The sequence below is a fragment of the Sinohyriopsis cumingii genome, chromosome 5 (genome assembly GCF_028554795.1).
Source record: "Sinohyriopsis cumingii isolate HCF-2022 chromosome 5, ASM2855479v2, whole genome shotgun sequence".
Taxonomy (NCBI): Eukaryota; Metazoa; Mollusca; class Bivalvia; order Unionida; family Unionidae; genus Sinohyriopsis; species Sinohyriopsis cumingii.
This window is the reverse complement of record NC_142965.1, coordinates 38,022,268-38,145,909: the sequence shown is the minus strand read 5'-3', so window position 1 is coordinate 38,145,909 and position 123,642 is coordinate 38,022,268. Positions and strand designations below refer to the sequence as shown.

Here is a 123,642-nt window from a genome sequence, read left to right as displayed (position 1 = left end):
CATTAGACGTCTAGACTTGTGAAAAAACTTTTGTCACTATTTGGGATTTAATTCACCATACAGGAAGTTCATTTTTTAAAATTTTCACTTTGTTTTCTAGAGAAATAGATTGTTTGTTTTTATAAATTTTAAATATGTGTTACTTTTCACTCTCTTCTGTTTCTACGTTTACTACAATAGACTCGTAACACACACACACACACATACACACACACACACACACACACACACACAAGTACACATGCATACATAATATGGCATGAATGTGTGTGTGTACATATTTTGTAAAAAGAGCATATATTAATCTATACATAGACATCATTTGTAGAAAAGAGCCTAGATTAATTGATACATAGACATACTTTGTAAAAATGAGTGTAGATTCATCTATACATACACATACTTTGTAAAACAGGGCCTAGATTAATCTATAAATAGACATATTTTGTAAAAAAAGAGCATAGATTCATCTATACATAAGACATACTGTGCAAAAAAAGAGCCTAGATTAATCTATATATAGACATACTTTGTAAAACAAGCATCCTAAACAAAAAGAAAAATGAAACTACTCTTATGTCACTTGTTTAGGCTCGAATAAACAGTAACACAAGAAAGAGTGAAAACGACAATCTTTTAAAAATACAATAATTTATTTCCCTGGAAAAATTCTGTAAAAATGAAAAAAGTATGAACTTATGGTTTTATAGAATCAAATCCAAAAATAATCCAAGAATTATCCAAGAATAAAATTTGTGAAGTCCTAATAACAAAATGTTCTACTGATTTCACGTTCAAATCCCAACGAAGCATCCAAGATGAAGACAGTGACATATGCTGCAATCTGTAGTGCTGAAGTCTACAGTTCCTTGTAGAAATAAGAATTATCATTCCAGTTTCTGATAGCTGAATAAATTTTTATAAAAAACTGTCCTTGTTCCACAATATTACATGAGCACACATATTTTCCAGAAAAATAACAGAATTAATCATTTTGAATCCAAGTAATTTGAAATAACTCCAAACTAAGTAATATGAAATAACTCCAAACAGCACAACATACAACTAACAAATTAACAGCCCAACTTTTCCTGATTAATTCTCCAAAACATGGGTTATATAGGCTTTCTAAAATGTAAACAAGGGTCACGTGATCATCTTCCATAAGTTTATGGAAGCAAGTACTTGTTACAGCTCATGGTTAACCAGCATGACCCTGAAGAAAACCAATAATTTTTACTCTAAGAAATAAAAAAAATAAAAAATTGTGTTTATATCTTAAAGACAATTGTCCCATCATGACCTTGGAAACAACCAATCATTGTTAAAAAAAAGTATAACTTGTTTACAAAGGTTGCTACAAATTCTGAAACATGGTCAGGATTTAGATCAACACCTGGTTTTTTATAAACTAACAGTCAAGGTCAAACTATTTTCTAAAAATAATATCATCTCTAGTGAATAAATTTATATTACAATATCATGTAATGAAGAATAAAATTGTTTTAAAACTGACAAACAATTAAATTGAAATAAATATATATTAAATCAGATATAATTAAATCAAATATACATAACACTACAAACATTAAAACATCTATTGCCTATCTGAATAACATGAGAATGGAGAAATTAGTTGGAAATAAAAAAGGTTTGAAATTCAGCAATAGGGGTTGGCTAACTTAAAACTTATGGTTATGGAATATGTAATTACAACAGCTATGAATCTATCACTTGCCGAACAGGAGAATGAGATGCAGGAACTACAATGAGAATAAGCAGCTATAATATAATAGAGAAATATTAACACAAAATGAGCTGGAATAAATAACAGAAAGATGTATTTACACTGTATATGTTGTAAATGAGATTATATACACAGAGGTAAACAACGTTACAGTTTGGAGTTATCTGCAGAGGTTGTTGGATTTATGTTGAATTACTTTTAAGAGAAGTCAATGTATCTTAGCACATATACACTCAGTTAATTAACTTAAATCAAATATGTTTAGTCACAGCTACAACAATGACATTAACGTTACAAAATGTATCTATGATGGGCGGTAGGTAAGGATTAAGGAGGTCTCATTTTGGTATATTAGTGAGTTCGAATTTTCCAATTTATAGATAAACAAAATAATTTTTACAAATTTTATTACACATGATAAAAAAGAAATAAAAGTCATTAACGTGTTCTGCATTAACTTGTCTTTAGGCTTAGACTTGTTTTGCTTTGTATGCATCAGCTATCCCATTCTGCATTCTTGCTTTTTGTCTTGTCTTTCTTCTATTGAGTTTGGTGATAGCACCAGATTTTAAATCATGTAGCCAACAAAATCAAACAAAATATTGGATTTTACCTTTTACACTTTTGGTTGAATCTGTTTTCTCTGCTTTTCTTCTCCTTAGGAAATAATACTCAATTCCTGTAACATGTCCTTCTCCATTTGTTCCATATTCTTAACTATTTGCAAAATAAAGAATCTGTTAAAACTTCTTTTTGTCTGTTTTTTAAAAAAATAATTTTATATAGAAATACTGTGTAATTGATGCTGTCTCAAACTTAATTAAATTGCCAGTAGCTGGTATGCTGTCTGTTTGGTTTTTCTCTTTGTCTGCTGTATCACATTTGATGTCTATCCTCACTGCTGTCTTTTTTTTTTTTGCCCCAGAGAAATGCTTTCTACTTCAGGTGTGTTAAACCCGCACATCTTGTTAGCATGATTTCTTATTTACATCGACTGTGATCACTATGATCACTCTTTAGATATATTAACATTTGTAGGTAGCAAAGAATGTAAGTAACTGATAAACAGTAACCGACTGTCACACAAGTGTAGAACATGCTACCATAAAGCCACTAAATGGTACCGAGTTGTGTTAGAATAAACGTAGAATAGGCAAACCAAACTTAAAACTTAGCAAAAAAGGCATTTACACGCTCTATATGTGACAGACATTGTGTCTTTAAATGTTGGAGACAAAGTACACATTAACTGTTGTTCAGTACGAATCGTTTCTTTCTTTCTCCCTGAGTTTCACATTCCGCTCCACTGTCAGTCAAACGAACTCGGTGCGAAATTTAAACCTAACCAAATTTGAACAGCATGGCGGGCGAAAGAGACAGGGAGACGGCAATAATGCACGGGATTAATCTCGTTCGGCTCAGAGAACGCGTCAGGACATACATAGATAAGGTAAGTAATTATTTTATTGCAATGTATTTTCAAAAATTATTGCTAAAGCATCGTTTATTTCGATCTAATGCAAGGTTGTGATCGGTGTGTCTCCCGATATCGTGATTTTGACCCATTCCCTATTTTCGTTAAACTATAACAAATGTTGTGGACAGAATCATCTACCTAAAGATAGCCAGATAGCCAAATGTGCAGAAATGACGACAAAATATAGCTAAATAGTGCCCAGATGCTGGGCTTGACAAAGTTTTATAAAATGTAAGCTTCCCAGGAAAGTTTATTTGCCGCGTGGGATATTAGAGTGTGCCTCGAAATATGAAAACAATATTAAAACGAAAGTTAAAAAGTAACGTAAATTAAAATATTGGATGTTTTCTTGACATTGCGTCATATTTTTGAAGTAATAAAGAACTTTTATTGTATACTTGTCCAGGGATGGTCCTGGCTTTTAAAAAGCTGTCGCAAAAAAAATCGCCAACTTCAATATTTTGTCGCCAATTTTCAAAAAGTGTCGCCAAAACAAGTAATGTACATTTTTCCAAGTGTTAATTTAGTCTATTAATGTAACAGGCAATGAAAATTACAAAAGATGGGTTAGTTAATACTTTAATTACAACAAGCATTAACAAAATGTTACAAAGTGTTACATGAAGATCCGTCGCGATTTTAGGGCTGCCCACTTGTTGAATGCAGTTTCAAAGTCTGATTTTTCACATCTGTACATGCTGATTCTCATTAAATTCTCGAGAGATAGGATGCAGAGCTTATTTCTGATGTCAGTTTTTATGAGGTTCATCTTATGGAATCCACGTTCACAGTCTACAGTGCTGACAGGTGACACCAGTAGTCTCTCAGCAGCCCCCCCCCCCCCATGGCTAGCTTCACAAAGCTTGTAGTGAATTGCTTCCTAAATCCCAAGAATGATCACTGAATGCTGTATAAATTTTCTCGACAAGAAAAATAGGATCTCCATTCCCACGAATGAAACTTACACGAGTCAACACCTGGCAATACTGGACCGTATATATAAGCATAAATTCACACCCAATTTAGGGATTCTTTCACTCCTGTATTTTGAGAAATAAATAATTATTATTAATTATGCAAAACTGTTTTTTTTTTTTTTGCTATTTCTTGTTGCGGAGTTTAAGTCTCTGCAGCCGTAACACGGGACTGATGGCAAAAGGAAAAGATCAATGAGTAAAATGCTGCACTGGCGACAGATGTAATTGTGATTGAGATTTTTTCCATTTGCTTTGTATTTATACACAGTAGTCGGTACTTAAAAGGTTATCAGTTTTCTATGAAGGTTCAGCAAAACTATTGTATTGGTGTATGTATAAAAAAAACAAAAAAACAGAAGGATTAGCGATACAATTAATTGTATCCGTTCTATTCGCGTCTTCAGAAGTCGGTCAGTTGTAGGTATAGTGCGGTAGCATGATTGACTGTATCGCAACATACAGTCCTCAGCCCAGATGTCAGCATAAGCAGATTATGATGTAACAATGCACTGTAAAGATGGGGTTGTCAATAAGAACAAAGGATCGTTTGTGTAACAGACTGATTCCAATGCATTGCTTAGTCAAGTTTGTGGCTTCCTTTAGTTCTGCCTTTTAATTTATCCAGTCCAAATCCATGATTGTATGTACAAATTAAATAACCAATAAGTATGTCGCCAAAAAAATCGCCAGATGGGATATTTTTGTCGCCAATAAGGGAAAAAAATCGCAATTTGCGACATTGGCGAAGCCCAGGACGATCCCTGCTTGTCTTTGTTTGCACATTACACAATACCAATACTATTTTGAAGACAGATGAAAAATGTGTATATATGTAGATGAGTAAAAACGTCAAACAGTTAGAATACATATTTAGTGAGAAGAGACAAGACAGAAATAAATAGAAGAAGTTAAATGAGAGTTTAGATGAGAGATGCCCCATTGAACTGAGACCCCCCCCAAAAAAAAAACATAAACGTGTGTACTCATATTGAATGGTTTGATTTATGTTCTTTAATTTAGCTTAAATTGTCAGCAGACTCATCACTTGTACTAAATTGTTAATAATGAAAGATAGGCTTTTTATAATGATATATTTATACTCACAACTGAATGATCAAAGAACACTTATTTCTCTGTTAACTTATTTGCAGAACAGGAAGTATGTATTGTTTTACTATAGTTTATATAGTTTTACTATAGTTCTTACATCAACACGAGATGATAAACATCGCTTGTGGATGCTAAAGTTTCAAAGCATCAGTCATGCTTTTAAACATTTTTAGTTGTCTGATCACTGAAGACAAGTACACATTATTTTCAGATCCATTTGTCACTGAAATCACACAAATTATATTAACAATTGTTGTCTTAAAATATCAAAACAACTTTTACAAGTCTGCTTTTGAGTACATGTATCTGGAACTGCAGTACATTTTGGAACCTTCTCAAACTGTCTGTGGTTAGGTTAGGAGATATTATGATTAAAATGTTACTATTATGCAATGTTTATTCTCATTTTGTCATAATTTGCTTTAAATGGGGTCTTTATCATATCTTTGTGTGAAAACGTAGAACTCACCTTGACTCGTTGGAAGTGCATCATATGAAATCAAGGCTTGACAGATTGAAACTGTGTACTGTGTCAAGATCGCATTGTATAAAATTTGTGGAACATAAAGTATTATGCATTGAACTTGGCCTGTCTAAAAATTTTGGGCCATGTGAAGTTTGTTGCAAACTTGAGATTGTCTTGGGTGTCAGGCAAGTGGATTTACCATATACCCAAATCCAACAGCACATACTGACATGCAGCAACCAGGTTTTAGTTCAGCTCATTTTCTACATTTCATTTCTAAAATCTAAACATATTTGTCCATTCTGGAGGTAAAACTGACAACAATATGCATAGATTTGTTTATATGAACTAAGAAAAAAGTGATTGCTTCTGAGTATTTTTTGTTGATTTAAAATCTCAACTGCAAGTTGGTCAGTTAAAAAAAAAGAAAATACTTTCAGATGAAGAACTCATACAGGTATGGTAGGAATTAAGCTCTTTTCATTAATGTATTAATAAAGAAGAAAAATCATTTTTATCCTGAAGTCAGAGTGTAATTGTTTGATAAATGCTTATTAAATAGAAATTTCACGTATATAGGTTTTCCTTGGCATTACCCAGTGGTCCTATGCTCAAGTCTCACACTGTGAGAGGTATAGAAAAAATAAATGTCTTATTGACTTTCAGGCTGGCCTTGTTGCTCTTTTTAACCTTAATGAAATGTAGTCCCTGAATATAATTTTTATCCAGCAAATGGATGTCAATCTTGATCACGCTTGATATAATGGAGAACTTAGAGTTCATGGGTACCTGATGTATTGAGATGTTTAGTCAGCATTTATTTAAATATGGACAAGTTTCTGGGTATGGGTGACCCCACTACTGGGAAGCTAACAGATGAAAAGATTTGTCAAAGAAGAAAAAACAACAACAGCAACAAAAAAAAAAGTATAGAAATTGTTCAGTGATAGAATAAAGAATATGAGTTCATGGACAGATCAGTTCTTGTGGGAGGAAGGATGGAATCTTTGTGAAAATGAAAATGATGGACATATTTTTTTAGTAATTTGTGCAGAGAATTTCCGTTGCTATTGAATGTAAAATCTTCTTTACTTATGGGAAGAGAATTGCAAGCTGTTTTATCTGTTTCTTTATGGTACAATTTCTTTTCTCATATAATTAATTTGAAGATTCATGTTGGACATTAATTAGCAGGACTAGAGACCAATATAAAAATGCATTAAGTCTTTACTCTAATCAAATTTAATAACAATTCACAGTGTAATGAGGACATAAATGTTAGTAGTTTTCATGGAGCCTTCTACTTGACGATTCCTCTTTTGACAAAGACTTGTATGTCATATACATGTACACAGGCACATACATATGTACACATACATGCATTCACAGAAAACTGTTGTTTCAGTGCAAAAAAGCATAGTTGTGTTTTATAATGGATACAAAGCTTCTGTCATAAATCATCTACTTAACATCAGTATTCAGGGCTTTTTTTGTCTGATGCAAGCTGGGTAATTTACCCTGCTACTTTTATTTTATACCCAGCTACTTTGGAGAAAAATACATGTAGTTTAATTAAAGTAGTCTTGGGATACAAGGGTCCTCCTGAAAAATCTGGGCAACCAGATATTCAGAGTTAGTCACATAGAGATGACCATGAATTCTCAACATCTTTACACCTTGAACTTATGTACTTGTTTGCCGTATGTCCACAGATGTTGCTTATGTTGAAGTTTTTGAAGATGAGATTAATTAATTCCTTAAAACAGGGGGGCTTGGAAGGTTTGTAAGCAACATCACTTTAGTTGTTTTTCTCTTCAGAAGCACAAATGTTTTAGTAAATGAAATAACCAAAATACAGGAAATAATTCTAAACTATATGGTTTCATTAGCACTTAACATAATTGTAAGAAATGGAAATAAGATATTACACTTTGTTTTTTAAGTACAACAGGTACTGGTGAACTGAATATATTGTATGCATTTGGATACTAGACTGTATATTTGTCTCAGTTGGGAAATGTGTCAAATTAATTAGTAGATAAGTATATACAACAGCTTCATTGATGTAGTGAGATCATGTATAGAAGTAATGATAAATCCTTCAGTGATATTGTTAATGTTGTTGTTTTGTTTTTACAGTTATTTGAATATGTGTTCTGACTGATTTGTGTTTATTAATTTCAGCATCACTACGAGTCTGCTTTGTTTTGGGCTGATAAGTTAGCATCCTTATCAAATGGTAAGGTTATACCCTTTTTGTGTATTTTGTGTAGAAGTTGGTCAGTATTTTGTAAATGCATAAACATATACCACAGAAATTCTCTCATCTTAAGTTCATATGCTTTTTTGGATTAAAAGGTTGAAGATAGTTCGTTGTTGCATGGAAATAAAACTCAGAAATTCTCGTATTTAATGTGAAAATATATTGATGTTATAATTGATGAGCTAATCACCATTAGATTTGTAATTAATACAGCACTCTATATAATGGGAGAGCTCAAGTCCAATTATTCCATTAAGGAATCCTGTTGACCAAGTAAGTGAAATTAGTGTTATAATTCTATAAGCTGTAAATTAGTGTTATAATTCTATAAGCTGTTATCTGTAAGCATCAATTTTTCATTATAATGTGACAAGTGGTCAGCAAGCTACTCTAAGATGCTGAATTCAGAGTAGCTGCTCATGACACTTCTTTTGATGGGCTAAGAAAAACAAAAGACTAAGGGTATCACACAATGTTTCCAAAACATGAATTTCAAACCCCAATTAGTCAGTCAGTAAAATTTCAGGGCTACATGCTGTATGAAATAATCACCCTGGTCTTGTCATTACCCTCAACTATGATGAAAATTTGAAGTCATCCTTGCTTGCCTTGAGTCATAGGCCACCACCGCCCATGGGTGCTTTAGAATTTAGCATGTTTAAAATTTTTGTTATCACTTGTCAGTTAATAAAGCAATCAGAAAAGTTGTTACTAGATATTCTCATGCATTGAAATTGATGATTTGTTGTTTTAATGGTTATTTATGTCTGTACTTTATTGATGCACGATAATCTCCCCAAAAATTCACAAATGAACCTTGAAGAGTTGAGTGAAATTTCATTCTTTTGTAGCTTAAACACAAACATTTTTTTTTTTGCCAGGCTTAATACAATGGAACTTGTCTTGAAAAACCACCCCATCAGCCTGATCACTCAAGACATTTAGTCTCATGACAGTTCATAACACTATATAATCAATAAATATGTGCATTGTGAGTCTGGTATCTCATGGCAGTAGTAGTTAAAGATAATTTTTATTGTACTGTTAATGTTGAATGAATTTATTCAACATGTAATCTTTCTAACATAGGTAGAATGGACTGCAAAGACAAGTATCAAGCACCTATTTTCAATAGTCACTTGTACTTGAGATTATCATCTGAGGTGATTACAAAGTTACACAATAGCTCTTTAGACTCAGGATTAGAAAAATGTATTATTTAAAAATATAAATGAGATAGTGACTGAGCAAAATGTAAGTTACAAATAAATTTTCATAAGTTCTTAAGTTTGACCTACCTGACTCATTAGTGACTATTTTCCCATTTTTTGCCCCATTTTGGTTGGCAGGAGAAGACACACACATGCACACAAGTGCATAAATATTCAGTCAAGCATGATACATTTTGTAGTTGAAATTCACATATAGATAGAAATTATTTGATGCGCAGAAATGAAACAGACAGGTGTATTAAATATCTTGAGAAATATTGTTGTCAAATGCATGACATTTAAATGTACACATAGAAAATATTCAGTTCGTCATATAATAAACACATAAAGCACCTAATTATAGCACTGTATTAATGCAGTACTACCATAAATATCATGTCCAAAAGTGTAGCAATGTATAGCACTGTGGATTTAAAAAAATGAAATTTTGTCTTAGATCATCATTTTCTTTTCAAAGAAACCATTATTTAACAAATGTTGATGATGCCTGCTATACAGCAGTTAGGTGTATTATACTAGTTATATTTTGTATAGATATTAGATGCTTTTATGTTACAAATAATTGTTGCTGGTTTTTGCTTCTAATTTATATAATACTGCCTTCCCTTCATTTCTGTTCTTCTTTGACTGGCAGCTTTTTTTAGCTCTGTCAGTGGAAGCCCAGAACTGCTATGCTCATTGCCCATCTTTTAGTGGAAGCCCAGAACTGCTATGCTCATTGTCCATCTTTTAGTGGAAGACCAGAAATGCTATGCTCATTGTCCATCTGTTAGTGGAAGACCGGAATTGCTATGCTTATTGTCCATCTGTTAGTGGAAGACCCGAGCTGCTATGCTCATTGTCCATCTGTTAGTGGAAGACCCGAGCTGCTATGCTCATTGTCCATCTGTTAGTGGAAGACCCGAGCTGCTATGCTCATTGTCCATCTGTTAGTGGAAGACCCGAGCTGCTATGCTCATTGTCCATCTGTTAGTGGATGACCCGAGCTGCTATGCTCATTGTCCATCTGTTAGTGGAAGACCAGAGCTGCTATGCTTATTGTCCATCTGTTAGTGGAAGACCCGAGCTGCTATGCTCATTGTCCATCTGTTAGTGGAAGACCTGAGCTGCTATGCTCATTGTCCATCTGTTAGTGGAAGACCCGAGCTGCTATGCTCATTGTCCATCTGTTAGTGGAAGACCAGAGCTGCTATGCTTATTGTCCATCTGTTAGTGGAAGACCAGAGCTGCTATGCTCATTGTCCATCTGTTAGTGGAAGACCCAAGCTGCTATGCTCATTGTCCATCTGTTAGTGGAAGACCAGAACTGTTATACTTATTGTCCATCTGTTAGTAGAAGACCAGAACTGATATGCTCATTGTCCATCTGTTAGTGGATACCCAGAACTGCTATGCTCATTGTCCATCTGTCAGTGGAAGACCAGAACTGCTATGTTCATTGTCCATCTGTTAGTGGAAGACCAAAACTGCTATGCTCATTGTCCATCTGTTAGTGGATGACCAGAACTGTTGTGTTCATTGTTCATCTGTTAATGGAAGGGCAGAACTGCTATGTTCATTGTCCATCTTTTAGTGGAAGACCAGAACTGCTATACTTATTGTTTATCTGTAGGCTTTTAGCAGTTATGTGTCATTGCTGCCTTTTTTTGAGATAAGTCATGAAACTTATCCTGTGGCCTTGTTTGTCCTAAGTGAAGATGGGCGACTCAAGCATATGGTATGGTCATCTTGAAAATCTTACTGTTTCCTGAAAACATGGTCAAAACAACAGTTGTTTTTAATTGAAACACCTCTCATAGCTCTTAGGTGATTCTGAATGAAAGTGGTGTTGATCTAACATACAACATGGACACCATGGTACGTTGTTGTTTTATTTTTTGCTTGTTTTTGTTTTGCAAAGACAAATTGACTGTCAGCATTCTGACATAGATTTCAAGGGCAAAAGTCTGTGACTTGATTTTTTTTCAAACCCAGTCAGAAGAATATCTCAGATGATGACAGCTCAATAACGTGATGTAAGGTTCAAGGTCATAGGCCATGGCAAATATAAGACAAGGCAGTGTATCAAAATATACAGTAAATGACTTTTTTATTTGCAGGAGCTGTAGAGGATGTGTATTGGTATGCACAGACGCTCTACCTGACACATCAATATCATCGAGCCTCTCATCTTATACGCAGCAAAAATTTAGATAAAGTGAGTGCTTCATTAGTCTACTTTTATTGGTCATGAATGTATTCCATGGCCTAACTTGAAAATATTAAGAAAATATTGAGAACTAAGTAATCAGGGGTTCTACTAATTTCTTAAGTTAGAAGTCCAAGACTTTCTGTACCATTTTTGGAAATCCCAGCCTTAAATATGAAAAGTCCCAAAATTTTCACTGGTATTATCATTCTAAATTAGTGTGAATGCATTGATACACTGTCATCTATATTTATGATTGCCAGGGAGTATACAGGAATACCTGTAGGTAAAGAGCTTAGAGATTAATAGTAGTTTATTTTACTCTTTTCAAATTGTGCAGTATAGTTCTGTGATTATGTCTTAATATCCACTATTGTGGTGGAATATCAGTGCATAAGAGGTGTGGAGGAATAGGTGCTGAATTATGGTGAGGCAAAATCAGCTTTGCTTTCCTGCCTTTTTGATATGAAACTATTGTGAAGAGTGACTCAATTGCCCAGATCAACCCCTTGCATCATACCTGGTAATGTTGCACCAGTCTTTGAAATAGTACCATTTTAAAATAAAAAAACAATTCATGTTATTTTCACTTGCATAGATTTGTATATTCTCAAATAGGAAATAGTTAATGTCTGCTGTCCTTTGAATCAGGGCATCATTTTAGATATGGCTACAGCAGCCTTTTAAATTGCTTTCTCCGAGCTTTAAATAAATTTTAATGAAACCTTTTTGTTGGTGTAGACATCTATTTCATCTTGTTAAAAGAAATTTCCTCTCATAAAAATTGTTTTGTCTGATATACACAAAGAATTATCTTGTAACTACAGTTCTCTAAGTCATTTAACTGCTTTTAATTTTGATCTATATCTTTATGCAGCTTTAATCAGTTCCTTTTTCTTGCAGACCCAGTTATCTTGCAGATTTCTAGCAGCAAAATGCCATGTAAGTAGAAATTATTACAGGAATAAATGATAATGATTGGGTATTTATTGATGTGTAAATTTGATCTAATCATTTTAAAAGTAAACATATAGCCCTCTCTTCACTTTGTGAATGATTAGGTACAATTTGCACATCAGTAATTGTTGAGCCATGCTCATTTAATCATTATAATTCCTATTTTCCTTCTTTTATTACTAAAATCAGCAATTATTTTAAACAAAAATTGATATTAGGTAGCATGTAGTTTTCTTTTATGACAAATGGCATCTGATTATCTAGCCCTTACAGAATCACTGAAAGTAGTCCCTAGAATTAACCAAGTGTATAAATTCCAGATCAGTATCATGTGAAAATTTACAACCAATCACATGATAGAAAATGGAGATCATTCATTTCATTTGAATTATTCAGGTATGGGATTGAACTTTGTTTAAAGATGTTTTATATGAAATGTTAGTGGTAAATATAAAAGCATTGTAGTGTTATTTTTTTCATGACATTTGATAGTGATACAGATAGTATACATGAAAGTAAGGTAGGAGGAAGATGTTTATATACACTGTGATATATGTAAATATTTTTGAGGTAGTAATGGTCACCCAAGTATGTGAGTTACATGGTAGAATGGTAGAGCCTTCACAAGATGTGAAGTTACATAAAGATAAAATGGTACAACCTTCACAAAATGTGATGGAGCAATGAAGATACAGTGGCAACATCTCTCTTGGTGTAGTGCTGCAAATAAGATGTTGTAGGAACAGTTTAACTGACAACAAACTGCAATTTTCACATTACACCAGATCGACCTGAAGAGAACATACTTTAAATAATGACCTACATGAGATACAGTGAAGGCTTAACTAAGTCATACCAACATAACCATGAGATACAATGAATCCTTAACCAACCCAGTCATACCAACATAACCATGAGATACAATGACTCCTTAACCAACCCAGTCATACCAACATAACCATGAGATACAATGACTCCTTAACCAACCCAGTCAGACCAACATAACCATGAGATACAATGAATCCTTAACCAACCCAGTCAGACCAACATAACAATGAGATACAATGAATCCTTAACCAAATCAGACCAACATAAGCATGAGATACAGTGAATCCTTAACCAAATCAGACCAATATAACCATGAGATACAACAAAGCCTTAAGGAAGTCAGACCAACATTCTTAATAGAAGATGGCAAAGGGGATGGCAGGTTTAGTGTATAACTAGTCTTGACAATCAGACATGTTGTGATTTGGATTTTTAACATAGCTTAAACAATTTTTCAGTCATATCATTACGATGTCTGCAGTGTGGCAGTTTATAGAGAGGTCTAGCACTGGGGCATCATGCCACAGACATGTAGCATGATGTCCCACCCAGTCATATTATCCTGACACCAGGCCGACCAGTCCTAACACCTACCTCTTAATGCTGAGCGCCAAGTGAGGCAGATGTTAGTACCATTTTTGTTTGTCTTTGGTATGACTCGGCCGGGGATCGAACCCACGACCTCCCGCATCCAAGGCGGATGCTCTGACCACTAGGCCACCAGAGCAGTTGACAACCAAACATTATTTTTGGGCTAGTAAATGTTCATGTTATTTGCTTTGTTTTTAGAAATAGAATTGTTATCCCCTATAATAAGTGTTTCTTCAGGATTGACATTTAGAAAATGAGAAAATGTCTCAAAGATGAGTAAAATCTCCGCTCAAATTTTATGGTATGTTATTTGTAAACTATGGTGGGAAAATCACAGTAAATCTGTTGGTACTTTCTGAAACAAATTGAATTTTTTTGGGCTTAGCAATGACAAGCTGTTTTTTAATTTGACTAAATAGCAATTTTATAGAGGAATAAAATTTGGTTGAGTACTTACTCAAGTTAAGAAGTTTTATGAAAGCTATGTCAGAATCAGTTAATTATGTTTTTCCATTTCTTTTTAAGCAGTGAGCTATTGGGCACATTTTCTTTGATGATTACGATTTTTGTTAACTAACTCAATTTTGTTTGTAGTGGAAGGTACAGTATATCCTAGTACAATGTACAGGCAGTACACTGTAGAGGGTAGACTGGAAGGTACAATATATCCTAGTACAATGTACAGGCAGGACACTGTAGAGGGTAGACTGGAAGGTACAATATATCCTAGTACACTGTACAGGCAGTACACTGTAGAGGGTAGACTACATCCTAGTAATCTTCTAAGTAGACATTTTATGTCTGATAATTTAATGGATTTTTTTTGAAAAATACAAAGTGATATGTATGAAAATTTATGATACATTTGAATAATTATTATTTTGATAATTGGATTGTGTACGAAAAATTAAAGAGTACAAAAAATACATGAAATATGGTATATCCTGGTACATTACTTGATGATAGTACACTTCACAGGCAAAACTTTGTGTGAACTCTTGTGTTGAAACAAAATTATTATAATAAGAAAACTTTTCATTTGTTTAGTAAGATTCATTACAAATGGTTCTGTGCTTTTTCCCCCAAAATTAAATGGTGTTATTGTTTAATGTAGTAATATTGTCCACAAGAAAATGGTTAAAGATGACCCCATAACCCAGCAAATACTTTTTTTGGGGGGGTTGTAGATAATATAATGTTTTCTACATTATGCTCTCACCATAGGGTAGCGTGTATGTTCTAAGTATACATGTCCCTCCAATAACTGTTTTGGTTTTACTGTGATGACCTGGGTTTATTTTCAAATACCTTTATACAATTTTGCCTTGAAGAAGACAGAACCACCTTGATTGGGGGTCAAAAGGTCAGGGGTCACTGTTTAGTCAAAGCAAATTGTTTTTTGTGCAGTGAACTCTGTGTGTCATACCTACACCAGACTAGCAGGTGGGTTGCTCTGTAAGAGAATAAGAACCCAGGGATGGTGCTGGGCTTCACCAATGTTGCAAATTGTGATTTTTTTTACTTATTGGCAACAAAATATATCAACTGGTGATTTCTTTTTGTAACAACATTTTTGTGCTGTTTAGACTTGCATATACAATCTTGGGTTTGGGGTGGAGAAATTCATAGGCATTATGAAAAGAAGCTGAAAACTTGGATATAAAATGCACTGGGAGCTATCTATTGTTACATAAACAAATCATTTGTTCATCTTGACAAACATGTCTTAACAGCACATTTTTACATCAAAATCCGATTATGCAGGCACTTGGCCTGGGTACTGTATGGTGTGATACACTCAGATACTCATGCTACAGGATTAGTTACAGTTAATTAATCTATGAAGACAGGTATTGGAATGACTACAATCGACGAAGTGACAGTATTTTTGTTATTTTTTGTAATGTACCAAAAAATATTTTGCTGAAACGTCAAATAAGACTGATTACCTTTAGAAGCACTGATTGTTATGTATAAATAGTAAGCAAATGGAAAAAAATCTGTCCCAATCAATCCTCTACTAAAATTATTTGATGTTACTGCCGCAATAACAAACTGGCATTTGTGTGGTTCTTGAAAGTTTGCTTTTAGCAGTGACTTCAGTAACACATGCACCTTTCATCAAAGGAAGTCAGCACCATACTTAAAGAAATGGAAGCTGATTGATTGTTGCCTATTCCAGAGTGATTCAAACACTACTGTTGTGCCATGAAAGTTTCTACTTTGCAGAAAAAAATGTTTATGCTTATGAGTGCTACACAGGTGGCATAGAACGCAAATTAAATTTTGAATCTTTTGAAACCATATATACAGGGTTCCCACGCTGTTGGGAGAAATGATAATTTGTTTCCCGACCATGAAAAGTCCTGGAATTATGCAAATAGTGATAAAAGTCGAGAAAATCTCCGGAATTTTCCGTCACCACCTGACGTTCGAAACAATCACATAATTGAACTAAACTGATCGTGAGTTAAATTTATCGAGTTGTGAGTATTTAAATCGTTATGTCTTTAATCTGCTAAAAGACAAGATAAAACTAGGTCGTTGATGAAATGTGACCTGGTGCTCGCGATTTGCATTGCTAGTCGCACGAGTACTGTACACATATTTAACAACCCACCTTTTCAAATATTGCAGAGAAAGAAAATAAAATATTAAATGTAAGTCTTATACTGGTTGTAATAAAAATACAAAAACAAAAGAACACAAAATTCTCCATATTTATATATTCCGAGAACAACTTTTGGAGTATTGTTGTATCACGTGGACATGTGATCTCTGCTTGATAAATCAGACTATCCAGATTGCTGATTTTTACAAAAAGTATCTGACTTTCATTTAATATAACTGAATTTCTCTACAACATTATAAAGGAGTTTGTTGTTGATATCATGTGAATATTGGACTATCTATGTCCTCATTTGAGATTGGTGAAGTCATGTGATTAGTAATGCACATGGCAAGTACTGGGTCAGGTTTCATCTACGCCGTAGTTTCATCTTGTTTGACTGCAGATTAACGACATAACAATTATAATACTTGCCATTTCTGAGAAAATAATGGTGAAAATAACGGTTAATTAGCCAGATTGGATTCATGCAATTGTCATTCGAGAGTTATGCGTTGGTACGTCACTGTTGTTTGAATGTATATATGTAGTTTTTCAGTCTTCTTGAGATTCTGAAGCAATACAAGACGCGTGAGAAAAGTTGAATTGAACAAAGGGTTGTGGTCATACTTGCACTCCTTGTGTTCGTTTATATTACCGATAAAGTAATTTCATGTTGTCAGAGATTTCGCTGTACTTTATTGATAAAATGTCAGACTCCTGTGCTTGAACCTGTAACCCAGAACATCCTATTTACTATGTATTTTTTAGAATCATACAAATAACTACATTTTATAAAATATGGAAATGTATACCTTAAAAAAATATGCATCTTAATCAAAGTTTCCAATTTTGCAAGAAGTTGTCCCAGACATACAAAATTGTCTGCTGCCCAACATGTCAGCATGTCACTAGAATGGGATTCTCACAAAATTTCCTAGCGTATAGTTTGTTTCTAAATTCTTTGGTATTTTTCCCCATAAACAAGATGTTGTAAACACATTACACCCTATTCATTGTTGTTTCTTGTCCACATAATAGCTCATTTTTAAAAAATAAAATATTGAATTTTACTAAATTTTTTACAAGATCGGTTTAGTTGGCTTAATATTGCTTGCAATTAATTGGCATTGTTACGTTCAGTTTGGTAAAACTATCTATAATCCTGATCAAACTACTTGATGGAACTGCTGACAGAAACAGTCCAAAGTAATGTATTTCATTTCTAAAGCCTGATTGATAAACATTACATCTTTTCAAAGCTGTGCGCAAAATTGGCCGACATATCGCGAGTCATAAAAACACACTTTATGGTATCCCTTGTGTCCAAAATTAATATTATTTTGAACCGAATATCATGGTGACAATTGCCTCTTTTTAAATGGTAAGCATTACAGTATTTTATTTTCATCAATCGGTCAAATTTGGTATGCATTTTGCTTCAGTATTGGAGATAGAAACCTTAGGTATGCAGAAATGCCCAGCAACAGCATTGTATATGTTAAAAAGTGATACGATCTCCTGTATCAATATATGTTTGGGGTCTGGTTTAACGAATTAAAAGAAGGCAAGTTGATTTTACAGAAAAATCAGTCCTTGTTTATACAACATTATATAATTGTGAAGGTCTTTTGTCAAAATTTAAATCAACCCTTTTGAACATGATTTTCAAATGATGGATTTTTAACCATATCGTCTTAAGGAGATTAGGTTGTTTGAAAATTCTTTTGGGGATTTTATTGGTACAGATAAATTCAGGGTTAAATTCTTTTCGTTACACGCAAGATTCTAATTATTTGAGGATTTTTTTTTTCATACTGTAATAGGAAATGTTACTTTGCTATGAAATGGATATATATTGCAATATAATTCTTTTGAATTTAAAGTTTGAAAGGAAACAAAACATAATTTATGTTCATTATGTTGTTCCCACTTAGCAACATAATGCAGCAAAATAAAGTTAGAATTTTTATTCTGTACATTGAAATGACTTTACATGCTAATTTTTAGGAATATAATCAAACTTGTTTCATGTGATACATTTTGTGGTTTTGTACATGATCATCTTTTCTGACTTCGATGATTTTGCAGAGTCTTGAAAGAGAAACATCTTTAGATTTAGAAAATGTCTGTTTTATAATCTACAATGTTCTTTAGTTCCATTCAGTAATGGTCATATGTGAGCCTTGAAAAAATTAATTTCAACCTGGAAAAACCCTGGAAATGACCTGGAAATTTATCTTTATAAAAGCGTGGGAAACATGTATATATTTGGTTACAAAGATGTTTGTTAACTTTTTATTGTGTTTTCATTTCCTTATTAACAGCCTGACCAAAATCTAGGCCATGTACATTTGGCATGTAAACAACTATAAAGCCACTTGCTACTGGCAACAATGAATATCTCTTTGACAGTGGGATAGACCCAACAAGGATTAAGTTTTCTTTTTTTTACATACAAGTTATTTGTGCTTTCTAATGTGATGTGAATGATATAAAAATGTTCTAACATGTGATCCATACTTGAATTTATGGAGTTTTCATATACATTATGCATTATGGATAATTCTACACAATTGTAATTTGTCAATACACACAAGTATTTTAGATTAGTTTTGTCTTGAATTAATCAAAATTTAAATTGTTGTTTTTTTTTTTCTCTTAGAGTAACTGCTACTCGCTGTTGTCAGGTCACCTCTTACAAAATTTCACTTGTATGCAAAAAAAATGATTTATGTAGGTCTCCCCCACTTATCTCTACATCGACTTAAGTCAACAATATTACCTTGGTAATGGGGATATCAGGATAAATGGGTAGTACCGTATTATGAAACTGGAGACATTTTTTAAAATTGGTGACAAAATATTGATGTGGGCGATTTTTGGGGCAACAACTTTATTAATGCCAGTGCTATCCATGAGAACCATATTGATTTGGGAGTCAAAAGGCCAATGTTCAGTGTAACTTTGGTTGACCATAGTAATGTGGTTTTTGTGCATTCCTTCGTCGAACTTTGCAAGTAGGTGATCCTACAGGAGTCAGAGAACCCTATTGATATGAGTAGCCAAATGTGGAAGCTCAGTGTCACCTTGATCAAAAGATAATTTTGCAATAATTTGTGATCTACTGAAGACATATCACCACACTTTATGGATATGTTGCCTTTGATAATACCAAAAAACCTATTAATTTATTCTACATACAGTGGTTAATGGTCATCTTTATACCCTACAAAGATGGACACAACATGTATATAAAAATAATCAGCATAGGTTATGTAGCCTGGAAAATTTGATTGGAACCAGCCAATCAAACCTATTTACTCTGTCATTTAATTCAAAAGCTATGAGACTGAACTTGATGAACATTTTAGTTTTTGTTTAGGCTTTAATGATACTTTCTAATATTATCATACAAGTAATGTTTTTCAGCGGTTAGCAAATCTCCAGGATTTATTGGAGAAAAATATTAATGGTATTTATTAGGACTACTATTATTAAAATGCCATAAAATTTGAATAGTTTAATTATTTAGTGATATTTTTGTACAAAATGGTTGTCAATGAATATTCTTTAAGATAAAAGAGGGATACATAAAGAAATAGGTTTGTAAGTATGTTGCAATGATGTTTGAAATATTTGTCCCATAAATAATTGTATGGGCTGGTATAATTAATGTAAGATGAAAATTTGGAAACTAAAATGTGCCTTATGATTTTCTTTTGTGCTGTTGACAATTATTTCAGTATGAGTGTAAAGAATGGCAGGAAGCACTCAACATCCTTGACCTGGTAGAAAACAACACAATTTCCCAGCTAGCTCCCATCAACAGCTTCAGTGTGACTCGAAGTGTCAATGAACTTGAAAAAGATCCACACAGTAAGGAGGTAAATTAAAACATAACACAATAAGAAAAAAACAAGATGGAAAAATTTGAAAATAATAAATCTTTCTCTTCTTTTGAACAAATCATGGCATGTTGAATTGAGCTTTTATGTTTCTACACAAAATTAACATTTTTCTTTACCTTTTAAACAATATTTACCCAACAAAACTTAACTTCTTTGGGTTTGAGGAGGGGAAGAATTTGTCCAGCCATACAGTTTTCTAGACTTTTCAGTTATAAGCATATAATTTAGATATCGATACTTGTAATATGATTGTTTCCGAATATAATAGGCAGGTCTTTTATGTCTGAATATCATAGGCAGGTCACTTATGTCCGAATATCATAGGCAGGTCATTTATGTCCTGTTTGTTAATAAAAGTTGCACAGAGTGGTAGTATCAGAGTATAATAAAAGTTGCAAATGGTATCATCAGAGTATATTTCATGGTCAGAGAATAATAAAAGTTACAGTGGTAGCATTAGAGTATAATAAAACTTTCACAGAAGTGGTAGCATCAGAGTATAATAAAAGTTTTATGGTATCATCAGAGTACATTTCGTGGTAGCATCTGAGTATAATAAATATTTCAGAGTGGTAGCATCAGAGTATAATAAAAATTACATGGTATCATCAGAGTACATTTCGTGGTAGCATCTGAGTATAATAAATATTTCAGAGTGGTAGCATCAGAGTATAATAAAAATTACATGGTATCATCAGAGTACATTTCGTGGTAGCATCTGAGTATAATAAATATTTCAGAGTGGTAGCATCAGAGTATAATAAAAATTACATGGTATCATCAGAGTACATTTCGTGGTAGCATCTGAGTATAATAAATATTTCAGAGTGGTAGCATCAGAGTATAATAAAAATTACATGGTATCATCAGAGTACATTTCGTGGTAGCATCAGAGTATAATAAAAATTACATGGTATCATCAGAGTACATTTCGTGGTAGAATCTGAGTATAATAAAAGTTACACAGTGGTAGAATCATAATATGTTGTTGTTGTTGTGGGGTTTAACGCCATTTTTCAGCACACAATAGGCTATACATGGCGGCCAGTATTAATGGTGGAGGAAGAACACGGGAAAACCCCGGAAAGAACCACCGACCCACGAGAAGCTACTGGCAAGCTTTCTCACATACCAACATTGGCCGAATCCAAGACTCAAACCCACGCAGACAGAGGTGAGATGGCAGTGATCCGTAACAGAGAGCGCTTTAGACCACTCGGCCACTCGGGGCCCCGAATCATAATATAGTAAAAGTTATATGTAGTGGTATCATCAGAGTATAATAAAAGTTGCACAATGGTATGGAATCATAGTATAATAAAAATATATAACATAGAAATATATAATAAATCTTTTGCTATTACAGTTTCAAAATTTTAATGACAAGGCTCCTAATAAGCTGTACATTACAAGGTACCATACATGCTTAAAGTTGAATCCAACTGTAGACTGCACAGACCCAGATCTGCCATTGTCTAATATGCAGGTACATCTAGTCTGTGCAATTTATTAGGAATAATTAGTAGCACAGACAACATAGACCCTAACCCCCAGGTGCATTATGCGATGTCAGATCAGGGTCTATGTAATGTTGTTTGCAGTTGGACTTGATTTATAAGTGAGTATATATAGTGAAGTTCTCACCTTTCAACATTACAGCTGGAAAGCTCCATAAATTTACTGCGGGGAAAGGTTTATGAGGCAATGGACAACAGGAATCTGGCAATGGAATGTTTTAGGGAAGCCTTGAGGCAAGATGTGTACTGTTTTGAGGCTTTTGACTTTCTAGTCAATCACCACATGCTGTCTGCACAAGAAGGTACTTTTAATGTCCTGCCACAAAATATGTTAGATGTAGATAGTATTATCTTTGTCTCTCCATTCATTCATCTAGCCCTTCCAGTTCTCTCACCTTTGTTAAAATTTGTGTTAAGGTCAGTTTCTCATGCAATTTGGCAAGTCCTTTCCACTGAAAATTAAGTCATTGTAGCCTATATATCATGCTTCTGTGATCTTGATTTAAGTTTTGCATGTTAGTCCATTGTCCTTGCACTGTTTGTTGCTGAATTATGCAGTGTCATGTCTGATTATGTCTTGAATAGTACAGCATCATCAAAAATTAATTATGGTGACCTATATTTGTGCTTCATTGATGGTAGGTTATTTAGAGGTTGTGTTAGTATGAAACTATGCACCATGGATATAAAATACATTAATCCATTTGGGAAAAGATCCAACCTTGTGTTCCTCAGAAAATTGAGAGTGCAATGCAAAAAGACAGCAAATTTCATCATAAAAATTTGCCATAGTTGTGTTTGTCATATTTATGATGTGAGAAATCTTAACAATGGCCAGTATGAAAATGATATTTAAGTTCTCAGTTTGTCTTTTATTTGCAAAGTATGCAAAGTATGCAATAGGTCCCAATCACTTGCACCACCTACACCAAGTGTACATGTACGTGGTCTTTATTATAACTTTTGAACCCAGTATGGTTCTCAATCCATTCATAGCTGTATCTGATTGGAGCATTGACTGAAAGATGTTAGGAGCCAGGCCACTAAGTACATGTGCTCATATTTATACTAAATAAAATGGGATGTATATCCTGAACAACATATATTTGCTGATTGAGAAATTGAAGATTTATACCTTGATGTGTAATGTGTTTTCAAGGCCATTTAAATAATATATGGTATATGAATTTCTTGACAAAGGAATGTGCACAAAACCTTTTAATTCAGCAATGACTCAAACTTTAATTAATTTCGCAAGGAAAATTTCAGAGACTCTGGAGAATAAGCAAAGAAACTGCAGGTTAATATTGGATAATAACTAAGGTTAAATAGGAGTAAACTCCAGTACACTAGATAATTTAGCATGTCAGTGTTTTCTAGGGCGTAGTTTAGTGACTACTTGGCAAACTTATTCTTTAAAAAAATGAAAACAGACATCATTTGCCTAGTTGTTTTGAATTTGATATATCTCCATTCAGCAGGAAATGTAGCCATGCATCATTTGAGCCTTGACATGTACTTTCTATGTAAATCACCATGTCAGTGGCTTGTATCATTGCCTATAATTTACCTATAAGTAATGCATGTGCTACTTAATGTTAGATTATATTAAAGTACAAGGCAATGATACAAGCCCCATTCATTACTGGCAAACACTCTGAGACGTTTTGTTTAAAAATGATACACTGAGTCTCATAAGATGGTGTAGGTCTCATTAGATGGTGTAGGTCTTATTAGATTGTGTAGGTCTTATTAGATGGCATGGGTCTTATTAGATGGCATGGGTCTCATTAGATTGTGTAGGTCTTATTAGATGGCATGGGTCTTATTAGATGGCATGGGTCTCATTAGATTGTGTAGGTCTTATTAGATGGCATGGGTCTTATTAGATGGCATGGGTCTCATTAGATTGTGTAGGTCTCATTAGATGGTGTAGGTCTCATTAGATTGTGTAGGTCCCATTAGATGGTGTAGGTCTCATTAGATGGTATGGGTCTCATTAGATTGTGTAGGTCTCATTAGATGGTGTAGGTCTCATTAGATTGTGTAGGTCTCATTAGATGGTATGGGTCTCATTAGATTGTGTAGGTCTCATTAGATTGTGTAGGTCTCATTAGATGGTGTAGGTCTCATTAGATGGTGTAGGTCTCATTAGATTGTGTAGGTCTCATTAGATGGTGTAGGTCTTATTAGATGGCATGGGTCTCATTAGATTGTGTAGGTCTTATTAGATGGCGTGGGTCTCATTAGATGGTGTAGGTCTCATTAGATGGTATGGGTCTCATTAGATTGTGTAGGTCTCATTAGATTGTGTAGGTCTCATTAGATGGTGTAGGTCTCATTAGATGGTGTAGGTCTCATTAGATGGTGTAGGTCTCATTAGATGGTGTAGGTCTTATTAGATGGCATGGGTCTCATTAGATTGTGTAGGTCTTATTAGATGGCGTGGGTCTCATTAGATGGTGTAGGTCTCATTAGATGGTATGGGTCTCATTAGATTGTGTAGGTCTCATTAGATGGTGTAGGTCTCATTAGATGGTGTAGGTCTCATTAGATGGTGTAGGTCTCATTAGATGGTGTAGGTCTTATTAGATGGCATGGGTCTCATTAGATTGTGTAGGTCTTATTAGATGGCGTGGGTCTCATTAGATGGTGTAGGTCTCATTAGATGGTATGGGTCTCATTAGATTGTGTAGGTCTCATTAGATTGTGTAGGTCTCATTAGATGGTGTAGGTCTCATTAGATTGTGTAGGTCTTAGATGGCGTGGGTCTCATTAGATGGTGTAGGTCTTATTAGATGGCATGGGTCTCATTAGATTGTGTAGGTCTTATTAGATGGCATGGGTCTCATTAGATGGTGTAGGTCTTATTAGATGGCGTGGGTCTCATCAGATTGTGTAGGTCTTATTAGATGGTGTGGGTATCATTAGATGGTGTAGATCTTATTAGATGGCGTGGGTCTCATTAGATGGTATAGGTCTTATTAGATGGCATGGGTCTCATTAGATGGTGTAGGTCTTATTAGATGGCGTGGGTCTCATTAGATTGTGTAAGTCTCATTAGATTGTGTAGGTCTCATTAGATGGCATGGGTCTCATAGATGGTGTAGGTCTCATTAGATGGCGTGGGTCTCATTAGATGGTGTAGGTCTTATTAGATGGCGTGGGTCTCATTAGATGGTGTAGGTCTCATTAGATGGTATGGGTCTCATTAGATTGTGTAGGTCTCATTAGATTGTGTAGGTCTCATTAGATGGTGTAGGTCTCATTAGATGGTGTAGGTCTCATTAGATGGCATGGGTCTCATTAGATGGTGTAGATCTCATTAGATGGCATGGGTCTCATTAGATGGTGTAGGTCTCATTAGATGGCGTGGGTCTCATTAGATGTTGTAGGTCTTATTAGATGGCGTGGGTCTCATTAGATTGTGTAGGTCTTATTAGATGGCATGGGTCTCATTAGATGGTGTAGGTCTCATTAGATGGTGTGGGTCTCATTAGATTGTGTAGGTCTCATTAGATTGTGTAGGTCTCATTAGATGGTGTAGGACTCATTAGATGGTGTGGGTCTCATTAGATGGCATGGGTCTCATTAGATGGTGTAGATCTCATTAGATGGCGTGGGTCTCATTAGATGGTGTAGGTCTCATTAGATGGCGTGGGTCTCATTAGATGGTGTAGGTCTTATTAGATGGCGTGGGTCTCATTAGATGGTGTAGATCTCATTAGATGGCATAGGTCTTATTAGATGGCGTGGGTCTCATTAGATGGTGTAGGTCTTATTAGATGGCATGGGTCTCATTAGATTGTGTAGGTCTCATTAGATGGTGTGTGAACGCTTATGTTTCAGCAAAACAAATATCAAAAACATTGTCTGAATATTAAGAGGCTTTGAAATATTTTGCTGAATCATTTTGTTTTGGTCTTGAAAAAAAAACAGGTTTTGAAAAGACAGTATGTTCATTTAAGGTCTCACAGCAGATGTTAACCCAGTAGGTCATGAATCAAACAGAATCTAATACCCCACAACATAGCCTAGCTTGGCCTGATTTCACCGATAATATCTATATATTACTTATTACTGTGTAGCTTGGTTTGACTTCACCAGTAATATCTAGATATTACTGTGTAGCTTGGCCTGACTTGACCAGTAATATCTAGATATTACAGCGTAGCTTGGCCTGACTTCACCAGTAACATGTTGATATTACAGTGTAGCTTGGCCTGACTTCACCAGTAACATTGAGATATTTCTGTGTAGCTTGGCCTGATTTCACTAGTAACATTGAGATATTACAGTGTATCTTGGCCTGACTTCACCAGTAACATCGATATACTACTGTGTAGCTTGGCCTGACTTCACCAGTAACATCTTGATATTACAGTGTATCTTGGCCTGATTTCACCAGTAACATCGAGATACTACTGTGTAGTTTGGCCTGACTTTACCAGTAACATCTAGATATTACAGTGTATCTTGGCCTGACTTCACCACTAATATCTTGATATTACAGTGTATATTGGCCAGACTTTACCAGTAACATCTTGATATTACAGTGTAGCTTGGCCTGACTTCACCACTAATATCTTGATATTAAAGTGTATCTTGGCCTGACTTCACCAGTAACATCTTGATATTACAGTGTATCTTGGCCTGACTTCATCAGTAACATCTAGATATTACAGTGCATCTTGGTCTGACTTCACCAGTAACATGAAGATATTACTGTGTATCATGGCCTGACTTCACCAGTAACATCAAGATATTACACATTGAAGTTTGGCCTGACTTCACCAGTATCATAAAGATATTACACGGTGTAGTTCTGTATACACAGTGACAGCTTTAGTAAAAATTGTCAATACACTTGGTGCATACTGCAGTCCTTATTTACATAGGTGTCAATTTACTTGGCTTTGCAACGATTTCATTACTACGCAAATTTATGGATATGCTTCTGTTGAATGAATGGCTAGCATCGCATCATGTGTGAGACAAAGTGACATTGTCCCCCTCAAACTGTCAGTGTCCCCTTATTTTTAACAAATCCCCATATCTTGATCATGTTTGGAGGACAGAGATAAATAAGATGTCTTCCTGAGGCTGACAGATCAATTAAGGTGCAACTCTGAGTAGGACAATTACAGTTACATCACTTTTACACTGGGTCTTCATATTTTACATGTAGTATGCATCATCCACAAAAAACATGAAAATTGTACATTAGAAATTAGAAAGTGAATTTCCTGTATGAAATTAGTATGTTGGAAATTGAAAGTTGTATTGGGTGATGTTACAATAGCTTATGTACAATAAGTGACTCATAATGCCATGCATTTACAATACATTTTATGTTTTGTTTTGATTTCAGAGCAGGAGCTCATTGAATCCCTCCACTTTACCACACAGTGTCCAAAAGAGGAAGTGGAACTTTTAAAGTATCTCTATAACAGTAGATTGAAAAAGGTTAGTCTTGATTGAACTCCATGGTTTTGTATTTTCATATGAAAAAGGTTAGTCTCGATTGCACTACACCGTTTTGTATTTTGCATAGGGGTGAATGTCAAAATAATAAATAATTCCTGATATTTGAACATATAGTATCTAAAGTAGAATTCAAGAATGCTTATGTTGGCACGAGTCAGTTTTGTTGAAGATTCATTATGTACCAGATGCTGTATATAACTAGCTCAGTATGATAACCATAGAGTTTGAATTCAAAAATGTGCTCATAGTGAATACCCTGAATCAAAAACACATAAATATGTGACACATGACCACAGTGAAATTCAAAGTTTCAGCTTGTAATACCCTGAATCATAAACACATCAATATGTGACACATGACCACAGTGAAATTAAAAATTTCAGCTTGTAATACCCTGAATCAAAAACACATAAATATGTGTCACATGAACACAACGAAATAAAAAAAATCTGCTTTTAGTACCCTGAATAAAAACACATCAAAATGAGTCACATGACCACAATAGAATTAAAAATTTCATCCTGTTGGATGTTCTTCAGATTTTTTTATAGTGAAAAGCAAATTCAGGTACTCAGATCTCCATATGAGTATAGTTGTTTGAAAATTCATTTATTGGAACAAGGACAGGGCAAAAGTACAGAATTTCAACTGTTTTAAAAATATTTTGCCAAATCTTAAAAGGGAAAAAAAAACCTGACCTGTACAATTTTATTGTAAATAGAAGGATATTTAGTAGTTTGTGTATATAACCTATCCCGACTATTTTTTTCTTTGCATCTATTGTATTTGCACAAACATTTGATACAAAATATTGTCCTGTATTCCGAGATCAAACGGAAAGAACCTGCCCCGAATTTGTTAGCTCCCTTCCATACAAACAGGATGTGACATCATTTGAGACGATTAACGTATAAGAGTTGTATTCAATTTGTGCAGCGAAGTGTCAAGTAGAAACAAGATGGTTCAATGCGCAGCTCAAAATTGTGTGAATAATAGCAGTTCTGGAACAATCCTCAATTATTTTACTCTTTATTTTCCTCCATCTTTGAAAAGTAAGAAATTATCTACCAAATGAAATAACATTAAAGAAATGTTTATGCTTTTTCATTCATTGTTAACAACAGTAATTTATTATGCACGTTTGATTTTGTATGTAACTGCATCTGATTAATATGCATTTTTCTTCCACACTTACTTTCAAGACTGTTTTCCACTCTTTGTATAATAAACACATTCTGCATTCATCTTGTTTGTGTAATGTTGATAATCGAAAAATAAATCACTTATAATTGAAAGTCTGTGTGTTCATATAAACTCGTTAGATTTCTTATAACTACACACACTGGAACACCACGGTACAATTTTTTAAACAATTGTTATTGTTAACTTTATTGATTGATAAATCTGTTATACTAACATTATTCATTAATGTGGTAATTACTCTCAAACTTGGACCAGGCTGATTCGGTACAAATCACTGACTGATTCGGCCCATATTTCTGGCTGATTCTCCAAACTTCCAAGCTGATTCGGACCATGTGAAATGTTCTTCAGTTTAGTCCAGGATTTAAATGTGACATTTAAATATGTTTTTAAAGATGATCTTCTCTTTATGTCCCAAGTACGTTGAGCAGTTCAAATATGCATTTAAAGTAACAAAATATTGTTAGTATGCGTGATCATGGTATTGTTATATATAATAAAATAACGCAATCATGTTTATTGTGCATCGGCAATTTAGTAGTGAAATATTTTTTAAACTTCTTTTTCAGCTTTAAATAGTTTGTTTTATTGAGAAATAATAAAATTATGAACACTGACAAAAAAGAAGAAATAAACTAAATGATGGGCATAGTACATGATAGCTTTCAGAAACCGTCTGAATTCTGTGCATTAGCCATGATGCAGAACTCAATAGTGACCGGATTTCCTGACTAGGCATCAGTGATGCTTTTTATCGAGTTCAAGTATCATTCGTCAGTGGTTAGCAAATCTCAATGAAATAAATCAGATTAAATTGTTCAGTTAGAGAGATGATACTATAACCCTTTGGATTATTGACGGTCAGCAAGAATTTAGTCAAATTAGGGTTATAGAGGTCCATGCCATAAAGTTGTCTCAGGATGACTTTAGTTATTAGGTTGGAGCCCTTTCATTTATAAAACTGCAGATGTCACATCATGCATACACCCACTTTATTTTTCCAATTAAAATGCATTTAATGATTTGAAGAGCAGAGCAAAAGGGATAGATACCAGTTCTTTTTCGTTAAGTACAGAATCTGCTTCAAATGGAAAAGTTGAAAAGTTGCAAATTTGATAGATTTAGTAAGTTAAGTTGAAGAAAAAACAACAATAAATAAAGCCTTAACAACCACGTGGCGACATCTCAGAATTAGTATATATGATCCTTGGGGCGACTTCTCCAGGCGCAGTTGGGCGACTTCTCTGACCACCATATGGCAACTTCTATCACCTGGGATGAGTTCTCCCAGGGTGAGTTCTCCATAATTCATTGTCAACAATGCCAGTGTGTACACAGTGTCTCAAATGACGTCACACCCGCTATTTGTACAGGGGGAGGGAAGCGCGTCGTTCTATTCAAGACAGCTTGGGAGAGATGATCGGTTTTTCATAAATTTCTTCGTAATGAGTAAGAATAAAAGGTACAAATTTTCAGAAAATGAACCTTATACATATAGCAAATTATATATGAAGTTTGCACGAATTTCAGTTTTGCATGTTTGTCCCCTTTAAGGTGGAATTAAATATGTGTGATTTCTCACTTTAAAAATATAAAATCATGAACTGTTCAGATAGAAAAGTGAGGTGGGTGTAGGAGATGAGGAAGGTCATATTGTTCATCACAAAATTTGAATGTGATGCAGATGACAATTTGAGGAAGTGAAATTTTGTGGAGCATAACCTGTCTTTCTATGTTACATACTTTTCTGGAAAATCATTTCAGACATTGTGTCATCTGTCTGCATCAATAGATCAGAGTACATTCTTAAATTAAAACCAATTCTGGAAGAACTAATTTCAGTTATTTTAAGTTGCTGTGATTTGAAACATTTTAGTTTTAAATTTTAGTTTACTCATTAAGTGCAATTCAGTGAGCTTATAATATTGTGGCTAACTCTATTATTTTATTACAAGATTATTTAAAGCTTTGCCATTTTTTGCTTAAAGGCTGTTAAACCAAAAACTTCAAATCAGTTTAATTTCTTTTATGAATGAAAACTGTCTTCTTAAACTCAAAAGGAGATGCTTTGCCAAGAAAATGTTGATGAAATTTTGTGGTTCGTACAACCTTGAAAATTCCTTGAATTTAAGGAACAATCTTGAAAAATCCTTGAATTGAACAATGTTAGGTTTTATCTTGAATAGACATTGAACTTGTTGAAATACTCCTTTGAATCTGCTTAGATGTATATGATGGGATTAAGAAAACATTAAAACTAAATGAAATACATCACTTCTTAAATTTTAGATGTTTGTTATTTACAGTTTTTGCAAAACTATAAATAAATAAAAAGGGGACAAAACTAGGTGGATGAAATGTCATGTGTCTTGTAGTAGACATATATAGCAGTGTCCCTTTGTTATAGTGGCACACTAAGCACATTTGCAAAATGGATGACTATAGTCTGATAATACAAACCTGTTTGTTTTTACCCCCTACCGATTTCAAAAACGCGAACGTTTAATGTGATAAAAAGTGCACAGAACTAAGTCAATTGAATCATTGATTTATAATTTCTAACCTGACTGTGACCAGAATGGCACTAATGCTGGCATCCCCTGCACCATTTCATCCTTAATGGACTTTCCATACTAACACAACGCCATAGTGCATACACTATAGGCTAGGTTTTTTCCATCAGAAAACATAATGACGTAGTTCATCCTGTTCGGCAACAGCTGAATAATTGCGTAAATTACATAACGTTAAGAGTTTGGAATTATATCCCTCTGCATACATGAACATAGAAATTAAACCGCTTATTAAATCCACATGAAAAGCGTAGTTGTCATTTTCCTTTGCATGATTCGACATTGTAAATATCAGAAGCAGACGACTTACGTATGTACATCTGTAGTCATGATACACCCCATTGCTGAAAATGGACTTGTCCAGAAACTGGAAATGGATCTGAGCATGTCTGTCTATTGCACTGAAAACGTCTGTTAAGCATGAAACATGCATAAGATGACTGTGTTAGGGCCACTCTACTCAGAGTCAGGTTAGAAACTATAAATGAATGAATGAATTGACTAAGTTCCTTGCACTTTTTATCACATTAAAGATTTCCATTATTTAAATCAGTAGGGGGGGTACAAACAAACTGTTTTGTATTATCAGACTATAATTTAGTAAAAAAAATAGATGATCCAAAATGAATGACTAATTTAGTAAGAAATAGATGATCCAAATAGGAAATGGATGACTAATTTAGTAAAAAATAGACAATCCAAATAGGAAATGGTTGACTAATTAAGTATGAAATAGATGATCCAAATAGGAAATTAACTGTTTGCAGTTCAGATTGGGATGACTAATTTAGTAAGAAATAGATGATTCAAATTGGAAATGAACTATGTAGTTCAGAATGGAGCATGAGCCACTTTCCCTTGGAAAAGTGCAGCATGAAAACTTTTTAAGCTCTTAAAACGTCATGGAAACAAAACTCTTCAAGGCTGTATAGACTAAATAATTTATGCCAACAGTGTATCATTTTCAAAATAAAACAAAGACAAATTCAAACATGTGTAAGTTGATTTATCTGTATTTTTTCCTTATTATTTGCAGTATGATAAGCCAAAAGATTTCCACATTCCTTCTCCATTCTCCTGCCTCAATGGAAATCTGGACCTGATAGTCAGCCTTGCAGAGAGACATTACTACAACTGTGATTTTAGAGAATGTTATAATATAACATCAAGGTGAGTTCCAGGTGAATATCTAAATAGGAAATAGTCAGACCTTTTCAACTATTTCAGCTGTTTTATCCAGACACCCTGACAGACACATTTTTTTGTCTCATCTGCAAAGTATAGGTAATACAGAGGTGTCACTTTTCTGATTGCATTGTCACTGTTGGTGGTGGTGTAGGTATCAGGAGTTGGCTTTTACATTTAGCTCTGTTTGTTTGATACTGTTGCACGTAGCTATGAAATTTACTTGTCTGCTTGCCAGGAATTAGTATTTCTTCTTCAGATATGTTACCCAATTGTAATACCTTGGGAGAATTACTACTGCCTTGCAAATCCAGCCCTTCCAGATACTATCTTAGCTAAAAGGAGCTAAAAGTTCTTTGTCGACCTATGTGGCAGTCTTGCAGAGTGATCTCTACTTAGGTATAAGAATTGGCGGCAAAACCTAAGAATGTGTCATTTACTACTGGAGCAGAAGGCACACTCTCTATGGATGTAACTGCAGGGAGGCTTAGAGAGTGTATGTGTATTATGATTAAATAAGTATTCTCTAAGAAATATATTTTACTAGGAAAAATTGTTTTCTTGTTTAAATATGTTACCCAATCATAATACCTTAGGAGAATAGGTAAGAGGTGGAGGAAGAGTCATCCCCTTACTAAAGAGATACCATCTCCAGTCCCCTAAGGTAAATGAGACATTTTCTAGGTAATCCAACTGGAGTGGAGGTGACTTCATCTATCAGGGCTCAGCTTCAAATAGGAAAAAACTAGCCCCCATCACCACCAGGTCTAATCAGGCTCTCTGGGATGACAGATCTTGCAGATAAAAGCTAGAGAATATGGACTCTGATCTCCATCATGGAAACATATTTTACTAGGAAAAGTTTTTTTCTTCAGATATGCAACCCAATCATAATACCTTAGGAGAATAGGTAAGAGGTGAAGGGAGGTACATCCCCTTACCCTGGAGATATCATCTCTGGTCCCCTAAGGTGAGACAGATTCTATTGTAACCTGACTGAAGGTGACTCAATCTGTTGGGACACGGTTTCAAAAGGGAAAATTACACCCCACCCCCCAGCAAATCCAGCAGTAGTTGTGAAACCGGATCTTGAGAAGCTGTTGATTGACCTGGAAGGGTGACCTTTTCAGCTGCGGATGTAGGTTCTACCAGATGGATTGGACGCTTTGGGATGACAAATCACAGAGATAAATACTAAAGAATGTGGACTCCAATCTCCATCCCACAGCCTGAATGATGTCCATTAGCAAACAGTTCAAAAGGTGTCTTGTCCAGCCAGTTTAATACCCTTTGGGCATAGGGCTCATGATTTTGGCCATGCACAGGGGTGGTAAGAAGGTCAGATAAGTCCTGGGTTTGTCCGATATCCTCTATCCCGTGATGACCAAAGGTGTCAGCTAGCATGGAGTGGTAATCTTTGATTGTACTCTGTGCTAACTTTCTCCAAACGAAGAGCCAGAGGAGGAGATTAGCTATCTGTGGTATAGATGCCTTGAGAAGCAGGATGTTTGTTTGTGTACCATTGGGTGAAAATATGGCACTTGCCTTCTATGATTTCACAGTGGAGGGCTGTTGCACCCAAGTGATTCTCTCCACAAATGGTTGCAAGAATTGTTTAAGCCTAAGGACCTGTTTAATATGATCCAGACGTGCAGGTTTGGGAGCTCCAGAAAAGGATGAAACAACTGCCATGATTGTTGTTTGAGAAGATGAAGGAAAACCCGAATTTCTGTGGGGTTTCTGATGCAAGATTGATAAGGTCATAGATCCACAACTCCGCGCATCTGAGTGGTATGATGAGGATGAGGTGAAAGGCTGATTCCATTCACATTAGGAATCAGAGGTGTTGGAGGGTAGGTGTATGCATTCAGTTTGGTCCAGTCCAACAATAGGGCATTGACTGCCCAAGCTTTTGGGTCCAGGACAGGAGAGACAAATGATGGAAGTTTGGCAATCCACCCTGTGGTAAACAGACCCACCAATCAGGCACAGATCTGAGTGAGAACCGAGGGATGGAGAATCTGTTCCTTCTGTACTAGTTGATTGTTTTTATTACAAAGAGCTGGCCAGTATGTTGAGGCATCCTGGGATATGGTGAACATGTATGTGGCTATGTTGATGACAACACCACTTCACAAGGTCCTACATGTGATGCCAAGGTCTGGGGACTGGGGTCCTCCTTGTTGGAGATAAATCACCATTGTAGGGTTGGATTCCTCTTCGTCGTTTGAGACAACTATAGGGTTGATGGATAGAATAAGAACTCCTATGCCAAGCAAATATTCCTGCCACTGGTGAAATGCTTTCACAATGGCCAACCTCTCCAGAGGACCCCATTGGTTTCTGAGGAAACAGTGGCAATGCAGTAGGAGGCAACCTTGGGTCATGAGGTCAGCAGCAGCATTGAGTAAGCCTTGTAGGTGAAGGGATTACCATGTGGATATAATTTCCTCAAAAGTACGGTGCTACCTTGGGTCGATTCAGTGCCCGATCCTGAGGGAGACGAAATATGTTGCCTGTATACTTGAACATACCTAGGTGAACAAATCGTTAAGATGGTACTATGTTAAATATTTCATTGTTGATGAGAAGTCCAGACAGGTAACAAGGGCCATCATGTCTTGTTAGAACTAACTCACTGATGTTGCTGCAGGATGTTGTCCAGATAATTTGATGTTGCCGCATTAGAAATGGTCCAAATATGAATCATTACTTGATTTGTCATACGAGTGAAGACCCAGTGGCAGATGTTGAGCCCCAACTGGAGTGCCCAGAATTGGTATACAATCTTGTAGGTGAATCACCGGAAGATCCTGTGAGCCTTGTGAATAGAGACATGAGGGTATGCACCTTCTAAGTCCACAGTGATGGCAAAGTCTCCCTCATGGATAGCATTCACAAAGTGCTCTTGAGTTTCCAGTAGGAACCAAGGGGCATGGATGAATGAATTGTGGGTGCAATAATTGAGAAATAAATATACATAAATTTCAATACTCAGTTAATCAGTAGATAAATTATGAAAGAAAGAGAGACTGATTGATTGATTGGCTTCCTTATTATGTGCTACAAGGAGTATAATCAATCATTCAAAAATACCTACAGTTGTACATGTGAATTAGACAAGTTGACTGTATGCTGCTTTTTTTTAAATGCCTGGGTTGTAGTTGCTAATCAAGACAATTACTGATGCATGAACTTTTCTTATACTGCTGGCAGTCAGTCCAAGCTACCTCAAAGCCTGTAACATTCACCCCAGTAAAATAGGACAGCAATAGCGTTTGAAGCAGATTTCAGTAACAAAAACTAAAAGGTAAAATTCATCAACCATCACAGCAGTGCCCATGAGCATTTTTGTTCCTAATTAAGCTTTGATCGTGATTTTATCTCTGATTTGCTGAAGTGTTTATAAAACGAGTGTTCATCTATTTATCCCTAACACCCCACTTCTCACTGTTGATGTCCACCATTTCATAATAATTTTTCATAGGTCCTTTGGTAACCCATGCCTTCACTTGGGCTACATTCAGTTTTCTCCTTCAGATACGTTCCCTAATCACATTCACGTTAAGGATATAAGCCTGCTACCTCTTGAATCCAGCCCTACTAAAAGACGAAAATTCGTCTTTTCGGTCTATCTCATATAGACCAAAGGGCAATAACTCTTGCCCCTTACCTCCCCTTGCCACCGCCAGGTGTCACAAGTTTTTAAGCTTCGCTTGTATGGATAACACGTACATTATACCTCCAAACAATCCAAGCCATCTTAGCATTAAATATGGACCATCCAAAGTTAAATTTGGATTTATTGCGTCGGACAATCAGCGGCAGTGGAGGAAAATAATGTTGACAGGGTACAACAGTCCACTTTGGAACAGATGCGTCATTTGGTCCAGCAAAAGGGAGGGATAGACGGAATAAGTCGAAGAAAGATAGCATTGATGTCCTCAGTATACATCCGAACACAGCCTCCATTGCGAGCCTTGTGGGGGACGTTGGGGTCCCCCCTCCACCTAAAGTTTGTCATTTGCAACTGTCATTCTTCTACAGGTTGTATAAATTATTTTAATAATTTTTTTCAAAATTGAGTGACTTTGTCACCCTTACGGATTTTGTCTACTGAAGACCATGTTACACATGCTATCGCTGAACTCGTGTTGTCAATTAAGAGTTAACCTGACACTGACTAATTTTGCTTACTCCGTTAGTAACGGTTGTGGTATTAGTGAATTAATAACATGCTGCATTGCTAATTTGTGCTTTGTTTTCTTTTCTTGTGTCGTTTCAGTAGAAATGTCAACCAAATGCATGAAATGCAAAAAGTTCAAATCAAAAGAAGACAACCATGACTCTTGTATTGTATGTACCAAGATTACATCATCTATACCATGCAGCATGTGTAATACTTGGACAGAGCAAATGTGGGCTGATGTAGCCCAGAAGGCAGCAAAAGGGAGGGATAGACGGAATAAGTCGAAGAAAGATAGCATTGATGTCCTCAGTATACATCCAAAGACAGCCTCCATTGCGAGCCGTGTGGGGGACATTGGGGTCCCCCCTCCACCTAAAGTTCGTCGTTTGCAACCGTCAGCCACAGTAACATCAGCGGCAATTGAGGAAAATAATGTTGACAGGGTACAACATTCCACCTTGGAACAGATGCGTCGTTTGGTCCAGGAAACGACGATGCAGCTATTGACATCAGGCCAGATATTACCCTTATTTCCCTTGCTCGTTTCCACAGCTTTTTCTGACTCTTTGGGGGAATGTTCCTCCAATTTTAGGCTGCCCAGTGGGCGTAAGTCCCCCCGCATGTCCGAGCATGGCCTTTGGGCCTGTAAGTCAGGACGCATGGGGTTTTTACCGGATCCATTGGATCCATTTCATTATACAACCTCTACGTCACCGGCCGTCCAGCTGTCCCAGCATGGGGACCCTATTGCTAAAACGGTCCAACCAAATATGACTTTCGGGGATTTTAGTGATAAATCTGTCTGTCAAGCTGTACTGCCGGCAACATACCAATACTATGGCGGAGATTTTAGTGAGGAATCTATCCATCCAGCCAGGCCATTGGAGCAGCCGGTGCCGGTGATAGCAGGACCGTCACCAACATTCAGGCCGACCACAAGCCAGACAAACCAGCCGGCAGGGTCGTCCGTCCATATGTTCATGGCTTATCCACAAGGAAGAGTTAGTGACAGTGTTAAGGATGACGGAATCGCGTCATCTATGCCACCTGATATGCTCTATCCAGAAATGCAAGCTATTTCAGAACACGACTCGGCACACAGTGAGGGTGATGAAACTCCTGCAAATCAGCCGTACACAGATCCAACCATGGAACGGACTGAGTTTGGCTTCAAGGTGGCAGTGGAAGAAATTTATAGGGTGTTGGCAACTTCAGAATGCCCTCCACCTCCTACCGCCACTCAAGACTACAGAGTTAAGGCGTCTGTAGATCTTGACGGGGAGGAAGAGACGCCGTCCTTCCGGCTCCTTCCCCAGTTGGCAAAAATTAAGGAGATCAATGATCGTCTATCAGGACGAATAGGTGATCCGGGGAATGCTAAGGCATTCTTTTCAGAAAGCCAAGTACCAGCGACGTTCTCGGGTTGCTGGTACAACTCATTCAGACGCCTTCAGTACGGATCTTCCGGCCCTGGACAAAAATATGGCAGCAGTTCACATGTCCACTCCACTGTTTTAGAAAGTGGACAAAAATGTGTTCCATGCCACGTCAAAGCTAGTCCGGAACGTAGTCGCTGCGTCGTCAATGTTAGATTTGGCTTCATTAGCCATTTTCCGACTCGCAGAAAAATCTGACAATGACCACGCTTGGGAAGCAACGGCCCGGATCGCTAGAGTTATTAACAGGGCAGCTCACCATTCCATGGCTAATGCGTTGACTGCTTCTGCCAACTTAGACCTGATACGACATGATGCATGTCTGCGGTCCATGTCGCTCAAGCCCCATCATACTCTGGCTTTACGGATGACTCCGTTTGGGTCACCTTTACTCTTTGGAGGAAAAATTGAAGAAGTTCGGAAGCAGGCAGCTCAGGAACTGCCCCTCCAACTCACCACCCAACCCTCGCAGGCGTTTAGAAAAAATCAGCCCCAGCCACAGTGGAGGGATGATTGGCGGACCAGGGACAAGGGATCCTTATAATCAAATGTGCAGTATAGATCCCAACCCAGTGCCAGGAGACAACAGTCTAATCAAGCTAGGAGGCAACCATACAGAGGCGGTAAGAAACAAAGTTTCTCCGTCTTCAAGCCTCCTAACTCTAAAAATTGACATACCCTCTCCACCAACCGTGGACAGCCTACCTGTGGGCGGCCGCCTCCTGCAATTTCAGGACCACTGGACCACCTTTTTTCCTCAGAACGATTGGGTGATCCAGGTCATTTCGGAGGGACTTGTGATTTCATTTATCCAACCCCCTCCCCTGTCCTCCTCTCCCCTCTTCACGGACATACTGTCCGATCGGGGGAAGGATACCTTTCTACAGCAGGAGATATGGTCGCTCATAGAAAAACTGGCGGTGGAGATTGTGAGAAAAAAAACGCAATCGCCTGGGTTTTATTCGAGGCTGTTTCTTATCCAGAAGGAAAAAGGCAAGTTGAGGCCGATCATCGACCTGAGTCGCCTCAACCAATACATTTTACCACTGAAATTCAAGATGGAAACGGCGAGATCAATCCATCTTTCCATCCGGCGGGGCGAGTATGCCGTCAGTCTAGATATGACCGACGCATATTTTCACGTCCCTATCCATCCCGTGTCATGGAAATTTCTCCGATTCGCTTACCGTGATGCGGTTTATCAGTTCCAGGTCCTACCCTTTGGCCTCAACATCAGCGCTTGGGCTTTTACCAAGGTTATGGATTGCGTCGTCACCCTGTTCCGCTCAACTTCATCTACAGGGATGGCAGTGTACTTGGACAACATCTCCAGAAACATATGGTAAGTTCTATTCTGCTCAAAGGCAGAAACGATCTTTTAGCACTTTTAGATCATCTAGGCTTTCTCGTGAACTGGAAAAAGTCCGATCTCCGTCCACCCCAGCGTTTTGTCCATCTGGGTATGGAGTTTCTCACCGATCTGAATCTGGTACGGCTTCCTCGCGCTCGCGTAATCCGGATCGTTGAACTCGTCGAGTCTGTTTCCAACAGGACGTGGATTTCAGTGAGAGAATTCTTGCAACTCCTCGGATTATTCAATGCGGCAGCGGACTTGATCCCACTTGGCCGTCTTTTATGCGTCCCTTACAAATGACGTTACTGCCCCTTTTCAAGTCCCCTCAATCAAACAATAATGATAATGCGCAGATACGATCATTCCTGCATCAGTGGCACAACCCTGGTTGGATGTCCACGGGGATTCCTCTGGAGATGCCCCAAGTGGAGATAACGGTATGTACCGACGCCAGTACCTACGGTTGGGGTGCCCACCTGTTGCCGGACTTCGCTACAGTCAGCGGCACGTGGGAGGCAGGGGAGAGGCCTCTCCACATCAACCTTTTAGAAATGAGGGCTGTCATCAATGCCTTTTATTTCTGGAACGATCAACTCTCAGGAAAAACTGTCCTCATTATGTCAGACAACTCTGTGGTGGTGACTTACCTCCTCAAACAAGGGGGCACCAAATAACCAGACCTGTGCATTCTGATCTGGCAGTTTCTACGTTGGTGCGACAACCTCCACATCAACGTACAAATTAGACACATTCCCGGCAGACTTAATGTCTTGGCCGACACTCTATCCAGGAAAGGTCAAGTCATTCACACAGAATGGTCACTCCATCAATCAGTCTTTCTTCGGATTTGCACACTTTGGGGGCGTCCGATGATCGATCTTTTTGCGACAAGGTGGAATTGCAAGTTGCCCACCTTCGTCTCTCCGGTTCCAGACCCAGAGGCTTGGGCCGTGGACGCTCTGTCAATCAGCTGGGAGGGGTTGTGGGCATTCGCCTACCCTCCCACGGTTTTGGTACCGAAAATAATCCAGAGGTTAAGGGGTCAGAACTGTTGGATGATTCTGATTGCCCCTCTCAGATGGAACAAGTCCTGGGTCACCAATCTACTCGATCTAGCGATAGATCTACCCAGGAAGATTCCAACCAGCCCAAATCTTCTCAAACAACCGCGGTCACAGGTGTTCCACCCCTGCCCGTACTGTCTCCTTCTTCATGCTTGGCTCTTGTCCGGGCAGCCTTGCGAGACAAACAATTTAAACCTTCGATTGTGGATAGAATCTCAAGAGCAAGAAGGCCCTCCACTCTGAAGGCTTATGAGGGAAAGTGGCGTGTTTTCAGGGACTGGTGCCATATCAATAACATCGTCCCTTTGAGTGTCTCAATCCCTCAACTGGCCGACTTTTTTCTCTGGCTTTTCGAGGAGAAACAGTTGGCCCCAATTACTATCAAAGGCTACCGCTCCATGATATCAGACACATTCTGCCATCATGGTAGATGTGATATTGGGCATAACAAAGATCTATCAGATCTTTTAGACAATTTTGATTTCAATCGACCAAAATCCCTCACCCTGTTTCCAAAATGGAATCTGTCCTGGGTTTTAACATGGCTCAATTCAGACAAATTTGAACCTTTAGCCCACACTTCATTAAAGCTACTATCATACAAAACATGTTTGTTGATAGCCTTAGCTTCAGCATGCAGGGTGAGCGAGTTACATGCCCTTTCCAGTGACCCAATCTTTCTTCAGTTCAGATAAGATGGTTCGGTGGTCCTCCTGACGCAACCAGGCTTTGTAACCAAAAATAGGTTTCCATCCATTGGCAATCAAAGAATCGTCATTCGCTCGCTCTCTTCCATAGATAAGTCAAGAGCAGCAGCCATGCATGATCCTGTTCGTGCACTCAAGCACTATTTAAAATGCACAGAGGCGTGTCGGGACACACGTAAGCGCCTCTTTCTTCCGGTCAAAGCTGGTAAACGGGATATCACCCCTCAAGCCCTTGCTTCATGGCTAAAGTGGGTTATACGCTCAGCGTACTCTGAGGTCTCACAAGATCAGAGTCGCCTCATGAAGATTATGGCTCATGAGATTAGAGCAATCTCAGCGAGCCTGGCATTCAAACGCAATGTTTTGATCCGAGATATAATAGAAGCTGTTGGCTGGCATGCAGAGTCAACCTTCTCCAGTTTTTATCTCAGAGATTTGGCTTCGCAGAGGCAAACCTTGAATCTGGTAGGTCCGGTGTCGGCAACCCAGATGACCACCAGACCCATTTAAAACAATCAGCACAGCCTATCAGCTTCGCTGGATTCGCCAGTGAAATTTCATAGATAAGAAGATTTCAATAACTATCTTCTTAACCGTATATAGGGGTCACATATTACGTAACCCTAGGCTGTGTTGCTGATGACATTAGGAGAATGGGTTATCGTTCAAATGGGGAATCCAGCCATCATTCCCTAGAAGGTACCCGGGGTGGAGGTAGGATGCTCAGCATTCCCTCCTCCTATTACTTATTCTCCTAACGTGAATGTGATCGGGGAACGTATTTGAAGGAGAAAGCAAATTTTTAGTAAATTGTGTTTCTCCGAGAATACTTACCTGATCACATTACTTGAAAACCCTCCCAACCACCCCGCTATGTGAGCATCCTCGTATAATATATATTGCTCAGCTTAAAAAACTAGTGACACCTGGCGGTGGCAAGGGGAGGTAAGGGGCAAGAGTTATTGCCCTTTGGTCTATATGAGATAGACTGAAAAGACAAATTTTCGTCTTTTAGTAGGGCTGGATTCGAGAGGTAGCAGGCTTATATCCCTAACATGAATGTGATCGGGGAACGTATTCTTGAAGAAACACAATTTACTAAAAATTTGCTTTTTGTTTACCCTGTTTTGTGTGAGATGTCGAGGGACATTTGTATATGACTTAATGTTATGTTTACAGAACACAGGCTATATTGTGCAGATTGAAGTTAATCTTTTAAGCTTTAAAAAAGATAAAAATTAACATGCAAAGGTTGACATCTGCAAATTACTTTTGCTAGAAATGGGGTCAACATTTTGTTATTAAGGTCACTTTAGTCTGAATTAACTTTCTGTTTTATAATTAATGTTTACAGTCGCTGCTAGAGACCACTATGTCATTGTTGCTTACAGTCTGGTTAATTGGTACAATTATTACAGATGAATAATTGATATTTGTTCATGTTTTTTATATATGTGTATCAATTTTTTCATGTTCAGTATATATATTTTTCAGGGTTTTAGAAAAAGACCCATATAATTCCCTTTGCCTGCCATTACACATAGCTGTACTTGTGGAACTGAAGAGATCAAATGGTAAGTTACAGCTGCTTCAGTGGCTGTTTGAGTCATACCATCATGTGTTAAGCAGGTATATATTTTGAAAGATGTAGATAATAGTGATGTTACAGTGAGACTAATTTTATCATGATATTACCATTTTTTATGATACCATTTTCAATAGTATGATGTTTTAGTAACTTATTTAGATCAGTACTATTTGGCAATCAATGTATATTTCATTGCAGGGATCGTCCTGGGCTTCGCCAATGTCGCAAAATGCGATTTTTTTTCCTTATTGGCGACAAAAATATCCCATCTGGCGATTTTTTTGGCGACATACTTTTTGGTTATTTAATTTGTACATACAATCATGGATTTGGACTGAATAAATTTAAAGCCAGAACGAAAGGAAGCCACAAACTTGACTAAGCAATGCATTGGAATCAATCTGTTACGCAAACGATCCTTTGTTCTTATTGACAACCCTATCTTTACAGTGCATTGTTACATCATAATCTGCTTACGCTGACATCTGGGCTGAGTACTGTATGCTGCGATACAGTCAATCATGCTACCGCACTATACCTACAACTGACCGACTTCTGAAGACGTGAATAGAACAGATACAATTAATTGTATGGCTAATCCTTCTGTTTTTTTTTTATACATATACCAATACAATAGTTTTGCTGAACCTTCATAGAAAACTGATAACCTTTGAAGTACCGACTACTGTGTATACATACAAAGCAAATGGAAAAAATCTCAATCACAATTACATCTGTCGCCAGTGCAGCATTTTACTCATTGATCTTTTCCTTTTGCCATCAGTCCCGTGTTACGGCTGCAGAGACTTAAACTCCGCAACAAGAAATAGCAAAAAAAAAAAAACAGTTTTGCATAATTAATAATAATTATTTATTTCTCAAAATACAGGAGTGAAAGAATCCCTAAACTGGGTGTGAATTTACGCTTATATATACGGTCCAATATTGCCAGGTGTTGACTCGTGTAAGTTTCATTCGTGGGAATGGAGATCCTTTTTTTCTTGTCGAGAAAATTTATACAGCATTCAGTGATCATTCTTGGGATTTAGGAAGCAATTCGCTACAAGCTTTGTGAAGCTAGCCATAAAAGGGGGGGGGGCTGCTGAGAGGCTACTGGTGTCACATGTCAGCACTGAGGACTGTGAACGTGGATTCCGTAAGATAAACCTCATAAAAACTGACATCAGAAATAAGCTCTGCATCTCATCTCTCGAGAATTTAATGAGAATTAGCATGTACAGATGTGAAAAATTAGACTTTGAAACTGCATTCAACAAGTGGGCAGCCCTAAAATCGCGACGGATCTTCATGTAACACTTTGTAACATTTTGTTAATGCTTGTTGTAATTAAAGTATTAACTAATCCATCTTTTGTAATTTTCATTGCCTGTTACATTAATAGACTAAATTAACACTTGGAAAAATGTACACTACTTTTTTGGCGACACTTTTTGAAAATTGGCGACAAAATATTGAGGTTGGCGATTTTTTTGGCGACAGCTTTTTAAAAGCCAGGACCATCCCTGCATTGGTTGTTTTTTTGTTTTTAAATTGAACTGTTCTCTTCAGAGCACACTGCATATATACCAGGCCATGTACCATCACCATGGTTACAGCTTTTGGAAAATTCCATTGTTATTTCCACAGACAATTGTCTTTGGACTGTTGTTTTTTGTATCTGATTTACATGTATTGATTGAAAGGTACTAATGTTGATGATTCATCTGATTTACATGTATTGATTGAAAGGTACTAATGTTGGTGATTCATCTGATTTACATGCTGCTCTGTATTAGTTATCAGTATTGCATTAAATTAGAAATGGATTTATTGAGGCCTGGGAGGGTGTAACAGATTTTATAGTTTTGCCAGTCTGTGATATTTTCTACTATATTCATTGCACCAGATTAACAATGACACATCATGATTGAGATATGTAAATATTACTAGTATTCACTGATCTGCCACTGTGTAATGGAATGACAGATTGGGGTCTGTCTGTGTTCTCTTGAATCATTAGTAGAAAGAACAGGGTTGGTACTGATGTATTAGTTCCTTATGGGCTAGTTTAGACATGAATCTAGCACAGCATAGTATTGATGTATATTTTTAACTGGAAAATAAAACCTCAGAATCAACATAGGACGTAAAATTGAAGGATTTCTGAAATGTTCAGTCCACTACCACAAAATGCACCAGACATTTTACATGCCATCAAGATTGGAGCAGAGTGGTAGGTGGGTATTGTGTTAGGTGGAAAGTGCATAATAGAGTAGGTGGCAAGTTGGTATTGGGGTAAGTGGCAAGTGGGTATTGTATTAGGTGGAAAGCGGATAATGGGGTAGGTGGCAAGTGGGTAATGGGATAGGTGGCAAGCAGGTATTGTGTTAGGTGGCAGATAAGTCATGGGGTAGGTCATCTCTTGGTTTCTTATAAGTAGGTTTTATTGAGATGAACATAACAGCAATCGCTTTGCATTCATTAGGATGCTGGAGGTCACAGGTTTGAATACCGGCTGAGTCATACCAAAGAATTATAAAATTGGTACTTGCAGCTGCCTTTCTTGGCACACAGCATTAAGAGGCTAGTGTTAAGACTGGTCAGGCCTGTTTTGAGGATAATGTGACTGGTCTGCATTTGATGCCTCAGTGCTCGACATCACTATAAACTGCCACACTGAAGACATTCTAGCAAAATGACTCAAATTGTTAAAGCTATGTTAAAAGTATTTTTTAAAAACCACAAAAACTTGTATTCAGGTGTGCATTCAATCCATGCAACCATTTGACCATCTAAACTCTAGATTAAAATCAATGTAAAGTTTTTAACTAATTTCAGTATGATTTTGTCTCTTCAACCAATTTTTGAACATGAGATATTATAATTATTACTGCTAGCCAGATAAAGATGGCAGATACTTAAAATTAAAAATACTCACAAAGCCCCATAAAGATGCCAGACACTTAGAATTATAAATGCTTACAGAAGCCCTATAAAGGTGCCAGATATTTAGAATTAAAAATGCTTAAAGAAGCCACATAAGGATGCCAGGCTTTACAGAATCCCCTTTAAGATATCAGATATTGAGAATAGACTATAATTATTAGTGTTCTAATTTCTGTAGCTTTGTGAGATTTCTGCAGACCATATGTTTTAATACTCAGCATAACTTGTCTTTCCTATGAATACCCTTTTGGTAAAAGAAATTTCAGCTTGTTTTAAGTATTAGCATACGTGCTATATTTTGGAACATCCGTGAAACATGTGCACAAAATTCACAATAATTACTTTTAGGCTGGAAACTGGTCTTCTCTGAAATTGTTAGAAATTTCACTTCAGAGGAGTAATGAAAGGAAATACATATATATTTCTTCATTTGATTTAAAATTGCATACTTGAGACCAATGACCAGTATAGAACTTATATCAAATTCTCATGTAATCAGGACCATATAATTCATTTAAGATTTTAGAAGTATTTTCTCTTGGAATACCTTATAGAGCAGCCCTGGATATTATTTGATACCATACCATGAATTGAATGCACCCATCACCTTTTTCTTTATTGTGACTGTCACTCAGTTTGAACTATGTAACATGTATCACGTTGCCACAGTTGCCTCTCCTGACTGAGGAGAGCTGTTGCTTTTTGTCTGCATTCTGTCTAATGAATTTAATTGTATGACAAATATTTTCTCCTTTTTATATGTAATTAGTCCATATCTTTTTAATTTTTGGTGTCCCTTTAATTTTTACCTCAACTGTTCATAGACTATAAGAGCTTATGGGATGGTCTCATGTTCATCCATCTGTCTGTTAGCACAAGTTTGTTATTGCTTCTTTTAAACTGCTTGGAGGATTGCTATGAAACTTTACACACACACATTCATCCAACGTTCTGGTTGGTCTTAATTGGAAAAAAAGTGTTTCTCAGATATATAATATGGTTGCCAAAGTGGCCATCTTGAAAATCTTGTTATTGCCACTCATCCTGAATGGATTGTCATATTGACATGGGGTTTTCACTAAAAACATCTTTTAATGTTTTGTTGGTCTGAAATGAAAATGGTGTCGATCTGATGTTTGGTATGGCTATCACAGTGGCTGTCTTGAAAATCTTGTTATTGCCACTCATCCTGAATTAATGGTCATATTAACATAGAGTTTCTGCCAGAAGACTTCTTGTGATGTTTAGGTGCCATTGGGAAAATTGTGCACTCAGCATTCTACCTGGTTGCCTATGGGGGCCATCTTGAAAATCTTGTTATTGGGATAGTTATCCTCTAAAATGAAAATTCATATCAACACTGGTTTTCCATCAGAAGACTTCTTATGATGATTTGTTGGTCCTAAATTAGAATGGTGGCAGTCTCACATCCAGTATTTTCACCAGTGCAGTTAAATCACAGATCAGGAAGAATAAATCATGCAACCACATGATGACATTTAATTGATGCACCTCGCTGTTCTGTCAGACAATAAATAGTATGATGGTATTAAATTATTTGTGCGGCTGGCTAGGACTAGAATCAAGTGTTTTTCCTGTGATTTCTGTTGAGAGCTTGTATATTCACAGTTGTAGTAGACAGGTTGTGGTTTCTTTATTCACAGCATCAGTGACAGTAATTAATGGAGTCTATATAATAAGCATATAGACATTTCATTTATTATTAAATTTATATATCATTTCAAAAAATTAGGAGCTTCTAGTAACAAAGAAACACTTTTGATACAGTTGGTATAAATTGTTGAGTGTGTTGAGAAAGACAAAGGAGGCCTTCTCACAGAAATGTTTCATTGCATATTATTCATGAAATTTTTGGTAATATTTATTTCAGTGGTTATAATAAATTTTGATAGTATTTATTTCCATGGTCTAAATCTCAGGCTGCAAAATCCAACAAATTTCTCCACTTCAGAAATTTCTGAAATATTATATTAGCAATGAAGCATTATGGGAAGTGTTTAATCAGAGCTTTCAAATGGTATATTAGCATTGGATAATGATCAGAAGTGTTTTATTAGAACTCATAAATGGTGTATTGGCATTGGATAATGATGGGAAGTGATTCACAAGAGCTTACATATGCTATATCAGCTTACAAATAGTACAGTTTGCGTCTTTTCTTTATTGTGATTGATAGAGTATGTATTCCATTAATTCAAGCATTTTTAGCTAAGTTTATTCAGATTGCTTTGAAGAGATTCTTAGAATTGATACCTGTAATTTCAGCCTTGTTTTACCTGGCACACAAGCTTGTAGATATGTATCCAGACAAACCCGTAAGTATATCACCTACAAATAGAATCAAATTTTATGTTCCATGTGTGATATCTTTCTTCTTTTGTCTTGCCGAATTTTATACTTCCATCATGTCCTGTCACATGTTCCCCTCAGTAACTTCTGAAGTAATTTATGGATTGAAACCAGATTGTTGTGAAGCTGTAAATTAAGATCTTGGTCAGGTTCAGCCGTAACCATTTTGTGGCCAATACTTACAGAGTTATGGGCCCAGTTTGACTCAGAACTTTACCCTCAATTTGCATTAAATTGGCAGGGACATCCAAATCATCTGGACACATTTCTAATTTAGCTAATGTGTTCTGAATTTGTGCATTTAAATATACAAATGGGATTGTTTAAATTTTTGAAGTTACAATTTCTATAATTCGATTGCAAAGTTCAATAATTATTTGCTCTTTTGTTAATTTTTCATTGTATAACTTAGATGCCTAGGTGGACAGGTGCACTATGAATTGGAAGTATTATTGATATTAGTAATACTATTATTATTAAACAATGTAGATAGATGGATTGATGGACAGATGGATAGTAAATTAGAACCATTACCTAAATTACAATTCCTAATGAAGTTACCCTGGTACACAAGTAGATAAATGCACTGACTAACCAGTTGACAGAGCATGGCAATGTTGTTGGACACTTTCCCTGCATTGTCATCTCTGTGAACTTGCCAAGTAATATATTTATGAAAAAGAAATAATGAGACATATTGTAAATTATATTGAGTTAATTTTATAAAGGGATTTTATTTGCTGTGTTTGTAGGTATTCAGTTTTCTGTGAAAAAAATATCAAGAAAAACTGTTGTAAGAACAGTTTTATTAAAAGAAATTATGTCTGACATAAAATTATAGCAATTAGAATGTCATACAAATTAATTCAGTTAATATAATGATGTCCAGCTGAGCAGTATGTACTTATAACACCATCAGAATGTTATAAGATCAGTACACCATTAAAATGTCATAGGATTAGCACACCTTATAATGGTGTATGCAAGATTCCCATGCTACTGGGAAATTGGGAAAAAGTTGGGGGACATGATAATTTTTTTCCTGACCGTGAAAAGTCCTGGAATTTTGCAGATATTGGTGAAAGTCATGAAAACCCCGAAAATGTTCTGCCACCACTTGATGCCCGAAACAATCATGTAATTGAGTCAAAACTGATCGTGATTTAAATTTATCGAGTTCTAACCAGAATATTCAGAGGGTGCAGTATGGATCATTTTGGTGCTTGCATGGACATATATGCTGAGTCAATCCAAACACTCAGTGGATTAGATTCATCTAGTAGACTTTTATTTTCAAAGTCAGCTTGATATCCATATCTTTCCTTCCTGGAAGGTATGAAAATCACTCTAGCATCACAGGAGGCAATTATCATGGTGGCAAAGTGTAGCCCCATACGGATGGCCTAGCAAACTTTATACATTGTTAGATTGAGTGATACATGCATGAAATGGATATCAAAATTACTTTTTTTCTCAGAAATTATGAGTATTAAAATCATTATGTCTTTAATCTGCTGAAAGACAAGATGAAATTATGGCGTTCATGAAATGTGATCTTGTACTCGCGATTTGCATTGCTAATTGCATGAGTACACAAATCTAACAACCCAGATTTTCAAATGTTATAGAGAAAAAATATAAAAATATTAAATGGAAGTCGTATACTGGTTGTAATAAAAAAAAAAAACAGATGAGAACACAAAATTTTTCATATCTGTATATTTCTAGAACAACTTCTGGAGTTTTGTTGTATCACAGGACTACCACATTGACATGTGCTCTCTGCTTGATAAATCAGACTGGCCAGATTGCTGGTTCTTACAAAAAGTATCTGACTTTCATTTAATATAATTGAATTTCTCTACATTAAAATGGAGTTTGTTGTTGATATCACGTGACTGATGGACTTCCGATGTCGCCATTTGAGATTTGTGAAGTGACTTGTAATGCAAATGTCGAGTAATGGGTCAGGTTTCATCACTGCCATAGTTTAGTCTAGTCTTTCAGTGGATTAAAGGCATAACGGTTATAATACCCCCCATTTCTGAGAAAATAAATAATTTTCCTTTCTATTTCATACAGGTATAAGACGATATGACATAAGTTTAAATATTTTAGGCCAGCTGGTAAGCAACTAACATATGTCGCTACCACATGGTGGCAGCAAATTCCAAATTTTCGATATGCAATTGCAATGACACCACACCCCAGCCTAAATGTCCAAATATGAAAAATGGGGTGGGAATGTTTGGAGGAAACCTGGACTAGAAAACAGACTGCTATTCGCTTTAAACCAGATTTGTGGTCCAAATTGTTGAATCTCAGAGCTGAAATGAGAAATTATCATCCCTTGTATTATATGTCAAAAAACAAATAGAGCACCTGCTTCAATACAGGTTTGGGGACTGGTTTAACGAATTACAAGAAGACAAGTTGATTTTTTACAGAAAATTCAGTCCTTGTTTATACAACAGTATATAATTTTGAAGGTCTTTTGTTAAAATTTAAATCAACCCTTTTGAAAATGGTTTTTAAATGATGGATTTTTAACCAGATCATCTTAAAGAGATTAGGTTGTTTGAAAAATCTTTGTTTGGGAATTTATTGGCACAGATAAGTTCAGGGTTGAACTCTCTTCATTATAAGATAAGATTCTAATTATTTGCGTTTATTGTTTTTTTTATTATACTGTATTAGGTGATGTTTACTTTCTATAAGATGCAAATATATATTGCTACAGAATTCTTTAGAATTAAATGTTTGAAAGGAAACAAAACTAATTTATGTTCATTATGTTGTTCCCACTTAGCAATATAATGCAGGTCAGCAAAATAAAGTTAGAATTGTTATTTTGTACATTGAAATGACTTTACATGCCAATTCATAATGATATAATCAAACTTGTTTTGACTGTTCCGGTGGCGTAGTGGTTAGAGCATCTGCCTTGGATGCGGTAGGTCGTGAGTTCGATCCCCGACCGAGTCATACCAAAGACTTACAAAAATGGTACTAATAGCTTCCTCACTTGCTGCTCAGCATTACGAGGTTAGTGTTAGGACTGGTCGGCCTGGTGTCAGGATAATGTGACTGGGTGGGACATCATGCTACTTATCTGCGACATGATGCCCCAGTGCTAGACATCACTTAAAACTGCCACACTGCAGACATTGTAGCGATATGACTGAATAATTGTTCAAGCTAAGTTAATCCAAATCACACAGACACACACACACAAACTTGCTTTGTGTGATACATTTTGTGGTTTTGTACATGATCATCTTTTCTGGGTTAGATGTTTTGGAGAGTCTTGAAAGAGAACCATCTTTAGATTTGGAAAATGCATGTTTTATAATCAAAAATGTTCTTTGATTCCATTCAGTAATGATCATATATGAACCTTGAAAAAATTAATTTTATCCAGGAAAAACCCTGGAAATGACATGGAAATTTATCTTTAGAAAAGCATGGGAACCATATATATGATCAGCACACCATTAAAATGCTTAAGATCAGCACACTATCAAAATATAAATTTGGCACACCTTATAATGGTGTATGATCAGCACACCATTAAAACATCACAACATCATGCTATTACAATGACATAAGATTGGCACACCTTATAATAGTGTATTATCAGCAGACCATTAAAATGTCATAACATCACACCATGAAAATGTTATAAGATTGGCACACCTTATAATGGTGTATTATCAGCAGCCCATTAAAATGTTCTGAATACAGCACACCACTAAGTCATAAGATAGGCACAACATTAAAATATATGATAGGCAGTGACCCGACAAAAGTGCGCAAGACAAATGAGTGCCGACATAAGCACGCAGTCAAAAGCATGCAGTGACAAATGGGGGCAGGACATAACAGACCTGCCAACTCTTATGATTTTGCCATAAGTCTTACGAAAATTACATTTAAAATACGGACTGACAGCATTCTACCAAAAACTATGGAAAAACTATCGTTGCTGTGAAATCTGGATAATTGGTTCATCCGTGTTCTATTTGGATCAGGGATTGATTTTAGAATTAGTGAAATTAGTCAGGGAGCCAGACTTAGTTTACAGCAGCACCCCGTACGCTTTAAACTGCACCTATTTGTTCATGCTAAACGTCTTCATGATCAGACTGTTGATTATAGAGTTTTTAAAAATGGCGTCCAGAAAGAGATGCATGTTTAAGAGGAAAGGGAAAATAAGCTTCTAGAAAAGTGTTAATAATCGACACAGAAGAATAAAAAGGAGTATCCAGGTTCTTGTGAATAAAAGCTGGAAAGCACACAATTACGTTTATTGGACATCACATGCCAATTTGAGTATGACTCGTGGCGGGAGATATGATTACCATCGTCATGTGAAATGGAAAAGAATTTCCAAGAATTTTGTCAAGTTGAGAGATAGCAACAAGCCATTGAGCTGCATAGGGTTTGGAACTAGAGTTTGTGCAACTGTACTAATGGTAAGTAAAGTCTGCGCTTACTTTTCAAACTTTTAAGTTGAACATAATGTTTATCGTTGATGCATCAAAACTTTTAATTACGTTTTCCAGTTTTACAATAGCAGTTATTGATATTTTGTTACACCTTACTGGAAACTTTCAATCTTATGGAAAAAAAATCAACTGCCTTACTGAGACGGACTTGTCAGGGTTGGCAGGTCTGACATAAGCGCACCTAAGAACGTGTGAACAAATGTTCTTACAATGATGTATGATTATGTTCTGACACAACAACCACATCATCTGTTCAATTAACTTTGATACGCCCAGAACAGCCTCACCTTGAACATCTCCATGATGTACTTCCATCAGCCAGAACTCTGTCTTTATGAAGTCTGTATCCATCATACAAAAGATGATCCTTTTGCTTCTGCGATAGCGTTTTCTCGATGATTGTAAATTTCTTTTAGATTTTAAAAAATTAGGCATACATATTTATTACATTTTTGAACAGACCACATGCATTGCCAATTAACGATGCTTCACTGTTCAATTGTTGCCGATCGATGAAGTGTTAAATTTATTTATAATTGACTGAAACAAGAATGAGTGGAAAAGGTTGAGCAGACACCTTAAGGCTCAATCTTATGATCTTCTTTACAATTTAACTGTGTGGAACAATTAACTTAAATGATTGAGAACACTGAGAAGTTGGCATTGCTTAGAATTAATATATTATGAGAAAAAGTTAGTTGATCGACACAGTTAAATTGTAAAGAAGACCGTACAATTTACTTGTGCGTATTGTCTTCTCAGTTAATATTTTTGTATTGTCTTCTCAGTTGACCTTTTTTATGGTCTTCTCAACCTTATCTTTGTATACATGCACATGTTTGTCGGTTTGTTTATCATTGTGCACAGCTGTCGGTGCACTTTTGTTGATGTGCTTATATTGGCATGCTTTTGTTGACGTGCGCTTTTGCTACGGCACAATGACAGGCACACTGTTAAAATGTTGCAAGTTTGGCACACTACAAAAATGTTATAAAATTGGTGTAAGATCAGCACACCATTAAAATTGTGTAAGATCAGCACACTATTAAAATGGTATAAGATTGACACAACATTAAGCACACCATTGAAATGTCATAAGATCAGCACAACATTGAAGTGTCAAAAGAACAGTACACCATTAAAATATATGTTCAGCATACCATGAAAATGTTGTAAGGTCAGTACACTTAAAAAATGCCATAAGATCAGCACATCATTAATTCATAAGATTAACACACCATTAAAATGCCATAAGATCAGAACATCATTAATTCATAAGATTGGCATTCCATTAAATGCCATAAGATCAGAACATCATTAATTCATAAGATTGGCACACCATTAAAATGCCATAAGATCAGAACATCATTAATTCATAAGATTAACACACCATTAAAATGCCATAAGATCAGAACATCATTAATTCATAAGATTAACACACCATTAAAATGCCATAAGATCAGAACATCATTAATTCATAAGATTAACACACCATTAAATGCCATAAGATCAGAACATCATTAATTCATAAGATTGGCACACCATTAAAATGTTTTAGATCAGCACATAACTGAAATTTGATAAGATCAGTACACCAGAAAAATGTCTATTAAAACTCAACACACCATTAAAATATAATATCAGGAATGTGAAATTTTGAAATAGCACTACATTATCCTTGATGTAGATGGCCTTAATAGATTTGGATACATTTTTTACTAAATTTTTAATGAGTTCACAGTCCCATTATGGCACATTTGACCATAATGCCAAGTGAACATATGGTGTGACACTAGATATGGTGTGTCTTCATTTACCATTTGCTGTTTTAACTTATTAAAAGCCACTTTACATTTTTATCCATATTTGGCAGAGGGCATCCTTGCATAGAAAGCTTGTCAAGTTTTTGTAAATTATGCATCGGACATTAAATATTGCCACCTGTACAAAAATGAAAAACGAATGCTGTAAATGACTTCTCAACAATCTCTTGTCAGCAATTGACAAAATTTGATAGATCTCCGGCATAAAGAACTTATGAAAATTATGCCAGTCAGCTTCAAGTTGACTGCTTAACTAAAAGTAGTAAACATTTACATGACATTTTCTCAAAGAGTGCTCAGCAAATTGGACAAAATTTGATAGCAAGCACTCTGGCATAAAGTACTTTCAAGTTTATACAAATGATACCAGTCTGCCATCAAATATGGCTAGAATAAACATTAAATGACTTCTCAGAAACTGCTCAGCAGAATTTGGCCAATTTGACAATACAGTAATACCTCGAACATTCATGAGGTTAGGTTCCAGAACCAGTCGCGGATCAGGAGGAATCGCGAATGTTTGGTACGAGTCACTAAAAATGCTAATAAATGCTTATTTCTAGGGTTTAAACCCTAAATATGACCCAAATCATGCTCCCAAAAGCACCTTAATTTCATGTAAAAGTTAGCTTAATACATTACCCTTAAAAAGAGAAATAAATGGTTGACGTAAAAATAGAGTACAGTATCGCCTAATGGGTATTTGCCACACTAGCACATTTACAGTATGGTACATGTATACTAATATTACCCCTATACTAATTCATTGGCTGCCTTTTTCTTTTGCACTCACAGTAAGGTAAAACCAAGTAACGAATAGGACTGTAAACTTAATGACTGACGTTTTCTTTGTCATTGTCAGGAAGGTAAACTAGGTAAACTTCATGTCATAGAAGTCATATAACGAAGGTACAATTCAATAAAATAAAGAAAACATGTACGTAGAGGGTACCAATGAAAATTTTGCGAATCCGTGAATTCGCGAATCCAGAAACGCGAATGCACGAGGTATTACTGTATGCATTTTACTGTGAAAGCATTTAAAATTTGTATAAGTGATGCCAGCCAACCATCAAATATGGATGTGTTACTAAAACTAAAAATGTACACAACTTAATTACCCCTCCTCCCTCTACAGAATTTGAACAACTTTGACAGAAACCATTCTGGCATAGTGGCATTGTTGAATAAATGATATTTATGTGCCATTATATATGGACTAAGATCCAAGAGAAAGAGAAACCTTGAAATAATTGTTTGTGTTGGTAGAAATTTCAACAGAATGCATCCTGTTTACCCGTATTTCTTGGCCATTTATTCTTTGATTTAGCTATTAGGTTGATGTCAGAAGGTGAGTAATCTCAGGCCTGCTTGGGTCTCTTACTTTTTACTAAGCATTTCAGATAGGTATTTGTCAGTGAGTATAATGTGAAAAGAGCAAATATGAATAAATTAAAGTGAATTTCAACCAAACATGTACATAATTCAAGAAATATTATAAACCTGCTTAATAATTGTTTAATGAGTAAACCAAAGATTTTGTACATTTATTGAATGTAAGTCTTAGCTGTGTTTGGCGTGATACGTTTCAAAATTGATGGTGGAAAGTCAGTCCCCATTACACTCATATTGCTTCACCTCTTTGCAAAATATCTTCTGCTTCCAGGTCTCTTGGTTTGCAGTAGGGTGTTATTATTTATTAATTAAAAAGAATGACCCAACAAGGAGATATCTCAGGTATGTATTGATATAACCTCAAGTACCTTAATTGAAACATGATTACTGTTAAATGCCAGAGTGTCATAGTCATGTTAGGTGCATAAAAAGAAAAGAAAAAATAACTTATCTTAAGGTCCAACTAATTGCCACATTTAATTGAAGGAATTTAATGGAATCTTCTTTCTTATGAGTGGAAAAGCTTCTTTGAAATAGCACTCTTTTGATAGATAACCTTGTAAATCTCATAGATTTTTGTATAGGTAGCCTTGTGAATTCTCATAATACATTTTTTATAGGGAGTGCTGTGAATTCTCCCATTGTGTGATAGGTAGCCTTGAGAATTGTCATCAGTTTTTATTTATAGGTAGCCCTGTGAATTGTCTTAGATTTTGTGATTGGTTGCCTTGTGATTGTAGCTCTGTGAATTTTCATAGATTTTATGATAGATAGCCTTGTGAATTCTCATAGATTTTTTGTATAGGTAGCCCTGTGAATTCTCGTAGATATTTTATAGGTAGCCCTGTGAATTCTTATAGATTTTTGTTATAGGTAGCCTTGTGAATTCTCAGATTTTTTATAGGTAGCCTTGTGAATTCTCATAGATTTTTATAGGTAGCCTTGTGAATTCTCATAGATTTTTATAGGTAGTCCTGTGAATAGTTATAGATCTTTTGATAGGTAGCCTTGTAAATTCTCTTTGATTTTTGTGATTGGTGGCATTGCTAATTCTTGGAGATTTGTTTTTTGAAGGTAACCTTGACAATTCTCATTTAATTTTTGATAGCTAGTCTTGTGAATTCTCATAGAACTTTTTTATAGGCAGTGATATGAAATCTCTTAGAACTTTTGATGGGTACCCTTGTGAATTTTCATAGAACTTCTGATATGTAGCCCTGGGAATTATGACAGATCATTTAATAGGCAGCCTTGTAAATTTTCACAGATTTTTTTGATCGGTAGACCTGCAAATTCTGATAGTTCTTTTGATAGGTAAACCTTGTAGGTTCTCCTAAATGTTTTATTTTCTTAAGTCTCCAGTGATTAATAAAGCATGTCAAAGAATTTTTTAATGTTCTTTTATACTTTTAAATGGAGGTATCTCAGAAGTGATTTAGGTTCTGAATTATTCAAAATTTTGTTAAATACTTTGATGTTGAATAATGTCAAAACATTTCAGTAGGTGTAATTTACTTTTATACTTTTAAATGGAAATATTGCCAAAGTGACATGGATTCTAAATTATTTTCAGTTTTATTAATTGCTTAGATATTGAATAATCTTATAATACAAATAAGTTAGTATATATGTTTTACATTAGTTTCAATGTTCTTGACTTTGGTCATAAAAGTTCCCTTTCTTGTAACTTTATTTTCACATAAGCATTTTACTATATTACTTCGTTCTGTTTTGCAGCAAAGCCACAACACTTGATCGACTGTATGGGCCTGCCTGGCTGGCTTTTGGACATTCTTTTGCCGAAGAGAATGAACATGATCAGGCCATGGCTGCTTACTTCACAGCATCACAGCTTATGAAAGGGTAAGCTGATTAAGCTTTATATTACAACAACAGTACACAGCAAAGATTAATAAAGTGTGCAGAAGGTGTAAAATCTTTTTTTATTAACTTCAACGTAATTTATAATCTTTCAAGTAAGGCAACTTACATTCCTGATATGTTCAATTTAGGTCCCTTTAACCTGGCCTTAATTAATATAAATTGTCTTGTTAGTCTTACCCAAGAAAGTAAAGAAATAAAGTATAGTATCTAAGAATTGATAACTAGTACTTTGATTGTGTCTTTAGTTTTGGTGACATTTATTATTATATTTTAATTTCACCACGTGTGATTGTCCTTGCACGTTAACAAAAAATGCAGTATTGGAGTTTGCATAGTATGCACGATGTTCACTCTTATTGGTACTTACTGATTTTTTCTGGTAGCAAAATCAAATATACTGCCTAGCTTGAGATGAGATCTGTTAGTTTTTGTTACATGATTATTATGATGTAATTTATTTAAAGTTAGACAGCATAGTGCAGAGTAATTTACCAGTCAAATCTACTCAGATACTACACTTTTCATTGATGCAAAAAGTATAGCAGTGAGATCCACTCAGACACTACACTTTTCATTGATGTATAAAGTAATATAACAGTGAGATCCACTCAGACTTTACTTTTCATTGATGTATAAAGTAATATAGCAGTGAGATCACTTTTCATTGATGTATAAAGTAATATAACAGTGAGATCCACTCAGATACTACACTTTTTATTGATGTAAAAAGTATATAGCAGTGAGATCCACTCAGACGCTACACTTTTCATTGATGTATAAAGTAATATAACAGTGAGATCCACTCAGACTACACTTTTCATTGATGTATAAAGTAATATAACAGTGAGATCCACTCAGAGACTACACTTTTCATTTGATGTAAAAAGTATATAGCAGTGAGATCCAGACACTATATTTTTCATTGATGTAAAAAGTATATAGCAGTGAGATCCACTTAGACACTACACTTTTCATTGATGTATAAAGTATATAGCAGTGAGATCCACTCAGAGACTACACATTTCATTGATGTATAAAGTAATATAACAGTGAGATCCACTCAGAGACTTTACTTTTCATTGATGTATAAAGTAATATAGATGTGAGATTCACTCAGCCTTCACTTTTCATTGATGTTTAAAGTAATATTGATGTGAGATCCACTCAGACTACACTTTTAAGTGATGTATAAAGTAATATTGATGTGAGATCCACTCAGAGACTTCATTTTTTCTTGATAAATAAAGTAATATAGCAGTGAATCCTTTCAATAACTATACTTTCTCTTGATGTATAAAGTAATATAGCAGTGACATCCACATATTTACTACTTTTTCGTGACGTATAAAGTTGTATCGCAATGAGATCCACTCAATAACTATACTTTTCTAGATGTATATAAAGTAATATAGCAATGAGATCCATTCTATAACATTTACCTTCATGTATGAAATTAGAAGAATATATGCTATTGTAGGAACAAATATTTGAGGGTTTTAAATCTCCAAATAAAGTTATGATACAGGTATGTGAATGTATTCCCGAATCACATTCACATTAGGTAATACAAGCCTGCTACCTCCCGAATCCAGCCCCATTAAAAAGACTAAAATTTGTCATGGGCAAAGGGCAGTAACTCTTACCCATTACCTCCCCTTGCAACTGATAGGTGTTGCCAGTTTTAAGCTTCACTTCCATACACAACATAGCATAGAATAAGCCTCCCACAAACTCTCTAAGTTTTTTATCTGGATGGAGCTTATAACCAGTCTCAGTCTTGTACATCTTGCTCCTGTCCACATCATATGGATCATCAAACTCGAATGAAGTTTATTTATAACAGGATGTTGATTTCAGTTCTTGCAACTCCTCAGGTTACTCAGTGGATCTGATTTGGCTGGGCTGCCTTTGTATGTGCCAATTACAAACGACTGCTGGCTCAGTGGTGTCCCTTTTCCAGTACATTCAACCAGAAGGTCAATATCGTGATTGAGGTACAAATCATTCCTGTGTCAGTCATGTAACCATGGTTAACTCAGGAATTGTTCTGGAGAAACCCCAACCTGAAATGATGGTATGCACAGATGTCAGAACATTCTGTCTGGCAGCCCAGTTGTTGCTGGGCTTCAGTAGGGTGAGTAGCACATAGGGATCAGTGGGATGGCCTCTTCACATCAGCCTTCTAGAAATGAACGCTATCATAAACACCTTTCAGTCTGTAAGGACAACTCTGTAGTGGTGACTTACCTTCTTAAACAGAGGAGCACCAATCATCTGACCTGTACATGTTGGTTTGGCACTTTCTTCATTGGTGTTACCCAATCAGACACATTCCTGGCAGAATAAATATTCTTACTAGTAGATGTTCTGTCCTGACAGGGTCAGGTTATTTAAACAGAATGTGCCCCTTCTTCCATTGGTTTTTCATTAGATTTGTGCACTTTGCATTAATCAACCTATTTGCAAGGTGGAAGAACAAGCTGCCTACAGTGGTCTCACTGGTCCTGGACCCAGAATCTTGGGCTGTAGATCTGCAGTCAGCTGTGAGGGGTTATGGGTCTTTGTTTATCCCCCCTCCCCTGCTTAGTACTGAAATAATACAGAAAATATGGTGTCAGACAGTCCTGGATCAATGATTTGCTAGATATCTATAATTCTGATAGCCCCTTAGAGGAGACACGTCCTGGATCAATGATCTGCTAGATAATTCTGATAGCCCCTTAGAGGAGACACATCCTGGATCAATGATCTGCTCAAATACACAATAGACTGACCCAGAAAGATTACAGCCAAACCAAATCCTCTCAAACATCCAAGTTATACAAAAACTGTTTCCTGATAGTTTAACTTTGGCTTTCAGGGTGAGTGAGTTACATTCCCTTTCACTTGATCTGAACTATCTTCAGATGGTTTGGTGATCCTCCTGACACAAGAACTGGTTGCCATCAGAGAGTTGCTCCCTCTTGTCTATAGATAGCACAAGACTAGCAGCCATGCAAGATCCTCTCCAGCCCTAAAGCACTACTTGAAACACATGGAGACAAGTTGTGACAGCTGCAAAAGACTTTCCCCCAGTGAAGGCAGGAAAGCACCTCCCAAGTGGCCTAAATGCGTTAAATGCATGGCATACTCTGACTTTTCAAAAGATCAAATTTGCTTTATGAGGATTCAGCTCATGAAATTAGAGTTATCACTGAGTGTTGCATTTAAATATATTGTTTTGGTCCGAGACATCATAGAATTTGTTGGCTAGCTTGTGGAGTCAACCTTCATGATTTTGTATCTTATTGATTTAGCTTCATCTAGACAGGATCTGAATATGGTGGGTCCTCTGGCTGTGGTCTAGATGACCACCAGATCTAATTAAACCAATACAGCTTCTTTGATTTACTGGATTTGACAGTTAATTTTGATGATAAGAAACTTTAAAGAATCATTTTCTTGACCTGATAGAGTGGTCATCAATCACATAGGCTATGTTTCCTTAAGCAGGAAAACAAGTTATCATTCACATGGGGAATCCAGTCTTTCTTCCCTAGAAGGATTCCCAAGATATAGTTAGGATGCTCAGCATTCCCAATATCAGTCATCTATTCCTCTAATGTAAATGTGATTGGGAAGAAAGCAAATTTTACAGTAAATTATGTGTTTCTGAGAATACATAATCAAATTACTTGAAGTATCTTATAACCATCCCACTATGTGAGCATTGTCATTGGTAGTTCACTCAGCTTAAAAGCTGATGACACCTGGCAGGGTGAGGTGGTAAGATTTTTCTGCCATTTGTCTAGAAGATTTTTTTAAAGGGTGGATTCGGGATGTTGCAGGCTTATATTCCCTAATGTTAATTCTGTAAGTATTTTCAGAAAAACATAATTTACTATAAAACTTTCTTTCCTATACTTTTCTACACAAGTTATACTATCTTAATAGATACACTTTGCATATCCTAGTACAACAAAATATACAGATATTATGCTTTTCATTCTTATTTTACATTGCTTTGTCTCATATTAATGGAAATATATTTTCTTTGCAAATACCATATACACTTGCTTATAAGTTAAACCTAAATGCAAACTGTATAGATCTGCATCTGCCATAACATAATGTGCCAACAGTCTATTACGAATAATCAGTGGTACAAAAAACATAGACTGATCTACTGGCACAGTACACAATGGTAGATCAAGGCCATATGTTTGCAGTTGCACTCAGTTTACAAGCAGGTATATATGGTACTCTGATATTGCACTTGTGATCATCTTTAACAGAATAAATATTAGTTTGATATGCAACTTAAAGCATGGCTTATAGGTAAACACATTTACAAAGTTGTTTATCAAGAATTTGGATATTGCGAGGTACTCATTTTCGTCAGATTAGATATGTAATCCATGCATATGATTTTTTATTCCCATGTTATAACAACTTATTTTTAACAAACAAATTTTAATGGTCCACCTGACTTGATTTTAAATGGATTCTATTTGTATATATCATTGAACTTTATGATATTTCTATGTTTTGCCTTTCAGTATTTGGCTACCATATATACTCTTATTAGTGAAGTTCAACTGCAAACGGCATGGATCCTGATCTGCAGTGTGCTGGCAGATCATGGTTTATATTGTTCCTCTAATTACTCTTGAGAAACTGCATAGTCCCAAATCTGCCAGCAAGTTATGGGATGGCAGATATGTACCTGTGCAGTTTGCAATAGGACTTATAATTACATACAACTCTCCTCCATGATACCATGCATAGCTAAAGCATGATTCTGGATATATGACAGTACAGTAGTCCCCCTTTTGAACGTCCTCCCTGACCAGCGGCCACCCACTTCTTCTAGACAGAATCCCTTGGCACTGATGAGTTTGTGTTCAAAAGTACCCCGCAAGAATGGCCACCCCTCTAACGTGACCAGCGGCCAGCTTATTAGTACAAAAATATAAAATTTTCCCCTCACAAGCAGCTACTTTTTATTTACAATTTGTCCAGAACCAATAATTAATTCATATCATGATGTAACGTAAGTAATCAGATTATCTCTACCATCTATACATGTCTCCCAATGTCAGGTTTCTGTTACTGAAAGAAGTGTTACCTAAGGTACATGTAACACTAAGATTAATATTATATCATTATCTATAAAAGCCAATGTTTACAGGAAATGGGCTCAAAAATGTTATGATAGAGTTTTGGGCTTCACAAATCTGTCAAGTGCTTCTCTTTGATGATTACAACCAGACATAATTGTCAAGATCATAACATGGTTGGCATAGGCTAAAAATAGATTTTGTGGATTAACAAATGCACAGAAATTTAACCTTGAACAAAACAGGGTACCAAACAAAGACCGAAAAATCATGTGACAATACATTTGTTGCTTCCTTTATGAAGAAGGCATTTCATCCACTCTACAAAAGTTTCATCTTCGTAATTAAATTGCATACAGTTAGCAACATCCGAATAAATCATTACCAAACATTAACATATCATCATGTAAATGGAGATGTATTATTTTAGAAGAATGTCGGTTATTCTACTCAATGACATCAGGTGGGATTGAGAGGGGGGACTTGCCAAACAATTTTATGTAGAAAAGACGCAAGTAAGACAATTTTATGTTGAAAATACTCAAATAAACAACATCGTAACCGATAAGGAGATTATTCAGTAGCAGTGGGAAAATGGAGCAGATGGAAAGAAAATTATATATGTACCAAGATTTAAATGATGTTTTTGAATGGTTTTGCAATGTGCATAACAACAATACCCACTCGCATATCACGCTTACGTCAAAAATAGGAACTGTTAATGTATATTCAGTTGAAATAATTCTATTCTTCTGACAAGTAAGAACCTTTTAATAATTAATGTTACTTTTAAACAAAGATATTAAATGCTTTGAAGAATGTAGCTTTCTTACTAAATACATTGCATAAACTTCTCACAAAAAATATAGTCTCCCTCTGGAAAGGCTTCCCGTCTTATAAAGCCACTTTCTCGATGCAGAAGGGGTGGCCATATGAGAGTGGGACCACAGTAATACTATGGACCCAGCGGCTAAAATAATATCAATGTCTATCAGTAAGGGTTGAAAGAAAACAAGGTGAAACTTAGTGTTATATCTTCATTTTCTTTTGTAAAACACCTTTGTTTAACAAACTTTTTATTGTGTCGGCTATAACATGGTTCACTATATTATACCATTTTCAATATGTCACAGTTCTCAGTATAATGTGTTTTGGAGCATTTTGAGGAGGGAGGTGATGGCTCACAATTACCACAGTATAATGAGGGAGAATGGTACATACTCTGAATAGAGCAGTGTGTGCTGTAAGCTTCAAGGTCTGTTTCTAAATTCAGAGAATTGTCTTGTTACCTATTAATCAAGAGGGACTTTTACAGTAACTGCTGCAAGTCCATAAATGTTGATTGTACCATGTATTCTTTCAGCTGTCACTTACCAGTGTTATACATTGGCCTGGAATATGGACTTACCAACAACCCAAAGCTTGCTGAAAGGTTTTTTACCCAGGCACTTAGTATAGCTCCAGAAGATCCATTTGTACTGCATGAAATGGGAGTGATAGCTTTTACTAATCAAGAGTAAGTACCGTATTTTCGTGCATTTAAGACGCACCTAATTATAAGACGCACCCATATATAAGACGCGAGTTTTGACGATTTGTGTAAAAAAATATTTTACATAAGACGCCCACAAATATAAGATGCACGCGGCCTAGCCATCTGCCGCACTGAGCAATTTATCTCCAGTGGTTTCCTTTCCTTTATCATAAATGAAAATTTGTCCAATGTTTCATCACCCATCGGATGTAGACAAGGCTTCATTACCATTTTTAGTTGAGATCAAAGAATTGTCTGAGGCAGGACCGCAACGGTTATCGTTTATTCTTATCTCCTGCTGGGCCAATAGCGGATGGGTTGAGTACCTGGTATCTAGATTCTAGAACAATAAACGCCAGATGTAAAAGCGGCTTCATTGATCTGCTAGGCCAAGTCTTCAGCGGGTGGGATTAGTACCGTACATAGACCAATAAATGCCCGATGTATGCGGTTAGCATATATACCGGTAAACTTGGGAACAGTCTCTTATTACCTGTATATATAAATGAGTGATCAATTTGCTTAGCATTTTTAAAATTTATAAAATTGTCACGATGCCGAAGCGAAAATCATATACGGCCAACTTTAAATTAGACGTCATCAAGTTTGCCAATGAGCGTGGCAACAGAGCTGTTGGAAGAGAATTTAGCTGCAGCGAGAAGAATGTATGTGATTGGAGGTTGGAGGAAGAGGAGATTAAGAAGATGAATCCAAGGAAACGAGCTCGTAGAGGTAGAAAGGCAAGATGGCCGAACTTGGAAGAAAATCTAGCCAACTGGGTGCGTTCGCAACATGACAGTAACCGTGCCGTTTCAATGATAGCGATCAAACTGAAGGCTCGAATTATTGCTACAGAAATGAAGATCACAGACTTTCGTGGTGGCAGTGTCAACTGGGTGTACAGGTTCATGAAACGGAACAATCTTGTAGTCGGTCATGTACAACTGTTGGACAGAAGCTTCTGGACGATTGGGAGAATAAATTGGATGTTTTCAACACCTTTGTTCAGAAGGAAATAAGTGAACTGAAGTTGGCAGATGATGACATCATCAGTATGGATGAGATTCCAATGTCATTCGATGTTCCAGCTACAAGATCAGTGGCAGAGAGAGGAGTGAAGACAGTCGCGATTGATACCACCAGACATGAACGAACCAACTTCACTGTTGTATTGGCCTGCACTGCTGCAGGAGGAAAATTGAAACCCATGGTTATCTTTAAAAGGATAACCATGCCAAGAGAAACGTTGCCAACTGGAGTTGTTGTTGTCTGCAACAAAAAGGGCTGGATGAACACAGAGGTGATGCAGACCTGGACGGACAAATGCTTCAGAACAAGAAGAGGCGGATATTTCAAGAAGAAATCTCTTCTGATTTTTGATGCAATGGCTGCCCATAAGGAGACAACTGTTCAGAAGCACATCAACAATGCTGGAGCCCACATAGCCGTTATCCCAGGTGGCCTGACTTGCAAGCTACAGCCCTTGGATGTTGCCGTCAATCACCCATTTAAGACTTTTGTTCGTGAGGAATGGGATCGTTGGATGACTAGCAGTAAACACACCTTCACGCCAGCTGGTCAACAACGTTGTGCAACGTACGTAGAGACATGTAATTGGGTTCTACTGGCATGGGAGAAAGTGAAAACTACGACAATAATCAATGGCTTCAGAAAGTGTGGGATAATTCCCGAATCGGCTAGCTATATCAGTTCTTTGGACAATGACTCAGCTGCATCCGATACCACTGACGCCAATGAGGATCAATTAGCATCAGTTATGGAGTTATTCCGCGATGACGACAGTGAATTTGATTCAAGTTTCGATGGATTTGAAGTCGAAACTAATGACGATGAAAATGAAGATGAATAGAACAATATGGTACATTGATTTTTGATCAAGTCAAACACTATTTAGTAACAGTTTATTATATTGTGTTTAATAAAATTTTTAAATATATGGTAGAACTGATTTTCATATTTAAGTCCTATATTGAACAAATTCTTGTCTCGTTTTCGAACTATTTAGTCTTGTCTTGTTTTCGAATGCACCCACCAAAGATACTGAAAATTTAAGTATCTTTGAACCCAACCGGATGTATAGGTAATATAGCCGCCGTAGTTTTTGCTGTGATAATTAGTAACAATGAACAAAACTATTTAAACATACTATATTATATAAATTTAAAACATTTACTCCTGCTAAACTTAGATCTGCAATAATTATACAAAACATTGAAACAAAAGGATTTGAAATTTGAAGTGGCCTGCATTGGATTGGTACACATGGTAATTACTGAACACTTACCCAATTATTTTTACAACTAGGAATGAAAATCGTGAAACGTGAATATCGACCGCAATAATCGTCCTTCAATATCACACACTGTACCGTTCGTTCGTGTTAAAAAATACTTAGATAAGACGCCCATTAATATAAGACGCACCCTGGGTGCGGGGTAAGTAAAATTTTGTATAAGATGCGTCTTATATACACGAAAATACGGTGTGTGTGTGTGTGTGTGTGTATGTATATATATATATATATATATATATATATATATATATATATATATATATATATATATATATATATATATATATATATATACATATATATATATATATAGATATATATAGATAGAGAGATACTGGGGGGGAGGGGAAGATATAGATAAATATTGACTAGAAATGTGACTGTCTTTTATGGCATCATTTACATATTATGACTATTTTAAGTGTTAAGAGTTACCATCATCAACAGTGCTAAATTACCATCATCAGCACTGTAAAGAGTTACCATCATCAACAGTGCTACGTTACCGCCATCAACAGTGTAAAGAGTTACCATCACCAACAGTGTTAAGAGTTACCATCACCAACAGTGTTAAGAGTTATCATCAACAGTGTTAAGAGTTATCATCATTAACAGTGTTAATAGTTACCATCATCAACAATGTTAAGAATTACCATCATCAACAGTGTTAAGAGTTACCATCATCAACAGTGTTAACAGTTACCATCGTCAACAGTGTTAACAGTTACCATCAGCAACAGTGTCAAGAGTTACCATCATCAACAGTGTTAAGAGTTACCATCATCAACAGTGTTAACAGTTACCATCGTCAACAGTGTTAACAGTTACCATCAGCAACAGTGTCAAGAGTTACCATCATCAACAGTGTTAACAGTTACCATCATTAACAGTGTTAAGAGTTACCATTGTCATCAGTGTTAAGAGTTACCATCATCAACAGTGTTAAGAGTTACCATTGTCAACAGTGTTAAGAGTTACCATAATCAACAGTGTTAAGAGTTACCATTATCAACAGTATTAAGAGTTACCATCGTCAACAGTGTTAAGAGTTACCATTGTCAACAGTGTTAACATTTATCTTCATTAATAGTGTTAACAGTTGCCTTCATCAGCAGTGTTAACATTTACTGTCATCATCATTGTTAACATTTTTTATTATTAGGAGAATACCGTACATACTTGCGTATAAGCCCGTTGGTGTATAAGCCAACCCCCCCCCAAAAAAAAACAAAACTGAACAGGTATAAACACTAAAAAGTGCATGACCCACGTATAAGCTGACACACAACTCTGAGACATCACAAGATGCACACAGTAAGTTCTAAATGCATTTATTTAGGCCTGTTTATGTTAACAAAAATTACACATATACTTATCTTGGGGTTGGCATGTAAGATTATTAACAGGAAATGGTATAAACTTGTTTGAAAAGTAATTTAATTTTCTGTTTTTTATTCTTTCTGCCTAATTTAGATTTGTGTATAATTTCATCAAACGATGACAAGAACTGAGCAGTCATGAGCTGCTGTAACACTACATCTCCCTTTTGACTCAGTTATTGTTTTTTTATGCATTATTGCATTGGACATTTTATATCATGGACCAGTAATTACTTTTCTATTTTGCCTTGAAATTGTAAATACATAACTCATTAAAATGGGATCTCAGTATGACAACACAACGAACGACAATATGGTTTGATTCAATGCTCGCAATTAGGCTACTGAGCGTATTTATGTAATGGCGCCACCACATGTACATTGTAGGTTTGAACACGCACTAAATGAAGTACATTCCACTGAATGAAGTACATCCCTTGGAGTTGAATCATGGCCCCACTGCATTAAACTTTAATGATATCTCCAAAATACAATAATGAAGTTTCAGAAATAATGCTTCAAAAATTATACTAATATTGTAAAAGCTGAGTTGTAGTTTGCTTTCATGTAAGTGACCTTACACCAACTCTTACAACAAGAGAAAAAAACCTCACGATTTTTGGGGTCGCTCCACACCTACCTCTTGCTTTCATAATATCTCCTGATTTTTGCAGAGAACTCCCTATTATTACATTATGTCTTAGATTTTTATTTCTCCTTAAAAAAGAAAAGTCCTACATAAATAGATATATCGTATGCAATCCATGGAAGCCATGTTCTCTTGTATCATCTGTAAATATTGTTATGACAAAATAATTACTAGATAGTATTCGCTTCTTCACTAAATAGAATGTTATGTTACATTATTCACATAAATTTATGATTTGTTTCCTCTACAACAATACAAAAATCAAAAAGTAAACCAGAACAAAAAATAAACCACAACAATAAAATTGATGACCAATACTGTAATTTCAGTCCTAAGAATTATCACTATGAATACTGTAACTCCATTTGCTATAGCACCATTCCCACCAAAGAAACTTACATGAGTGAACACCTGGCATTTTATACCATATATATATATATATATATATATATATATATATATATATATATATATATATATATATACGAATATTAATTACCATTGCTAAATTAAAAGAAGGAATGAAAAGACACACCATGCTGCATATGTGTCACAAAAAAATAATTCAGAATACATATGTTTTATAGTAAACAGTACTAAATGCCTTACAAGCTGTATCATCTAGAAGGACTTCATTCCCTAGGCATACAAAGGGAAATGGTGACTTCTAATCACTGGTGTCACATCAGTGACATCACATCATTCTCTGCCACAATTTTTTAGCTGGCCAACTTCTTTCTTATTCTCTTTAATATGTTCTGACATCATGGAGATGATATTGGACACAACAAAGACATTTCCAGGCCAACCAGGCCTAACACTAACCTCTCATTTTTTAAAAAGTCTTTGATGTGACTCAGCCAAGGTTTGAACCCACATCCTCCTGCATCTGAGGTGGAGACTCAAACCACTTAGGCCACTGGGGCAGTTCATTCACAGATATTATCTGAATCATACAGAAAACATCCACAACAGCTGGACCAGGCATTATCTGCCTCTCAATTCTGAAGACGTACATAACACCACAAACTCTAGCCACTTAGTTAAAGGGATTTATAAAAACTGTAGACTGACCTCTCAGGAGCAGGCATTTCCTATCACCTCAGCCAGTTTGTATTGGCCAATTTTGTTGGATTTGCCAGGAAGGAATTAAAGAGTGAGACCATAATCAAATGCAGAATCCCATTCTTGAAGGCACAACCTTAGACCAAGGCTTCAAAATGCCATTCTTGCTTGGCCCAGAAACTTTTCATAGTGAGACATCAATCAATGCAGAATCCAACAGGGATCTCCTGTGCATGTTTATAAAAAAAATTGTCACATGTTATGCTAAACTAGCATTAGGAAAAGTTCATCCTTTTAGTAGATCAATTGTACTCCTTCTGGATGACACGGGCAGTAGTAGGATGCTCATCATCTCCTCCTATTACCTATTCTCCTGATGTAATGTGATCAGGTAATGTGTTTGAGGGAGAAGGCAAATTTTTTTTAGTAATTGTATTTCTCCTATAATATTTACCTGATCACATTGCAGATAATCTCTCCCAACTTTCCCCACAATGCAAGCACCGTTTAAGGTGTCACTCAAGGATAAACTGGTTTAAACCAGGCATAACAGTAACCACCTAGCAGGAAGAAAGGGGAGCTAATCTAATGTAATGGCTCCAGGTTAGGAGAAACATAATTTACTGAAGAAAGTGCTTTCTCCCAGCTGGTTTAGAAAGAATAATGCCAAAGTTGTAAATACAGCCATTTAAGTGATTTTAGAACTTTATAAGCTTTCTCTCCACTTTGTGGGGAAGTGGTGTAATCATGAGTATGTATTTGTTAATGTTTGAACAGTATACAGTCTTGAACACCTTTCTTGATCATTTTTGTAGTTTAGTCAAGAATTCTATACACAGATATGCTTAAAAGTATTTGCTTAACGGCCAACATTTGTCCCCTCAGTTTTGAAACATCAGTGTGAAAAATTTGACTCGGACTCTTGACTCCATATTTGATACTTTCATATCAGTAAATTGTCTTATTTTTATATAGAGAACCTAATTTTATGCCAGTTGTGAGTTATACTAATTCTACCTATGACTTTTTAATGTTAATGAAAATGAAGTTTTCATAATTTAAGTCTGTGTTTAGATATTATGCTTAACAAATATTGTGATATTGGTGTCAGACAGGGTTGGAGAGGACTGGGGTGGATTAAAGAAAACTTTGGTAAAAGCTCAAAGAGAAGTTTTGAATGTTTTCATTTTGTGTGTGTTATAATTCTAGTTTTCAGTACAAGTTTCAATTGAACTCTCGTTATTAGATGGGTCCAGGCAGAACATTACTTCAAAGATGCACTTGCGAAAATCCAGGCATTCAATAAGGAAGTGATGGTGGAGAAGTGGGAGCCCTTGCTGAACAACCTAGGACATACATGCCGTAAATTGAAGTAAGTATTTGAGGATCATTTGCTTTCATTAAATATGACATTTATGAAATGAGTTAAATAATACTGCATATTGTTTGTGGCTTCAAATCAGTGTCCTTTATTATGATTGACTATTTTTCATGGGGTTCTGATTTTGTTGCTAGAAACCACTGATTTAAAGACCCAGCAAACAATGAGTCTTTTTGAATCCCAAATTTAAACACCAACAAAAAGGTAATGTTTCATAAAACCACGAAAATGTATGCCCACAGAATTAAATGAATTAACAGTATTTCATGTCACAAGTTGTACCAAATATTTTGTACAAGCATATTGTAAGTTTCATCAAATTTAGAGAATAAGCTCTGGAAAAAAGTTCTTTCTTGAGTAGTTTTACAAATCTAAATCTTAGCTATGTAACAGAAATAAGTGAAACAGCAGATTTAGTGAAATCAACAAACAATTTATTTATATAAAGTTACAAAGTGAAAATTTAATAGATGCTTACAGTATTGTGAATTTAATTCCAAATAATTCTAAATGTCCTATCACAAGTCCAAATGTATAGAAATGTTCCGGATGAATTCCAATCATCTCGAGTGCTCTGATGTACCACAGTGAAACAATCCAGAATGACTTTAGGTGAGTTATCAATTTAGTCTCAAAGGTCATCGAGCACTTTGTAATTCTGTTGAATAATTTATATATAAAATTCCTCTCAAATTATATCTGTCTGCATGAGTTCGAGTCTCGGATTTAGCCAGTGTGGGTATGTGAGAAAGCTTGTCAGTAGTTTCTCGTGGGTTGGTGGTTCTTTCTGGGGTTTTCCTGGGTTCTTCTTCCACCATTAATACTGGCCGCCATGTATAGCCTATCGTATGCTGAAAAATGGCGTTAAACCCTACAACAACAAAAAATATCTGAACACAACTACAAACTCTGATCATAGATTCCCAAAGACTGATATCAAACAGGAGTGAATATGTGTTCACCAAACCTCCTTTATTTACATCCTACTTTATTCAAGTTGCAATAGAATGTTCTGCAAAACTAATAATTTCCATAAAAAAATTCAATAACCTTTGAACTCAGATTCTAGTGAACATCTTGTTTATTAGTTAAAATCAAGATAAACATCATGTAAGCAAGAACTTGATTTACATCCTTCAATCCCAATCATGACAAAAGTCAAGCACACAGTATAAATTCAATATACATAACATTAGTAAAATATGATATTTTTGTTGTTCTATTAAGTTTACTCTGAGTCAGATTCTGAAATCATTCTGTACAACCCAAGTAACTAGCAGGCTTTATCATGTTTTGTACTTATTTGGTGGTATTTTTACAGTGTGACATGGCATTAACCTAAAAAAAATTGTTATGCCTTCCAGTACAACATTATGATTTCCATCCTACTATCTGTTACCAATTTTGTTTCTGCACAATAATTCAAGATGTCCACTGTCTACAATTACTAAGTTCAAGCTTGACTCACATAGTTTTCTGCAAAAATTGTATGGAATTGTGGACACTGTTTAACTTAGAATCATGCCCTTTAGTTGCACAATATTGGTGGGGGCATTCATAGTATATGGACACATTTCTAGTTTCTCCAGTATTTCAGGAAGTATGAGGAAGCTCTTGAGTATCATCAGCAGTCACTTGTGTTAGAACCTCAGAATCCCTCCACATATTCTGCCATTGGCTTTGTCCATGCACTGATGGGGGACAATGTCAAAGCAGTTGACTACTTCCACAAGGTAGGGTGTCTCTTTTTGCAATCACTTCTGCATCTATAGCCGATATAGTAAATTTGAAATGCATTAAAATTACTTTTTTTGGTTTGGTTTAAGAACTATAACTTCACATCATCTTGTCCAAGATATGGTCTCCTGTGATACAAGAATTTATGAAAATAAGTCCTTTATTAACAGGAATTCAAGAGCCAATGTATAAATATCCTTACAAATCTTGGTATTTACTGAATCATGTCACAGAAAGGAACCTGCTTTTGATCTGGAAAAATGTTACGGGTCCATGTCAGGGTAAATACAATGTTTTGACTTCATTTATAAATCTAAATTGTGTTCATTTTTTCATGATTGTTTTTTTAATTAGTGACAACTGATTTTGACACTATTTCAATCATTGGATCTTAGGTAAGTTCACTGTAATCCTATTTGATACATGGGAAGACGTTCCTACAAAGATGGGTATTTTTTTTTCAGAGTTATATTACTTTCATCATCATTTGCTCTATCAAATTTTATCTTCAGAGCTTTATTGAAGTTCCATTTCAAACCATTGTAACTCATATAAATTCATTTCATTTCAGGCCTTATCTATACGAAGGGATGATGCTTTCTCCACAACAATGCTGGGAAATGTGATAGAAGCTCTAATGACAGAGTTATCTCCCTGTAAAGGTGCACCAAAACTTACCATATACATACATACACACCATACCTTTATAAGATTGTCTTTGTCGAGGAAAATTTATTGAGGAGAAATGTATAATAAAGCATAGTGCAGCAAATTCAGAGAAACTGTCCGAACACTATTGAGATCAGTGGATCTTTTATTTAAAGCAGATAAAGGAAACATACATATATATATATATATATATATATATATATATATATATATATATATATATATACACAGATAATACTATCATACAGGTTAGAGAATTTTTAATTTGTACTCTACAGAGATTCGAACCCAGGTCAACAGGTAAACAGCACAACTCGCCTTGCCTGAACACGAGAGCTCATATTCCCTCATGACTAAGCACACATCACCAAATAAATGATGTTACTTAATCAGTGTTATATGCACTCGAACCTCTGTCTGCGTGGGTTCGAGTCTAGGATTCGGCCAATGTGGGTATGTGAGAAAGCTTGCCAGTAGCTTCTCGTGGGTCGGTGGTTCTTCCCGGGTTCTTCCTCCACCATTAATACTGGCCGCCATGCATAGCCTATCGTGTGCTGAAAAAATGGCGTTAAACCCCACAACAAAACAACAACAATATGCACTCAATCTAGTAATTAATTCTCATGTATCTACACAGTAATTCCAGATTCCTATGAAAGAAATCAAGGTATATAGAATTAATTATAGAGAATTATAAATGTACACCAGACAGAACGGAAAGTGCTATCCCTGGATTCCTATAGAAGAATGCTTGATAATTGTAGGCAGAATATATCTGTCTGGTGTATGTATATAGCTCACTTGATCCATGTAGAAAAGTGACAACAATAAGATGAATATAAGTTGTGTAATTATATCATCAGGATATATTACACTGGTCAACAGTGAAATCATTACTGACTTGAAAAGGCCCTAATCTGTAGTATTTTGGTGTGCCGAACACGAATATAACCGTGAAAAATTTGTATTGGCTCTCGTTTTGAAGATATTCATATACCTCATTTTCTATGTTTCACTGTGTAAATTTCTCCAGTAGGACTGCAGCAACATCCGGAATAATGATGTAACATTGCATAATACCATCATGCTCACATCATCCACAGTTGATTGCATCATTTTCTGATGCAATGCAATACTAATGCCATGCGGCTGCTGAAGTAAGTTGACGTCAGCAGTGTACTATACATGTGTAGGCCTATTATACTAATGCCAGGCGGCTGCTGAAGCTGACGTAAGCAGTGTACTATATAAAGCCCAATCAGATAGGTTCAGCATTTAAAATATTTTAGACGTTGTGCGAGACAGTTCAAGCTACTGTTACATAAAACTTATTATTTTATCCATTTACGTACAATAAAGAACAGTAATGCCTCGAAAGTGTGTTAATACCGCGGACAATTTTTGCTATATTTGTGGGGAAGTGACATTTGCCAACCAGAAGAAAAGTATCAATTCTCAAGTGAAGAAGGCATATCATCTTTACTTCGGATGCAAGGTTGGTGACCAAGACAAGCCTTGGGCTCCGCATATATGCTGTGCTACATGTACAACACAGCTTTCACAGTGGTTGAATTGCAAAAGGTCATCAATGCCGTTTGCAGTCCCAATGGTGTGGAGAGAGCCAAGCAACCACCTAAATGACTGTTACTTCTGCTTGGTTCCTCCTCTTTCCGGCGGAATAACGAAGCGAAAGAAGTCGAGAATAGTCTACCCAAACATTCTGTCTGCATTGAGACCAGTTCCACATGGTGAGGGACTTCCTATTCCAGAACCTCCAGCAGAATATTCTCTTGATTCATCTGACGAAGACAAAGGTGAGTCGACCTGTTCTTCTCCTGGTCCATCAGCATGCAGTGATCCAGATTTTCACTGTGGTGCATCATCAACCCCACACAGAATAACACAGGAAGAACTAAATGACCTGATTCGTGATTTGGACTTATCAAAGAACAAGGCAGAATTGCTAGGATCAAGACTCCAACAATGGAATCTTCTAGAAGAAGATGTCACAATTACTGCATATCGAAAGCGCCACCAGCAATTGGAGCCTTTCTTCAGAAAGGAAAGTAATCTGATATTCTGTTCCGATATTGAGGGCCTCATGAATGCTTTAAAAATCACTCATGACCCACAAGAATGGAGACTATTTGTGGACTCTTCGAAACTGAGTCTCAAGGCTGTGCTTTTGCACAATGGAAACATTCTTCCATCTATTCCAGTAGCGTATGCTGTCCACATGAAAGAGACATACGATAACTTAAGGCAGCTACTGAATTCCATTGAGTATAACAAGTACAGCTGGCACCTCTGTGGTGATTTGAAGGTAGTTGCCCTTTTAATGGGACTGCAGCAAGGATATACAAAATACATGTGTTTCTTATGCGAGTGGGATAGCCGAGCAAGGGAAATGCACTACATGAGGAAGGAATGGACTCACAGGCAGAATGTAGCCATTGGAGAGAAGAATATCCAACACCCAGCTCTGGTTGAGGCTCAGAAAATCTTGCTACCACCCCTTCACATCAAACTAGGTTTGATGAAGAACTTCGTGAAAGCCATTGACCGGACTTTGCCAGCATTCCGATACCTGCATGAAAAATTCCCTCGACTCAGCGAAGCAAAGATTAAAGAGGGAGTTTTTGTGGGTCCTCAGATTCGAGAGCTTTTCAAAGATGACCGGTTCAACAACTTGCTGGAAGGTGACGCGAAACAAGCATGGAATGCTTTTCGCCTAGTTTCTACAAACTTCCTCGGAAATATTAGGGCAGAAAACTATAAGGAACTAGTAGAAGACATGTTGATGAAGTATAAGAAACTTGGCTGCAATATGTCTCTAAAGATTCACTTCCTTCATTCCCATTTGGATTTCTTTCCTAGCAACTGTGGTATTGTTAGTGATGAACACGGCGAACGTTTTCATCAAGATATCGCAACAATGGAACAAAGATACCAGGGAAAATGGTCCACTACAATGCTGGCTGACTACTGCTGGACACTCCTCAGAGATGCTCCCGAACAGCTGTACAAGAGACAGGCGAAGAAATCTAAGATGTAGTCAATGACTTGATTTTTTATAGGTAGGCTATTACAGTTGACCTTTTACTATTGGAATGCATTTCGTTATGTAAACATTAATTTCTTGCAGATTACAAAAAAACTAGAGCCAATTTTGCAATTTGACTGTCATATTCGTGTTCAGCACATAAAAATTGATAAGAATTGACTAATTTTATTTCAGTAACATGACTTTTGTAAAAATTTGTTGTCCAGTGTTAGAGGAGCAACCAAACTAGCTGTTGAGTTGGAAATAAAAAAGATCTTTTTTTGATAACAGGGAAGCAAGATGTTTTATAACCATGAACTGATATTACAATTTTCACAATCTCCACCATGGTCATTATTGTAACATATTTCACTGGCAACTAGTGCTTTGAATTTTCTCTTTACCAGTTTTTGTGAAGGTTATTGTTACAAACCATGCATTTAAAGATGCAATGAACAATTATTATTCTGTGGAAACAAGAGGATTCATTGCATGATCCATAAAAATAAGAAGCAATAAAAAACTTATCAAATAAATAAATTCAATATTTTTACTACATGAAGAATATATCACTTTAATATAAAAACAGTATGATAAACAAACTGGAATTTACAAGAAATTCTCATCGGAGCATAAATTAAAAGCATTGTACAGAGAGGTCTACCGTGTGAGCCAAGAGCCACTGCCAAAGCATAGCCAGGTTTGGTCTGTTGTATGATTGGCAGTAATTGCAACTCAGTTCATACTGGAGTTTTGTTGTATGATTGGCAGTAATTGCAACTCAGTTCATACTTGAGTCTGTTGTATGATTGGCAGTAATTGCAACTCAGTTCATACTGGAGTCTTTTGTATGATTGGCAGTAATTGCAACTCAGTTCCTACTTTAGTCTGTTGTATGATTACCAGTAATTGCTACTCAGTTCTTCCTTGAGTCTGTTGTACAATTGGCAGTAATTGCAATTCATTTCCTGGTTTTGTCTTTTGTATGATTAGTAGTAATTGCAACTCAGTTCATACTGGATTTTGTTGTATGATTGGCAGTAATTGCAACTCAGTTCTTCCTGGAGTCTGTTGTATGATTGGCAGCAATTGCAACTGAGTTCATACAGGAGTCTGTTCTGTGATTGACAGTAATTACAGCTCAGTTCATACTTGTCTGTTTTATGATTGGCAGTAATTGCAACTCACTTCAGTCTTGATTCTGTCGTAAATTTAAAATCATTTGAGGTTTAGGGATGAAACTTGGTAAACGTGTCCATGATCACTAAAAGATGTGTCATGTACCTCATTAGGGACCCTCTAATTTAAAAGGTCACGATCAGTTAGTGTTTGTGTTTTTATCACACTGTCTTTTGCATTCAATAACTTTGAAGTTTTTTAACTTAATGCAGCTTGTAACACATGTAATCATTAGCGGATGTGTTGTGTACAACATTGAGGGTCTTATATTCATTGTCACCATCATGGTGCTGTATGTTGAATTTGTATAGTACACTTTCCTTTCCAATCTGTAATGTTGGAGCCCATTGAGATAAAGGATGTAACTTTGTATAACTTTATGTAATCACAAAGGTTTGTTGCATACCAAATTGTTTCAGTCGTCTAACTGTAAGATACATGGATCAAGTTTGGTATACTTTTGTCAATAGAATTGGTGTTGCATTGCACATTTCAGTCTTATCCTCAAGGTCAGTGCCACAGCACAATATTTTTATGGTCACCGATCAATGTTTCTTTTACCCCATTTCAGCATTAAATTTCGTTCTCTGATGCTATTTAAAATGTGGCTTGCAGTGTCTGCCTAATATTTTTACAGCACTGTCTGAAAGGTCATGATGTAAACTTGTATTGCTGCAGCATGTTAGATGGGGACAACAATTCCCTGAATAAGGTTGTTGAAATTAAATATGGTGTTTGTACACAAGTTACATTTTGCCACAGTTCTTCCCCTCTTCTGAACTTTTTTCTATTGCCTTAAGTTTTAAACTTTATCAAGCAACTCTGGTTCAAGTGGGAGTACTTTTGTTACTGCAGTAAATTTTCCTGTACCTAGAATGACCTTCATGGCAAGCATGATTGAGTACTTGTTTATTTGCCTCTACCTGGAACAACCTTCATGTTGCAGAGAATTAGTTAACTGTCTGTGAAGGGATCCTTGTATTGAGTAGTTGTGAGTTTGAATCCCAGCCATGTCATACCAAAGACTTCTAAAAATGGTACTAACAGTAGCCTTGCTAGGCGCTCAGCATTAAGAGGTTAGTGTTAGAACTGGTCAGCCTGGTGTCATGATAATGTGACTGGGTGGGACATCATGCTACATGTCAGTGGCATGATGTCCTATTGCTATACATTACTTTAAACTGCCACACTGCAGACATCTTAGTGTTAAGACTGGAAAATTGTTAAAGCTATGTTAAAAATCTAAATCATACACAATTTGTCTGATTTATGTATATAATAAAACTTGCATGTCTGACCTGCATTATAAGTGGGTCATCATTTTAAGTGGGTCCTCCATTTATTGGGGCACAATTTATCAAACATTTAATTTTTAAATCTGTGATAAATCTGTGTAATTGAAGCATGTTCAACCAAAGATGTATGTAGATTTTCACTATTTTCATGTAGCATATGTATGAAAAGATCATTGACAGCTAAAGTGAAAGTAATGATGATGACACTACAGTCAAGTAATATCTGTATAGTTAAGGGTACATAATTTATTTGAATAATGATAAAGAAAAGTCTTTTGAAAAATGCAGTTGTTTTTAGCTCAACTGGTCATAAGATCTCTTTTGATTGTTGGTAACATATAGAGTTATGGCCCTTGTTTAACTTGACGTTAGGTTTTCAAGTTTTAGCTCCAGGAATGGGTCCTCATAAAGGTAAAGACACACCCAGGAATCATTGCTGACTGCACTTATTAATTCCCCTTAAAGTGTTAAATAAGTGTATGTACTATAAGAATGTGGCTTGGCACTGTTTATGAGTAAAGAATTTGGGTCTAGACTTGAGGGTCAGAGAGACATCAGTTGTTGAATAAAGGTTGTATGAATGACTTCTAGTTTTAAGGTCGAGATGGGTTAGGAAAGCAGCGCCTCAAACAGTTATAGACAATTTAGGAACAGTGTGCTCCAAGATTTTCTTTCCCCTCCTCAGTTTTGATTTATAACTGAATCAGCATTCAAAAGCTGACATATGTCAACTAAGGTGAGTAGTATCAGGCCAACATGGGTCTCTTGCATATTGGTAATTTCCAATACTTTACAATATATTGTAAATTGTACTGCTAGAAATTTTAAAGTTCAGCCAGTCAGAAATCATATAACATTTGCAGATATGCTAGTGGAATTATTGTACTCTTTTGTATTGAAGATGAACCAGACACAGTTCCAGCATTTCCTATTGCAACAAAGATCGACATGTCTTCATCAGTAACAGAAAGTCGACATGAATCTTCATCATTAGAAGATGCCAGTGACATTATCAAGGAAGTTGAAATGGAGGGTGCAGACTGAAAAGTATTAAGGAAACTCCAAAGTTATTTTACACTAACATTATAAAGGAAGTAAAAATGGAGGCTACAAACTGAAAACCATTAAGGGAGTGACATTATAAATGGAGGGTATGAACTGAAAAAACATTAAGGGAACTCAGAAGATATTTTCTTACCAGTTCATATTGAATATTAGCATATACTGCATGTCAGGTAGGATCAGCATATCATATTTATAATATAAAATGACATTTGCTAAAACCATTTAGAAAAATACGAGTCACTTTATTGCTTTATGCCTTGACAGTATTTTTTAGAGGAAAAGACAGACATTTTTGCAAAACCCAGGTGTTGATTGCAAAGAAAGATAATTGTAGGTGCAATGAAAATTAAATTTAGAGTGATTGATATAAGTTAAAATTGATATAAGTTAAAAGGAATTAAAATAGGACTGTAAAAAATTTTAAATTGTGTGCTATTGATTTCTTGAACATTCTAAAAGCACAGATAAACACAGTTTGTTCAGAATTTTGGGCAGGAGCATATATTCAAAGAATCTGTATTTACTTGCAGAGTTTTAAAGTTTGGGAAAGGCTTACCTTGAAGCATGGTCTTTTATCAGAGAAATCTGATCTAATTGAACTTATTGCATTATGCATTTTCAGTGACATTCACAGCAGTATTTGTATAATATCTCTGGATTCAACATCCGGGAATTACATGTTTATTAATAAAACAGAATTAATGGTGTAAATGAAGGGTTAGGTTGGACAACAGCTTCTTATTCTAGAGAGTTCTTTGATTCTAACATTATTACAGTAACAAGTAGATGATTTACAGTGTTTCTTCTTGGACCAGCTCTTGTGGGATTTAAACAAAATAGACAATAAGTCCAAAAACAGAAAGGAGATTTAAACCCCTAATGCTTCCAATTATGTGCACAAATTCATTTATGTTAAATCATCTGCATAATACTAAATGTGAAAAGATATTGGCCCTAAACATTGTTGGGTTACATTAAAACAGCTAATATTGATGTTTCATCAAATTATAAGCAATATAATTTTTTCTTTGAACTGAGAAATCCGTCAGTTTTTCACATGCGTGCAAATTAATCTGATGTTGATCGGTGACCTCCATGGGTCAGCCAATTTCAGTCAAAAGCAGGAGTAAGGATTTGACAACATCACCATTGTAAGGCATCAGTACCATGCTATGTTTGATATGGTAGGTGATACTTATGTGATATGCTATTCTCATTTTGCATTTGATATGCAGTACTTGGCCTAGCATTTATGAGTATGTTTTTTCTATAAAGGCACAACTGATGCACATTATTTTTTTACAAGTTTGTGTCATATGCTTAGCAATTAACGTGGAAATCTGCAACAGCAGAATTTGTCTTCAGTCCAAGCTCACCCTTCAAAGCATTCCAGCACTCCAGTTGATCACCAATATTCACCTGATTATTTTTTTCTTTTCTAATGCATGCTTTTTCATCTCAGTTCAACTGAAAAATAACATGCCTGCCTCTTCTCTAATCAGTTTGTCTGCCACATGTGAATCTTGTTGTTATTAGATTAGTCATCAACGGAGTTTGTAAAATGTATCACATCACTACCTTTGGAGCACTCCTGAAAAAGAATGGAATTACAAGTGACATCAGTGACCAAATTAAGGGTGGCACCTACTAATTCTTAACTGAATATTTGAATGTTGTTTAAACCTAACATCTTGATTATTTGAAAGAACAGTTGATATCAGATAGCTTTTTTAACCAATCATTTTCTTCCTTCCAAGCCTTAGTTAGATTGGAATAATGGTAACATTTATGAAAACAGCAGCATTGGGGCTTTAATTTAGCCTAAGTGTTGCAAAAAACTGAGCAAGGCTCATCAGATTTGTTTTTTTTTTACCTTGATGCTTAAGCCAATCATTAACTGTCCAAATTGCTCAGTGACTGTTTTTATTGAAAATTTACAAAATCCATCAAGTGATTTTTTTTATTGCATTGGTCATTATGCTTGAACTATTTTCTCACATTTTCCTTATCCCATATATAGCAAAGTTTGGGATCATTTGGAAATAATTGCTTACTCAAGATATCCCATAATATTTCTTATTTGAGATTAAGAGCTTAAGAATAAACTCGGTATATTACCAGATTGTAACATTCTCTATAAAAAAAATATGAAACAGAGTCGAGTAACATTGAGTTCTATTACACTCCTGTTTTATTAACATGTTTTGCTAAAAGAAAAATGTATAGTGTCTACAATTTTCATAAGCTTGTGCTTCCAGTCGCACCATATGACCTTGATGAAGTTCCATTTATCATTTGCTAAAGCTGTGAAGTATTGTTAGTTGTTAGGAGGTAGAAATGGAATGACTGTTAACTGATTTCGTTACTCCAGTATAACACTAAATCATGAATGTTATAGAAATGACTACTGTATTTACAGTATATGTTGGGACACCGAATTTCTTGGGACACCTATACATTATTTTTTATAGTAATTCTTTTGTGCACTGTATGTTCTGAGACAGCATTTTTTCAAGTCATAAGTTGTGGGACACCATTAAAATCATTCAAAAATTACATGTCAAAAATGCACTCAAACGTAAATTTTATTAAAGAAACTTTTTTTAAAAAAAAAAACACTGGGTGTTGTTTGATTACACTTTTCTTCCTAGATGCAAATTTGCTAAGAACAAGACCTCAGGTAAGAATAAATTGTTTGTGTATATGAGAACAAGTTCAACTTTTTCAGTTCTAATTTATAAAATAACTTCTGATGAGCACAGTAGAAACTGTACATTGTAATTATGTAAAAATATATTCAGAGAGAGAGATACCAGTTTTGATGGTACAGAGGAATTGATAAACATGCTAATTCCGAAACTGAACATCTTTTATTTACACAGCAGTGATATCTGTCATAATCCAAGTATAGATTTGAATGCTACTAATATATTTAATTTAAATCCTTTAATCTGTCCACATTCTTAATTGCCCACTCATCCTCAGGCTCAAATCCATCAAATTTATCCTCTTTACTGTTGCTGCCATTTTCATCTCATTCAGTATCTCATATGATATTGTCTTCACATTCATTCAAGTTATTGTGAATACCACAAACTTTAAATGATTTTCTGATAGATCTGGCTTGTCCTGAAGCGATTCGACTACTTTCACAATCCAGTTTACAACTATTTGTTTGTCTGCACTCATAACACAAGACTGTTGTCATTTTCCTTGGAAAGGCCCTCTGCTTTACGAATAAAATTTGTCCAGCTTTTCCTCATGTCAGACTTGATGGGTTTATTAACACTGACGTCTAGTGTCTGCAGCTTGGAGGTACATCCATTCAGAATAACTGCAGGCACTGTGTTACCCCTTATCAAAGCCTTTTTTTAATTATAGAGTATCTGTAATACGTGCCTAGAATAAATCCATCACCAAAACAGATAATTCCTTTCCTGTATACTTCCTGTGTTGGCTTGCTTTGTAATAAATTAACCTTTGTATTTGATATCCTTCTGGTAAGTTCAAAGAATGAATTTATAGCTGTTACAAGGTGTGTTTATTCAACACCTGGGTTTATATTTGCCATCTGTCATTGTAATTGATACTAACAGGCATTGAGTTTTGCAGTGCAAATAATATACACATCGGTGTTAATTATTTGTATGTGTCCCAATATATATATATATATATATATATATGGTAAATATGGTACATGAGTAGCAAACAAAGTGGTAAAACCCACATAAACTCAGATGAAAGTCAAACAGATAGTGGAACTTCTGTTGAAGAAGTGGTAAAACCAAAATAAACTCAGAAATCGCTTGAAAGCTGAAACTTCACAAAGACTGATGACTAATGCTGGAGGGACATAAAATTGTAGACTTTGATGTCGCTGGCACTATTGGAGTATTGTTGAAGGCATTACAGAAGTGAATCCTACAGTAAAATAGGTTATTTCAGTCTTTCAGGCTTATAAAAAATAAAAGAGACTTTAAAAAAAGTAGCTAATTGTTTTTTTGAGGTTGGCCTTTTATGATCATACCACTCACCCAGATTTTCCAAGGAAGTGTGTTGACATTGTTTGGTCATGATGGGACATTATTTGCCAGTACTAGACACTATTTCTTTGGGACTACATGTCTCAGAGACTACAGTCTATCATAAGTCATACCTGCACTAGAGACCATATGAATGTTTTAATTTTTTCCTTCATGTAATTTTTTTAACATGGACATTTTTTTGTCTGCATTGGGGTCATATGTGATTTAAAAACAAAAATCAGGTGTTTGTCACTGTTCATGCTTTAGAAGAAACTGCTGCCATCATTGAAAAGCATGAAAGTCCAACTTCGATTTTGCTCTGTCAGCAAAAGTTGACTTAAATGGTTTCCAATTGGACTTATTATGTCTGCAATGATAATACAAGTCAAAAGCATCATTGTTAAGAGTCTCTACATATATTAAAGGACCACCCATCTTCAAAGAACACATTTATCAGTTCCCTGATTCATTTCTTTTTTCTAGTAATAAAAATTTGAATGTTTGCACAAAGTTAATGCATTTTTGTTATTTAAATAAAGTGTTTCCTATTCATTAGCAGTGCACTAGTAAACTTTGACATCTAAGACACCTGAAGTCAACATACTGCTGTTTTTGTGGTGGCTTTATATTCTTACTGGTACTCCTGAGAAAAATGTCCCTAATTGCAAGTTCCAGTACATGATGACTATTTGTGAAATTTGATGAAGTCAAATTATACAATGGGGACAAGCATTATGGAAAGATGGAAGTTTTGGTTTTGTGGTGTTTAGTGCCATTCTTCAGTACATTGTATATTTGGTGGATGAAGAACTTGAGAAGAATCACCAGGAAGTTACTAGCAAGCTTTCTCACATCGTCATGTTGGTTGAGCTGAGACTCCAACTCACATGAACAGATGTGAGATGTATGTTGTTGTTGTTGTAGGGTTTAATGCCATTTTCCAGCACACAATAGGCTATACATGGCAGCCAGTATTAATGGTGGAGGAGGAACCAGGGAAATACCCGGAAAGAACCACCAACCCTCGAGAAGCTACAGGCAAGCTTTCTCACATACCCACATTGGCCGAATCTGAGACTCGAACCTACTCAGACAGAGGTGAGATGGCAGTAATCCGTAACGGAGAGCGCTTTAGACCACTCGGTCACTCGGGGCTCGGTGAGATGTATGAGGGATCAGTAAAGGCAAGTGCCATAGATCTTTTGGCCACCTGCAGGCCCAGAAGAATGGAATGATATATAGATACATATGGATAGTCCTTTCAAATGCACTGCATCCAGCAAGAGATCACATCATGGACTGATTGGGATAAATTTATAGTACTTACAATGGACAGTGCAGAACTAGTTCATAATTAGCCAGGGGTTTTTTAAGTCTTATTAATCATTGTCAAAACAAACAAACAAGAAAAACAATAAACATAAAAGAAAGAATTAAACTCACAAAACATTAAATAGTAAGGTTTTTGAGTTCTTAAGGAAACTAGTTTTTAAGTAGCCTTAGTGTTTATAGCTGTCACCAAGTCTTGAAGACAATTGCAGAAGACAGATATACAAAACAAAACAAGACAAGAAACAGTTGAACATTTTTGTGAGTTCAGCACAGTCATTTGTGTTTATTTTACATCTTGTTCATTTCTTTTGTAATCACCTTCAACAAAACATAATGAGAATCAACACACTTGGGATAGTAAAAACTAAATTTGCACTTTACTTTGAGAGTTGTTTTAAGCATATAAGAAAATTATTTTGGCACACAGTTTTAGCTATTCTGTAGTGTAGAAGTTCCATTTATTGTTTGAAAATGTAAATATTTCTCAGTGTATCAAAAGTAAGGTTATCACAATACTGTTTTTATTGGGTTATACATTGTTTTACTATTAGTCTACACAGTATGAATGCATTACAGAATGTGTGTTTGTGTGAACTAATTCTAATTATTCACATATTATGCATGTTATATATTTACTCATTGTTTGCAATCGTTAGAAAACATTTTCGTCAACAAAGATAAATTATTTGACTTTGCCCATCAAAATCTGCATACTTTATTAACCTTTTTGGATGTTAAAATCTGCATACTGTGCTAGCTACTGGATGTTGAAAACCTTTTATTCCTATCTTTAACTTACAGGGGTAAATAAATAATTGTAAAAAATACTTAATAGTTATGTTTTCACTATGAGAATCCTATTCAACACAAGTTATTGTAATGTTTAAAATAGGAGCAGTTTATTACCAACATTACAATTCTGAATCTGGAAAATAATTGCTTAGCTGCTACATTATGTTATTTATTCAGTGTTAACTCTCACACATTATAAAAATATTGATATTATTATACAGTATACCCATTGTGTGACTTGTACTGCAAATACATGATGCATGCTGATCCAGTAATTTCCCTATATCTTGGACATTCTCAAGCACTTGTAGGACCCAGTAAGTTTGTCATTGCATATTATATCACAGCAGGTCTGTTGTAACTCAATGGCACATAAAATGTCATCCTTTGTATTTATGTATGATTTAGTCATAAATTTAAAATGGAACAATATTTCTCTTCAGTCATCTTATTATTCACTTTAATTTTGCAAGATACAATTTAAATGCAGTGTATCATTTAATGAATGAGGGTATTTGATAAATAAATTGGTGTTTGTATTGTTGGATATTTGTATATTGCCAGATATACATCATTCCAACAAAGGAGCAATCGTATTGTAGCTTAAATGAAAACAGAAGGACTGTATGATTAGGTCTTGCAAACAGCAGTCATTAATGCAACTTTGACTGCTAACGTTTGCATATTTTTTTAATTTTTGAAAGTGTTGTTCAAATGCAGAGATGTTGGCTACATTCAGAATACCAAAATATTTCATCAATCATGTTACACAAACACATTAAAGTTAGTAATTACTTTCTGCTACCTCCTGAATCCAACCCTCCTATAGACGTGAAAGCATCATTTTACATACATACATACATATACATACATACATACATACATATGACCAATATATATACATATATACATATATATATATATGACCGACAATGGGAAGCAACTGTTTTCAAGTTTACTTGCGTGGTCAACAGGCCTCCTTGGAATTTATTGGATTAAATCTGCCTTCACCCCTCAAGGGCAGAGAAGAGGAAGCCGAATCTATTTCTTCCAGTTATTAAGCCTGCACCTTACCACGATACAGGGAAAGCTTTATGTATACAGAATTTCTCCTCGCATCCCCTCCCCCTCAATTGCCAAATACCGAAGCTTCCTCCCCACCATTGCACCTGCGGAGACAATCCATCCACCGATGATAGAGATTTGGAAGAATGCATGCTCAATATTATCAATAACTAGAGTGTCGAACAACGCAAACGCCTATTTAGTCTTTATATATTTTGGGCAACCTTCTGGGTGCAAGTCATGCCTTCCCCCCTTGTTTGTGTTCGATGATAACAAAGGAAGTTTGGGGGTGTATTTAGACTTTTCCGGCCGACCCGGACAAAGTTTCCTATCACAATACCAATATCTCTGCCGTGGACCTAACTGTCCAGCCGTCTGAATATCGATATATGAATCGTCGACGACGACATCATATTGTGAATGTATGGGTCAGGCCAACCAGATACCGGTCGTCCAGCCAGCCGATCCGGTTTTATCCATGCTGTACGCATTCTGCGATCCGGTTACCCGGCCGACCTAGCTGACCGCATATTCAGCCGGCCGCATAGTTTCAACTGACCGTAGCGGCCGGTACGTATACCAATATTGTCTCATCACAGTCCTCCACGTCAGTGGCGGACAAAGCTTACTAAGTGAGAGCTTCCGTCAATATTGAATAGACGGACGGACATCAGTCATTCAGATTTCAACTGCAATATTCTAAGATAGCTGAAATTTCTGGTCTTTTTTGCTGACAAAATATGCGATCCAGATACTGGCCCTTTTTTTTTCTCGGCCAGTCAGCTTCCAGCAGCTTTTTCACCTAATTGATATCAGACGGATACATATATTTATCACATAGAAGTTTCTGCAATGTATAAGGATATTACGGCCGTTAATATGTCCTTTCCATATTTGTATAAGGTGGACAGACACGTTTTCACTGCTACTTCGAAATTGGTTAGGAATTTTGTTTAGATTTCACCTCTTCTCGATTTGGCTTATCTGGCCATTTATTGCTTGGGGAAAATTCAGGAAATGAAGATGCATGGGATGATTTAAGCATCATGTTCGAAGAGATGAATAGGGCAGCACACCACACGATGGGAAATGCTCTGACCACTAACTGCAATTTAGACCTAGTTAGAAAAGACATTTTGCGGTCATCGTTGCTCAAAGAAAACCACGCTGCAGCCGTTCGCGTTTTCTCTTTTGGCTCACCACTCGTGCTTTGGGGCCGAAACTGCACTTTCCATCCTCAGGCCATAACCTCTTCAAGACGAGACCTGTCTCAGAGAATGGACGATAAACGCCAGCGTAATTAAATAGAGGTTATTCTTAGGCTAGACCCTAAAGAGACACAGAATCAGTAGACCCCCATTCCATTTTTTTTTTTTGGAATAGAAAGAAAAATTAAATATTTCTTTTTATTTTCCAGTGATATGCTGAAATATCTGACATTTTCAACGGTAAAATTAAGTCTTTGTGATGTGTATATGAAAGCGACGCAATTTTTACGATCACATAAAAATGGTGAGGTCTGAGGTTAATTGCTGGTGCAGTAACGATTTCAATAACTCGCATTAATTCAGCTGATTGGCTTCCTAAGAAGTCTAGGCAAATATATTTTGCATGCAAAAATGACAACTTCACCGATTAAAATCAATGATTGATCTGTTATGACGAACCAATCATCGATCATTAATTTCAACCAATTCCCAATACTACTCATTATACCTGTAATATCTTGTATCCCTTTTCACCTATACTTGTGAAAATTAGTATAATACTACACCTCGGGGAGTGTAACCATACCAAAAGTTCGTTGCCGTGACCTAATTTTTACTTAAATCATTCCAGTATTCCAGTCACTACACCCGCAATATATTGGAACCTATTTTACTTACACGTGAAAAGTGACATTTACATGTATCTCAAGGAAAGTGGCATAATATTCACAATAGAGTGGAATTAGTCCTTCAAGTCATGTGTATGTTACAATCTCTGTATCTTTCACCCTGTTATATGCTATGAAACTTTGTTTCGATCCTACACTGATCGAACTTTGTTTCGATCCTAAATTGATGAAACTTTGTTGATAATATATTGCAGTAATATTTCATTTCCTCCAACAGGTGACTTAGTCGTTGGCTTTGATTTGCAACCAGCGGATAACGGGTTTAAATCTATTCAGGACCAGTCTGATTCTGCTCTCATAATGTACTTCTTGGAAAGTTTCTCAACTCCCATTGTCTCGGCATCAAGTCCATTGTACTCAGGACCGGATCACCACAACCCTGAATAAGAAAGAAAACACGTTCACACAAACGTACAAGTCGCTTGAAGTTTGACCATCGTTTCGTTTTTGCGCACGTTTATTGGGTGTTATGCACGCTTTGAATAAACAAACACATAGACGTTTGCTTTGGTGTCCTTTCGAGGAAAGTCGGGGTCCTTTTGAAATTTTGGAAACACCCCAACGCTTGACCTGATCCGGCCCTGCTACTAGTTTGTATATTGTTGGCTACTCAGTAGAATATACTTATGTTGACGAGGGGGATCGTGATTATGAGTTAACACCTTACAACTAATAAATCTTACAGTGCTAAGATATCGTGAGCACCGGCATTCTACAAGCACTGCTCTGATCAGTCTAATATAGACGGATGTGTAAGTCTGTTTTTATGTAATTCTTGCAAGATTTGCCAAGTGTTTTGTATGAGTTGTTTCCGTTTTACTATGGAAACTGTCAAAACTAACATCAAAAGCTTATAATTAAATGCATTTTAACGCTCTTTGTGTCAAACACGCGTATTCAAAGGACATGCAACGGTGCTCCTTAATGTACATTAGCAATTTTTTTTTAAATTGGAATTTATGACGGCATCTTTTAGACGTGTATAGTGTATGCTGGAAGCCTGCGACTGTATGATCATTTGAGGACAATGTATTAAATTTGCCATTTACTTCGGATCTGTCATAGCAATAAGACAATTTTGCTTAATAAATCAGTTTCTGGAAAAGCATTCATTAATCACATTGTTAAGTATAAGAATTGATTACCAAAAATTACTCGACAGGGCTTTGCTTATGTATCTTTAAATATACATGTAACAATATAAAGAACAAGTAACCAAACAATAGGGACTTGGAGTAATTGATTATCAATAATTGCAGAAGTTCCAGACTTGCCTAGTGATTATCAGGGCTATGCCGGTTGAGGTTCCTTATCTCATCGCCGCTACGGTAACCGGATTGGTCTGAGTATGAAGGGACGAAAACGTAGACTGACACTCTTTTACTTATTTCTGCCTTTCCTATCATTGCTTTTCTGATTGTCCTATCACTTCCGCTTTTACTTAGTTTTGACCACTCACAACCCGTTGCTTAAAAGTCAAGTACGACTGCGTCAACGGATAGATGATAGATAGGTAGGAGGTCGCGGGTTCGAACCCCGGCCGAGTCATACCAAAGACTTACAAAAATGGCACCTACAGCTGCCTCGCTTGGCGCTCAGCATTAAGAGGATAGTGTTAGGACTCGTTGGCCTGGTGTCAGGATAATGTGACTAGGTGGGACATCATGCTACATGTCTGCGGCATGATGCCCCAGTGCTAGACATCACTATAAACTGCCACACTGCAGACATCGTAGCGATATGACTGAAAAGTTGTTAAAGCTACGTTAAAAATCTAAATCACAGACAGACAGAGAGACACACACACACTTTCCGAAATCCACAGAAAAGTCAACGCAGTTTGCCAACGCATAGTAGCTCGTTTTAGTCCGTGGCATACAACCGAATTCTTTTCTTAATCTAAATTAAACACGCAATTCACAATTTGTGAACATTGCTATAGGAAGGAAAGTTGTTTGCAATTTGTAATATTTCTCGAGTAAATCTTTTTTTCTTTCTAACAGGGCCCCAACTCATTAGAAATTATCAACGAACATAAAACAGCACGTGCTTTTTAATCACGTGAAGGCTCGCCGCGAGCTTTCTTTGTTATGATATGTTCTCACGTGCAGTCAGGAGTTGTCTTTAAAAGTTGTTTTTTTTTAGCACAAGATAGGATATACATGGCGGTCAGTATAACTGGTGGAGGAAGAATTTGGGGTAAGAACTACCTACAGACTGGAAGCTGCTGGAAAGCTTTCTCACATACCGACATTTTCTGATCCTAAGACTAGAACCGACGTGGACAGAGGTGAGAGGGCTGTGATAAGTCGAGCACTTCAGACCACTCGGCCACCCGGAGCCCCCTAACAAGAGTAATTGAATTCAATAGAAAAGGACAATTTAAATTAACTTATTTCACAGTGGTATGTAAGTTTAATTTGTATTGTGATTTACCTTTGTCCATAATTTAGGGTAGGTGTTGGGTCTACCTGAGTAATGTATTTTTTTAAACAACATATTGCATAGCTAATTATTGTCTATGATTGTAGATGATATATTAAGATTATTATTTGTAGGTAAATATCTTTACCTGATTTTGAGTACAGTCTTGATTCTGACTTTGTATTTTTAAATCAAATTGCTTTATACCAACCCTTTAAAAGCCATGTTTTTAATGTATATACTTGTGTCTATATATATATATATATATATATATATATATATATATATATATATATATATATATATATATATATATATATATATATATATGTATGTATGTATGTATATAGTTTCTAATTTCTTTAAGTGTTTAGTAAGAGTTCACTGATTGGGTTCATTTTCGTGACTACGCAACCAGGACTCTCAGTGTTAAAGACCTGTGTAGAAATCTACTGGGATTTTAGTGGGAGTCTGAGCTCGTGGTCAAAAGGTGTTAAAACTCAGAGATTACTTATAGTTTCTACAACCAGACGGCATGCTGGTTTGGAATGAAATATGTGTCTAATTTAGTCTTGTTGAAGATGTTCCTGGGCACATTCTGGTAAAACAATAGTAGTCTGATATTGCTTACTCTAAATTAATATCCGATCGATGCATACCGATTAACATCCAGTAGGTTTTGGTTTTTAGTTTGCACTCAGTATTGTAATTATTTGAACACGGATCAGGTCATCATTTCCCGCAAGCTTTGACGCATCCATTTCTCTGATGACAGCTCTGACGCATCCATTTCTCTGATGACAGCTCTGACGCATCCATTTCTCTGATGACAGCTCTGACGTATCCATTTATCTGAAGACAGCTCTGACGCATCCATTTCCCTGATGACAGCTTTGACGAACCCAGTTATTTGATGCCAGCTTTGACGAATCTTATTTTCTAAAATGCCGGCTCTGATTAATTGACTAAATTGGTGGTCTTTTTTGTGTGGAGTCAGATATGCCTCTTCATTGATTTGGGATTTGTTCTTACTTTTAATTAGAAATTTAAATTTCCCTAGAGATCTTATACATAAACTCTCCAATCAGTCTACTGCAAGTATTTTTTTCTACGGATACAAAGTTCGGGAATTTAGATATGATTGGAAGCAATTTTGACATTTTTTATTTTTATAGATATGTACTCCATGATAGAAATGCACAAATACAGATTAAGTTACAATTTAGCAGTGAATTTGGACGATTTCCTATCATCATTTTGGGTATAAAAATGAATTGTGTTATTATGGAAATGCATTATTATAGGGAGTAAAAGGAGTTTACGATATATTTTTATACATTGGTAATCCATGGTGTTCATATGAGCTTGTGGTTACGTGAATACGTTTGCCTGTAGCTTCCCGTGGTTCGGCGGTTCTTCCTCCACCAAATATCCTGGCAGCAATATTTAGCCTATCAAATGCTGAGAATTAAACCCACAAAACAAAACCAGTCATGTGGGTTTATATGTTTCGAATAGGTAATATGAATATACACGGGCATCAGTTACAGCAAAACTGGATTTGATGAAGTGGACCAAAGGCACATTTTCATTAATTATATTGTCAAAGTTATGAACGTTAAATCGTTAGTAGTAAACACATATTCATTTGTGTTTAGTGTAGAAACAGCTTAAAGGGATAAGTTGTCATATTTTAATAATGATTTTTAATTTGAAATTTATTTACTTAAATTTATTTTTCAAATTCAGGGTTATACTGGCGACATTCGGAAGCTAAAATAACAGGTTACCAACAGAAAAGGAACATCTATAGTATTAATTGGCATCACTACACTAATGGAGCCAATCGGTTATTGTTGCATCCTACTGCAGCCCCTAAGAAAACCGGTATAAAAAATTTCTTGAGCTTTACCAACCAGTGAAGAATGTGATTTGCATTCAATGAAATATACCATTAACGCATAGATGGAGTATTGCATTTGTTATTGAGTTTAGCCCTTTGGTCTTTGCGTCGAGAGACATTGCAAGCATGTGTGTTTAGGTAAAGTCACATGATCTGCTAATTCCAGTCATTTCATTCAAATGGACGTAGAATGTGAAGCATAACATATTCTAATTTCTGATTCAAGTTAGTACCGAACATAATTATGATAGATTTTTTTTACATCCGAGCTTACAACTAATACAATGAAGTTTATCAACAATGTATGAAAACCCCCAAGAAACCTAATAATTGAAGCAATACCTTGACAGAAATGACGGATTACCCCATGATTGATTCAAACGAAATTGGAAACGAATTTCACTTCATTCAATGAACAACGTATTTCAAATAAAAAAGTAGTTCATTGATGCGAATATGTCACGCATAATGTTGTATTGGTGTTTATCAAATGTGTTTTTATGAAATGAAAGTTACTTGCTGTTAAGAAAATGACAAGTTATACGAATTCTTAGTCCTTATATTTCAGTGCATCAACGCTGGCGTCACCCAGGAGTCCATTTTTGGGACTCCTATTACTTTTAATTTTCATCAGTGTTATTATAGAGAATATGGAATAAACTCTTTGCTAATGATACAACTCCATATATGATATTTGATACTCAGATTTTATTATTGAAAAGAATGGCACAGGCATTGGCTAGTTAACGTTTAATCCGGGTCAAACTCATTAAAAGTCGAATATAACGGAAAACAAATCGTAACTACCATCCTATATTATATGACACAAAGAAACAAAAAGGTGGTTACTCAGCACAAACAATGGGGCGTTATCTTGGCCTGTTATGCCACTTGGCAGGCACATATTAAATATATTTCTGATAAAGTCTGGGAGAAATTAAACTATGAAACAGTTTTAAATTCAAACTGGATCAAGTGTCTCTGAAAATATGTCCGAATCTTATATTTTATCAATTTTTAATTACGCTGATCAATTATGGGACAATTGTACAATGCAGGAGAAAGAACTCCTGGAACAAAATTTATGTTGATGCGTAGAGAATAGTAACATCACTACCCAGAATCCATCCTCTGTATAAAATGTACCAAGAAAATAACTCAGAAAGCGAACATTCTTTCCAGTATAAACGTAACTTCATTGAGTTATTTAAAATGCATCACGGATTAACTCCAGTATAAGCATACTTCTATTGAGTTAATTAATGTATCACGGATTTAAACATAAATTTACGGATATATATAGACGTTTAAACATGCCAAGAAAGGAATATACTTTTGATTATAAAATAAATAAAGGAAGCAGATTGGATAAATTTCTATGTACAAACTATAATGAACCAATACAGAAAGAAGCATGGATCACAGATTTAAAAATTTCGGATCATAAACTAATCTACATGATAATACAATTTTAAAAAAAAACAACAGAAAATGGGACAAAGGAAGGTGGATGTTTAACAACATATTATTGAAAGATTCAGATTTTATAAATGAAATTAAAAAAGAAATAAATACATTTAGAGAAAAAGGAAACATATATATAATCAAGGAGTGGGAAATACTTAAAAAAGGTTTAAGAAAATAGCGATCGAATTCTCACAAATAAGAAGTAAAAAACTAAAAATGCAAAAAGAAGCGATAAAATTACAACTTCAAAAAATAAATACAGCAGAGATAGATATAAAACTTAAAAATAGATTAGCGGGAATAATGGAGGAGGAAATGAGGGGTAAAGAAATCAGAGCAGGGAAATTTACAAAAATATATAAAAAAAAGCAGAGGGTTTATATAAAAGGGAAGAAATAAGGAAAAGGGGGGGGGGGAGAGAGAAAAATTTAGACACTTTAAAAATAGCCTGAAATAAATTAACTACAGATAAAACCGAAATCATGAAGCACATAAAAGAATTTTACAGTAATTTATATAAAACACAAGAAATTGCAGATAATAGCGATATGACTGAAAAGTTGTTAAAGCTACGTTAAAAATCTAAATCACAGACACACACACACACACACACTTTCCGAAATCCACAGAAAAGTCAATGCAGTTTGCCAACGCATAATAGCTCGTTTTAGTCCGTGGCATACAACCGAATTCTTTTCTTAATCTAAATTAAACACGCAATTCACAATTTGTGAACATTGCTATAGGAAGGAAAGTTGTTTGCAATTTGTAATATTTCTCGAGTAAATCTTTTTTTCTTTCTAACAGGGCCCCAACTCATTAGAAATTATCAACGAACATAAAACAGCACGTGCTTTTTAATCACGTGAAGGCTCGCCGCGAGCTTTCTTTGTTATGATATGTTCTCACGTGCAGTCAGGAGTTGTCTTTAAAAGTTGTTTTTTTTTTAGCACAAGATAGGATATACATGGCGGTCAGTATAACTGGTGGAGGAAGAATTTGGGGTAAGAACTACCTACAGACTGGAAGCTGCTGGAAAGCTTTCTCACATACCGACATTTTCTGATCCTAAGACTAGAACCGACGTGGACAGAGGTGAGAGGGCTGTGATAAGTTGAGCACTTCAGACCACTCGGCCACCCGGAGCCCCCTAACAAGAGTAATTAAATTCAATAGAAAAGGACAATTTAAATTAACTTATTTCACAGTGGTATGTAAGTTTAATTTGTATTGTGATTTACCTTTGTTCATAATTTAGGGTAGGTGTTAGGTCTACCTGAGTAATGTATTTTTTTAAACAACATATTGCATAGCTAATTATTGTCTATGATTGTAGATGATATATTAAGATTATTATTATTTGTAGGTAAATATCTTTACCTGATTTTGAGTACAGTCTTGATTCTGACTTTGTATTTTTAAATCAAATTGCTTTATACCAACCCTTTAAAAGCCATGTTTTTAATGTATATACTTATATATATATATATATATATATATATATATATATATATATATATATATATATATAGTTTCTAATTTCTTTAAGTGTTTAGTAAGAGTTCACTGATTGGGTTCATTTTCGTGACTACGCAACCAGGACTCTCAGTGTTAAAGAACTGTGTAGAAATCTACTGGGATTTTAGTGCGAGTTTGAGCTCGTGGTCAACTTGTGTTAAAACCCAGAGATTACTAATAGTTTCTACAACCAGACGGCATGCTGGTTTGGAATAAAATATGTGTCTAATTTAGTCTTGTTGAAGATGTTCCTGGACACATTCTGGTAAAACAATAGTAGTCTGATATTGCTTACTCTAAATTAATATCCGATCAATGCATACCGATTAACATCCAGTAGGTTTTGGTTTTTAGTTTGCACTCAGTATTGTAATTATTTGAACACGGATCAGGTCATCATTTCCCGCAAGCTCTGACGCATCTATTTCTCTGATGACAGCCCTGACGCATCCATTTCTCTGATGACAGCTCTGACGCATCCATTTCTCTGATGACAGCTCTGACGCATCCATTTATCTGATGACAGCTCTGACGCATCCATTTCTCTGATGACAGCTCTGACGCATCCATTTCTCTGATGACAGCTCTGACGTATCCATTTATCTGAAGACAGCTCTGACGCATCCATTTCCCTGATGACAGCTTTGACGAACCCAGTTATTTGATGCCAGCTTTGACGAATCTTATTTTCTAAAATGCCGGCTCTGATTAATTGACTAAATTGGTGGTCTTTCTTGTGTGGAGTCAGATATGCCTCTTCATTGATTTGGGATTTGTTCTTACTTTTAATTAGAAATTTAAATTTCCCTAGAGATCTTAGACATAAACTCTCCAATCAGTCTACTGCAAGTATTTTTTTCTACGGATACAAAGTTCGGGAATTTAGATATGATTGGAAGCAATTTTGACATTTTTTATTTTTATAGATATGTACTCCATGATAGAAATGCACAAATACAGATTAAGTTACAATTTAGCAGTGAATTTGGACGATTTCCTATCATCATTTTGGGTATAAAAATGAATTGTGTTATTATGGAAATGCATTATTATAGGGAGTAAAAGGAGTTTACGATATATTTTTATACATTGGTAATCCATGGTGTTCATATGAGCTTGTGGGTACGTGAATACGTTTGCCTGTAGCTTCCCGTGGTTCGGCGGTTCTTCCTCCACCAAATATCCTGGCAGCAATATTTAGCCTATCAAATGCTGAGAATTAAACCCACAAAACAAAACCAGTCATGTGGGTTTATATGTTTCGAATCGGTAATATGAATATACACGGGCATCAGTTACAGCAAAACTGGATTTGATGAAGTGGACCAAAGGCACATTTTCATTAATTATATTGTCAAAGTTATGAACGTTAAATCGTTAGTAGTAAACACATATTCATTTGTGTTTAGTGTAGAAACAGCTTAAAGGGAAAAGTTGTCATATTTTAAGAATGATTTTTAATTTGAAATTTATTTACTTAAATTTATTTTTCAAATTCAGGGTTATACTGGCGACATTCGGAAGCTAAAATAACAGGTTACCAACAGAAAAGGAACATGTATAGTATTAATTGGCATCACTACACTAATGGAGCCAATCGGTTATTGTTGCATCCTACTGCAGCCCCTAAGAAAACCGGTATAAAAAATTTCTTGAGATTTACCAACCAGTGAAGAATGTGATTTGCATTCAATGAAATATACCATTAACGCATAGATGGAGTATTGCATTTGTTATTGAGTTTAGCCCTTTGGTCTTTGCGTCGGGTGACATTGCAAGCATGTGTGTTTAGGTAAAGTCACATGATCTGCTAATTCCAGTCATTTCATTCAAATGGACGTAGAATGTGAAGCATAACATATTCTAATTTCTGATTCAAGTTAGTACCGAACATAATTATGATAGATTTTTTTTACATCCGAGCTTACAACTAATACAATGAAGTTTATCAACAATGTATGAAAACCCCCAAGAAACCTAATAATTGAAGCAATACCTTGACAGAAATGACGGATTACCCCATGATTGATTCAAACGAAATTGGAAACGAATTTCACTTCATTCAATGAACAACGTATTTCAAATAAAAAAGTAGTTCATTGATGCGAATATGTCACGCATAATGTTGTATTGGTGTTTATCAAATGTGTTTTTATGAAATGAAAGTTACTTGCTGTTAAGAAAATGACAAGTTATACGAATTCTTAGTCCTTATATTTCAGTGCATCAACGCTGGCGTCACCCAGGAGTCCATTTTTGGGACTCCTATTACTTTTAATTTTCATCAGTGTTATTATAGAGAATATGGAATAAACTCTTTGCTAATGATACAACTCCATATATGATATTTGATACTCAGATTTTATTATTGAAAAGAATGGCACAGGCATTGGCTAGTTAACGTTTAATCCGGGTCAAACTCATTAAAAGTCGAATATAACGGAAAACAAATCGTAACTACCATCCTATATTATATGACACAAAGAAACAAAAAGGTGGTTACTCAGCACAAACAATGGGGCGTTATCTTGGCCTGTTATGCCACTTGGCAGGCACATATTAAATATATTTCTGATAAAGTCTGGGAGAAATTAAACTATGAAACAGTTTTAAATTCAAACTGGATCAAGTGTCTCTGAAAATATGTCCGAATCTTATATTTTATCAATTTTTAATTACGCTGATCAATTATGGGACAATTGTACAATGCAGGAGAAAGAACTCCTGGAACAAAATTTATGTTGATGCGTAGAGAATAGTAACATCACTACCCAGAATCCATCCTCTGTATAAAATGTACCAAGAAAATAACTCAGAAAGCGAACATTCTTTCCAGTATAAACGTAACTTCATTGAGTTATTTAAAATGCATCACGGATTAACTCCAGTATAAGCATACTTCTATTGAGTTAATTAATGTATCACGGATTTAAACATAAATTTACGGATATATATAGACGTTTAAACATGCCAAGAAAGGAATATACTTTTGATTATAAAATAAATAAAGGAAGCAGATTGGATAAATTTCTATGTACAAACTATAATGAACCAATACAGAAAGAAGCATGGATCACAGATTTAAAAATTTCGGATCATAAACTAATCTACATGATAATACAATTTTAAAAAAAAACAACAGAAAATGGGACAAAGGAAGGTGGATGTTTAACAACATATTATTGAAAGATTCAGATTTTATAAATGAAATTAAAAAAGAAATAAATACATTTAGAGAAAAAGGAAACATATATATAATCAAGGAGTGGGAAATACTTAAAAAAGGTTTAAGAAAATAGCGATCGAATTCTCACAAATAAGAAGTAAAAAACTAAAAATGCAAAAAGAAGCGATAAAATTACAACTTCAAAAAATAAATACAGCAGAGATAGATACAAAACTTAAAAATAGATTAGCGGGAATAATGGAGGAGGAAATGAGGGGTAAAGAAATCAGAGCAGGGAAATTTACAAAAATATATAAAAAAAAGCAGAGGGTTTATATAAAAGGGAAGAAATAAGGAAAAGGGGGGGGGAGAGAGAAAAATTTAGACACTTTAAAAATAGCCTGAAATAAATTAACTACAGATAAAACCGAAATCATGAAGCACATAAAAGAATTTTACAGTAATTTATATAAAACACAAGAAATTGCAGATAATAGCGATATGACTGAAAAGTTGTTAAAGCTACGTTAAAAATCTAAATCACAGACACACACACACACACACACTTTCCGAAATCCACAGAAAAGTCAATGCAGTTTGCCAACGCATAATAGCTCGTTTTAGTCCGTGGCATACAACCGAATTCTTTTCTTAATCTAAATTAAACACGCAATTCACAATTTGTGAACATTGCTATAGGAAGGAAAGTTGTTTGCAATTTGTAATATTTCTCGAGTAAATCTTTTTTTCTTTCTAACAGGGCCCCAACTCATTAGAAATTATCAACGAACATAAAACAGCACGTGCTTTTTAATCACGTGAAGGCTCGCCGCGAGCTTTCTTTGTTATGATATGTTCTCACGTGCAGTCAGGAGTTGTCTTTAAAAGTTGTTTTTTTTTTAGCACAAGATAGGATATACATGGCGGTCAGTATAACTGGTGGAGGAAGAATTTGGGGTAAGAACTACCTACAGACTGGAAGCTGCTGGAAAGCTTTCTCACATACCGACATTTTCTGATCCTAAGACTAGAACCGACGTGGACAGAGGTGAGAGGGCTGTGATAAGTTGAGCACTTCAGACCACTCGGCCACCCGGAGCCCCCTAACAAGAGTAATTAAATTCAATAGAAAAGGACAATTTAAATTAACTTATTTCACAGTGGTATGTAAGTTTAATTTGTATTGTGATTTACCTTTGTTCATAATTTAGGGTAGGTGTTAGGTCTACCTGAGTAATGTATTTTTTTAAACAACATATTGCATAGCTAATTATTGTCTATGATTGTAGATGATATATTAAGATTATTATTATTTGTAGGTAAATATCTTTACCTGATTTTGAGTACAGTCTTGATTCTGACTTTGTATTTTTAAATCAAATTGCTTTATACCAACCCTTTAAAAGCCATGTTTTTAATGTATATACTTATATATATATATATATATATATATATATATATATATATATATATATATATATATATATATATATATATATATATATATATATATAGTTTCTAATTTCTTTAAGTGTTTAGTAAGAGTTCACTGATTGGGTTCATTTTCATGACTACGCAACCAGGACTCTCAGTGTTAAAGAACTGTGTAGAAATCTACTGGGATTTTAGTGCGAGTTTGAGCTCGTGGTCAACTTGTGTTAAAACCCAGAGATTACTAATAGTTTCTACAACCAGACGGCATGCTGGTTTGGAATAAAATATGTGTCTAATTTAGTCTTGTTGAAGATGTTCCTGGACACATTCTGGTAAAACAATAGTAGTCTGATATTGCTTACTCTAAATTAATATCCGATCAATGCATACCGATTAACATCCAGTAGGTTTTGGTTTTTAGTTTGCACTCAGTATTGTAATTATTTGAACACGGATCAGGTCATCATTTCCCGCAAGCTCTGACGCATCTATTTCTCTGATGACAGCCCTGACGCATCCATTTCTCTGATGACAGCTCTGACGCATCCATTTCTCTGATGACAGCTCTGACGCATCCATTTATCTGATGACAGCTCTGACGCATCCATTTCTCTGATGACAGCTCTGACGCATCCATTTCTCTGATGACAGCTCTGACGTATCCATTTATCTGAAGACAGCTCTGACGCATCCATTTCCCTGATGACAGCTTTGACGAACCCAGTTATTTGATGCCAGCTTTGACGAATCTTATTTTCTAAAATGCCGGCTCTGATTAATTGACTAAATTGGTGGTCTTTCTTGTGTGGAGTCAGATATGCCTCTTCATTGATTTGGGATTTGTTCTTACTTTTAATTAGAAATTTAAATTTCCCTAGAGATCTTAGACATAAACTCTCCAATCAGTCTACTGCAAGTATTTTTTTCTACGGATACAAAGTTCGGGAATTTAGATATGATTGGAAGCAATTTTGACATTTTTTATTTTTATAGATATGTACTCCATGATAGAAATGCACAAATACAGATTAAGTTACAATTTAGCAGTGAATTTGGACGATTTCCTATCATCATTTTGGGTATAAAAATGAATTGTGTTATTATGGAAATGCATTATTATAGGGAGTAAAAGGAGTTTACGATATATTTTTATACATTGGTAATCCATGGTGTTCATATGAGCTTGTGGTTACGTGAATACGTTTGCCTGTAGCTTCCCGTGGTTCGGCGGTTCTTCCTCCACCAAATATCCTGGCAGCAATATTTAGCCTATCAAATGCTGAGAATTAAACCCACAAAACAAAACCAGTCATGTGGGTTTATATGTTTCGAATCGGTAATATGAATATACACGGGCATCAGTTATAGCAAAACTGGATTTGATGAAGTGGACCAAAGGCACATTTTCATTAATTATATTGTCAAAGTTATGAACGTTAAATCGTTAGTAGTAAACACATATTCATTTGTGTTTAGTGTAGAAACAGCTTAAAGGGAAAAGTTGTCATATTTTAAGAATGATTTTTAATTTGAAATTTATTTACTTAAATTTATTTTTCAAATTCAGGGTTATACTGGCGACATTCGGAAGCTAAAATAACAGGTTACCAACAGAAAAGGAACATGTATAGTATTAATTGGCATCACTACACTAATGGAGCCAATCGGTTATTGTTGCATCCTACTGCAGCCCCTAAGAAAACCGGTATAAAAAATTTCTTGAGATTTACCAACCAGTGAAGAATGTGATTTGCATTCAATGAAATATACCATTAACGCATAGATGGAGTATTGCATTTGTTATTGAGTTTAGCCCTTTGGTCTTTGCGTCGGGTGACATTGCAAGCATGTGTGTTTAGGTAAAGTCACATGATCTGCTAATTCCAGTCATTTCATTCAAATGGACGTAGAATGTGAAGCATAACATATTCTAATTTCTGATTCAAGTTAGTACCGAACATAATTATGATAGATTTTTTTTACATCCGAGCTTATAACTAATACAATGAAGTTTATCAACAATGTATGAAAACCCCCAAGAAACCTAATAATTGAAGCAATACCTTGACAGAAATGACGGATTACCCCATGATTGATTCAAACGAAATTGGAAACGAATTTCACTTCATTCAATGAACAACGTATTTCAAATAAAAAAGTAGTTCATTGATGCGAATATGTCACGCATAATGTTGTATTGGTGTTTATCAAATGTGTTTTTATGAAATGAAAGTTACTTGCTGTTAAGAAAATGACAAGTTATACGAATTCTTAGTCCTTATATTTCAGTGCATCAACGCTGGCGTCACCCAGGAGTCCATTTTTGGGACTCCTATTACTTTTAATTTTCATCAGTGTTATTATAGAGAATATGGAATAAACTCTTTGCTAATGATACAACTCCATATATGATATTTGATACTCAGATTTTATTATTGAAAAGAATGGCACAGGCATTGGCTAGTTAACGTTTAATCCGGGTCAAACTCATTAAAAGTCGAATATAACGGAAAACAAATCGTAACTACCATCCTATATTATATGACACAAAGAAACAAAAAGGTGGTTACTCAGCACAAACAATGGGGCGTTATCTTGGCCTGTTATGCCACTTGGCAGGCACATATTAAATATATTTCTGATAAAGTCTGGGAGAAATTAAACTATGAAACAGTTTTAAATTCAAACTGGATCAAGTGTCTCTGAAAATATGTCCGAATCTTATATTTTATCAATTTTTAATTACGCTGATCAATTATGGGACAATTGTACAATGCAGGAGAAAGAACTCCTGGAACAAAATTTATGTTGATGCGTAGAGAATAGTAACATCACTACCCAGAATCCATCCTCTGTATAAAATGTACCAAGAAAATAACTCAGAAAGCGAACATTCTTTCCAGTATAAACGTAACTTCATTGAGTTATTTAAAATGCATCACGGATTAACTCCAGTATAAGCATACTTCTATTGAGTTAATTAATGTATCACGGATTTAAACATAAATTTACGGATATATATAGACGTTTAAACATGCCAAGAAAGGAATATACTTTTGATTATAAAATAAATAAAGGAAGCAGATTGGATAAATTTCTATGTACAAACTATAATGAACCAATACAGAAAGAAGCATGGATCACAGATTTAAAAATTTCGGATCATAAACTAATCTACATGATAATACAATTTTAAAAAAAAACAACAGAAAATGGGACAAAGGAAGGTGGATGTTTAACAACATATTATTGAAAGATTCAGATTTTATAAATGAAATTAAAAAAGAAATAAATACATTTAGAGAAAAAGGAAACATATATATAATCAAGGAGTGGGAAATACTTAAAAAAGGTTTAAGAAAATAGCGATCGAATTCTCACAAATAAGAAGTAAAAAACTAAAAATGCAAAAAGAAGCGATAAAATTACAACTTCAAAAAATAAATACAGCAGAGATAGATACAAAACTTAAAAATAGATTAGCGGGAATAATGGAGGAGGAAATGAGGGGTAAAGAAATCAGAGCAGGGAAATTTACAAAAATATATAAAAAAAAGCAGAGGGTTTATATAAAAGGGAAGAAATAAGGAAAAGGGGGGGGGGGAGAGAGAAAAATTTAGACACTTTAAAAATAGCCTGAAATAAATTAACTACAGATAAAACCGAAATCATGAAGCACATAAAAGAATTTTACAGTAATTTATATAAAACACAAGAAATTGCAGATAATAGCGATATGACTGAAAAGTTGTTAAAGCTACGTTAAAAATCTAAATCACAGACACACACACACACACACACTTTCCGAAATCCACAGAAAAGTCAATGCAGTTTGCCAACGCATAATAGCTCGTTTTAGTCCGTGGCATACAACCGAATTCTTTTCTTAATCTAAATTAAACACGCAATTCACAATTTGTGAACATTGCTATAGGAAGGAAAGTTGTTTGCAATTTGTAATATTTCTCGAGTAAATCTTTTTTTCTTTCTAACAGGGCCCCAACTCATTAGAAATTATCAACGAACATAAAACAGCACGTGCTTTTTAATCACGTGAAGGCTCGCCGCGAGCTTTCTTTGTTATGATATGTTCTCACGTGCAGTCAGGAGTTGTCTTTAAAAGTTGTTTTTTTTTTAGCACAAGATAGGATATACATGGCGGTCAGTATAACTGGTGGAGGAAGAATTTGGGGTAAGAACTACCTACAGACTGGAAGCTGCTGGAAAGCTTTCTCACATACCGACATTTTCTGATCCTAAGACTAGAACCGACGTGGACAGAGGTGAGAGGGCTGTGATAAGTTGAGCACTTCAGACCACTCGGCCACCCGGAGCCCCCTAACAAGAGTAATTAAATTCAATAGAAAAGGACAATTTAAATTAACTTATTTCACAGTGGTATGTAAGTTTAATTTGTATTGTGATTTACCTTTGTTCATAATTTAGGGTAGGTGTTAGGTCTACCTGAGTAATGTATTTTTTTAAACAACATATTGCATAGCTAATTATTGTCTATGATTGTAGATGATATATTAAGATTATTATTATTTGTAGGTAAATATCTTTACCTGATTTTGAGTACAGTCTTGATTCTGACTTTGTATTTTTAAATCAAATTGCTTTATACCAACCCTTTAAAAGCCATGTTTTTAATGTATATATTTATATATATATATATATATATATATATATATATATATATATATATATATATATATAGTTTCTAATTTCTTTAAGTGTTTAGTAAGAGTTCACTGATTGGGTTCATTTTCGTGACTACGCAACCAGGACTCTCAGTGTTAAAGAACTGTGTAGAAATCTACTGGGATTTTAGTGCGAGTTTGAGCTCGTGGTCAACTTGTGTTAAAACCCAGAGATTACTAATAGTTTCTACAACCAGACGGCATGCTGGTTTGGAATAAAATATGTGTCTAATTTAGTCTTGTTGAAGATGTTCCTGGACACATTCTGGTAAAACAATAGTAGTCTGATATTGCTTACTCTAAATTAATATCCGATCAATGCATACCGATTAACATCCAGTAGGTTTTGGTTTTTAGTTTGCACTCAGTATTGTAATTATTTGAACACGGATCAGGTCATCATTTCCCGCAAGCTCTGACGCATCTATTTCTCTGATGACAGCCCTGACGCATCCATTTCTCTGATGACAGCTCTGACGCATCCATTTCTCTGATGACAGCTCTGACGCATCCATTTATCTGATGACAGCTCTGACGCATCCATTTCTCTGATGACAGCTCTGACGCATCCATTTCTCTGATGACAGCTCTGACGTATCCATTTATCTGAAGACAGCTCTGACGCATCCATTTCCCTGATGACAGCTTTGACGAACCCAGTTATTTGATGCCAGCTTTGACGAATCTTATTTTCTAAAATGCCGGCTCTGATTAATTGACTAAATTGGTGGTCTTTCTTGTGTGGAGTCAGATATGCCTCTTCATTGATTTGGGATTTGTTCTTACTTTTAATTAGAAATTTAAATTTCCCTAGAGATCTTAGACATAAACTCTCCAATCAGTCTACTGCAAGTATTTTTTTCTACGGATACAAAGTTCGGGAATTTAGATATGATTGGAAGCAATTTTGACATTTTTTATTTTTATAGATATGTACTCCATGATAGAAATGCACAAATACAGATTAAGTTACAATTTAGCAGTGAATTTGGACGATTTCCTATCATCATTTTGGGTATAAAAATGAATTGTGTTATTATGGAAATGCATTATTATAGGGAGTAAAAGGAGTTTACGATATATTTTTATACATTGGTAATCCATGGTGTTCATATGAGCTTGTGGTTACGTGAATACGTTTGCCTGTAGCTTCCCGTGGTTCGGCGGTTCTTCCTCCACCAAATATCCTGGCAGCAATATTTAGCCTATCAAATGCTGAGAATTAAACCCACAAAACAAAACCAGTCATGTGGGTTTATATGTTTCGAATCGGTAATATGAATATACACGGGCATCAGTTATAGCAAAACTGGATTTGATGAAGTGGACCAAAGGCACATTTTCATTAATTATATTGTCAAAGTTATGAACGTTAAATCGTTAGTAGTAAACACATATTCATTTGTGTTTAGTGTAGAAACAGCTTAAAGGGAAAAGTTGTCATATTTTAAGAATGATTTTTAATTTGAAATTTATTTACTTAAATTTATTTTTCAAATTCAGGGTTATACTGGCGACATTCGGAAGCTAAAATAACAGGTTACCAACAGAAAAGGAACATGTATAGTATTAATTGGCATCACTACACTAATGGAGCCAATCGGTTATTGTTGCATCCTACTGCAGCCCCTAAGAAAACCGGTATAAAAAATTTCTTGAGATTTACCAACCAGTGAAGAATGTGATTTGCATTCAATGAAATATACCATTAACGCATAGATGGAGTATTGCATTTGTTATTGAGTTTAGCCCTTTGGTCTTTGCGTTGGGTGACATTGCAAGCATGTGTGTTTAGGTAAAGTCACATGATCTGCTAATTCCAGTCATTTCATTCAAATGGACGTAGAATGTGAAGCATAACATATTCTAATTTCTGATTCAAGTTAGTACCGAACATAATTATGATAGATTTTTTTTACATCCGAGCTTATAACTAATACAATGAAGTTTATCAACAATGTATGAAAACCCCCAAGAAACCTAATAATTGAAGCAATACCTTGACAGAAATGACGGATTACCCCATGATTGATTCAAACGAAATTGGAAACGAATTTCACTTCATTCAATGAACAACGTATTTCAAATAAAAAAGTAGTTCATTGATGCGAATATGTCACGCATAATGTTGTATTGGTGTTTATCAAATGTGTTTTTATGAAATGAAAGTTACTTGCTGTTAAGAAAATGACAAGTTATACGAATTCTTAGTCCTTATATTTCAGTGCATCAACGCTGGCGTCACCCAGGAGTCCATTTTTGGGACTCCTATTACTTTTAATTTTCATCAGTGTTATTATAGAGAATATGGAATAAACTCTTTGCTAATGATACAACTCCATATATGATATTTGATACTCAGATTTTATTATTGAAAAGAATGGCACAGGCATTGGCTAGTTAACGTTTAATCCGGGTCAAACTCATTAAAAGTCGAATATAACGGAAAACAAATCGTAACTACCATCCTATATTATATGACACAAAGAAACAAAAAGGTGGTTACTCAGCACAAACAATGGGGCGTTATCTTGGCCTGTTATGCCACTTGGCAGGCACATATTAAATATATTTCTGATAAAGTCTGGGAGAAATTAAACTATGAAACAGTTTTAAATTCAAACTGGATCAAGTGTCTCTGAAAATATGTCCGAATCTTATATTTTATCAATTTTTAATTACGCTGATCAATTATGGGACAATTGTACAATGCAGGAGAAAGAACTCCTGGAACAAAATTTATGTTGATGCGTAGAGAATAGTAACATCACTACCCAGAATCCATCCTCTGTATAAAATGTACCAAGAAAATAACTCAGAAAGCGAACATTCTTTCCAGTATAAACGTAACTTCATTGAGTTATTTAAAATGCATCACGGATTAACTCCAGTATAAGCATACTTCTATTGAGTTAATTAATGTATCACGGATTTAAACATAAATTTACGGATATATATAGACGTTTAAACATGCCAAGAAAGGAATATACTTTTGATTATAAAATAAATAAAGGAAGCAGATTGGATAAATTTCTATGTACAAACTATAATGAACCAATACAGAAAGAAGCATGGATCACAGATTTAAAAATTTCGGATCATAAACTAATCTACATGATAATACAATTTTAAAAAAAAACAACAGAAAATGGGACAAAGGAAGGTGGATGTTTAACAACATATTATTGAAAGATTCAGATTTTATAAATGAAATTAAAAAAGAAATAAATACATTTAGAGAAAAAGGAAACATATATATAATCAAGGAGTGGGAAATACTTAAAAAAGGTTTAAGAAAATAGCGATCGAATTCTCACAAATAAGAAGTAAAAAACTAAAAATGCAAAAAGAAGCGATAAAATTACAACTTCAAAAAATAAATACAGCAGAGATAGATACAAAACTTAAAAATAGATTAGCGGGAATAATAGAGGAGGAAATGAGGGGTAAAGAAATCAGAGCAGGGAAATTTACAAAAATATATAAAAAAAGCAGAGGGTTTATATAAAAGGGAAGAAATAAGGAAAAGGGGGGGGGGGGAGAGAGAAAAATTTAGACACTTTAAAAATAGCCTGAAATAAATTAACTACAGATAAAACCGAAATCATGAAGCATATAAAAGAATTTTACAGTAATTTATATAAAACACAAGAAATTGCAGATAATAAAATTGATGAATATCTGCAAGACATCGAATGCGAGATGATATCAACAAAACATAAAGACTTATGACTTCATCTCGCAGGAAAAAATAATAGAAAGTAGCCGAACATTTAATAAAGGGAAATCACCAGGTGGAGATGGACTCCCCTCAGATTTCTACATGAAATTCTATGGGGAGTTGTCGCCCCTACTAGAATGGTTATACAATAATATAATACTCAGAAATGAAACAATGTCAGAAAGCATGAGGGAGAGATAATAATTTTAATATACAAAGGGAAAGGAGAGAGAGAGAAGATCTAAAAAATCGGAGGCCTATCTCCTCCTGAACATGGACTACAAAATATTAAGTAAAGTATTAGCAAATAGAGTTAAGAAAGGTATGGAAAAAATTATAAACATAAATCAGACATGTGGACCCAAAAGAAGGGATATACAAAACAATGTACTCAGTATAAGAACAATCATAGACTATATATAAAAAAGCTGCTATGATACTTTTTGATCAATAAAAAGCGTTCGACAGATTAGAACATAACTATATACAAAAAGTATTAGAAAAATTCGGTTTCGGAAGTAACTTCCGGAAATGGACTACAATCCTGTACAATACAATAACCTCTAGGGTACAGGTAAATGGAGCATTGACAGATAGATTTGACATCCAACGATCAGTGAGACAAGGATGCCCACTATCAATGTTATTATACGTAATAGCAAGTGAAATGCTAAGCATCAGCATAAAACTTAACAAAGACATAGCAGGTATAAAAGTTCCAAATTTAAAAGAAGAGGTAAAAGTCCTACAGCATGCAGATGATTGCACAAACTTTATAGAAGATCCAAATTCCTTTAAACACTTAATTAAGGAATTCGAGAAGTTCGGGAAAGCATCAGGATCTCAAATCAACCACGATAAAACAGAAATTCTGAAAATAGGAAACTGGCGAGGTAAACACTCAGGATAACCCCCACATCTAATCAAAGAAAGAGTCAAAGCATTAGGTATTTATTTTGGAGTAAATGAAGAAAAAGAAAACTGAAAAAAATTGAAGAGGAAATCCAAAAGAATGTGGATATCTGGGCACTAACGCCGTTATGCCTTATGGAACGAGCCCAAGTGGCAAAAACATATATGTATGCGAATATAAATTATATCCTAAATTCCACAGACATCAGTAATAATATACTAAATAAAATAGATAATAAAATAATAGATTATATCTGGAATTTTAAGATGCATTATATAAACAAGGAAACTCTATAGGGCCAGGGAAAGGAGTGGGGGTGGGGGTGGGTGGGGGCTAGCCTTACCTAGCCCCATAAAACTTAAAGTCACAAATATTTTAAATAGATTTAAAAGGCTAAAAGCAGAAAATAAATCACCGTGGGAGGGGATATACATTTATTGGTATGGCTTTACACTAAGAAATAAAACAGAAATATATAAAAATAATAAACTTACTAAACTATTAGAAATACCAAGAAAATTCAGAAGCATAAAGGAACTGGTACTAAAATATAGGGATAGGAAAGATCTATGGGACAGGGAAGAGAAACTCACATATAACTGGATAAGAGAAGATAAAACGGGGAAAATAAAGAGTAAGGTAGAAAAAAAGAACATACATGTCAACTGGAACAGGGCATGGGAGCACTGGTCGAGACTGGACTCCCTGAAAATACAAAGCCTCTGCTTCAAATACATGCATGATGCAAGGTTGACGGGAGAGGCTGCAGTGAGACGGCATATGGTCAGAGTACCGCCAAAATGTCCACTATTCAAAATTGGGCCTTTTAGCAATTCACATACAATGACACAATGCACTCAATCCAAAGACAATAGAATAAAAATCATAGCAGAAATTTACAAAAATGACGTATACAAAAAACAAAACATACTATACCTTGATGGAAATTTTAACAAAAATACATTATACAAAATAACTATAATGTAACAATCATGAGGGCCTGTGGCCAAGTTATAGTTATAGAAAAATAAGCACACATAAATACAAAAGCCCCATACATAACTAAAAGTAAAAGGACCACCTATGAGGAAAGTACGGCACAAGGACGCCATGGGGCTACGTCACATGGCACTACGCGAAGTGAACAGGCCCATGGAAGAGTCTGGAAAACACCCTCATGGGTGGACTATCTACAGACATACAAGCAATACCCTATTCTATCACATTAGTATTTCTCTATACTAACCCTAGTACAGCTCCCTTATTGTACTACACACCCCTCAAGGGGAAAAATGTCTATTTAAAAATATTTTGGAAATTTTGGCAGATAATTAAATAAAAGATGACCTGCTCGAGATGGGAGAAATACAAAAAATAAAAAAAGTATCGACCTCACCTCGAGCACAGTTAATCTTATGAAAAAATGCGAGAGCGACACCCACGAGTACACACATATAAACCACTAAGGTTTTAATTTCATATACTAGTACAACGCTAGCTCGCCAAAATTCAAAATTACATAAATCTCCCAGTGAAAACATGATCACGGGAGAAGATAGGACAACTGGGTTCAAATCTGACAAAAATATGCTGTCCCAACATGGAAACAAAAATATTAATCACCACATAATAGCATACACGGGACATAGGTGACCCCTAGCAAAGTCAACTAAAAAAAATTAGGGAAGGAATTCCGAGAAGATAATAAAAATATAGGGTTTATAGATACACTAGGGAAAAATTAGAAATACCCAAGTCAAATTTCTAAATAATAAAATTTCAAAATTCTTTTCATAAAAATAATACATACAACACACCTTCGGGGAAACACGAACACATAAACAATTTCCACTTTTGGTTAGGTGGGGGGGGGGCATCTGTCTGTTCCCCCCCCCCCCCCCGTGACTACTTATCCACAAAAACCTTGGATGTTACGATTGTTACTAATTGTGAATGTTAAACTACGTACAATGCAACATCCATAATGACGATGAATATGACATGTATGCATGCATATACCCGTGTGCTTTTCTCCAGCGGATTTTATACTGTGTCTAATAGGCCGCGTATAAGGAATGAGCTGGACAATTAGATAAAATGTTTTTGCTGATTTTTGTGACATTTTTCTGTATTCGTGATAAACATTTATGTTGTTTTGTGAAGGACATTTGAACACTGGGTAGTGTTATTCGATGTTATTTGGAAAGACGTGATGTGCTTTAGAAACCAGGACACAAAGAGGCAGATTAATGTGGCTGCTGGTCTACATAAAGGAGAATATTAGACCAAAGTCTTACATTTTGCCTTGAACCCACTACTAGGATAGGAATAAAATTGTTAGAGACTTAAGCTCAAGGTTCATTAATTAACCAGGCATAGAAAACATAAAGACTTAAGCATAGAATATGAATTATTCCCGACTGTTCATTTTGGGGGTCGTCATTACGTTTGGGACTAAAAGTTTTGTCATTATTATTATTACTATTACCAAAATACGTAGATAATTGTATTAGTGTTTCATCATACAATACTGCTTGTGGCTAATGCAGGCCTACCAACCATCTATTAGGAACTACTGTCAAGGTTGTTCAGGACTGACTAGAATCCATTTTATTTGCAAACATTATGTGCAGAAAAACAGCTCATGTTCAATTTCTGCAAGTTGTGTTCAAATACAGCTTCTCCTTACCACTAAATGGATTAATCATAAGTGTCTCTGGCATTTCATTTTCACTACACACGGACTCCATATTGCTGTACACTGCACCAAAGTCTAGGGAGAAATGAGTTTTTAAATTATAGGTTATTCTTTCACAAACTCACTGCTAAATGTTTACTGAAAGAACCGGGACATCACTATTACCATGATGTTTGGTAAATTGTTTCATGGAGTACCGTCCCCCACCCACCTCTTCTGAATTGCGCATTACCACTAGCCATTAATGGATTTGTATCCATGCGCTTTTCTACAGTGGATTCGACAGTGTGTTGATGGACAAACATCATCGAATTCACAAGAGATGATAGCTTATTTGCCAGAGATTTTAAACGCCTTTACACCACAGAGAATACTTCATTCTCTAGGTCTATGGTGAATAATGAAACCTGTTTTTTTTAAAAATCTCGTTTTTAATGAAATATTTCCATTTGCTGAAATAGTAGCATCCGTAAAAGAATTTAGGGTACGTAAAGCGTCTGGGATATATGGTGTACAGAACAAGCATATTAGATACGGTGGCGGGGAACTAGTCGAAATTATTACAAATCTATTCAGCTCTATAAATAACTAATATACCACTTGACTAGAATGTCGGCATAATTATACAAATCTACAAAGGCGGAGAAAAGTGTAAAAAGAAATTACCATGACAGCTAGTTCTACCTGTTTTGTACAACATATTTGAAATAGTGTATATATTAGATTTAATACACGGTACAAAACAAAAAGGCTTGAGTGTCATAAAGGCATCGTTTAACTTGCATGAGGCTCATTTCACTAATCTAGAATTAGAATCCATGGTCTATGCAGAATTTTTGGAGATAAGGAAGGCGTTGGACAGAGTATTGCACAATGTCCTTTTCATAAAGCTTGTCTATTGGGAATTTCTGACACACTCCTCACTGTAATTAAGGAATCATACTATAATGTAGATAGCATTATAACTATAAATAGCAATAAATCTGAACCTATTCCAATCGGGCAAGGCGTCCACCAAGATGGAGCGCTTTCCACGCTTCTCCACCTGGTATTTATTAAAGACATGTTAAAGTTGTTAGAAGATTCCAAATCTGGAAATGACTGAAGAATCAATACGTTCCGAAAACAACGCGTTAGCTGTTGATATTAACATTATGACGACAACCCCTGCTAATTTTCAAGCAATGCATGACATCGCTCACTTGTACTCCGTAAACTGGAATTTTAAAATCAATGAAAATATGAGTTGCATTATCATCATCAAACGAAACAGACATAAGAGAGACTGCAATTTCGAGTGGAAAATTGATCCAAACTTTATTCCAAAATCCCGAAGTACTGAACTCGTAGGTATCCTTATGAGATGGACACGTAGCAGAAGTAGAAAGAGCATGTTCAAGGGGAAGAAAATCACTTTATTCCCTGATAGCGATTGGGAAAACGTAATGTAAAGTAAACCCCTTAATCACTGAAAGTCTATATAAAAATATTGTTATTCAAACAGCGATTTATGGTTACGACGTATGGTCAAGGACTGCTAAAGACATTACAAAATAAAATGTATTTCAGCATCAATATATGAAGCACATTCAAACATTATCAGTAGTGAAGGGGGACGATATAGCGACAATGGGAACTGGCATTACAGGACCCCCCCCCCCCGGACGACATAGCGACAAGATTTATAGCGACAATGGGAAAATACATTACAGGTAAGGTGACATCACAGTACTGAAGATTGGTAACAATGTAGCAAGGGGCTGACCTCAATCGGGACCAAAGAGCGGGAAAAAACCATAGAACGTTTTCGCGAGACAGACATATATAACACATACAACATACAAACACAAACAACTATACAACCGTCTAAAATGTTTAGGCAAGAAAACAAATCTTTTCGAGGCATATGATTGGCCCTGGAAAGGGCCTTTAGGTTCTTATATTTTCTCCAGTTCTTCCACCATCTCCTCACTTTCTCAGTAATTCCTTTCTTCTTCTTCTTTTCCGTCTCTTGAATCCAGTCAGGATGTCCCATCAACCTAAATTTTTCCTGTATCTTCATCCAGTTTTCATTCGTCTTTCAAACTCATCTTTTTGTTTGTTTTCTTTGTTCTTTCTTTCTTTAGCCCAGTTATCCTCCATATTTTTCACCTCTTCTTTAAGCACTTTTCTCATCATTTCTTCTCCTTTCTTTAGTTGGTCCACTCCCCACTTCACATATAACCACTCTGTCAAATACAGTATGTCTTATAGAAAGCACCTGACTTTGATTACATTATCAAGTGCATCCTTCACGGTTCCCACTCTCAGATATTTTGGTTTAATGAAACCTCTTAACTTTTCTACTTCCTCCTATGTCATGCCTTTTACAAGATCCCTGGCTACGTTCAGGCTGGTCAGTTGACTTATCACAAAGTCTTTGGTAACTGGATACGTCCATTCATGTTCAAGCCTTTCCACCACATAGGCTGCATCCATAATCCAGTACCAACTGTCCTTCGAATTGTTGAACAAATCTATTGCCATCTTCGTTTATTCAGTATTGTTGTTGTTGTTGTTGTTCTAGGGTTTAACGCCATTTTTCAGCACAAGATAGGCTATACATGGCGGCCAGTATAAATGGTGGAGGAAGAACCCTGGAAAACCTAAGGAAGAACCACCGACCCACGAGAAGCTACTGGCAGGCTTTCCCACGTACCCACGCTAGCCGAGCCTTGGACTCGAACCCACGCAGACAGAGGTGAGATGGCAGTGATCCGGAACGGTGAGCGCTTTAGACCACTCGGCCACTCGGGGCCCCTTATTCAGTGTTGAATGGCGCTAACGAGTCAATCAGTTTTAATTAGAGTCGTGTGCGCCCATACGGGCATTTACAACTAGTTAATTTCCCGTTTGGGAATAATTGATTTTTTCGAGGGGAAAGGAAGGAATGGTGTCACTTCCCCCAATGCATTAATTCACTCATTTGAGTGCTAATTGATTAGCCGACAGGTCGTGGGATAATAAGTCCCTTTCGACCTGTATGTAAGGCTATCTCGAGTGGGAGTGGACCCAACACGCACTCAAATTAAATAAATGACTGTGTTGGAAGGTATAACTACAGGATAAGACATCAGTTTTCCTTGGCAATGTTGAGGTAAAACGGGATGGTACAACTCCGTGGGAGGCAAGACTTTGCACTTGATCAATCCTTCGTATTGTCGAGTGTTGTCCATGTCGATGTATTCCGTCAGGAACTGTAGGTGCCTTGTGGGAAAGAGACAATATTTGCACACATATGGATGCAGCGAACACACGTGCAAGTATTTAATTTCTTCTCCTTTCTCCTCGTCAGCGTGGTACAGCAAACATGTATCATTCGTCCGTCCTCCGTACAAACTGTTCTGTGGTTTCATAGGATCCAACAACTTGTAACTTTCCACGACGCGTTTATACTCGGGATCGGTTTTCAGGTAAATCGTACCCGTATTCCCACATTTCCATAACTTGGTATCCTTGCTGTTCTAACTTCAACCGCCGTTGATAAGTGGTCTCGTACAAATCTTCCATGGTCCGTTGTAAAAACTGATTTTTGGTGCCACGTTGAGGGTAGCAGAGGGGACATTCGTGAAATAAGCATCCGTTAAACTCGTACACGTTCTGAGGGTTTTCTAAGCCTCAGCCATCAATCGAATACGGTCCGATGGTCTTTTCGCCGCCTCCGTTTCTGGCATTTTAATCCATTTGTCTTCTTTGTCGAACAAGTAATGTATCCAGCGTAGGGCTTTGACTGAGTATTGACGTTTGACAAAGTTGGTCGTTTGAGGGCTAATGACAGCCAGGGTGTTTTCGGCCATTAAAGATAGGCTCTTGGAAGCACTTCTCACACGCTCGATGAGCCACACAGAAATTAGGAATGTGAATGACAGTCTCTTGCATGCATTCGAAATAGAAAAAGATGAAATTGCCCTTCTTCTGGTCATCTGCCTCCTCTTGTTTGGAATGGTATTTTAGAATGTAGCATTTGTGTTCCAAGTCCACGATTTGGTGACAAATGTGACATCGTTTCTTCCCTGAACATACGTGTGCCTTGGCATTGTTAGTACGTATGACTTGTCCACAAGTAGGGCAATCTCAGGAGTTGACAAGCAATTTTCTACTATACACCGTGCGTCTCAAATGTTGTTGGTAACATGCAGCGCTAACAAAAGTGCACTGACAAGCAGGGCAATGCACTCGTTCTTGTCCTTTATCCAGACAGGGTTGAGAGGCCAAACATCCCTCATATTTCGATCCACAATGCTTGTGTTTCTCTCGATTGTTGTCACCATAGTCACATTTCACGCAATAATAGCCGTATCCCAGGAATGCAGTGATACTGGTAATGGCATCAAAATGTTCATCGTGATGATAGACGTGAATGTATTTTCCGTCTTTGAAATATTTACCTCGAAACAAGAGAGGTCCGCATACTTCTTGAGGGTGTATTTTCAAGGTGTAGCGTGGAGCCAGGACGTCTTGCAATTTTTGCATTTCAGGAATACCACAGGGTATGTCTTTGGATAGCCCTGCTTGCTGTAACGGAGTTCTGCTTCTCTTCGTTATTTCGCTCGGTTCGATATTTGAATCGTTTTCCAAGCTCTTTTCCATTCTAACGTGTCGTTCTTGTCGGCATAAGTTTGTGCCACCACGACGGCACGGGCTAAACACATCTGGTCTTCAGGATTGTTAATCTGAACAAGGCTACACTTGAGGCTACGAAGGTTGTCCGCCGTTCCCTTGGGGAAGAGACACCTGGGTCATGAACAGTGTGGCTTTTCCATCGGTGATGTGAAACTTGTCGTTTTGTTGTTGCGCGTGTTGAATCCTGTCGATGACTTTGGAAGGTGACAGTTCTGACGGGCTGCTAAACTCGATCCAAACGGGGGACCTGAAACTGTCGTGATGAATGGAAAGTCTCAAGCGATTGTCTTCTTTGGCTTCACATTGCCGTTTCAGTGTGGTTAACAAAGAATCCCACACCTCAGTGATGAACCCTTCTGCTTCCTGCAGCGGTACTTCGGACTTGAAATCTTTAAACTTCACTGTGTACGTGTAAGCAGTGGTTCTAAATTTTCTTAAGGAGCGATTTTCCGTCTCTCGAATGTAGTAATAGTTTTGAGAAGTTAATGGTCGTGACCGTTGGTTGGGTGTAGAATCTATAGATCTGGATTCTGGCTCACTCATGACAGCTTCAAAATCACTGGCGTAAATTTGTGTCAAGACTTGAGCTACTTTACGAGGCGATGAATCACGTTTCTGCCTCTTATTTTCTTCACCTTTCTCCACGACGTGATGAGAAGGTTTCATCTTGACTGAAAAAGTCAAATGACTACATTTTAAACGATATGGGTACCTTTATATCCATGTCAGACCAGTGTATATTTAAAGAGTCAGTGTCTTCCCTTCCAGTATTCATTTCACTCTCAAGCCGACCAGAACGATGGAAGAGCCTACACAGATTGAACTTCCGATCAGAGCTTTGCGACGTATCATACGAAAGTTTTCTTCAGACAATCCAACGGACTACTCCTACTCCTTTCGAGATAAAAGGCAAGATACTTGCTATATCTGTAGGAAGAATGAACATTGGTCTTCAGTGTGTCCAGACTGTAAAAAAGACAGGTGTCAGAAGGGACAAAAATCAAGATACCTGTTATCATTGTCAAGAGAAAGGACGTTGGTCTTCAGAATGCCATAAGAAACAACAGGAGCAAGAGGAAGAGAGGGGTTCTGAAGAGGAAGAAAAGATTACCTTCCCAAAGGAAGAACTCAGACACGTACAGAAAGAGAAGAAAAGAAGACGAGGAGAAAGTGGGGAAGAAGAGAAGGAAAAACCTGTGAAAGTGAAGAAATTCAAAAAACAGAGAGAGTGAAGAAAGGAAACAGAAGAAGTCTATGCACGTTTTAAAGTGTTATGTTGTGATATTGAATTGTAAAATTTGCACCAGAATAGACCAGGTAGAAATCGTAAGTGTCTTTTGGTTTTGATTTTTTAGAATAAGAACCTACACACACACACACACACACACACACACACACACATCATGGGTAAAAAAGGGATTTTTAGTTTTAATTGATTTTGGCAATTGAAATAATATCACTTTTTGAGAGAAGTGGGTGGACCTGAAAAGGACCGATGGGTATTTGTTTTAAGAAAAGAAACTCAGGAAAGTAACGTAATCAGCTTTAATTGCCATAAGCCTTTGCCACGGCCAAGGCCTACTTCTGGACTGTCTCCTGTCAATAATGATCTAGTAGAAATCACTAGGGATGGTATCACAGGCGTAGTAACAGGGTTGGGTTGTTTGGCTCGGGAAGGGCTTTTGCTTTTGGGTCGCATTAAAGAAGTCAGATACATTTGTTTCAGACTCCTTAACTCTGCCAAAATATCTAAGAGTACCATCACCGTTTGACTATCATTGTCCTCCTTCTCTCCTAGACCTTGTTTCTTTTCTGCTGCTGCTGCTTCTTCTTGTCGTTTCCTTCTTCTTGCCTCTTCTTCTTGCTGTTGATGTTGAAGGAGAAAAGCTTGTTTTGTTTCTTTCTGCTGCTGTAAACATTTCTCCAATTCTTCTTTAAGTCACTGTTTGAAATCCTAAACGTGTGGTAAAGAAGGAAAAGGTGGCGAAGGTACTGGTACCGGAACAAATTCTTGCAAAGAAGAAAGAAAAGTGACTAAATCCCAATTAAAATCGACTTCTTCTGGAAGTAGTCTTTATTGACATTGGTAGCCGCTGCTATGCCATCGCTTCATGTCTCCACGGCTGGTACACCCCAATTCATCGTCTTCTTAGTTTCCGTCATTTAAAAGCTCTGTCGCATGGATTGACTGCGCACAGACGCTAGCGCATCTGTTAAGGGAATGATGAAGACAAATGTTTAGAAAGTTAAATTTAATCTATGGTTCTTGGTTGCATGATATAATGGTAAGTTTGAAAGCATATGGACTTGGCCTTTTGACCATAGAATGTTCTGGAAGTGAACAAATGACCCACATCATGGTCATCTTATTGTGTCATAGGTTTTTATATAAGGTTCTGATAAACAAATATATTCATTCCTATGTTAAAGGCATAATAGGGCAGAGTGTCTGTAATTTTATGAATTTTAAGATCATGAAAATAATTAAATGTGTCAACTTATAAGCTGAAATAATTCACAAAATCGCAGAGTTTTTGAAGATTCAAATAGATAAACGATAAATAAACGATCGAAAATTAATTTTTGTGAGGACCCGCATTAATTGAAATTTGTAGGTCACGAACTATTAAGGAAACCCCACGTGACCATGAAAACGGACACGACATCTTCGTCCAGTGGGCGGGTTATGAGTCATATCGTTCTAATCTGAATATCTACTATAAACAAAAATGGCAGACGCACGGGTGAGTCAACAACGTAACGTCGCCCGCGCTTGTCGCTTTCCGAGAAGAAACGTCAAAAAGCTGTCAGAGAAACCGAACAGGATCTATCAAGGATTCGTCTTGGGGACCAGTTTGTTCGATGGAGAGCATTAATGGAGGAGTTAGGACTGATATCAGATACTGAAATGGCGAAGTTGTTGTTGGACAGGTTGGCCAATATAAAGTGTTCTCCAATTGTCAGTATCTTGTTCCTATGTTTGAAAGCACACTGTTTTGTATTACTATCTTTGCACAAGGACTTTATTTGCTTTGAAAGATTTCCAAAATAAATATGATCGGCTGATATTTCACTCGGTGATTGCATTGTGTGTATTATATATGTTGGAGTGGATTTTTTTTTATAACAGCGTACTCATAAAGGTCATTTGTATACATGTCCATTATGCTACCTTCGTGAGACAGGTTCTTTAAATTCCATTAGGGAATGCAATGATAAAGGACACTATTATAACTGTGCCAGCAGGTTGATTTCCCACTTCATATTTTACTAAGTTTGAGCTAGAAAAAAATAATACCTTGAATTTCGCTTTCTCAGAAGTGGGGTGGGGTACTTCAACTGTGCCACCTGATGCGTGGAAAAAATGCGTGATTTGAACTGTCATTGTTTTGGTTAGGCAAAAAGGTTCCAGTATACCGTGCTGGCTAACCCGATAATCACAGCTGTTTTTTTGTGTCCACCACTCACTACTTAGAGGACCAGTGATTATATATTGAAATTGTGTCTACATATCTCATATGCTTTCTTTATGCAGTTTCCCATTTATAGCTATGTCCCACATGCAATTCTTGATAACAACCTCTTCCCATCTATCCAGTTAGCTCATGGCCTGCGCCGGTGGCCTAGTGGTTAGAGCGTCCGCCTCAGATGCGGGAGGTCGTGGGTTTGATCTCCTGCAGTCATACCAAAGAGTTATAAAAATAGTACTAACAGCTGCCTCGCTTGGCGCTCATCATCAGGAGGTTAGTGTTACGACTGGTCGGCCTGGTATCAGAATAATGTGACTGGGTGGGACATCATGCTACATGTCTGCGGCATGATGTCCCAGTGCTAGACATCACTATGAACTGCCACACTGCAGATATCGTAGCTATATGACTGAAAAATTGTTAAAGCTACGTTAAAATTCCAAATCACACACACTCGCACACTTAACTCATGATGAATGCACATAGGACATATTTAATTTAAAACCAAAATACTAAGATAACAGAGATGAAGTTTATTTTGTGGACACCACTGGAATTTAATTAGAATTTTATTCATTAGGACTGGTGATAGAACTTATTTGGGTTTTAAATCACAATACTGTACCGGGATGGTCCTGGCTTTTAAAAGGTTGTCGCCAAAAAAACCGCTAACCTCAATATTTTGTCGCCAACTTTCAGAAAATGTCACCAGAGCAAGTAGTGAATATTTTTTAAAGTCTATTAATGTAATTGGCAATGAAAATTGAAAAAGATGGGATAGTTATTTTTTATTGACAACAAACAGTACTATTACAAAAAAGCAAGCTATACTATTACAAAATAAATCATTACATGACTTTTTTGCGCTACTTCCATGGTCTTTGCATCCCGCATCACAGTTAATACTTAGGTATGACTGTTGTCACCTGAAATAAATGCATTATCAATGTAAAATATCTACTTTCCTGACATCTACAGTTTCTCTCTCCTTTTTTAATAGAAACATCTTGTATTAGGCAAATCTCTATTATGTTTATTATTTTCCAAATAATAGTTTTGTAAGGAACTTCAGTTAATGGCATTTTAATACTAAAACCATATGATCGTACTTTGTAATGTAATGTAAGTGACGTATAATGCGACCGTCGATTTCATGCATTCTGGAATTAAATGACCCCCTCCCCATTTATGGCTAGCTTCACAAAGTATATCTCCGTCAACCAGATCAGAAATTTATTTCCCCGCGCTTTACATGCTTTGCTTGTAGTGAATTACTTCATAAATCTCAAGAATAATCATCGAATGCTGTAGATTTCTTTCGACAAGCAAACTAGGATCGTCATTCCCACCAATGAAACGTACACGAGTCAACACCTGGCATTAATGTACCGTATATATAAACATTATTTATCATTATTAAACTAAATGAAGGAACGAAGAAACATATCACAGAGCATATGTGCCCCCCCATAATTCGGAATAAATATGTTATTTAGTAAACAGTGTTATATGCATATATGAGTTAACAATAAGGAAATAAGGTGGGATATAAAATGTGGAAAATAGTTATCACATGTATGGTAGCTTGAGGCCACATTTGAACTGTTAACATACATTCACACCCATTTTAGGCATTTTTTGTTATAACAAAAAAACGGGCATTGTTTATTTGTCAATCAATTTCTTGTGCTTTCAATCACTGCAGAACAGGTGGTTTCTTTGACGAGTCGAAGAGACATGAGTCTAACCTTTAGCTATTGTGCAGCTTGGGCACAGCTGACCAGAATATGAAATGGAGGCACGTTGTGGGTGTGTGTGTGTGTGTGTGGGGGGGATAACGCACTCCACAAGGAGAAACGGCGTCTTTTGAGAATTTCACGTGTATTGGACCCAAAAATTCCGTGAATATTTATTGAAACGATGCTTAAATATGCCGCAAAAAAACTTACCGATGGTAGGACCCAATCTTCGTGTTTTCGGATTCAATCTCCCAACTTGGGTTTTGAAAAATTTATTTTTTGCATGACACGCGAGAATAACTGATCGGTATTAAGTCAATGTATTCAACGACTATTTCAATTCTTTGGAAATCTTTCTGTACATTTGAAACTTCAACATAGAAGCGGCATTTTTTTTAACACCATGCTGTAAATTAACTTAATTCTTTCACTCATGTATTTTGAGAAATACATAATTTTCAATTGTGCAAAACTTTGTTTTGCTATTTCTTGTTGCATAGTTTAAGTCCCTGAAGTCGTAACACGCGATTGAATGCAAAAGTAAAAGATCAATGAGCAAAATTACCATAAATTACCTACCCTACCTAGATTCCTGCTTGGTGACACACTCCTTGTTCAAAATATCACAACCAGCTATAAATGAATTGACGATTTGTGCCTTGATACATATATCACAGAACATCAGCTTTAACTCCGTATCATATCTCAGCCACGGACGCC

General features: G+C 35.8%; 1 protein-coding gene across 1 annotated transcript; it reads left to right on the top strand.

The window, feature by feature from the left end:
• The first annotated feature begins 3,098 nt into the window (after nucleotides 1-3,098).
• LOC149798969 (cell division cycle protein 16 homolog) lies at nucleotides 3,099-86,177 on the top strand. Its single transcript, XM_089957879.1, has 17 exons — nucleotides 3,099-3,197; nucleotides 7,962-8,016; nucleotides 11,372-11,469; nucleotides 12,364-12,402; nucleotides 20,191-20,331; nucleotides 22,015-22,174; nucleotides 27,244-27,338; nucleotides 32,172-32,305; nucleotides 42,565-42,644; nucleotides 47,891-47,940; nucleotides 55,972-56,042; nucleotides 57,438-57,563; nucleotides 64,047-64,199; nucleotides 70,871-70,996; nucleotides 72,603-72,738; nucleotides 73,314-73,404; nucleotides 79,830-86,177. Exons 1-17 carry the CDS (start codon nucleotides 3,108-3,110, stop codon nucleotides 79,970-79,972), a joined length of 1,788 nt encoding a protein of 595 aa, XP_089814005.1. The 5' UTR covers nucleotides 3,099-3,107; the 3' UTR covers nucleotides 79,973-86,177.
• Nucleotides 86,178-123,642: the final 37,465 nt, after the last annotated feature.

Excerpts from the sequence above, each read along its gene's own strand:
- LOC149798969 (XM_089957879.1), top strand. The coding sequence starts at position 3,108 with ATGGCGGGCGAAAGAGACAGGGAGACGGCAATAATGCACGGGATTAAT. Across the intron at positions 8,017-11,371 it reads GTTAGCATCCTTATCAAATG|GAGCTGTAGAGGATGTGTAT; the intron begins GTAAGGTTATAC and ends TTTTATTTGCAG. Across the intron at positions 57,564-64,046 it reads GCATCACAGCTTATGAAAGG|CTGTCACTTACCAGTGTTAT; the intron begins GTAAGCTGATTA and ends GTATTCTTTCAG.